This window comes from Pithys albifrons, chromosome 1, assembly GCF_047495875.1.
Source record: "Pithys albifrons albifrons isolate INPA30051 chromosome 1, PitAlb_v1, whole genome shotgun sequence".
Lineage (NCBI taxonomy): Eukaryota > Metazoa > Chordata > Aves > Passeriformes > Thamnophilidae > Pithys > Pithys albifrons.
This window is the reverse complement of record NC_092458.1, coordinates 87410103-87530802: the sequence shown is the minus strand read 5'-3', so window position 1 is coordinate 87530802 and position 120700 is coordinate 87410103. Positions and strand designations below refer to the sequence as shown.

At 49.7% G+C, this 120700-nt stretch overlaps 6 protein-coding genes, 1 long non-coding RNA gene, 1 other non-coding gene and 1 pseudogene across 22 annotated transcripts; 3 read left to right on the top strand and 6 right to left on the bottom strand.

The window, feature by feature from the left end:
• The first annotated feature begins 2144 nt into the window (after positions 1–2144).
• GAPDH (glyceraldehyde-3-phosphate dehydrogenase) lies at positions 2145–5917 on the top strand. The gene is made up of 12 exons (XM_071559298.1): positions 2145–2210; positions 2669–2712; positions 3298–3397; positions 3539–3645; positions 3730–3820; positions 3969–4084; positions 4183–4264; positions 4404–4555; positions 4667–4745; positions 4976–5059; positions 5180–5277; positions 5616–5917. The coding sequence occupies exons 2-12, from the start codon at positions 2690–2692 to the stop codon at positions 5683–5685; spliced, it is 1002 nt and encodes a 333-aa protein (XP_071415399.1). The 5' UTR covers positions 2145–2210; positions 2669–2689; the 3' UTR covers positions 5686–5917.
• Positions 5918–17770: 11853 nt separating this feature from the next.
• Positions 17771–28293, bottom strand: IFFO1 (intermediate filament family orphan 1). 6 transcript variants are annotated; one of them, XM_071559248.1, is made up of 9 exons: positions 27493–28293; positions 22527–22587; positions 22346–22441; positions 21957–22097; positions 20859–21043; positions 20285–20405; positions 19482–19577; positions 19165–19295; positions 17771–18547 (listed from the first exon to the last, which is right to left on the bottom strand). In XM_071559248.1, exons 1-9 carry the CDS (start codon positions 28152–28154, stop codon positions 18445–18447), a joined length of 1596 nt encoding a protein of 531 aa, XP_071415349.1. In that variant the 5' UTR covers positions 28155–28293; the 3' UTR covers positions 17771–18444. The 6 variants fall into 6 exon arrangements, with proteins under 6 accessions (XP_071415349.1, XP_071415357.1, XP_071415365.1 ...); XM_071559256.1 differs by having other exon boundaries at positions 19482–19574; XM_071559264.1 differs by having other exon boundaries at positions 20297–20405.
• Positions 28294–37219: 8926 nt separating this feature from the next.
• Positions 37220–43450, bottom strand: NOP2 (NOP2 nucleolar protein). Its single transcript, XM_071559235.1, has 16 exons — positions 43269–43450; positions 43147–43192; positions 42977–43071; positions 41609–41874; positions 41274–41317; positions 40927–41159; positions 39939–40138; positions 39753–39842; positions 39588–39675; positions 39354–39494; positions 38935–39074; positions 38572–38661; positions 38192–38314; positions 38009–38106; positions 37781–37911; positions 37220–37672 (listed from the first exon to the last, which is right to left on the bottom strand). Exons 1-16 carry the CDS (start codon positions 43372–43374, stop codon positions 37416–37418), a joined length of 2148 nt encoding a protein of 715 aa, XP_071415336.1. The 5' UTR covers positions 43375–43450; the 3' UTR covers positions 37220–37415.
• A 578-nt stretch (positions 43451–44028) lies between these two features.
• On the bottom strand, positions 44029–64714 carry CHD4 (chromodomain helicase DNA binding protein 4). Of its 5 annotated transcripts, none has more exons than XM_071559194.1 (40): positions 64640–64714; positions 63627–63788; positions 61606–61733; positions 61227–61418; positions 60722–60840; positions 60048–60289; positions 59836–59963; positions 59595–59730; positions 59198–59379; positions 58826–59065; positions 57882–58085; positions 57594–57799; positions 57248–57379; positions 56852–56948; positions 56279–56470; positions 55991–56191; positions 54882–55019; positions 52751–52872; positions 52475–52648; positions 52018–52159; positions 51451–51582; positions 51221–51338; positions 50890–51014; positions 50386–50623; positions 50044–50216; positions 49714–49894; positions 49527–49637; positions 49268–49356; positions 49050–49183; positions 48413–48557; positions 48064–48229; positions 47582–47691; positions 47216–47351; positions 46990–47067; positions 46743–46880; positions 46540–46648; positions 46089–46221; positions 45008–45203; positions 44714–44889; positions 44029–44597 (listed from the first exon to the last, which is right to left on the bottom strand). In XM_071559194.1, exons 2-40 carry the CDS (start codon positions 63721–63723, stop codon positions 44580–44582), a joined length of 5778 nt encoding a protein of 1925 aa, XP_071415295.1. In that variant the 5' UTR covers positions 63724–63788; positions 64640–64714; the 3' UTR covers positions 44029–44579. The 5 variants fall into 5 exon arrangements, with proteins under 5 accessions (XP_071415295.1, XP_071415312.1, XP_071415320.1 ...); XM_071559211.1 differs by having other exon boundaries at positions 47216–47348; XM_071559219.1 differs by having other exon boundaries at positions 49268–49353.
• On the bottom strand, positions 47898–48036 carry LOC139681143 (small Cajal body-specific RNA 11). The gene has a single exon (XR_011699479.1). It is a non-coding gene; the product is annotated as a small Cajal body-specific RNA 11 (non-coding RNA).
• A 3408-nt stretch (positions 64715–68122) lies between the features above and the next one.
• Positions 68123–70183, top strand: LOC139679883 (uncharacterized). Of its 2 annotated transcripts, none has more exons than XR_011699257.1 (4): positions 68123–68275; positions 68588–68653; positions 68740–68859; positions 69286–70183. It is a non-coding gene; the product is annotated as an uncharacterized lncRNA (long non-coding RNA). The 2 variants fall into 2 exon arrangements; XR_011699259.1 differs by having other exon boundaries at positions 68740–68896.
• A 16468-nt stretch (positions 70184–86651) lies between these two features.
• Positions 86652–95069, bottom strand: LPAR5 (lysophosphatidic acid receptor 5). 5 transcript variants are annotated; one of them, XM_071559151.1, is made up of 4 exons: positions 94932–95069; positions 94188–94305; positions 93447–93544; positions 86652–88252 (listed from the first exon to the last, which is right to left on the bottom strand). In XM_071559151.1, the coding sequence occupies exon 4, from the start codon at positions 87938–87940 to the stop codon at positions 86828–86830; it is 1113 nt and encodes a 370-aa protein (XP_071415252.1). In that variant the 5' UTR covers positions 87941–88252; positions 93447–93544; positions 94188–94305; positions 94932–95069; the 3' UTR covers positions 86652–86827. The 5 variants fall into 5 exon arrangements, with proteins under 5 accessions (XP_071415252.1, XP_071415262.1, XP_071415234.1 ...); XM_071559161.1 differs by having other exon boundaries at positions 93447–93534; XM_071559133.1 differs by lacking the exon at positions 94188–94305.
• A 1332-nt stretch (positions 95070–96401) lies between these two features.
• Positions 96402–99197, top strand: LOC139673467 (protein Wnt-4-like; annotated as a pseudogene).
• Positions 99198–102222: 3025 nt separating this feature from the next.
• Positions 102223–120232, bottom strand: ACRBP (acrosin binding protein). The gene is made up of 10 exons (XM_071568563.1): positions 120073–120232; positions 119124–119336; positions 109574–109675; positions 109395–109454; positions 108862–109216; positions 103699–103831; positions 103328–103507; positions 103057–103224; positions 102895–102981; positions 102223–102351 (listed from the first exon to the last, which is right to left on the bottom strand). Exons 1-10 carry the CDS (start codon positions 120230–120232, stop codon positions 102223–102225), a joined length of 1587 nt encoding a protein of 528 aa, XP_071424664.1.
• Positions 120233–120700: the final 468 nt, after the last annotated feature.

Sequence of the window (120700 nt, the reverse complement as noted above, 5' to 3'; positions counted from 1 at the left end):
CGGCAGCTGCGAGGGAGCGGGGCGGCGGTACCGGGAGGAGCTGCCCAGCCCCTCAGCTGCTCCCCTGAGCCGCCGCACCCCCGGCTCCGCCGGCAGCCTTCTCCCTTGCTCCCCGCGCCCGAGGACTCGCTGATTAAACAACAAGCTGTGCGAAGTGCCGCGTCCCGGCTCGCGGGGCGGGGCGGGCGGAGCGGAGGCAGAGCGGCCCCGGCGCCCCCGGCCCCACGCGCGGGCCGTGCGGCCGCCATGGCGCGCGGGGCGGGCTGCACGCGCGGCTGCGGCGCTGCCGAGGAGGGACGCGGGCGAGGCATCGACCGGGCACCGGGGGACAAGGGCCGCGTTGGCTCAGCGCGGCCGCACTCTGCCCCATCCCGGCCGCACTCTGCCCCATCCCGGCCGCACTCTGCCCCATCCCGGCCGCACTCTGCCCCCGGCAGAGCAAACACGGGGGGGTGGGCTCCTGTTTGCGCTCTTTCGGTGGGCTGCGGCTGGGGCACCGCCGACCCCGGCATGCGTTCGCAGCTCCGCTGCCGCACCACGCGAGCCATCATCATCCTCTGGCCTTTAAGAAAAGGTTGTAACCTCAGCTGGGTCTAAACTTAGACGCCAGGCCCTCGGCAGCACCGGGAATAGCAGTGGTATAAGGAGAGTTGGGTTACGTTTGAGCTCTGTGACCCCTCTCTGTCCCCACCGAGTACCTGCGTGGTTCCCTCCGCTCGCCTCCCCCTCCTCAGCATCAAAGCCCTGCTCCGCCGAGCGGCCAGAGGGACATTCCTGTCCCCGCCATTCCCATCCCCCCCCGCCAGGGCAGATTTCCATCCACTAGAATCACAGGAATCCACTAGAATCACGGAATACTCTTCAGTTAGAACAGACACCACTGTTCCCACACCGTCCTCCTGGATGGCGACATTAGGGAGTGCTCTGGGCGTTGTCCCCAGCGCGGGTCGGTGCCCCCGCACCTGCCCCGCACGGAGCCGGGGATGGAGCGCGGGGGAGCCCGGCCGGGGGCGGGGAGCCGGGATGCTGGGGAACAGCCATGCCAGGAGCGCTTCCTCCCCGCAGGCAGGCGGCGAAGGCGGGCCGAGGCGGCAGAGACGAGCAGGATTTCCGCCGTCACGTCCCGCGGGCAGCAGTGCCGCAGTGCCTCATTAACATGGTGCTCACGCTGCAGCCCGTGGCCTGCCGGGGCAGCGCCGGCCAGGCCCGTTCTGGGTAAAGCCACCCGGGGAGGGTCCAGGCTGCTGGAGGGAAAGTTCCCAGCCAAGCACCTGCAGCTTCCCGGCGCCGGCGGGAATGGGAGATGCAAAGGGGCTGCTCCCTCGGGGTGTCCCCAGCATCCTTGGGGCCCCTTTGCCCTTGCGACCACAGAACCACAGAATGCTAAGAGATTGGAATGGACTTTAAAGATCATTTAGTCCCAATCCCCCTGCCATGGTCAGGGACACCTTCGACTACAGCAGGCTGCTCCAGGCCTTATCCAATCTGGCTTTGAGCACTTCCAGAATTGGAGTATCCACGACCTCCCTGGGCAACCTGTTCCAGTTCTTCACCAGCCTCACAGTAAAAAATTTAATCCTAATATCCAACCTAAACTCCCCGTCTTTCAATGTGTACTCATTATTACTCCTTGTTCTATCACTACAGTTCCTATCTATTGAAGAGTCCCTCCTCGGCTTCCCTGTGGGCCCCCTCAGACAGTGGGCGCTACTCCGTGCAGGGGGGCTCAGGCTGCAGCCGGGAGGACTGGGGGGTGGCTGCCTTTTGTTACCACGCGAAAGCACCGCACGCCAACCCCGGGGCAGCAGCGAGCGGGGCAGGGGCAGCTCCTCCCCGGCCATCACCGGGTGGGGGTCCCTCCCCGGCTCCTCGGGCAGGGGCGCAGCTGCTCCTCCCCGCCCTGGGGACACCCATCCCGCACGGGCCGGGACACCTCTCACACCGCCATCAACCTCACCGGCCCAGGGGCGGCTCGGCGGGACGGTGAGCGCCGCGGGGCCTTTGTCACCGGCGGGCGGCGGGGCAGGCCCGGGGGGGCCGCGGCCCCGCACCCGCAGCTCGGTCCGCACGTAGCCCGGCCCGGCCCCCGCGCGGCCATTGGGCGGTGTTGCGGCGGGGCGGGCCCCGGCCCTGCCCTCCCGCGGCTATAAAGGGCGGCGGAGCGGCGCTGCGCCACCTCCTCACTGCGCGCTGGGGCTCGGAGGCAGCAGGTAACGGGGGCGGGGGGAGATGCGCGGGGGGAGACAGGCGGCGGGGGTGGGCGTGTGAGATCCCCTTCCTCATGGGTGCACACACCGCCCACGGGCGGGGGGTGGCGGTCCCGGGCACGGCGGGGCCGGGCGGCGGTGGGGCCGCGTGGCGGAGGGGCCCGCGGGCACAAAGGCGGCGCGGCGCAAAATGGCGGGGGCAGCGTGAGGGGGGCGGTGAGGCGGCGGGGGGTGGGGGGTGATGGCCTGAGCAAGGGGGAGGGGGCGGGTGGTTATGGCGAGACGGACGTGGGCGGTGGTCGCCCGGGTGGGGGGGACCCGGAGCGCGGGGCCCTCGCCCGCCCCCCCATCGCGCCACTCAGCGCGGGGCGAGGCGCTAACGGAGCCCGGGGCGCGTGCGGCCGCCGGGGGCGGCTGTGGCCGGTTCCCCTCAGCGCCTCACCGCGGGATTCTGCCCGTAGGAACATCCCGAAGAGGCAAAGATGGTGAAAGTCGGAGTCAACGGGTGAGTACCGGGGTCGGTGGTGCGGGGGGAGGGGGTGGGGGGGGGGGGGAACAAGGTCGCCTCAAGGGCGCGAAGGAGGTTTGGGGGGTGGTTTGAGCCCCGCCGGTCCCCGCTGCGCCCCCCCCCGTCCCCGGTTCGCCGTCGCCCCCCGGGGCACAACGGTGCTGCTGAGTCACTTCCCTGCAGATTCGGGGTGACTCACCCCGGAAGGCGCTGCCGCTGCTGCCTGGCTGCCCCAATTTCCCCCCACACACCCTTGGGGATCCCCGCAGCCCCCCCACCGAAAGGTCGCCCGGTGGATCGTGTGTCGGTGCCGGCCCTGGGGATGTGACCTTCTGCCGGGCCGAGGAGTAACCGGATCCCCGGGGCCTCAGTAAATTTAGCGCTTGACCTTTCCGGGGCGGGGGTCGCTCTTAATCTTTAACCGGGGTGCCTTGGCCTTTGGACGGGCTGCAGGGCTCCCTCCTGCCCTGCCGGGCAAGGAGCAGCGGATGATCACGAGGGAAGGCTGCCAAGGACTGCCTGCCGTGCCCAGCCTGGCAAGGTCCCTGTTGTGCCTTCACACCAATGTCTTTCTCTCTCCAGATTTGGCCGCATCGGCCGCCTGGTCACCCGGGCTGCTGTTCTCTCTGGCAAAGTCCAAGTGGTGGCCATCAACGATCCTTTCATTGATCTCAACTACATGGTGAGTTGCCTTGCAGTGCCCCCTCTGGGCTTTTCTGAGTAGGGCTCCTCTGGATCTGTTCTAGTAGCTTCCCAGGAAAAGCGGGTGTTAGGACGGTGGCAGCTGAAATGTCTGACCTTCTTCCCCCTCTCCCTTTTCTAGGTTTACATGTTCAAATATGACTCTACTCATGGTCACTTCCGGGGCACTGTCAAGGCTGAGAATGGGAAACTTGTGATTAACGGGAATGCAATCACCATCTTCCAGGAGTAAGCATGCATCTCTTTCTTGCCTCTGGAGTTTGAAAGCAGATGTCTAGTGGAACAGCTCTTATAGTTCTTGTCCCTCCTCAGGCGTGACCCCAGCAACATCAAGTGGGCAGATGCCGGTGCTGAATATGTTGTGGAGTCCACTGGTGTCTTCACCACCATGGAGAAGGCCGGGGTGAGTATGCCACAGTGGCACACAAAAGAAGGGGCACATGACCATGTACCGAGTTGTGCAAGGTGGGCCTGTGAGGGAGAAGAGGTTGTGAAGAAGTGAGATTGGAGGGATCCTGAGTTACTTTTGTCTCTTATCTCTTTCCTTCCAGGCTCACCTGAAGGGTGGTGCCAAGCGTGTTATCATCTCTGCCCCCTCAGCTGATGCTCCCATGTTTGTGATGGGTGTCAACCATGAGAAGTACGACAAGTCTCTGAAAATTGTCAGGTAAGGAGAGAGGAGCGTGTTTTCTGGTCTGGAGCTCTCACCAGCCACGTGGGGGTCACCTCATGTCGACCTGATGTGCCTTTCTCTCTCCACCCCAGCAATGCTTCATGCACTACTAACTGCCTGGCGCCCTTGGCCAAGGTCATCCATGACAACTTTGGCATTGTGGAGGGTCTTATGGTAGGTCTGCAGCTTGGTTCTGAGGAGGGTGCCCTATTGACAGATCCCCTCATGAGAGGGAAAGCATCTGTATCTGTGTTCCCTGGGTTGGGGAGGAACCTGGAGTTACTGTGTTCTTACTCCTGTTCTCTTTTCTCAGACCACCGTCCATGCCATCACAGCCACACAGAAGACAGTGGATGGACCCTCTGGCAAGCTGTGGAGGGATGGCAGAGGTGCTGCTCAGAACATTATCCCAGCATCTACTGGAGCTGCTAAGGCTGTGGGAAAAGTCATTCCTGAGCTTAATGGGTGAGTGCCCCTTCTTGGGTGTGAGGAGAAGGTAGAACATCACTAGCAGAACACAGGACTGGCAGAGGGGTCCCAGATCTGCTGTTCCTTGCTGACTCACTTCTCTTACAGGAAACTCACTGGAATGGCTTTCCGTGTGCCAACCCCTAATGTTTCTGTTGTGGACCTGACCTGCCGTCTGGAAAAACCAGTAAGTGTTTCGATAAGGTCCTAACAACCTCCAGGTGGTGCCTCTGTTTCCTCTGAACTCCATCTTGCACCTGGAATTGCCCTCTGCATCCAACTTTGTCCAGAAGACTTGATCTTTGTGAAAATATCACCTGCTGTGGTGCCTCCCACCTGTTCCTCCTCTCTCCCCTGTCCCTGGCGGACATTTTGTATGAGTTGGGTTCTGACCGTCTTCCATCTGTCCCTCCTCAGGCCAAGTATGATGACATTAAGAGGGTAGTGAAGGCTGCTGCTGATGGGCCCCTGAAGGGCATCTTGGCATACACAGAGGACCAGGTAAGGAACGCCTGGTCTCCTGGCCTGTGGTTATTGTTGCTTTGCCTCATTCTTGTGACTGGGGCAGCAGCTTTGCTGGAATCCAGTTAACTGTATGTTACAATTTCCATTCTGTTCCAGGTTGTCTCCTGTGACTTCAATGGTGACAGCCATTCCTCCACTTTCGATGCGGGTGCTGGCATTGCACTGAACGACCATTTTGTCAAGCTGGTTTCCTGGTAGGTGCAGCCTTGGGTGGGGGCTGGCAGGGGCAGGTTGCAGACTTGGGTCCTGCTGGTTACTGCCGGCAGTCCTGGCAGATACACAGACCCCTGCAGAGTAGGGTTGGCTCCAACTTTTAACAGTCTCCATGGAGCTGGATTGTTTCTTACCTGGAATGAATACAGCTTTTTCCTTCCCCTTTCGGAGGGGTGGATGGGATGATTACTGCTTTCCTTATTGGAAGTGGATGGGAACCTGCCTGGTTCAGGTGTGGAGAATGGGGTAGAGAAGCAAGAATGGAAGAAGGGATGCAAGAAATGGGTCAGCCCTGACAGCACATATTTTCTGTCCCCAGGTATGATAACGAGTATGGATACAGCAACCGTGTTGTGGACTTGATGGTCCACATGGCATCCAAGGAGTGAGCCGAGCACACAGCCCCCCTGCTGTCTAGGGAAGCAGGATCCTCCCTCGTTGGAGCCCCTGCCCTTCTTCACCACCGCTTAGCTCTGCATTCTGCAGTGAGAGGCCAGTTCTGTTCCCTTGTCTCCCCCACTCCTCCAACTTCTCCCCGAGCCTGGGGGAGGTGGAGAGGCTGATAGAAACTGATCTGTTTGTGTACCACCTTACATCAATAAAAGTTATCACCATCTGAAATGCCTTGTCTGTCTGTCAGTGGGAAGTAGAAAGGGGGTCTGTGTAATGAGCAGCCGCAGGCGCCTGCACGGCACAGTCTGTGCTGGATGCGGCTGGGGTGTGCGGAGCCCATGTATGCAGCCTGGGAACTGCCTGCTCCACATGGGAGAGACGAGGCCCTCCTGCCTGTGAGCCAAAACAAGGTGTGGTGCAGGGCTGTGCTCACAGGACTGCATGTGGTAGAATGGAAAGCAGCTCTGCAACTCCTACTTCTGGATTTGCATGTCTGATGGGTGAGTGCAGAATGCAGTGCTGAGCAAGGTGATCTTGGTTTGGTAAAGGGCACAAACCCCAGAAATTTAATTCTTGCCCTGCCTTAGTAGGGGGCAAGGAAGATGCTTCCTAGTGTTGCAAGGAAGGCGTTTCCTCTGCTTTTACCTTTTAAAATCAACTGGCTTTGCTTGAGAGGAAATGGCTGCCTAGGGACGTGTCGGAGGCCAGTGTCAGCATGGTGGTGGCCAGTCTTAATTCTGGCTTAATTCTGTGCGTAAGGAGGGGCAGTTGCAGTTAAGCTGCTGAGCAGCAAATCTCTGCAAGGTGAGTGTCAGCTTTCTGACTCCCTGTGCTACCTCGGGAAGCAGGAATGCTGCCGGGCAGGGACGGAACCTTCCATGACCTGTAAGTGCTGGGGCAGATAAGCGATGCACTGCGCAAATCACATGGCCCTCCATTTTTAGCAGCTTAATTTAACATCTTGGGGATGATGTGTTGTTCTCTCTCTGGCAGGCAGAGTTGGAGCTGTTGTCCAGACCCCAACTGCTTTAGACCCTGATCTGGATGCAGCAAGGACTCAGCTGGAGGACTGAAACTCCCTGGATGGAGGTATGCTGGACATGGTTTCCGGGAGCCGCTTATCTCCAGGGGTTGAGCTGCATAAAAATTAAATGTTTGCTGGACTAGAGGGCAATGACTCAAAGCTGTGTTGCAAAGAGAAAAAGGTTAAATAACCTGCCTCTGGACAGAAGCTGGGACTCTGAGCAGCTTGTTAGCTTTGGGACAGCAGGAATATCTGGCTTACCCCACAAATGGCCCCTGGGAGCTTTAGGTAACTCTGGAGTTAAATGGGAGCTGCCTGATGCTGAGGCTTATCGGAGGCAGCCCTCCTGTGGAGCCAGGTTTCTGCTGAGGAGAGGTGTAGCCTACAGACCTGTCAGGCTTACAAATGAGTCTTGGGTTGGTCCCATCCTGTCCTTGATTGCTGCACTTGGGTGCTTTGAATGGCTGTGCTGTGCAGTGCTGCCTGCACAGTTGTGTGCATGCCAGTCAGTGCCTTGCTTGATAATCTGGAAGTGCCGGGAGGATCCTGAAGCACCTCATGTGGTGAGGGAGGGATATAGATATGCCTCTATCCCTATGTAAAACAAATATATTTTGAACTGGGTTGAAAGTTGAACCCTTATGTTTCCTAGGCAAGATAAGGCTGCCTGAAAATTCACATAAAGAATTCTTGTTACTTAACAACAGTGAGCCCTATCCAACACAAGATCAAACTGCAGTGGGAATGAGCAAATTCATACAACCTGGGGGGTGGAGTGGAGGAAGAGTGTACTTCAGAATTGTTGGGAATGTCTTGAATAAAAGGTTCACTGTGTTTTAAAATACTATTTCAACTAGTTTACAATCTTGCTTGAAATTCCGAGAAAAATGATAAAGTATTTGGGCAAGGCAAGCCAGGAATCAGAGTCTTTCAAACATGGTTGGTCCTGTATGGAAACAGGGAGAACAAGTGTGGCAAACAAGTCAAGCAGCTTTTGGACTGCCTGGAGGGCTCAGTTTCTTCTCTCATATAACCTCCCTTCAGCTTCTTCCTGAATCCTCATGTTGCATCCAGACACTGTGCCTACAGATGGCACCACAGCAAGGCCCCTCTAGGCAGATGGAAAGGCTGGCTCAGTGGGCCAACCTGAGAACTGCAACCCTAACACCCCCCAAAAAATTTTTTTTTCTTTAACCAAAAAATGGATCAACTTGAGAAACTGACATATATGACTGCAAATGGCATTGGGATAAAGATGGGAGATCTGCAGAAGAGTTTTCTCCAAAGCAGGGGCAAGCTCTAGGTTTGTTCTTACAGTATTTCAAAGAAAAACTGAAAGAAATACTTGTTTGGGCAAGGCAGGTGCTCAGGCAAACATAAGGAGTCTCTTGTTCAGCAAAGGTATGAAAAGCAATCACACTACTTTGCTGGGACAAACCAACTCCAAGAGCAGCTGTGATAAGCCAGAATCCATTCTCATTTGTGAACAGAGGGAAGGCACAGAGACACCAATCCTGGTTGAAGGCTTGACTCTGCCTTCCTTGACTGGACAGGCACAAGAGCTTACTGATGGACAGACCCAGGATATGGGTTCACTCCTTTGCAGGGCTGTGTTGACAGAGAGCTCTCCGGCCAACCCATGGGATAACTTCTCTGACAGGCAGCCAACCATTTCTAGAGGGGTGGTAAGCTGTAGCTTTTTTTTTCTTTTTTAGGACAGCTAATGGTGATTAGCAGTGGTGTTATGGGAAAATGTAGTTTTATGGCAACTTTGAACATTTAGAGAAATTACTTTATACTTCATTGACACTTGCACAGACTACCACACATGCATTGCTTCCCCAAGAAAGGGCCAGTTGGCCTCAGACCACCTTCTTTGTGAAATGTCAGCATGAAACTTCAGCATTAAGGAAGATGCCACGTAGTGAAAATCGGTTTGAGCGGATGTGGAAACTAATTAAGCTCACCTGAAAAATCACATCAAAATGTAACAAAATGGTGACTGTTTAAGCATAGTAAAAAAAGATCTTGGACATTCAAGACATACTCTGTCTACTTCTGAAGTAAATCAGTCTTTAAGCAAAGCAATTGTCAAGTTCAATGCAAGGAAGAGAGATACAGGTCTCTGATGGAAAGACTATGACACAAGGCATACACTGAACAGTAAAAGACAAACACCTTAAACAATAATGTTCCAAACTCCTTCACAACAGATGCCATTCACAAAATGCAGGCTCATGATGTAAGCTCAGGGGTATGCAAATACCCTGTGGGCTGCAGCAGTACTCGGAATGCAGGCATTTCATCAAAAAATAAGCTGCCTACCTTTGGGCAATCATACTGTCTGCAGGCTGCAAAAACAAGTAATTTGTTACGTACTCTTCTGAACTGAATGTAATCTCTTACTCCAGGACAGCTGACTTACCTCCATATATTACCTTACTATAGAAGTGTCATCTTCTTGTGGGAGTTACTCTCAATTAAGTGTTCCTAGAAGGAACAGTAGTGCTGGGTTATACTTTACTGTGTAAGATTTGAAAGGGCAGCCATCAAAAAGCTGTAGTCAAATGAAAATAGGAGAAAAACTCATAAATACTAGAGAACTTGAAAGGCTAAATAGAAATATAAAAGGTAGATTTTCAGGAGACTCTGACAAATAGAAAATGCATCTTGGAGGCAAGACAGCTGCCAAAAAGCAGTAAGATGGTGTGGGAGTGATTAGGGAAGCTTAGGGCCATGACAGAAAAGTAAAGTTGATGTTTTGCCATCAGAGGAGCTTTGGGGTATTGCCAGACAAGAGATTTTCCTTGGCAGCAATGAGATGAAGCTGCAATTGCAAGCCAAAGCATCAGGACTTGAGAATGTATCTATGGCATTAAAGGGCAGCAAACCCTCAGTACCAAGTGCCAGACTTGGATGGTCTCCAGCATGAAATGGATGAACAGGTAACTGTGTTGTAAGTAATTCACCACTCACCTCAACCCCGCACATGATGAAAAGCCATGTGATTTAGGACAAAAACAGGCTGGCAAAACCTTTCAAAGAAATGCCCTAGGACAAGGAAGATCACCTTTTCCAGCTTGAATACTACTGGTAAGGCTGGTGGTTACTGAGAGAGAAGGTATGAGTGTCCAGCATCTGAGGACATCTGCCCCACCATTCAACATCTTCAGAATAATTTGGAGCACAGGGTGCCATGTTTGTTGATTATGCAAAATGGTCTAAGATACTTAACACTGAATCAGTCTGTGAAAAGGTGCAAAAGGATCTTGTGGCCAAGCGACCGGGTTATTAAAATGATACATGAAATTCAAGGCTGCTAAATAAGAAATAATACATGTAGTGGGGGGAATGGGGCAGAGCATGACTGACACTGTGGGTCTCAAAGCCCTCCTTTAACATTGCCCAAACCTCCACCAAACAACTGAGCAACCTTTGTTGACCTTGCCCTGAGTCCTGGGACAGAAAAATAAAAGGTAGTTTGTAATCTCTAGCTTTTTAGTTGCCAAGCTGGATACTGGTTTAGGTGCTGGACCCCAAGCACCAAATCGCAGATGGCCTCCAGCTTCCCTGTCTCCTCAGACTCCTAGTATGCCTTTATCAGCCTGACTATCCTGCCATCTAGACAATCATGAAATTACTTTAGGCACTGCACAGAAATACTGGTTTTTTTCTTAAGGAGCAAAAGTAACTAAACTTTTCAATCTTGAATCAATTTCTTTTCCAGCCCAGAATCACGGTTAGTAATCTGCTCTATCTATTCCAGTTTCTGATGCAAAGCAGGACAAATCACACCAATGTCACACGTGGACAGAAGATGTTTAAAAATGCCATCTGCTTCAGCATCTGGCTGAGAATGCACACAAGGCTGTCAATTCTGTTCCCTAAGTCTTTCCAACCCTCCTGTTGTCACAAGGAAGGTTACTCACTCATATTTCTTGCTTGTAGATGTATTTATGTATGGCAACAGAACCTATGTTTTGACTGTATTAAAAAATACTCTGTAATGCCTCTTGGCATTTTTGCATGAGAAATTTATTCTTTTTGAGAGTCTATCATTTCAAGGTATCAAGAATGGTCTCAGTTTTGTCTGTAAATTCCTTGTCCTTCTATAAGTGTGTGCAGATTTTTTCCTTTCCTTCATGATGTCTCCCTTCCTCCCCCCTCCACTGGTTTCTCATTGGCTTCTGTATGTGGCCTGTCAGACTAATCATTGACGTCATTTGCTTGCCGGTCCACCCAGGCTTTCCTTTAAATGTCTTCCCTGATGCATTTAAAAACTGACCTCAGCAAACCATGGATTTCAACAGCCAATGCTTTTTTCTCACCACAGAGAAAAAAACTGTGCCTTGCCAAACACCCTTTGCAAGAACGCAGTGACAGCGCCGTGCTTTATTTTCAGCATCGCTCGCTCCATCTCCCCGGAACAGCCTCAGGCTCTGTGCGGTGGCTTGTTCATCACTACAGCACCCTGCACACTTCTCCACATTAGCGTGCTCTAGGTCATGTGTGCCTAGAAATGTAGCAGTGTTCGTTTGGAGAAGATCCTGTCAAGGATCCTCCTTATTTGCTAAAGGCCTGAAAAGTGCTTCATCATTCCCTTCTGAGCACATTCTCCTCTTTCCATAGACAGAACAGACTTACCTGGTGAGTACTTCTCTCTTTCTGCCTCGTTCTGAAATTTTTCCTTATTTCAGCCAAGAAAAAAAATTTTATTATTATTAGGACTGACTTTTCTTTAAATATAACTAGAACGACTTGTTAGTGTCCTTAGACATCCAGCTATTTTTTTTTCTGAGTTGACCTTTTTATACAGCTGAATTATTCCCCTACTCAGAGTTGCTGTAGTTGTTAGAAGGTCTATTTTTGTTAATTTAGGTCAGGCTTTATTATTATTTTTATTAGTTATTCTTATTTCTAAGTACTTTTGTCACATGACCACTTATTCATGAAGTAGTTCAATGAAAGCCATCTTCTCATGTGTACTAAATCACAGCTTTTAAAAAAACTGGAACAACTCTTCTCTTTTCAAAGACCTCTTACTTATTTCACTCTAAGAAAGAGCTACACAAACCACACAGTTCTCTGCTATGACATTTTTGTCCTGTCTGATGTCTCAGTTTGTTTCTTGGTGATCCCTTGTCCTTAGGCACCCATCAATCTTAACCCAATCTTCATCTGTCACAAGGACATCTAAAATCATTGCCTTACTTGGGCATGCCATCATTTGTAAATTGATGAGAAACTCTCCCTGGCACAGCATATTCTTTGGTATCCCAGCCAAAGTTTCCCACGACAACATAATTTTCCTTTTCACACGAAGCAGAGACATCAACATGCTTTTTGGAGGGATTCAGAATTATACAAAAGCCCCTTCGATGCCTTGATGAAACAGTGTGTTGGAGCATGTTGTTTGGCTATCAGCTCTAGAGTGCATGTGATTTTTAACACATCTTGTAAACTCAATTCACAACTGCTCTTGCCTATTCCCCCTTTACCCAACAGGTCAGACTGAGCTAGCAGTTATACTATGTGACTGTGAACATTAAAAATACCAGTTAACTATATTTCTTCCTGCCCTGAGAATTCCTATTTCCTCCTGTCCTTTGCCCATATGCAGTCTGCTGTTGGAGCAGAAAATGCTGCCTCTTCACATCTGTGGTGATATTGGTCCAGCTTGATCATGAAACCTTTTGATGGCCACTTGAGCTCCTTTTCCAGTGTAGCTTTAGTACCCAGCTTACAGCTGCCCTCCAAGCTGTGACATTTATATTCTCCCCACCAGAGGACCTACAGTATCCTCTCCTTGCTGTCTCAAAGGAAAATCAAAATATTTAGAAAATTCTCATGTAAAACACTTCTCACATTCTCATACATCCATTGGAAGATTAGGTGATGACTGAGCTTTCCTAAAGCTGCCTGTAGCCCTTCCCGTTTCCCATGTTGTCTTACTATCCCCTCCCAGCATTAATCACAATGTGTATGGGCTTGCCAGATGTTTTCAGGAGCCTGTCCACGCATCATCCAGGTGGATTTCCAATGAGACAGCACTCCACTGTGTTCTGCATTAATTCTGACCTCTCCTCTTGAAAGATTTCTTACCTGTAGCCAGAGTATTTCACATACTTGATCATCATGTTCAAGTTCTGGGACTCTGTGCCGTGGGTACCTAAGACACCAACAACCATAAACGTATAAAGAGTATGACCAAAGGTACAAGGCTTAGGAAAGTCCATCTTCCAGCTCAAATCTAGAAATAAGAACAACTTTCTCTGCAGCTTTGACTCCTCCTAACTCCTGGCTAAGAAACAAGATGAACAGGTTATCAGGGAATCAAAAGTTGTTCCAGTGAAGGCTGTCAGCATCGCATTTAGATCCATCTAAGGAATCCTGATGTGAGGAAAATCTCACTCACACAAAGGCAAGTTGTGCAGGACAAGTGACAAAGCGCCTTCAGCAGAAATGTGCTGGGTGGAAAATACAGGACCTTAACTGACTTAACAGACAAATCACACTCTTTCAGTGACACGATCTAAAATAGATTGGATCCAGGACTGACTGAAGGGATGGTGCAGGGCTCACTTAACACAGGGAAGATCTGGGCTATCTGGTGGTTAGGTTGGCTGAACCATCTCTAAAGCCAGTAAGAACCATTGCAGAGTCCTATGACTCTGGTGCAAGGAAAGCCATGCTCCCCACCCTCTCTGTGGGAAATTCTGCTAGTACTCATCAAGAAGCTGAGTGACCCTGGTCAGAAGCCCAGAATGGGTAAGACTGGAAGGGACCAAAGTGGCTCATCTGGTCCAATGTCTACTCAGGCAGGGTTATCCTGGAGTACATGACACAGGATTGCACCCAGATGGTTCCTGAATATCTCCAGTGAGGAAAACTCTACAACCTCTCTGGGCAACCTGTTCCAGTAGTCGGTCACCTCCACTGTAAAGAAGTTCTTCCTTTGTTCACGTGGAACTTCCTGTGTTCCAGTTTCTGCCCACTGCCTCTTGTCCTATTCCTTGGCAAGAGCCTGGATTCATCCTCTTGACACCCTCCCTTTAGATACTTATATACATGGATGAGCTGCCCTCTCAGCCATCTCTTCTTCAAGCTAAACAGGCTGAGCTCCCTCAGCCTTTCCCTTCTGAGGTGCTTCCTCACCTACTGATCTTTTTTGCCCTCTGCTGGATCTGCTCCAGGAGTTCCATGTCTCTCTGAGCCTTGAATCGGACACAGCACTCCAGATGTGGCCTCATTTGGGACTCAGGAGAGGGGCAGGATCATCTCCCTCGACCTGCTGGCAAAGCTGTTCCTAATGCACCCCAGGATACCATTGGCCTGCTTGGGCACACAGGGGCACATTGCTGGGTTAATGACAACTTGTAGTCCACTGGGACTTCCAGGTCCTTTGCAGAGCTGCTTTCGAGCAGGTTGGCCCCCAGCTTGTGCTGGTGCCTGGAGTTACTTGTCCCCAGGTGCAGGACCCTGCATTTGCCTTTGTTGAATTTCAGACAGTTCTCTGCCCATCCCTTGAACCTGTCAAGGTCCTTCTGAAGGGCTGCACAGCCCTTTGGGGTATCAGCCACTCCTCCAGCTTTGTGTCATCAGGTTACTTGATGAGGAGACTCTATCCCTTCATCCAAGTAACTGATGAATAGGTTAAACAATACTGGGTCCAGTACTGAATCCTGGGGAACACTACCAGTGACAGGCCTCCAACTAGATCCTGTGACACTAATTATGACCCTCTGGGATCTATCACTCAGCCAGTTCTCAATCCACCTCACTGTCCACTCATCCAGTCCACACTTCCTGAATTTCCCTATGAGGATGTTGTGAGAGACAACGTCAAAAACCTTGCTTAAGTCCAGACAGAGAATATCCACTGCTCTCCCCTCATCCATCCAGGTAGCTGTCTCATTGTTGAAAGCAGTCAGGCTGGTCAAGCATGATTTGCCTTTAGTGAATTCATGCCGACTCTTCTGCTCACCTTCTTGTCTTCCATGTCCTTAAAAATAACCTCCAGAATGAAGTGCTCCATCAACTTTCCAGGAATTGAGGTGAGGCTAACTGGCTGGTAGTTCCCTGGGTCCTCCTTGCCCTCTTTCAAAACCAGGGAGACCTTGGCCAGATTTAGTTCCAGATGGGCCTTGGCCTTCTCATCTCATTGCTATACACTCTGATAACATCCCTGTATTTGTTCCAAGTAGCCTTTTCCTGGTTCCACTACCTTCATATCTCCTGCTTGTGCTTGAGTACTGACAGTTCTCTTGCCCCCATTGCTTGATTTATTGCTCATGGAGATGCACCATTCTTGAGCCTGGAGGAAGTGGTGCTTCGAATACTGACCAGCTCTCTTGGAATCCTCTTCCCTGCAGGGCCCCTTCCCATGGGATTCTTCCAAGGAGGTCTCTGAACAGGCTAAAGTGAGCTCAAAGCCACCTTGAAGACTGAATGTCTGAAGACGATGTCTCACCTTTCAGATGAGTCCTAGGGAACATCACTAGAGAAGGGGTGGGGAGGTGACTCTACCTGCCACAGGATCAGAAATGCATTCAGCAGGGAGCCAGGGCTCACTTCTGGAGCATGCCTGGCACTGCCTGGTGAAGCCCTTTGCCAAGAGGCTGATTGATCTCAGCATCAGGAGCAGAGTAGGGCAGCCACAGCAGAGAACTGTGTCTCCCATCCCAGCTCAAAGGCTGATCATCTCCCTCAGTGCCTCATGGAGGCAGGATGCTCAAAAGTAGGTGTGTCCCGGCCCAGGGACAGCTCTTGCCTCAAAGGAGTTTTGTGCCACTCCTGCAGCTGATCCAAAAGTTGTGCCTATCCTCACCGAGGTGACAACAGTCCACATGTTGGGGAGGGAGAAGCAAGAGTAATCACTAACATATTTCCAGACTGCCCAGGTAAGTCTCCACTAACATGGACTTGAGGGAGGGGAAGCTGATGAACCAGCCTGCCTAAATATTCAATAGGAGGACATCATTGCTAATCCAGAGCCATGATCCTAAAATGATGGTCTTGGACCAATGTTCATGGAGGTCACCAGTCAGCTGCCACACCCCCAGGTTGAATGCTGACAGAGGGACTGCCCAGATGCACGCTGCCACAGAATCCCATTCTGTCCCTGTCTGGACTATACTTGGGCATTAAACATTCACATTAATGCATGGACACCAAGTGAGACAGGACTTGATATTGCTTCCTGAGCAGCCACTGCTGAGAGGTGTCCTGGAAAAGGGATTGAAGAAGCAAGACAGCACTGAGTAGTTCCTAGACATCACTGGTGGGGAAACAGAGCCTCTTGCTGGTGATACAATTCACAGAACAGCATCTTGCACACATGGGTGGCAGAGGTCTCAGTTTCATTGCAAATGGAGTTCTGGAAATCAGTGTGGGACTGCAGACCTCACATGTCCTCTGGTACACAGGAATCTAGCAGCACCTGCTCCTTCTCTGGGCAGTGTCTGACTGCTCATGGCAGAGATGTCAGTCCTGTGCTTCATGCTTGGAATCTCTCAGGGTATGTACTCTACAGTCTTGTGGGTTCCTTAAGCAGTACCGAGGCAAAGGTATGCACATCCTGGATTATGCACAGGGAAGCCAGATGTTGCCAGCCACTCACAGAGCTCTCCACAGCAGAGAAAGAGCAGAAAATGCTGCAAAGACATGTATAGGAAAGGGGATTTGCATGAACCAGAAGAGCCTCCAGGCAAAACTAAAAGTGATCTCTGATCTACTGCGTGTGAGGCATTATCCCTTGAAAGTAAAAGACTGAAATATTAAAGTATTTCTTATGGCTTTAGCTCTTTTAGGAAGAAAAATGAAAAGGGAGAAGAATTGGAAACAGTTGGACAAGGCAGCATGGAGGTGAGTGCCATGGCAGGCACTAAGGTACATGCCTCCCATCCACCCACATAGCCACAGGCAGTCAGGGGGAACACACTTTTGCTGGTTCCCAGCACCCTGCTGCTCCTGTGAAATGCTCTGCTGCCAGAAGTGAAGATGGCACTCAGAGTCAGAGCCCAGCCACAGTAGAGCATTGGCTGCAGAACTGGCATCTCCCAGCAGTGCCCCAGCTCCACCCTGGCCTGCAGGTTTCCTTGCTGCTGACTTCTGCCATTTGCAGGGACTCACCTCCCTGCTGGCTCTAACCAGCCAGGTCAGCCCACACTGAAACGCCTATACATGCCTTAACACATCTTACAGGCCTGGGCAGAGGACCTGACCCTGCCCAAACGCCGACACTCTGTGCTGGGGTGCACAGATGTCACGGCATTCCCGGCTCAAGCACGTGGCAGTGTTGGCCACCCAAGACAAACCTACAGAGAGAAACTCTTGCATCCCTCAGCCCCCATTTTGTCTAACTTACCTAATCTTAGAGATGATCCAAAAAACTCTACTGCCATGTACTTTCTCTTTCCTTCAGGATCTTTAGTGAGAAGCACTTTTTCTGTAGAGCTTCACCTGCCTTGGCTGTGCAGCCTGAGTCCACTGCTGAGTGGATCACACTGCCTCTCCAGATCACACTGCCTCTCAGCAGGCTGCTCATCCCCTCCTGACACCCTGCCAGGCCCCAGCTTCCTGTCAACAGAGAAGCACATGCCACAGGCCAGCCAGGCAAACGCTACAAGAGATGGTGCGACAGGGGATCCGCCATTGCAGTTACCCTGAGGTTGGATGAGGGACTGAGGGCAGGCGAAAAAGTGCTCTAGGATGCCCTGGTGTGGCAGAGAAGACCAGGCAGTGGGAGAGGAAGGTCCACAGTCACAAGCAAGATCAGCTGCGTTTCCAGTCCCTCAGACTCAGCATCGATGATACTCCAGGTTAAGAACAAGGCAGCCCACACCACACTGATGCTACACACAGTCTGTTGAGGTCCAGTGGCTCTCAGAACGGGGATCTCACCACTGTCGCATCTGCCAGTCCCACCTGGCATGCCCAAGGGACAGGACTGTCCCATGGGGGAACCCACTGATGTGGGCTTGGGGGTCTGGTAGAGGACACCCCCTGCCTCAAGCCACGCATTGCCCATGACACCACAGGGAGAGCCCACACCTGGCGAAGCTGTAGAAAAGGAAATTGTCCCATTTAATGACCTCACCCCCGTAACACAGACGTGAGCGCGTCGCCGACGGGCGGCAAAGCAAAGTGCACAGTGAGCAGGACTCAGCCCCCAGCCCGGAGGAGGAGTGGGAGGGCTCAGGATGCCTGGTGTGGCAGGGGACCAGCCAGGCACCTGGCCAGCAGCAAGGACAGAGGGAGCCCTGGGCTCGGTCCAGTTGGCACCAGTGTCAGGTCCAGTTTGCAGGGAGGTACGGCTCTCATTCAGCTCCATGTAGCGCAGGGAGGGCAGGGGGCAGGTCAAGTGTACCAGGACGGAGGCCAGAGGAGGTGGGTCTGGGGGAGGCCTGGAAACAGGTCCTGGAGAACACCACTATGGCAGGTTTGGAGCCTCCCTGCCCGAAACACAGTTTAACCAAAGCAGAAAAAGGGAATAGAGAAGGGGCTGAAGGCAGAGCAGCCCGGGCAAGGGCCCTCAGGTCTATCTAGCTATTCCCATTTGCAAGATTTCCGGTGAGGGGCATGTGTGGGGTCTGCCAAGCACCCCAAAACAGGAGTGAGCCTGGGTGACAGACGTTTACCAGTGGTTCCACGTCCCTGACAGTCTCTCTCAGGCGTGACTCAGGCACCCCCGTGCCAGGAAGGGGGTCCAAGGGAGCAGGGCCTCCCCTCATTATCTGATGGAAGCATCGCTGGGTGGATCACGGTCAGATTCCTCACTCTCCTCATTCGGGGCCGACTCACTGGTGGAGGTTGGGGTGAAGGCAGGCGACTTTCTGCAGACAAGAGTAAAGGGCAGCAGTCATAGCATTGCACAGGGGGAGAAAGGACCTAGTTCACTGTGGGCAAGGGGCACCAGAGCAAGGAGGAGAGAAGCTGAGGTGCCCTTTTCACTCCCCTGGGGGAAATGTGAGTCGGTGGGAATCCCTGGGGGCTGTGGAGGGTGTTCCAAAGGACACCAACTGACAAGTCAAGAACACGAAGCAGAGCTGGGGGAGATACTGGAGGGGCCTGTCCAGAGCAGGACCCTAACATGGCACGTAAGGCTAGGGGTATGTGAAAGTCCACCACAAAGGTCTCCAGCCTGGACCCATTGGCCTTTGGGGACTTATACAACATTCCTGCCAATGGCAGCACCTCTCTCCATCAGGGGTATCTGGCTTCACCTGTCAAAACTGACTCCTGTGTGCTGCCCACCTTCTGCAGAGGCAGCACCATGGCCTGTGTGGAAGGCGGTCACCAGGAGTCCAACGGCCTCTGGAAACTGCCCTCTCTCCATGTCACATCAGGACAAGGCAGGAGTACTGCCCTGTCCTTCAGCTCCCACTCACCACTGCCCTGGTTTAAGACCTTGTCCAGAGCATGGGTATCCCATCCCTTCTGCTAAGTTCACCTGTCCCCAGACTGGGTGATGAGCCGACGGCAAGTCTCCATCTGCACGTCCAAGCCTCGCTTCATGCTGCACATTTCCATGTACTCGTGAAGGTGTCGGTTCATGTCATTCTTGGCTGTGGCCAGTTCCAGCTACAGGGAAATGGTGCAGAGATGAGCCCAGGGCACAGTGCAGTGCAGGGCATTGGGCACAGCCAGACCAGGGGCTGCCCCTCTAACAACAACCTGCTCCAGTATTGTGTCTCCCTTCCCCAGGGATCCCCTCTCCCATTTCACACCCTCCTGTGCCATACCCTTCCCAATTCCTCCTTCACCCACCTCTATTTGGTCGATGGTTTCCTGGTACTCCTTCTCACGGCTCTTGAACAGTGACTCTGTGTCCTTGATCACCTTCTCCAGGCTGTCATCTTGCTGCTGAGAAGAGCAGACGGCATTTTTAGAGGCAGGGAGGCACCCAGCATGAGGAACCAAAGGCAAGAGAGAAAGAAATCAGAGAAAGAACTGGCAACACTAGGAAAAGAGGAAGAAACATACAGTGTAGTAAAAATAATGCATGAGTCAGTCCTGCCATCATAGAGTTGACAGACATAGGATTTGCCACACTGGGCAGTAAGCACATCAAACCAGAACAAGCCCAGTAATGCACAGAAGCTCTGGAGAGCACAGACTCTTCCAAAGCATTAAACATCCCCAGGAGACTGCTGGAGGCCAAAGGCGTGGGATGATAAGGGTTTTGGCCAGACACTGAGGCCTCTGTTTGGGGAGTTTTGCTGCACAGTGGGCAGGTGAGCCAGAGAACATGAGCAAGAGATCACCAGAGACCAGCCCAGTCAGAGGAAGTCTTCTCTTCTGGGAGAACTGTGGCACTCCCCTATGTGTGGACCATGCCCTTAGCACATCCTTCAGGCTACAGGTCCCTGGTGTGTCTCTAACAAGGAGACCTCAACAAGGATGCAGCAAAGTATTCATTTAGAAAGGGTGGAAAAGCATCTGTACAGGCCTGCAAAGGCATAGACGAGCTGAAGTCTGGTCTTTGAGGGAGCATCTTCCCAGGCTCAGGCAGGACTGGGTGTCCCAACCCAAGGCTGGATCCCCCCAAGGGGACCTGATACCACTGTTACCTCCCCCTGCACCTCTGCAGCTGCAATGGCGTATCCGGAGAAGTCCTCCCAGAGGAGCAATGTTTCTTCTGTCTCCTCCCACGTGAGGCTGTCACAGTCATCCTCAAAGTCATACTCCCTCCTGAGAGCAAGGAAACAGCACATCAGAACCCAGCAGGAAAGCCATGGCAAGCAGGGGCTGCGCCGGTGCCGAAAGCCTTGCTCCTGCTCACGGGCAGGGCTGTAGCTCTGGGAAGTCTGGCCAGGGTGAACTCAAGTGTGCCCAAACACAACAGCTGATGGGCAAGGGGCTGGCTATATGGTCAGGAGCTCTGGAAAAATTCAGGCAGGGACTCCCAAAAGGTGACAAGGGGAGTAGGAGAAGGGGAGCTTGACCAGCTTCCATCCACAGCACAGGTGGGCTCAGTCCCATCGTGCCACAGAGAACAGGGTGTACATCTTCTGCATCTTGCCCTCACCTGGGAAGGGGAGCTGCAGACCACCCCTGCCCTCCCCATCCCGGGCACCAGCAGGGAGCCTGGCACTGGAGCCTGGCACGACACCGTCGGCAGAGGTGCGCAGCAGCCGCACTCACAGCTGGTTCAGCATCCTCTGCATTTCCTCGTTGATACTCATGGCCGTGGTCTCATCCTCCTCTTCCTCTTCAGGTTTTCGGGAGGCATCACTCTCTGACAGTGAGGTGTCTTCGTCGCTGACCTGCTTGCGCTCCCGCTTCCGCCCCACCGAGGCTGGGACCTTAACGGGAGACAAGTGCAGAGACTACAGAAACAAAGCCGGGTCCGAGGTCAGGAGCAGGGAGTTGGCAGGAGATGGAGGGGAAAGGAATGGTGGAGGGACAGAAAGGCAGGGAAAGACAGAAAGACAGAGAGAAAGGAAGGAAGGAAGGAAGAAAAGAGAGAGAGAGAGAGATATGGGCTCATTATGATCAAGTTAAAGATGGATGCAATGGATAAAACATGGTTTTAGCATTTTTTAAAATTAAAACTAAGCAACTAAAGATGGAATCTATGAATCTGATGAGAAAAAAACAATATAGTTTTACTGCAGAAAAACGCAAATCACCCACCACCCCAGTCCAGAGACAGAGAAACACAGTGACAGAAACAGGAAAAAAGACAGAGTCTGAAAAAGGTGAAATATGTCAATATATACAGTCCGACCTTATTTATAGTAAGCTTAAAATTTGTAAAATTTCCCAACCGCATGAAACTAACCAGTTGCTTCTGTAGGGACAAAGAGCGAGACAGAAAGGCAGCAACATCCAGAAAGAGAAAAGAGACAGAGACAGAGAAGAAAGACAGAGAGAAGATGACGGAGAGGGGAAGGGGAAGGAGAGAGATGGAGTTAGAGACAGACGCTCGAGCAATTTGTCTCCCTCCTGCAGCTGTTCCCCTACCACTGTGGGGTCCCCAGGCCCAACACAACATGTCAGCAAGAGGCTGAGGGGACTCTTGATGCCCAAAGCAACACCTGGAGCTTTCCACCTCTTTTCTGTGCCCTTTTGCCTGGTTCTCCCGAGAGAGACAGAAAGCAGGGGACTGCGAGAAGCGAGGGTGAGGGTGACCAAGTGTCTCCCCTAGCACTGGGCTGGTGTTGTCTCTTCTACCTCCTTTGGGAACTCTCCTCCCCAGACCTGGCAGCTGAGCCTGGAGCAGCAGCAGGCGCTTCTCACCTGAAACATCTTGATCATGTCCTCGCAGTTCCGCTGCTGTGCCACATCGCACAGCTTGGCAGTGATGTCGATGCGCCGGCAGATGTCCATGTCCACCTTCATGGCCTTCTCCTGGATCTTTGTGTCCAGCTCTGTGATGTTCTGAACCCACGGCACCACACAAAGGAGACAAAGGAGAAATATTAGGCAAGGCAAATGGCAATCAGTAGCCCCACTTTCCCCTTCGTGCAGGACTGCATCTGCATCCTGACTTCTCCCACTGCACCCTGGACCAACCCTGCCAAGCCACCTCTATGCTGAATGTCCCCCACCAAGGAACTGCTTTTCTAACACAGTCCTACTGCTTGGGTAGAACAAGCTGTGCAGTTGGAAAGGGGTTAGGGACTCACATTGCTCATCAGTCCCTTGAAGACAACAAGCTCTGCCTTGAGCTGCTCCACCTTCATGGCCAGCTCCTCCTGGCAAGCTTCAGCCTCCTGGGCTTCCTGTCCCAGGCAGGGGGAGACATGCAAATCAGCATCAGTGTGGGGCAGCTGGGGTGCAGGGGAAGAGGGGGACAGGGATGCTCACCTCCTGCAGCTCAGTCACTCGGTCCTGAAGCTGGACACGCACCGTATACTCCTCTTCCCATCTAGGGAGACAAACATGCTGGTCAGATCCCATGGGCCTCGCCTCTCTGGCTGCCAAAGAGAGGACGGAGCGGCAGCTGCTCACCCCAGAGCTATCCAAGAGGGGTGGATGACTGCACTGGGGTGGGAAGGAGAACATGCCCAGGAATGCACAGCCTCTTGTTTTTGGGCAATGGCAGCTGCTGAGCCCATCAGCCCCCCTTCTGGCCACAAACCCTGCCCCACCACAGCTGCCCACCCTGTGATGCAGGGCGCTGGGGACACCAACCGCAGGCTCGGCATGGCAGCTGCACTGCACTCCCTTCCACACGGGGGCTGGCCACAGGCTGACACAGCCCACTGGCCCCTCCATCCACCCACAAGCCTCTCAGCCCTGGGTCACATTAGGTTCAGCTCCAACATTCATCAATGGGTTTGCAGATATTGCAGAGTTGCCCCCACATGCATCATTTTTGTGACCACATTTGTGTGTCTGCAATGTTGCATTTCAGGCTGTCCAGAAGAATGAAACCCAATCCTGACACCAAATGACCTCACAGTGTGAGTGACCACAACCTGCATCAACATGAAGAGCTACTCTTTTGCCTCTGCCAATGCAGAGGGCTGCCCTATGCCCTGCCCAGCAGGGGCATAAGCCTCCTTGGCTCTACTGTTGCATAACAGGTTGGATTAAAGAACGTTGTTTCATCCTAGTAGGAAGTAGGATAGACTGTCCCAGTTAATGCCAGGCTGGCTGGTGGGTACCGTATTAGGCCCTGCAGCTTTGCAAAAGGCTGAGCTGAAAGGCACCCATAAAGATACATCCCCTAGCAATTATTTTATTGTATTTCACCGCATGAGATCATCCTCTCAGGTCATGCTGCAGTGTTGGCCCAGTCCACAGTCTGTTGGGAGGCCATCAAGCTGTACTGCTCTTTGCTAAATGACTATCTCATAGGGCAGGTGGGTTGGCATGCACTGCAGTGTGGTGAGGGGCAGGGCTGCCACGTTCTTACCCGGCTCCTGGCTCTTCTGGGAGAGCCAGATTTTTCCAAGAAAGCAAGATTACGCTGGGAAAGCAATCAGAGCCAGGCCCTTTCTGGTGCTGTGACCTCTGGTTTCTATTTAATGCTTGCAAGCACCAACACAGACACTATGACTGTGCACAAGGATGTAAAAAATCTCTCTTCTCACTTACTCACACCAAGTTTGAACAATAAATCCTAAGTTCTAGGAGATCAGAAAGCATATGAAAAGCCCTCACACTTGTTATCTCAGGGTATCTGGACAATCTGACAACATGGGAGAACCCTGGCTTATGAATTTCTAAGCTCTTAAGCTACCAATGCTGCTCCTTACTCAAACAAGGACAAAGTGTGCACTCCTCGTGTTGGTGTTGGATCCATACCACGGCTCCAGAAGGGGAATCAAAGGGGGTTCCCATCCCTTTGGGGCACAGAGAGATGAAGGGAAAAGAAAGGAGAAAGTTAAAAGGTAGAATTGCCCTTATATGGGAGCTGCTCAAACAAGCCCTCCCTCCCCAAGGACAAAAATGCCTTCCACCACAAGAAAAAATTTGCAGCATCTTTCTCTGTGAGGCACTTCCTCTTTTTGGTCCCCGCCTCCCTCCAAATCTCTATATATCCCAGACTCACTGGGGAAGTAAAGCACAGCTGCAGATCATGGTAAGAGTTCATTTCATACCAATGCCATGGAAGAAGAGTGCAGCCCAGATAAACACCAATTTAAAGGCAGAAGGAGACAGCGATTCACCCCACATGAGACCAATCTGTGCACCCATCCATTATGAACCTCTCTCCCTCTCATCTTCTGCCTGGCTCCTTCCCTGCTCCCTCCTGCAATGCACCACTCCTAATAATAACCTGCCTGCAGCACTGCACCCGCAGCCCAGCACTGTGCCAGGTCGCTGCCAGCTGGAAGCAAGGCTGCCCCACACAACCCCACGGCCACCAGCGCATGCCAAGGGGAGATGTGGGTCCTTCCTGCACTGCAGCAAAGCAACAACCTGCCCAAAGACAGAAACAGAGCAGAAGGCTGAGGGTGAGGGCAGGAGGGTCCCAGCAGCAGGCAGACTCAGGCAGGGACATGAAAAGATGCAGTGCTGTCCCTACAGCACCCTCCATCTCCACCAGGTGTGTCCCCCCAACAAGTTCACTTCACAATATAAACAACTCTCCCATCTTTAAAAATCTTGTTCACTACAAGAGGCACTGGGGTGCCTCACCCTAAGCATGGTTAGTGCACACCAGTGCTTTGGGCTGCTCAGGGCTTGAAGCTGCACATACCCCCTCTTGCCATGTCTGACCTAGGTTTGAGCTTCACCTTGAGGGTCTGCAGCCTGGTACACCTCCTTGGAGGACAACTGAAACAAAAGACATTCCTGAGGCCTTTTAATAAACAAGGGGGCTTATAATAATGATGGAGAGAGGCTTTTTCCCAGGGTCTGCAGTTACAGGACAAGGTGCAATGGTTTTAAATGGAAAAAAGGTAGGTTTAGACTGGACAAAAGGATTAATTTTTTTATGATGGTGGTGAGACAGTGGAGCAGGTTGCCCAGAGAAGCTGTGGATGCCTCATCACCGGAAATGTTCAAGGTCAGAGCTTTGAGCAACCTGATCTAGTGAAACCCCATGGCAGGGGGGTTGGACTAGGTAATCCTTAAAGGTCCTTTCCAACCCGAACTATTCAGTGACTTTAACACACCGTGTCATAACACTACTCACCCCACACCTCCAGTGTGTCTCCGCAACATCCAAGATAAAACCACTTGTAAACACAGAGGAAGGAGACAACACAAACCTGATGAGACTCCCAGATTCCCAGTGCTTAGCAGGTCTGTATGACATTCACAGGCAACCTTTGCCCCTCTCCAGGCCACCCAGCCTCAGTCTGCTCCTCCCAAGTGCAGCCCCTGCGAGGTTCTCTCCTGCTGCTGCATCTACTCTCATCCCTCTCCATAGCCCTCACATCTCCTCCTAGATCCCTGGCTTGAATTTCAGGCCCTGTGTATCCAGAGAGAAGCTCCTGCTGCACTGCTCCAAGTACTGTGGGGTGTGCAGCGCCAATGCTGCCCTGAAAAAAGCACAAGCTCAAGCACCCAAGCCATGGATCAGAGGACCAAGAAGTCCTGTGTTAATACAGTCTCTTCCATCTGCTCCCAGGCAGGTGGCAAAGGCATGACACCAGCTGCACTGACCCCAGGCAGATCACAGCCCACCATGGCAGGGAAGTCTCAGCTCCCTGGGGATGTTGGTGTCAGTCCTCAGCATGGAGAAGGGTGTGGAAATGGGATCCTCCTGCCCCATTCCCCTGTTTGGGACCTGGCTGTACCCATCAGAAAGTTTCCGGTGCTGGATAGGATCTGGGGGTGGGGTCTGCTTTCCCCCAGCTCCTGGTAACACACTCCAAAAATAGATCTTACCAATAACACTGGCTCACAGCAGCTTGTGGTGCCCCTTCTGCTCACCCTCAGCAGTCCCTCTGTCACCCTCTCTGCAGCCTTTCCCAAAGCACACTTTCCAGAGCACGACAAACCCAAAATGCTCTCTATTCTCCCAAAGTTTCAGCAGCACTGATAAACCCAATTTGTTTCTCTCTGGCTGACCCGCTTTGCAGCCCAAACTCTCTGGGCCAAAAAGATGGTTCCAGCTCCCCACTATCTGATCTGAAAATGCAAGGCAAGGAGCACTGCTCACCCCTGGAGAAGGAGCCCAATCCTTGGCTTAAAAATAAAAAGCCTTAGGTACACACAGCAATCAGTGGGAAAGAAAAGATGCCAACTTTTCCTTTCCATGTGCCTTGCTCAGTGCCTTCAGAGCATATGACAGTCAAGTTTGCTCAGCCAAAGCCTTATAAAGCCAAAAGCATAAGGTGTCATCTTGGATCCCCATCCTTGATCTTGGCACTGGAGCCCACGGCTAGTCAGGAGCGCAGCTCCCATGGGTAGCTGTGTGCAGAATCAGTTACTTTTAACTGGTTCTAAAGCACCATAACATGACTTCTGGAAAAAAGAAATCAGTCTCTCAGGCAGTGTCAGTCACTAGTGACGATCTCCCCCGGCCCCATGCCCTGACCCAGCAACGCCAGCCCCTGCCTGATCTCATCCTACGTGCGGATCTGGGAACAGCCTCAGAAACCGGCCTGAAACAAAAGCACAGCCGGCGCAATGGGAGAGCAGCAGCCACCCTGCACGGGAAAGAAGAACCAGCCAACAGATTAGCTTTGCATTCTGCTTCACCCTTCTCCAAGGCTCATGCCAAGCCACAGCTATTTTGGGTCGAGAGGAAAGCCCCTGAGGAGTGGGGTGCTCTAGCACAGCTCTCTGCTACTTGAGAGCACTGGGGAGGGAAAGGGCCTGAGGGAGCCAGCCACCCTGCTGAGGGGCTTCCTGACACCTCTGGACACAGCTCTGCTCTTCCCAGCAGCCTCTTTCAGTCTAAACCCGCTCACTGCTGCATGCCCACCTTCCTCACCTACTTTCTGCCTGCTCCTCCTTCCCTATTGTTTCCAGATCCCCTATCCTTGAAAACGCATCTCCTGGAGTCATGTTATTCCTTCCATGCTTGGAAAGGCATTTCATGACGGGTTGGTAAGATAGAAAAAGGCTCAACGAGCATCCTGAAAGGCTTCACACACAAGAAGGCAAGTGAGGAGACCTAGGCACAGGCAAATGCATTCAGGGGTTCACATTTTTCCTTGCAACCCCATCTCTCGCTGCGTGGAGCCCGCGCTCCTGCAAGTCTGGCAAGGGCTATCTTCCTTCCCTCCCTGCTTCTCCCGCACAGTGCCCACCGGGCAGAGCCCTGCAGCCTCCCGGGCGAGAGCTTCGGTCCCTCGGGGGACTCTGCTGGGGCCCGTCGGGGGAAGCTCCTCGGGCCCCTCGCTCCCGCCGCCCCTTCCCTTCTCACCTGCGTTTGTACTCGTCGCGCTCCCTCTTCACCTTGGCCAGCACGTTGTAAAGGGCTCGGATCTCCGGGGTGATGGTGTCGATCTGCACGCCCACCCCGTCGGGGTGAACCCAGGAGACCCCCGGTCCCTGCACCAGGGTGGTCTCGGGCCCCGGGCCGAGCCGCCGGGCTTGCGAGAAGGACCAGATGGTGCCGGGCATGAAGCGGGAGCCGGCCGAGAAGGCAGAGGGCTGGGCGGGGGCGCCGGGGCGGCAGCCGGGGGAGCCCAGCGCCCGGGCCGGCCCCAGCCCCAGCCCCAGGGTGCGGATGGGACCCACGAAGCCGGTCTGCACCGCCTGGTCCCGGCGCGGGGGGCCGCGGCCCCGGCCGCCCGCCCCCTCCTCCAGCGCCTGCTGCAGCTGCTTCTCCAGCTGCCGGTTGCGCCGCTCCAGCTCGTGGACCTTGGCCAGGAAGCAGCGGAACCGCAGGTTCAGCGTCTTGAGGACGCTGATGTTGGAGCCCAGGTCGTTGCGGAGGGCCATGGCGGCGGGCGGCGCGGGGAAGGGGCCGGCGGGCGGCTCCCCGGGCAGCGGCTCGGCGGGCGGCGGCGGCAGCTCGGGGCCCGCCAGCCCCTGCTGCTCCTGCGGCAGGAGGAAGAGGTTGGGGCCGAAAAGCGGGTTCATGGCGGCAGCGGGACGGGGCGGGGAGCGCCGGGGGTGGGGGGATGCGCCCGGCCGGCCCCGGAGCGGGGGCGCGGCTTCCGCTGCGGCGGGGATGCGGCGGCGGAGAGCGACGAGAGCGCCGAGAGCCGCCCCGGAGAGCCGCCCCCGCTCCCGCCGCCGGCCCGGGCGGAGCGAGCAGAGGAGGGGACACGGCAGAACCTCCCTCTCCTTTTCAGTTCTGGGCCTCTCAGTTCAGAAAAAATACTGAGGTGCTGGAGCGGGTCCAGAGAAGAGTAGCAAGGCTGGTGAAGGAACTGGAGCACAAGTCCTATGGGGAGAGGCTGAGGGAGCTGGGGTTGTTCAGCCTGGAGAAGAGGAGGCTCAGAGGTGACCTCAGCACTGTCTAGAACTACCTGAAGGGAAGTTCTAGCCAGGTGGGGGTTGGTCTCTTCTCCCAGGCACTCAGCAATAGGACAAGGGGGCACGGGCTCAAGCTCTGCCAGGGGAAATTTAAGTTGGAGATAAGAAAAAAGTTATTTACAGAGAAAGTAATCAGGCATTGGAATGGCCTGCCCAGAGAGCTGGTGGACTCCCCATCCCTGGAGGTTTTTAAACTGACATTGGATGTGGTACTGAGTGCCATGATCTGGTAAATGGACTGGAGTTGGACCAACGGTTGGACTTGATAATCTCGGAGGTCTTTTCCAACCCAGTCAATTCTGTGATTCCTCTCCTGGCCCCTGAGCCCTGCGGAAGGAGGGGGCGGCTCGGCCTTCCTGGAAGATTTCAGGGCGTCCCGGCGCGAAGGCATGCGGCTGGGTCCAAGCAGGATCCGGCGGGCACGGTCCCGAGGGAAAGTCCCGCTCCTGCACCATTAAGCTGAAGTCCCTCTGGGAACTAATTCCCTTCATCAGCACAGCAACAGCACAGCGTGCGCCTTGCTCCTTCTTTTTATTTTTTTATTTTTTTTGCATGGACTTTAGTGCTTTCCCTAGTGCTTCCTCCCTTAAAGAGGGCATAACATTCCCTGTGCATCTTTGAAGCCCCCTCTTTATCCTCACTCCAGCCCCACAAGGCAGCTTTGCCCTGCCGTGCCAGCAGCCCGCCTACGGGGAGCTGCCGCTGGACAATGGCGAGCCAGAGGGCAGAGGAGGTGGTGTGGAGGCAGCAACCTCTCAGATATCATGCTTGGCTTGCAACTGGCTTCATTCTTCCTTGCTCACAGGGCAGCCTCCGGTCTTGCTTCGTGCCTCTTATTTCAGCCTCTTTCTGTACAGTCTGTTCCCCCCCAGGTCAATATTACAAAAAGCACTGGCATTGCCCATCACCTCTGATCTGATGGGGAGGAGACTGTGCACAAATTGATAACTACATAAAGGATGTGGACACCTGTGTCCCCTTGCTGTCTGTGTGCTCCTGGCCCATTCCCCCAGGACTTCCACTGCAGACCTGAACTATGTGGACACCTGTGTCCCCTTGCTGTCTGTGTGCTCCTGGCCCATTCCCCCAGGACTTCCACTGCAGACCTGAACTATGTGGACACCTGTGTCCCCTTGCTGTCTGTGTGCTCCTGGCCCATTCCCCCAGGACTTCCACTGTAGACCTGAACTAAGAGTGGCACTTGTGCAAAGTGGCCTCTGAGGTCTCAGCTGAGCCATTGGCAAGGGTTGAGTGAGCAGTGACTTTGAATTAAGGAGATGCCCAGTAGCACACCACATTGAGCTCTGTGGAAGGAGATGGGCATGCTCCAGTAGGATGGTGTACATACTTTGGTATCCAAGCTATGACTCAATCCACACTTCCAAAGACTTCCCAGCCCCACTGAAGATGGCTGGCTTGGTGAGTCTTGACTGAATCTGCTCATTGCACATTCGCTGCTGCCTCTCCTTCAGGGCTACAGGTCTTCTCCATCCCTTCATTACTCTTCTGGAGCAGGCCAAATCAAATTTGTTCCCCTCTCCTGCCTTGCTGTGTCCAGCATCAGTTATGTCTTCTGACCTGCCTGTCTCCCCTGTCCTGCCTGTGCCTCTAGGCTCCCCACAGCAGTCCCCAGTGACATTTATAATACCTCCTATCCCACCAGTAACCCAGCTGCATCCATGCTGGCACACCCATGACTACTGGAAATCGTAACTGGATTTCAGTCCCTCCTAGATGGGATTAGTTTGGGAAATCATCTTTGCTTCTCTATTGACTCCTTTTTAACATTTTTCCACTTCTTACTGTAGCTTTCCCTTGCTCTCCCTCTGACCAGGGAGGCTGAGCTGTGGCACGCAGTGCTTTTGTCATGGGAGGAGGAAAGGAAAGCTTTCCTCACAGACAGGCACAAAAGATCTCCATCTTCCAAAAACCAGCACTGAAATAGCAACCAGTAGGGAGCTATATGCCCAGCAGCAATACTACCAAATAAACAGACAGGGAAAAGAGGACAGGTGGACAAGAGGGATCCCAGTCAAGAGGCTTGTTTTGAAGCAGCAGTGGCAGCTCCAGCCTGGAGACCTCCCAGCATATGCTCTTTTAACCATTGTTGACTCCCTCCTGCCACATCTCTTCACCTGCCCGCTACATCTGGCAGCCCATGTTTTTTGCCAGCTCCTTCCTCCCTCACATACTCCTGGTTTTATCCATCCATACCCATCGCACCCAGGTGAGCAGGGTCAGGCAGGGGTGATCTGCTGCTGCATGCAGCCAACAAGGGAGCACAAGCAAGAGCAATGCCATGAATTGTGGAGCAAGTGCTTTCCCAGGCTCTGCTTGGCCTGCTTCTCTCCTAATCGGGAAACCTGGCACCCGAAGATGATTAATGAAATGTCAGCGGAGTAAGGCATTGCCATCCATCAGGAAAAGCTCTCTCACTGGGAGACCAGCACAGCACTGGAGGAGGTGGTGGGATCTCCATTCATGGTGGTCCTCAGGGCTCAGCTATGCAAATCCACTGTGATGTGACCTAGTGCCAGGACAATCCTGCTTACAGCAGGGACTGAGCTACAGACCTCCAATACCTCTTCCTGCCAACACTCCTGCTGTCTCCTGGAAAAGACAGGGCAGTGTGGAGCCTTTTTTTTTTAACTTCCCTTGCTTGGAATATTTGCTCGGGAAAAGGATTTCTACTGACACAGAAGATGGCTGGGGTTAAGAGCCAACTTCTAGTTACTCCTGAGGAAGCCCAGAACCTAGAGACAATCCTGCTACCCAGGAAACCACAGCACTCCTCCACTGGGCCTCAATCTCACTGCAGCACAACAGCTCCTGCTCCTCATCTTCCCTTCTCTATTCACCCTGTCACCTCTCCAGCTTCTGCCCCCAGTTATCAGCTCAGGGTCAACAGTGGTATTGCTGAACTGTACATGCTGGCACACAGAGCTGCTCTTAAAATTATACCTGTAGCCAACATAAAAAACATAAGCTATTCACAAACATGCTGATATTTATCTTACTTGCACAGATTTTAAGGCCAAGAAAGAAGCACCACAGCTTCTGACACTGTGCAAACAAACAGTGCAAATTTCTGTAGCTCTGGTCAGGTATTTGTGTGTGACTGTGTCTCTAATTGCTGACAGCACAGTAAAGAGAGATTGAGCCTCTACCATTAGCCTCCATGGGCAGATCAAGGTAGATTTCCCAGGTGGATAATGCCCTATTAAAATCACGTGCCTTATGTGGATTTGCCTAGCTTTAACATCCACTGCCAGGTTGAGATGCTCATGTTCTCCCCTGTCTCAAAATCTCTTGCTAGCTAATGCATCCTCCTTGCAAAGCTGCTTCATAGGTGAAACCTGTTCAATTTAGCTCCACAGCTTTCATGGGGGCTCTGTATTTTTAAGGCTAGGTCTCATTAGTGAGTCTATACCCCATCTCCCTGCTCTCCGTCCCTCCAAGTACCTCAGTGGTACCTTCTCCCTGCTACAACATTTCAGTGTAAACTGTCTGAGTCTTCCAACTTCCAAGATACTTCACTTAAACCGACCCCTAAAATTGCTTCTTTCCACAACCAGAGGCAGATGCTGCAATGAACACACAACTTTTGGGTGCCTTGCTGCCTAGCAAAGCCATCAGCCCTGTCAGCTACTTGGATTTGGGTGCAAATGTGGAGAAATTGGCACAGAGGAGCGAGCAGGTGCCAACAGCAACTGGGTGATGACCACAGTTGCCAACACACAGAAACACACATGTCTAATGGCAAAGGAGGGAATGGTTTTTCTTCTAAAAATACACAAACACCAGTCTAAGAGGTGTTTGTGTACCTCTAAGAACACAAACAAGCCAGGTCTTCATGTGAAGGCAGTTCTAGGCATTAGAGCCAAGAGCCCAGGGCCTAACCAACCTTACCTTCTCAGCAGTTCCCCGCTGATTCCATCACACAGGTGGCACTTGCAGAAAACCTCTTTAGGGGCTCTCCCTAGCAGGGATGGCCAGCCTGGGGGAACAAAGCCTACTGTTGTGACCAAGAGGTCATTTGTGGATTCAGCCCCTATAAGAGTGTATGTATCTATGGGTGTATAATACAGAGTGTGCTAAGATCTAAATTTTATACGCAAGTCTCTGAAACATGCAGTGTGGGGTTTCAGTCCCTTCCTCTGGATACAGCCAGACACAAGACAACAGAACCACAGGCTGCCTGCCCAGCATAGAATAGACATTACAGCAAATGACGTCACTGGAATAAGCGACTGACACACATTGCTGCCAGAGCCTCTTCTTTCCATTACACATTGTTGCCCCCAGAACTTTTTGCTTGCCCCTCTTCTGCCACGCCAAGGGTGCAGCAGCACAGTGCCCTCCCTCTCCCTCTCGGCTTGCAGAGGTGAGCTGGCAGCATCCTGGAGCCCAGCAGGCAGGAGCTGTCAGCTGGCCATCTTCATTACACCCGGATAAGGCTTCTCCAATAGACACTCTGTTTGGGGAAAAGGACTGTGCACAGCACAGTGAGCAGATATCATGACACCTTATGCTGATTTCTCTCAACCAGCTTTTAATTTATGACAGCATTTTTACCCCTCAGATCTGCTTTCAGTCCTTGCTTTGCCTCAGTTCTTGCTTTGCTCTGCCTCATGTCTCACAAACCACATTATCAGCAACTTTCAGATATTAAAACACATTAAAGGAAGGTACTGAAAGATGATCCAGCAGTCATGTTTTCCAGAAATCTCAGCTTTCAGGTAACAAAAGATTCCCAGATTAACAAGGCAGCTGCAAACACAAGTCTAATGTGACCAGCAGCCTCATACCTGAATGCAGAGGGAAGCCACCAAGCTTTGTCCCCAGCTATTGCATCCCCAGTACCACCTCTGAAGCACAGTGGCAGCGTTTCAATGCCACACATTATCTCTCCGAGCAGTGATAACTACAATGGCTGAAATAAATAGCAGAAGGGAAGCAAACCACCCCAGAGAGCTGAAAAGTTCCCATGTCTCTTCCCAGTTATAACAAAAGGTTGCAGGCATGCCAAGAGAGTGGAATGATGCTCTGCAAGAAATAAGCTTTATTGACATGATTAAGGCAGCAGCTATTTCCACCTTTGAGAGGTAACTGACATAATTTAGAGATCCACTAGAAACCAGACCGTTAGGTTGGGATCCCAACCAAGAACATTCTACCCCTGTCACTGGAGTTATCAAGATGAACTGATTCTCAAGCTGAGACTGCGTGTTAGCCCAGGGACCTTGACAGGCAGCAGCAAAGGGGGAGAGGTTAGCATCACTCATGAAAGGACAGGTCCATGGCTGGCCAGAGGTAAAAGCCCTTCCAGGTGTAAGTTGCCCTGTAGCAAGAAGATTGCCATATGGCTCAAGTTTTAAGTTGTACACTAAAATCCTGTGTTTCATCACTCCTGGGGAAACCTTCTTGATACATGGACCCCTCAAGAAAATGGATTTGATCCCTTCTCCATAAAATCATAATGGTCTTTACTAATTTTTAAGCAGCCCTGTACTAACTTTATATTTTATATTAATTTTTGATTTTAGCTTGTACCTAAGTCTGTCAGTTATCTTAACCATGCATAGCTTTAGACAAAGAGAAATTTACCCCTGTAGCTGTAAGATGAACTTTAACAAACAAACCCAAACCCCTGTTTAGATTAGAGGCTGAGCTGTAAGAGGTAAATCAGAAAACCTGTCTAGATTTGAGGCCTGAAGCTGTAACATTGTTTAGTTAAAAGGAAATATAGAGCTGCAGAGATAAGAGCAGCCTATTAGAGCTGTTAAGAGCCACCCAAAATATACTGCTGAACTTTGGGGAGGGGTTTTCAGTTGTAACTAAGTATATAAACCTAGAAACACAAAAGTCTTGTTGAACATGTTGTTGGTGAGTCACCCTCCAGGTTCCCGGCACTGAATAAAAGGAAGGATTTTGTTCTATTCTATTGGACTTGATTGTTTATTAATTCATTCTAGAACTGGAAAAGAAGACTGGAGGAGAAGAGGCAGGACTCAGCCTACCTGAAAGCTCCTGTTCCAACAGGCAGTGCAAAGCCTTGTGTGGCAAGGGCCCAGCTGAGGAAAACGAGGTGCCAGGCAGCGCTCAGGACTCACCCTGACAGTACCAAGGGGCAGCACAGCAGTGGGACCACCTGCCAGGAATGCGAGAGTCACAAAGGTGGGTCAGACCAGTGGTCCCTCTAGGCCCAGGTAGCTTTCAGTGCAGGATGAGGATAGAGGAGTTAGTGACCAAGGCAAGTGATGATCCCTCCTCACAACGCTTTCCAGGTTTTAGCAGTTCACAGCTCGTGGATGTGGTAAGCCAGTGGTGTTTATCAGCCATCATAAAAACAATTTTTCCCTTGTGCATACAGCTGCATTTTCAACGTGTATAAACTGCTAATATCCACTGTATCCTGCAGAAAGGAGTTTCATGGCTACCTACAGTTTTGATGCATTTGATGGACCCTGGGGTTTTCTTCTTTTGTGTTCATTTGAAAAAAGTTGGTCCCTGTGCATCTTCTCCATGCCACTAACAACTTTACACACTGTAATATCACTTCTTTCCCCTTGGTCTCTTTTCCAGGCTTAAAGAGGCTCTAGCTGCTTCTCTCATTGAAACCACTCCATAACTTGGGATGTATTTGTCCTCTCTGAACATTTCCCAGTTTTACAATCTTTATTCAGATGGGGGATACTAGAAATGCAGTATTGAAGCAAGAATTTCTTCCCTCGGGTGCTATTTCACCCAGTATTTATTTAATGATTCTGAAAGACACCAGAAAACTTCCCTCAGGTCCTGTATGCCTGGCAACCCAGGCCTCACCATGCAAGTCTGGATTGAGATGTTGCATGCAGAGGCTTCTCTCTGCCCTAACTGACTGGAAAGCATGAGGGGAGAGTAATTTTCAACTACAAAGATATTTGATTATTGGCTATTCAACACAAAACAACAAAGTCAGCCCCTCTGCCCCAGTCAGAGTTACAGTAAATGAACACACAGATAGACGAGCCCTAAGATGTGGGAGGTAAGGATTGCAACAATGACCAGGACTCCAGAGACACTGAGAGATTGAACCATTACAGGAACCACTCAGATGCAACCTTGAAGAGCTTCAGCCAGAAACTTTGCAACTGATACAAAGGCAGTATTATCATGGGCTTTGTGGGAAAGAGCAAATTTATGATGGGTTTGAGGGTAACTGGGGGACTGTGTGAACTGTATCGTGCAATGCTAAAGGAAGATTATGTGAGCAAAACTTACTACCGGTTGTTTAGAAGGATCGATGGAGGGGAAAGGGAGGCATCAAACTAAGCCAGGGAGAAGTGAGCATGGGAAATGAGAATGGAGACAAGGAATAAATAGAAGGAGCCAGTCCCACAGAGACTGGGTGCTGCTCAGCATGCCTGTGTGGCTGAGCCCTGCTCCCCATTACAACCATCTGTCCTGACCTCATATAAAACTAATCCCAGCTCTTTCCTCTGCACAGATGCACCTCAGTGATGTGTTAGCTCACTGTGAGCTGGGCTAGCCTGTAAGCAGAACTCTGAGGACAAGTTACCAGCAATGCATGAAAAGGTGGGCAGGCAATCCTCTAGGCATGGTCTAGGTTTCATGGGCCATGGAGCAAAAACAGGGTTAGGCCTCCTTTGTTGTTCATGCTTTGTGAGTGCTGTTTGTGTTTCCCTGGGCACTCACCACAGCATTTTTCCTCGGTTTCTGCTAATCCATCTGTGCCTGGTTGCATCAGTAATCCATAGGCCTGTGTCTGAGGGGGGCTCTGAACCACATGCTGACCCTGGTAACGTGGGAAAGCTGCAGTCTCACACATAGCAGAGCAGGACAGAAAAGATTCCCTAGATCGTACAGCCCACTGCATTCAGCCCACTGTCCTTAACAGCAAACACCGGAAGAGCACAAGCTCTCCCATGAATCCAAAGCTTGGCACGAAAAACACATCAAGGCAAAGCCTCTTGTGAGCTGAGCTACTGAGGCAATTACAGAAACAAGAAATGTGCCCCAGGTCTGTTACACACCCAACTCCACACACACGGTGTGAACAGGAGCTGGAAAGCACACTTATTGAAAACTTACTATTAATCACTTTCTCTAGAAAAAGATTTATTCACTGGAAAGCAGACCCAAAGAAGAGGGTATCTCTTCACACAAACAGCCTAGACCACGGTTTGGTACACCCTGAGAAGCAGCTGTATCTGGGTGAACAAAACAAGTAAAAAGAAGTAAGACTGTACAGCTCCAGAACCAACAGCAATCCCTGCTTCAATCTGGGAGCCCAAGAACCAAGAGACTTCTGGAGACCAGCAAAAGGGTGAAACAAGGACAGTCGCAACAGTGAACTGGTGGCACTCAATGACAACAGGGAACTAGAGAACAGCATAGGACCAGTGTCTAGGAGCTCCAGCCTGACATCACACTCAACTCAGCTGACAGGCACCACACAATACAGCCTTCAGGTAGGCAGCTAGATTTCAGCTCCCACTGCTTCACAAACAACCGCATCGCAGGGGATAAGGACAGACACCAGAAATGCCAGGGAATCAGCTGGGAGTGGGAGGAAGAGGGACATGGCAGAATTCTGTATTCCCTGTTCAAGGGTATATTTCAGAATGTACTCAGTGTTCAAGGGAAAATGACAAGACTTGAGCAAGAATATAAAACTTTTAATGAGTCAGTGCATCAGTCCTTGATGCAGAGGGAAAGGAGCAAAGGGGGCTATTTTTGTCCCAGGTGCCCAGAGCTGCAGAGATGATCGGCACACAGCAGCAAAGTGGTGGGATACACACAGCTGCAGTAGCCTTTGCTCTCTGAGGAAGGGACCAACACCTGGAAAAGCAGTTCCTCTCACTGTCCATTTGCTTTAACTCTAAGTTTTTTTTTCTTGGTAGGGACTTTAGGACGCATCATTTTGGGAGAAGGCCTGCCAGCCTTCACAGGTCTCCTCTGTGACTTCAAAGAATGCTTCTTCTTCAAAGCTGGTTGTGGCAGCTTCTGCTCTTTGTCAGCTTTTGATCCCTCAAGTTTCTTCTTCTTTGGCGGAGGTTCCGTGTTAGTATCGGGGACAGCAGATGGAGTTGCCACTTCTGCAGCAGGTTCTTCATCTGAAAGGAGAGAAGGGCACTGTAAGAAGCATCCTCATGGCTTCTGCAGGGGAAGCAGCCTGCGAGAGCAGCCCCGGGCAGCTCAGCTGAGTTCCAGCACTAGGTTACCTTTCTGTGCCTGGGGGATGGCGTTTGAGAATTTCTTGAACTTGGCGATGAAGAACCCATCCATATTGTGCGTGTGGGGATAGAAACGCCGCGTAGACTTGAGGGAGGGGTGGAAGCGACGGTCCTTGAACCTGGAGAAGGAAGTGGGGTGAGAAGTGATAGAATACCTTCGCTCAAACCTGGCCACCAGAGAACAGTCACGTGTGCAGCTTGTGACCTGGCACGCACCTGGTGAAGCCTTCCTTGCCAAAGTCCAGGCCTGTGGCCACCAAACGGACGTTGCGTTTCTTCAGGGCATAATCCACAACCCATTCATTCTCCTCCACCTGCCAAGGGCTAAGCATTAGAATCCAAAACTCACCAAGTCCCCTGAGGAGGAGCTGACCACTGCAAAGTGTGGAAAGGACTTACCATGATGGAGCAAGTGCAGTAGACAATGTAGCCCCCTGTCTCTGAGGCAGCATTGACTGAATCAATAGCGCTAAGAATCAGTTCCTTCTGCAGGTGAGCACAGCGTAGGATGTCTTTTTCATCCTGTAAGAGAAAGATAGGTTAGGAGGCCAGAGGCTTGAGTAAGAACCCCAGGCCTCTACTTTGGATGGAAGGCATGACAAGAGAACACAGCACATATGATACAGAAGATTCTGCAGTCTTCTGCAGAACTAATCTCAAAAAGCTAGGAAGAATAGGAAGAGATGGAAAAATCAGAGTATTGCAGGTATCTCAAGAACAAAGCTGTCCTAAAGCCCTTCCTCTCATGACTCATTCCTGAGTCCCCACTGGCCACTCACCTTGTTGGTTTTGACAGCAGGATCCTTGGAAATGACACCTGTTCCGCTACAAGGAGCATCAAGCAAGACACGATCGAATCCTCCAAGCACCTACAGGCAGATATACATTTGGAATGATGCTCACAGTGGGGACTCAGAACAAGATCAAGACTAGAAGGGGAACCAGAAGACTGGGAAGGCAGGAAATATCCCTCCCTTCTCCCTGTCCACCTTCCTGCCTTCATATCAAATAAACACACTCCCCAGCAACTCTGCTGATCTTCCTGTGACAGGTGGCTTTGGAGAACTCAGCTTTACTAAAGGGACATCTCAACAGCTTTAGGTCAGCATGGTAAAGATACCAAAAAGCAGGCAGAAACGTACCTTTGGGAACTGCCGTCCATCGCAGTTACTCACAACAGCATTGGTGACTCCCAGGCGATGCAAATTCCCTACCACGCTGCGCAGCCGCTCGGCATTGCTGTCGTTGGCCAAGATCATACCTGTGTTCTTCATAAGCTGAGCTGCCAGAGGGTAAAACACATCAGCCAGGGGCTGCAAAACCCTCATGCTTTTGTCTGCAGGGACAGCAACCCCTTCCTTTGCTTAAGTTCAGTCCCGCTCTATTCCCCAGTTCCATAGGGACAGCAACCCCCTCCTTTCCTCAAGTTCAGTCCCGCTCTACTTCCCAGTTCCATAGGGACAGCAACCCCCTCCTTTCCTCAAGTCCAGTCCCCCTCTATTCCCTTTCTATATAGACCATCACTGCACAGAGCATGCCTCCCAGGGCTCCAGGGTGGTACCTATGTAGCTGGTCTTGCCTCCTGGGGCACAGCACATATCCAGGATGCGTTCATTCTCCTGTGGAGCCAGAGCCATGACAGGGAGGAGACTGGAGGCTCCTTGCAGCATGTAGTGTCCAGCCAGATACTCAGGAGTGGCACCTGGGCATGGAAGGCAGAACAAAAGATGACACACTAAAGAAAGGGAAGCAAGAGTGCGTCAGCTCAGCCCAGGGACTGGAAAGGTTATCTCACCGATGGGGACAGAGGAGTCATAAATAACAAGTCCTGTTTTTGACCACTTCCCCAAGGGGTCAAGATTCACACCACGGTTGATTAGAGCCTGCAAGACAAGGAGAAGGGACTGAGACACGGCTCCATGACAGGCAGTGCAGAAGACAATCCCTGGTTCCTGCTCACCTGCGCCAGGTCCCGTCGCCGTGTCTTCAGTGTGTTGGTGCGAATAGTCACAGGGCGGGGAACCTCGTTGGCTTCCAGGAAGTTTACCAGCTGGATGAAAGAAGGGACAGAATACAGACAAACATGAAGATCCAGGGAGGCAGCCAAATCCCGGTCAGCAAAGCTATGGGCAGGGCAGGATCCCACCTCAGGGAGTGGGAAGATGTCCATGAGCTTCATGAGCAGGAAGTCGCTGTAGGAATAGTAGGCAGCCATGTCCCGGCGCAGCAGTGCCAGGTACTCCTGCCGTGTCCGTCCCTCCTCCCGCTTCACCCCGAAGTCCTGCAGCACCTCCAGGTTGCCCTTGATGCGCTGGTGAATGACATGCAGGTCGGGCGGCTCAGCAGGTAGGAACACCATTAAGGAATCATAAACAGATGAGAAACCTGCACAGAGGCTCTTTACAAGTACAATGAATCGTGCAGGACTCGTGCACCACAACCACACCTGCACCAGAAAGGCTTTGCTGGAACACACTCTCACCAAAGCTCAGCAGAGCAGGAGTTCAAAGGATGAAACTGGACAGAAATGTTCACAAGGCAGAACTACAAGGCACTGAAAAGAACTGGGTTGGTTACTTAGATAAATGGAAAAAATAGGAAAAATTAAAATCCAACAAAAAAAGTCAATTTTAATACTGAAAACATGACCTGCGTCAGAAAGGAGAGTAGAAGTCCCTCAAGGCAACCAAGGAGTACAGAAGGGAATGAGAAAGTACAGGATTAAATTGTACTGGCAGGCAGGAAATTAAAATCACCAAAGTCCAGGAGCAAGCACTTTGGATGCTGGATTGCTGTCATCAAAGGCTCTAGGAATGGGTTACACAAACACCTGTCAAGCAAATCACAGCAGAGAGGAACAAACTACACGATAAGATATCCATATGTATTTAGGACTAGAAAGGAAATGAGGGCAGGCTCCAAGCTCCATACAGGGCATAACAGATTTCCTAACTGTGCTGTGCACAGCAATGCACACTATTTATTAGGACAGCTCATCTAAAAATACCTTGTCACGCACAAACCCTCTTGCTAAACAATATGCACGATAAATCCAAGTGAAGCTCTTTGGTTGTATCCAGGCCCTGTGCTGCTGCACGCATACAGCTTATGGATGTCACAGATAAAAAGGATATCCTCTCTCTCAACCTCTTCATTAGTTGGCAGTTTAAACTGCTCATCTATATCTAGGTTGAGCTGCAGGTCTGCATTCTCTTCCTTCTTCTGTCCCATTTTCTGTCTGCTCATTGTCTCTGCTGCCTCTTCCTCCTCCGCTTCCTCCTCCTCTTCTTCCTCCTCCTCCTCCTCCTCCTCCTCCTCCTCCTCCTCCTCCTCCTCCTCTTCACTGTCATCTTCACTGAGGCCTTCCCTAAGGACAACAAATAGGACAGGTACTTTACACAGGATTAGGACAACACACTTCCCAACTACCTCTTCTAACCAGGAAAGGCTCTGCAGCCTGGTGATGTTCTCATATACTCACCTGTCAGACTTCTGCTTCAAGGCAGCTTTTTCAATAGGCAGCAACTAAACAGAACAAAAGATTTATGAAATAATGTCCACAGTTGCTCCCTTATTTCCCAACACCTGTAAAATTAACTTGCTCTGTTTGAAAAGGACAACAAACAAAAGCACTGAATGTTATGCTGGAATCAGCTGCTAAACTTAAAATTGTTCCTGTGAGGGAAGAAGGGGAAAGCTCTCTACCACTTCAACAACCCCCACCAGAACAGCCATCCTTTTTCCCCAGGTCTAATAAATCCTGTTAGTGAGCAACATCAAGTACTTCTTGTGTAATTAAGGGCAAAATGTTCCTACCTCTTCTTCTTCTGATGACGAGGCACCATAGTCATCGACCATCTCCTCACTGCTCCCATCCTCCTCCTCCTCCATCTCCCAGGTGCCCTCTTCCACCTCACCATCGCTGGATAACTCCACATGGTTTCCTTTAGACTGGATTTTCTTGGCTTTGGCTGGAGTCAGCCATTTTGAATTGCCATCACTGAAGCCAGACCGGCCATGAGCACTTTGTCCTGCTGTCTTTACAGCATGTTTTGTTTTCTGTGGGGACACCTGCTCTTTAACTATAGGCAAAAGAAGCAGTTAAAAGTTAGGGATTATTCCCAAAAGCAGCTGCTCTGTTTTTTCAGTTATCATATGAGAAGGCCTTCATCCTAGGCCTGAGCTGCCTGCCCAAGAGAAGGGACTGCCTGCTCTCCATATCTCATTAATGAAGAAGGGCATATTCTCACCTTTCCCCAGTGAAACCTTAGGGAGATCTAACTAGAACTGCCAAATTAAAACACAGTTACAAAATTCTTATGTTATTTGCTCTGATATGTTACACTGCCATCCTTCCCAAATCTTTGTCCATCCTTCCTGGGCTACACAAGACATAACACAGTCATTTAAAAGTCTCAGCTGCACAACCATCCTGTAACAACCTTGCTGTGAGTGAAGGATAAGTCAGAAATGGATTAAACATATGGAAGAGAGACCTTTCACTAGTTCTTCAGGCAGCACTGCTGCCTGGCATGGCCACCACCAGAAAACGGGTAGAATTCATAGTTGTTATCTGTTAAAGACCATCCAAAGCAGGGCCATGAGGATGGTGAAGGGCTTTAAGGGAAGCCGTATGAGGAGTGGCTGAGGGCACTCAGTCTGTTCAGCCTGGAGAAGGGGAGGCTGAGAGGAGACCTCACTGCGGTTACAATTCCCTCCTAATGGGAAGAGGAGGGACAGACACTGATCTCTTCCCTATGGTGACCAATGACAGGACCTGAGGGAATGGACTGAAGTTGTGTCAGGGGAAGTTTAAGTAGGATATTAGGAGAAGGTTCTTCACTCAGAGAATGGCTGGGCACGGGAACAGCTCCCCAGGGAAGTGGTCACAGCACCAAGCCTGACAGAGTTCAGGAAGCATTTGGATAACACTTTCAGGCACACAGTGGGATTCTTGGGGTGGTTGTGTGCAGGGCCAGGAGCTGGACTCGATGATCTTGATGGGTCCCTTCCAACTCAGGACATTCTATTATTCCAAGATTTGAAATAATGAAATTCTACCTGTCCCGTGCCTCAAAAGAGGCCGGACTCGGACGGTGCTAGGGGAACACTGCGGGGGTGCAGCGGCACAGGGACAGCGGTGCCGCCGGCCCATCACCCGCGTCCAGACCCCGCTCCACTCACCTGGCGGCTCCCGCCCTGCCCCTGCTCCCGCTCCTGCTCCGCGCGGCTTCTTCCCGGCGGGGCCGCTGCCCGCTGCCAGCCGCCTCTTCGCGGCCCTGCATCGGGAGGGAAGCGGCGATCAGCCCTGGCCCTGCCCGGCACCGCGTGCCCCACCGGGCCGCGCCCCTCACCTCTTTCTCCCGTGACTGGAGAGCTTCTTCCTGCCGGTCTCCGGCTCTGCGGGAAGAGACGCGGCGGTCAGACGGCCCCGTGCGCCGCGGGGCGGCCGCGGGCCTGCTGGGGCCGGACTTACCTGGCGGCAGGAAGCGGGCCAGCTCCACCTCGGCGCCGCGCTGCTTGCGGGCCTTGCGGCCGGGGCCGCGCTTCTCCTTCCTGGTGGGGTCGAGTTTCCGCCCCATGGCCGCTCCCGGGGCCCGCGCGCCGCTCCGCGCCCGCCGCCGCCCCACGTGCGGCCCCCACGCCGCCCCGGCGCACGCGCCCGCCGCGCGCCCGCCCCCGCGCCGCCCATTGGTCGCTGCCACCGCCCCTGCGCGCTTATTGGTCCGCACAGTGACGGCCGTGGCCCGGCCCCGGAACACGTGGGACTCCCCAGCACTCCCGGCGCGGGCACCGGCACCGGCACCCGGGGCCCGACAGGCTGCGGCAGCCAGGCCGAGTAAACAGCCCAGAGGCACGGGGCGGAGAAAGGGCTCGGTGCACAGGCAAGAGGTCCGAAGTGGGGATATCGCAACGCCTGCTCAGAGAGAGGAAGTTGAGGCTGGACACAAAGAAGAATTTCTTCATGGAAAAAGATTGGTACATAGGGGAATGGGCTGCACCGGGAGGGGGATAGAATCACCCCCGCCAAGGTGTTCAAGAAACACGAGGACATAGGACTTTGCAAGTGGAGGAGGGGGTCGAACTCAGTGAGCTTTGGAGGCCTTTTCCAATGTGAATAATTCTGTAGAACATGACTTAAGGAGGAAGAGATGGATCGGTAAGGGATTTCTCTGAGCCTGGCCCTTGTGTAAATACTTACCCCACCGCTCTAATGCTAAATAGAGACAACAAAATAAAATACAAGGAAACTTTATTTTTCAGTTTTATCAATGTTTTGCTCTGTTTTTTTTGTTGGTTTTTCATTGTTGTTTGCTTTTGTCTTCAAGCTGTTTATTAGTGGACAAGTCCGGTCAGTTTTTGTATTAAAAAGGATTTTGATGGAGGTAGCTTTGTCTCTGTCCTGGCTTTTGCTTGGTCTTGCCTGTGCACTCATCTCAGTAAACAAACTCAAAATAAAATTAAAAACACAACCGGGAATTCCAGGCGGAGGCAACGAGCAACGCAGCCAGGTTCTCCGTGTAACAGACATGGCGCTGGGGCCTCCAGTCACTATGTACAGAGTCCATCATACATCCATCCCCCTCTCTCCTAAACACACTCCTTGCTCCAACGGGCTGGCTGCAGAGGGAGGAGTTTCTTCTCCTCCCAGAAACCTGAGCAGCAGCTTCCATGGAGGGAAACAGCACCCAGTCAGGAATGTCAGGCAGAGGGGTAGAGTGTGAAGGGATGGGGTAGGGGGGTCACTTCAGCTTGGCCGAAAGGTCAACAGCACTGGCCCAGGGACTCACTGCTGCTGGGCCACCTGCAGGGCGAGAGAAGAGGATCCGAGACTCAAGGGCTGGTCACCAGAGCCCAGCTTTGCCCACAGACCCGCCCCTGCCCCAGTAACTCTGCTTACTGACCAGAGAGGGTACATACTTGTTGGGGAGGGGGCGGTGGTGGGGGCTCACTGCTGCGGTTGGCCAGGCGGCTGAGGATGTTGCGCTCGGACATCTGGAGGCGCACTGCCACGGGTGGGATACGGGCAATGGTGGCAGGCAAGCGAGTCACATCTGCCTTCATGTCACTCAAAAGCTCCTCCAGCTGCTTCAGAACTAGAAGAGAAAGGGACATCTGTTCCGAGAGGAAATGAACCCCCCAGAGGGAAAAAATGAGAAGGGACAGCAACACCAAGTCCCCACACCACCCTTGTTTCTCATCACATCACATTACCTTTGTGCAGCACAGCATTGGCCGGTTTATTTCCAGCCATAGACTCCTTGGATAGGTGCTGGTGGCTCTCAGCCAGGCATTCTACCTCTGCGAAACGTGTGTTCAGAGCCATAGATGGGTGAGATGGGTCTTCAGACATGTTCAGATAGGCAGCTCGCCGCAGCTGCTCCTCAATCACCAGTGCCTGCTCCAGGAGCTGCAAGGGGGGGGCCAGGAATGAAAGTCTTTCAGCAGCTGCCTAAAGGGAGCCTGTTGGCATCCCTAGTCTCTTCTACTCCAGATCTCCAGGTTCTTGTGAGATTCTGCAGTTGGACCTCTCCTTTTACCAGCCACTTTTAATGAGTAGCCCAAAACAGTAAGGGCTTCATGAAGGTAAGGCACGTACACAAGAAAACCAGGTTATATCAGATTTAATAAAAGGCTACTACAGGTCCTCTAGAATTCTCATTCCTCCTCAAATTCTTTTTACAGACCAAGTTGATTGCCATTTTAGCCTTTCTTTTAGGCAAAAGAGATGGAGATTTCTCATCGAACCCAAGTAAGAAGCTTCCCATGCTACTTTACAGGAAGAGCCTGAAATCTTTTAAGTATTTGGAGAAATCAACTGGGATCTGTCAGTGCAGAACTGATCATCCATACCATATTCAATTCATGTTTTGCCTGAAGGGTCACTCCCACAACTAAGCCATGTTCATTCCTGAAGAGGATGAGGTAGAGACTTGAAAGGAACCCTTTTCACCAATCCATACCATTCTGCTTAGGTACATGGAATGGGTTGTAGCAGACCAAGCAGAAGCTGTGACGGAAACAACCATTTGAATCTTAAGCCTCGTGCATACTAGTTGTTCAATAAACATTTGGATAGAAAGCAGTGAACCAAGCTTCCCAGTACCATTTCCAGAGAAAAGGGAGCTACTATCATGCAGCAGCTGCATGATCCAAAGAGATATTGCTTCATTTTTATTTCCCCTAAAATGAAAGGCACTGTAGAAACCTTTTACTTTCTTAGTGGAAACTGAGAACTGCAAGCTCTTGTTGTTAAGAGGTCCAGCCAGTTTTCACACTGAAGATAAATTCTTACCTTAAATCTCCTTGCCAAGAACTTATTCTTTATTTCCAGGAAGTTCCCCCTGTTCATCTCGCCCTTGAAGGGTTCATTGAGGATGGCGTATCGTGGATCATTCTGAATATCCTGCCAACGGGCATAGCCATGACTGAGATGGGATGAGCTCAGGCAAACAAAGGCAGTGAGAACAAGGGAATACACAGCCCAGGCAGCAGAGCTCTCCAGAGGGGGTGGGGAAAGGGGGCACAGGGAGGGGGAGAACAGGAGCCAAGGAAAGGGAATGAGAACTATGTCCTGCTAAGTCTTAACTATGCTGGCAGGCAGGAAGGTCCTCCTCCCACCATCACTTTTATGGAAGAGGTTAAAGCACTATAACTTAACCTACTTCAGTCAGACCTAAGACTGTCACCTTCACCGTGACAAATTATGTACAAGGTGGAAAATGGGTCCCTCATGGCAAGGATACTTGATAATTCCAGCAAGGAGCCAGTAGTCGTGACGCCGATGCCAGATCTCATAGGTCTTCTTAGTGACAGTTGCAGCCCGCTCTTCATTCTGCCAGAGGGAGTGTAGTTCTGGAAAGGCAAGAGACACCGGAATGATTGGAAGTTACATCACAAACATAAGCAGGGGCATATAAACAAGTTCAAGCAGATAAAGGACTCATACCAGTGAAACCACCATCTGCTATGTTGAACATGAAGCGCTGCTTTACTGCCTTCTTGTGCCTTTCATCTACTGACTCTTTCAGCATCTCTCCATTCTGCAGCATCACCACATCTCTCTTGTCATCATCCTTCTTCTCATCTGTACAAATAGGAATTTATTAGAAAAACAAGATACCACACAAGTTTAACCCACAAGGAATCCCTGCAGGAGAGAGGTTAAAGGAGAGAAGGGAATTGTCATGCCTCACCTTTCTCATCCAGAGTGATTATAGGAGGTTCAGAGGTATTCTCAATAGGTGCTCTGTCTTCCATCTTCTCCACATCAGCTGAAGGAGAGAAGGGAAATACGAGATGTAGAGAAATACAGCAAGTCCACAGTTTTGTTCTTCAACCAGAGAAACCCAATACTGTTCCATAACTCCCCTCTGATTTTCTACATTCAGGCCTGGCTTTTTAGGATGGAGCGCTTTATACCTTTGCTTTCTACTTCCATTGGTTCATCTGGTCTTTCCTTCACTTCCTGTTCCTCTACCTTTTTTTCATCTGCTTCTGTGGGGTTTGCTGGGGATTTTGCTTCCTGTGTTGGTGTCTCCACAGGCTGAGCACGCTGCTGAGGACAGCAATCGGTGAGAAGCGAGGCAGAGCAGTGCACAGAAGACAATTCACAGCAGTTTGGAAAGCAAGGATGAACAAAACTGCCATGCCAATTCTTAGGACCCAAAAGTTACCTTTAAATGTCACTCCAAGAACTAATCTGTCTTATCAGCTGAACAACAGAAGTCAGAAGTAGAGAAATTGGCAAGAGATATTGTAAGGCAAACAAGCCACCCCAAGACTCACCTCCACAGGGACCTCTGTTTCAGTAGCAGAGGCATTGAGCTCTTTCTCCTGTTCAGATGGCTCTCCTTGCTCCTTAGCATTGGCTCCTTCTTCTGCTTTTACTCCTTCTTCTGTGTATTCCCCACCACAGAGCAGCACAGCAGACAAAAGAAGAGAAGCCATCTGTAAGGTCTTCCCCTCCCTGTTACCAAGCACACATCCCCTTTGCTCCCACAGATCAGGCCCATCAAAATGGAACCAACATGACCACCCCCCACCCCCTTCTCTGCTCACTACAAATGCTGGACTTCTCACTGATACCAGCTTAAGGAAAGGCAGTGTCCTCTCTTGCCTTTAAGGGTTTGCACATGTCTTTGGCAGCCCTCCTAACACGAGAGTAAGTTGATCTGCGTCCACTCCCAGACCCCACCACCACAGTTCCGGTGAGGGGAACAGTCAGGATGAGGTCAGGACGCAGGATTGGAAGAGGAGGGAGCCCTCACCAGGAGGAGGAACAGGGGCAGGTGTATTGGGCTGTGTATCCCCTGGTGTTGAAGGAGTTGGAGTTTTTGGAGAGGGTGAGCTTGGCTGGGAAAGCTTCTTGTTTTCCTCTATCTCTGCCAGTTCTGGCATACTCCAGCGGCCATTCACATGCTCAAATTCCTGCACCTGCATGAGAGGGAGAGAAAGACCTGTCACTGGAGGATTTGAGCTCATCCTCAAACCAGTAGAGACAGATCACTCAGCACACAACAAAAACAGGTGTGAAAGGAGAGGTATCTCCCTGGCTCAGGACCCCAGGACTGCAGTTATATGGACAGCAAAGGCTACACTGCTCTGCCAGGCACTTACCTTTTTGCGTATAAGTGACATGACCCCAATGCGAGTAAGGACGTGCTGTCGAGAGAGACCTTCCCGTGGGACCCCATCAGCAAAGGTCTCTGCACCATCAGCTCCAGGTTCACATAAATGGCGCATGAACAGTGAGACATAGGCCCTGCAGCAATCGAGAGACAAGCAATTACTCCATAAACCAAGTTACCTGGAGACATGCATTATTAGACATCTTCCAGCACATAAACGAAATTACCCCAGGATTCTTAACCCATAGTAACTCAAGTTCTGGGGCTTAAGGCTCCTTCAAGGAAGAATTTCCTGACAGAATCATGGATATACATGAAGAACACACAGCTGACCCAAGAGATGGAGCCAGAAACAACCATAAGCCCAGGAAAGACTCAAGGAGAATATTCATCATATGCTATCATGGCCATGCTACATCTCTAAAAGCATTTGCTTTTGGTGACTGACGAGTTGAGTTAAAGTAAGAGAGCAGGGAAAAATCTCATCTCTCCCAGCTTAGACTTCATTCACTCACAAAGGATCAATTAACACATTAAGGAAGTCTAGTCTCTAAAGCCCCACTCTCGTTCTTCCACAAAGGGATTAGATGCTGCCCATCTTCCATCCCTGCCTAATGCAGACTCACTTGAACTCTTTCTCTGACTTGCCACGGAGGTCCCGAACAAGCCACTGAGTGGTGAAGGCATCCTGAGGTGGCATTCCATAGCGCATGATGGCATTGAGGAAGGCTTTTCGCTGGCGAGCATTGAAACCCAAAACCTAGAATGGGGGACGAGACAGGCAGACATGGCAAGAGCTATACAGAAGCAGTTAGGATGTAAATGCCTATCTGGTACTACCTACCTCAATGTTCCCTCCCACGCGGGCAAGTAAGGGAGGCAGAGGCTTATCCTTATCATTTCTCAGGCCCTTGCGGCTGGGCCGACGAGCTGCTGAAGAGAGAAATGCAGCTAAGGAGGAGAGACAATGCACACCACATTGTTGTGTGAATATTACCCTGGCAGGATGACACAATAAAGTGTGTATCTCTCCCAAATCAAGTCCCAGCTGTTTCCACAGTCAGAGAAAAAGATGCAGGAGCTCCAGTTTCACAGGAACTTACCTTCAGACCTCTCATCAAAGTCCTCGTCTCCTTCTTCAGATGCAACTGAATAATCTGACTGATTATCTGACTGGTCATCCTGCCAGTCTGAAAGAAAAACAGCACGTGAGCCTGAGACGCTACTCCGTTACTTTCCAGTAAGACATACTTACACCCATTTTTCCCTCAGAGTCCTGCGGATTTGTACCTCTATCCTCCTGAGAGCCATCATTGTAGTTAACTTGCTTTCGGATTCGTTTGCCCTTGCCCAAATTCCTAGCCAGATCTTCCTGTTGTTGTTCATAGTGGTGACGCAGCAGTTTCTCCCAGTAATCAGGATCCACTGACTCCTCCTGCTTAATGATCTCCCGTTCAACCTCCTCTTCCTCCTGCCAGAGAGGTAACAAATTTAGGTTGCTCCAAGTCCCAACCTGTCATAACAGACTTATGCCTGCTTAACCTTAAAAGCATCAGAGCTCAATTTACTTAACTGATCCTCCACCATTCCTCGGAACATACTAGCTGACCTCACACTTACCCCCATCTCCTCCTCACGAACCACGTACTGGGCCACCTTGAAGGAGCTGAGATACTCATTCATGCCCTGAAGCTCTGTATCTTCTGTTTCATCCTGGTTCCGATCCAACAGACGCTCAATTGCTTTGTCATCATAGTGGATGACACTGCTGTCCTCACCTTCTTTGTTATCCCCTGAAGGAAGAGCACAGGCACAGTTGCTGTGTGGGTTTCGAAGGACTGGGAAAGGGAATACCATCCTAGACCTCTCTGTTGAGCTATAATCAGCACTGTGTCTACAGTGTCTCACTACAAAAGGAGCCAGGTCTGCCCACCCCCTTCAGTCCTATTTCCAGGCACTCACCCCCCTCAGTAGCCTCATCCTTGAAGAGCTCTTCAGTGCCAAACTTGAGAATGTCATCAAGCTCCTGTTTGGACATGGAGCCTGTCTTGGAGCCCAACCCTGGTCTCACTACCAGATGAGTTAGCATCATTTTCTTCTTGGCCACCTGAGTGATACGCTCCTCCACTGAGGCCCTTGTCACAAAGCGGTATATCATCACTTTCTTGTTCTGTCCAATTCTGTGTGCACGACTGAAGGCCTAGAAAAGAGATGTGCTCAAAACAATTTAGAGCTACACAGATACACCCTGCCTACCTCCACAAGCTTCCCAGTTGCCTTCATGTTGGCTCTTAACATGAGTGAAGGCTGTGCCCTGGAACAACCCTCCACTATTTCACTTCCCACATCTACCCATCCTCACTGCTCTAATTTTGCATATTCTCACATCCCTTCACTGCTCCTGACAATTTAATTTCCCCTGTTCCTCAGGATTACTCCATAGTGACTGGTCTCATTCAGACTCACCTGGATATCATTGTGGGGGTTCCAGTCAGAATCGTAGATAATCACAGTGTCTGCTGTGGCCAAGTTAATACCAAGACCCCCAGCTCGAGTTGAAAGCAGAAAGCAGAACTGCTGAGCTCCAGGAGCTTAGATAAAAGAAGAAAACAAAACTAACCAAGGGGAAGTGCCATACTCAAATAAGGACTTGTATCTGACCTACATCATCTGACAAGGAATCACTACTAATTTAAGATTCCAGGAAAGCAATGGAAAGCTTGGGCCACAACAATCCCATTATGCATAGACAAGGCAACAGTTTTCATTTTTCAGAAAAAAATAGGAGACTCCATACCATTGAAGCGATCGATAGCCTCCTGACGCATGTTTCCTGTGATTCCTCCATCAATCCGCTCATATTTGTACCCTTCATGTTCCAAAAAGTCTTCTAGAAGGTCCAACATTTTAGTCATCTGCATAGCAGAAAAACACCACCACAAAAGAGTGAGGGACAAGGGCATACCAAATCAACAGACTTCTTTCTCAGAAAAAGAATTCCCAGCCTTAAGGTTACTCCCCGTATACCTGAGAGAATATGAGCACCCTGTGACCTCCTTCCTTCAGGTTCTTTAACATCTTCTGGAGCAGCAACAGCTTTCCAGAGGCTCGAATAAGTGCACTACCATCATACATGCCATTTGGCATTTTTGGAGCTTCCTGGGAAGAGAGAAAGAGGGGCATAAGGAGCAAGCTTGAAAGGATGTACCATGGCCTTAGTCCCCAGCCGTGTTCATCAGATGCTGGGTCAGATCTGTTCATTTCCCCTGGCACAACTACAAGGTAATACACTGCTTGTATGAAACATCAGTGCTATGCTGTGCTTATTCTCTTGCAATTTGTCTGCTAGATACTCTCCTCTTTCTTACTGACTTCACCATCTTGCATAAGTCACAAGATAGCTCCTACCTGTCATATAAATACGCTGGAAAAGCCTTCCAGCATGTTGGGTCTAAATACAGATAGAATGAAAAAATCATGGAATCAAAAAAAGAGGAATGGGAACCCCTTCATGCTTCAACTAGGGAGCTAACTGGCTCCCTGGTAATAGCCAGCAGGGAATTTTGCTTATACAGAATAAGTGACTGGACATACCATAGCAGCCACAGGAAAGAGGTAGGGGTGGTTACAGCACTTCTTCAGATCCATAACAACATTGAGCAACGAGACTTGGTTACCACCACCTCGTGCATTCAGTGCCTCAAAGTTTCTGGTCAAAATGTATTTATAATATTTCCTGTAATAAAAGAGAAGAGACAATTCAGCACCCCTCATGAGAATGACTAACATACTCTTATCTTGCTAAATTCTGCACAACTTGGGGCACTACCTGCCAGCTACCTGGGCTCTGCCAGAGGCATTCACTGTGTCTTTATTCCTTACATCACAGCACAGTTGTTCCTCTGCTACAGTGGCAGCAGGAAATTTTCCTCCTATCCACTGTGCAGAAAGCCCTATAGTGAGGATAAGGCTGTTTCAGGATCCTCTTTGGAACTGCAGAACAGAGAAACAGCAGCTCAACAGCAGGTGCTCTCTTCATCCTCACACTCACTTTTGCATGGGGCTCAGCTCCACTCTGACAATGAGTTCAGTCTTAGATGGCATATTCTTGAACACATCAGCTTTGAGACGCCTCAGCATATGCGGGCCCAGCATGTCATGCAGCTTCTTGATCTGATCTTCCTTGGCAATATCCGCAAACTCTTCCAGGAAGCCCTCCAAGTTACTGCAGAGAAACAGACACTCAGCAAACATCACAAAGGAGAAAAAGAGCAAGGAAGGGGATAGGAGTGACGAGACAAGCAGGCTGACTGGAAGCAAGACATACTGGAATCTCTCAGGTGTCAGGAAGTTCAGCAGGTGAAACAGTTCTTCCAGGTTGTTCTGCAGGGGAGTTCCAGTAAGAAGCAGCTTGTGCTGGAGGGAGTAACCATTCAGCACACGGAAGAACTGGAAAGTAGAGAACAGGGAAAAAACTGTGAGACAATGAAACAAAGCAAAGCACAAATACAAATATGTCAAAGGCTTATTAAGTCATAGGCCTACAAAAAAAAGTTCTCCTAGAAAAGAAATTGACAGCAAGCTACGGTTCAATTTAGATCACATCAGCTGTTTGGACAAGAGCTCCAAGTAGTTCACGTTCCAGTCAGGGTCACTAGACTGATCTCATTTGGATCACTGTTGTGCATAGCTACAACATGACTGCAGCAACTCCTACAGGCTGGTTGGTTTCTTTTCCTCTTACAATTTACAAGCTCTTTCAAGACCACCAATCATTTCTAGACTGCTATACTACATCATTTTTCTTGCTGAATTAGTGTTCCACATTCCTACAACTACTCTGCCTTGAGAATTCTTGAAATAGCTAAGTCACTCTTCCTATTCATATCAATCCTGGCAATGTTCCAGAGCTCTGAACAAGCAGAGGAGAAAGAGAGCTAAGAGTTTGCCAATGTGTCTTAAAGGTAATTTGTGCTGGTTTTCCCAACAATGAAGTAATTCCAGACAGATGTAGTGAGCAGTTGAAGTACTGCACTGAAAAGCACAGGAGTACCATTGCTCAGCAGCACAAATTGACAATAAAGAAGTATTTTATTTAAAAGCTTGGCCATTTCTTTGCATATCTTACACTTGGTACAAGGTCAAACAATGAAATAGCTTGTACTAGATGGCAAATAAAAAAACAAAGAAAAACCCACCATCGGTTATGTTTTGGTTATCGCACCAGAAGAATCCTTCTAGCGGCCTCCACGGGAACTTTTCTTTTTATATAGTTAAAAAAAATTCTCATTTTGGAATCAAATGTGTAAGTTACTGATCAGATCTGCAAAACTTCAGTAGATAACCTCAATCTGTGAAGAAGCATCTGAACTGTCTTGCAGCCAAACACCTGTAAGCTATTCTTGCAAGCCAGGAAACTGCTTTAAAAAAGGTAGATTTAATGGTTCTGTGTGGATAACCAATAGTGTCAGGGTAACCTTGAGCCTTTACATCCTCTTTCAGTTAATGAATATTAACATCAAGCATTCATTCCTATATCCAACAGTTTCAATGCTAAGCATAGAATGGCATCCAGTCTCAGTGCCCACAATAAAAAAAGAACTAGAAACTGAATTGCAAGCACAGCTGTGATTGTCTCAGGAAGATGCCTCATGCCAAGATCCCAAAAGCTAAAGCCATTTAAATGAAAAAACAGAGAAATCAAGCAGCAATTGTGTCTTACACAGTCTCCAAGAACCTCTAAAACCAGATTTCCAATAACAATTGTTTCTAGCATACTGAGCACTAGAACCCAGCTGAAGACAGACAAGTCAATACCAGAATTAAGGCACAAGGGCCTAGGGAGGGGTTGGATTAAGGAAGTACAGCCAAGTCTACTGAATTCAAACAAGATTAGTTAAGGTGCAGCTTTGTATAAAAGCAGCTATATGGCTTTCAGCATCTACCCAGGCATTTTTGCACACCTCTGCCCACCTCTTCCATTTCTATAGCATCTAATTAGTTCTGCTTCAAACCTAGATGAATGCAGAGAGCAAGCCTACTTAAAGCAGAGTAATTGTGCTCATGAAGCTTGTTTTATGCTCAGTGTGATAAACCTGTTCAGAATAGAAGTGTTGCAGATACATGATCTGCTTTCAGAGATGCCAGTCTGTGTTTGAGAACAACTACATTCAGGTTTTTCTGTTTTCCAGTCTACACCAATATCCATTTACCTGGATAAAAAGCTGTTTTAACCAATGAGCTGTGTAAAATGAAAGTTGTTGCCAGTGATGACTGATCTCCAAACAAAGGTGGTAATTTCTTTTTAATAACACATCAAAATACTGAACAAACAACTAAGAGTTATCAGACAAACTTATGAGCTTAGAAAGCAGTTATTAAATCTTGTGAATGCTCTCTATCCATTCCCCTTCCTGCAACATATGTCATGTCTATGAACAACTTATGCTTCTCTGTACCTTAGACTGATTGTTCTTCAGCCTGTGAGCTTCATCCACAATGAGACAGGCCCAGTCAATAGAGCCCAGTATGGCCATGTCAATTGTGATCAGTTCATAGGAGGTGAGAAGCACATGGAACTTCACAGCAGCCTCCTTCTGCAAAGGCAAATGATGAACATGTAACACGACAGAGGAATACCCCATTGCAAATTAAATGCAGTGTTTCTCCATCAAGTTATCCTGATGAGCCCTGGTCAAACAGCACATCAAAAACTTTTCATGTCCAGTTTCCCAACACAAGATTCAAAATGCACCCAAAACTTTTTGCTTTTTTTTGCCCCATTACTCTCAACACATGTAGAACTCTCATCCACTCCCTCAGTACCTGCTACTTTTGGACAGTTGTCAAATATTTTCACAAAGATGTTTAACAAATAAGTAGTGACTAGAGGCATGTTAAGGAAATGACATTCAGAGAAGAGTGGTTCATCTAAAAGCTAAGACTTAAAAAGAGAAATAGTTTAGCATTGAATTTTAAATTACTGTTAGCACTTAATGTAGTTCAATTTCGAGGGAAGGAAAGGAATTCTATCTACCTCTGCCAGTGAAAATACTTGAACTTCTGTCTTGATTTTACTATGAAGACTAAAGCTCCACAAAAACTAGCCACCTGTATCTGGCTTCCCTCTTGTCTGTACACAGAATACAATTTCTCAGATGTCTAGGTATGGCTTCACTCTCAGCCAGTTCCTCAGAGACATTAAGAAGTTTCTACTTTTTTTGTACGTGTCTTTTACAATAGCAATTCTGACATCAACTTAGATCTGTAGAAATGATGCACAACTTCACAGGTTGAGTAGAAAAGACAGAGGGACTTGCCTATGGTCAGTATTACCTTAGTCAGCTCTCTTTTTTCAGTACTGAACTAGTTCAGACTAGTAGGAGTGTTTAAACAGTCTACAGAAGGAGTCTAAACGCCCACTTGTCATCAATTTGCAGTTATTTCCCCTTGGAAACTAAAAGCATAATCAGTTACCAGAGACATCAGAGTATCTGAATCTCAGCTGCTGAAAGCCAGTCTAAGTACATCTCTTAATTCAGGTTTGTGATACAGTTGAGTTCTGTACCTTCATTCTGGATGCCTTTTTGCCTCCACGTATGGCATTATCCTCAAAAGTGAACTCATTCTCACGGATGATAGCCCGGCTGTCTTTGTCTCCAACGTAGGTCACTACATACATATCTGGAGCCCACATCTCGAATTCTCGCTCCCAGTTGATGATTGTGGACAATGGGGCACTCACCAAGAAGGGACCCTTTGAGTGACCCTACAGACAGAGTCAGTAAGAACGTTAGATAACTGCAATCACTAATACAGACAGAATCTCCCTGGGTAGCGAGCTCCCAGCTCTCACCTCTTTGTATAAGGAATACAGGAACACAGCTGTCTGCACAGTCTTTCCCAGACCCATTTCATCAGCCAAGATTGTATCTGTGCCTTGCGCCCAGGAGAAGCGCAGCCAGTTCAGTCCTTCCAGTTGGTAGGGATGCAAAGTTCCCCCTGTTACATCGAGGTACTCTGGTTGCCGGTCATATTTCACTGTTGGCTACAGTGGGAAGAAGGAAGAGTTGAGATCCTTTACCTTGGCTAGATAGCTATCAAGAGTTGTTTCTCAGTCACCCATATAATCACTAATACAGATGAGGCTTTGCAGATAACCAGATTAGCACCAAACCTAATTCTCAAAATGGCCAAAAGTATCCATCAAGAAGCCTTTTTCTTTTTTTAAAACCTTTACACACCAAGAGCTAAAAGAGTCTCACCCAATGCACAAGGTGGACCTTTGTCTGAAGGCTCCATTTGTTCTTCGGGCAATGAAGGAACTCTAAATTATACATTGTTTACCCTTCAGTTTCCTATTTACCTGCTGGCACTCCAAAATAAGCAGCTCTATCAAATGGCTCCTGAGCAATAAGCAGTAACTTACATCTACTGTGGGAGTCTCAGGGGGCCTTTCCAGTTTTCGCATCTTCACCTTCTTTAACTTCTTTCCAGGCCTGCCTTCTTCACCTCTCATCAGCTCCCTATGTAGAGACAGTCCCAACAACATCTAAGTTTAATGGCTTCTTGTTAACAGAACAAGAGAAAACTATTGCAAAGAATAGGAGGGCAATTACCCAACTCAAGAGGCTCAACAGAACAAGGCTGGAACCTGCATGAACCAGTGAAGAGGGACAAGGTTCCTGCCCAAAGGCATAAGGAGTCAGCAACAAGAAGATGCTTCTTGGCCATTGCCATATATTAATCCAGTCAGGGCTGACATATTCCAGTATTTTCTCATGAGGAAAGGTAGAGGATCACAACCTCTAGATACTCCTCCTACCTATGATTCCAGTAGGCTTGCTTGAAGAGGTCATAATCTTGAATATCCACATCTTCACTTTCCCAAGATGCCTGGTCATATGGTAGGTCTCTCCATTTAATCAAATAGTGGACATTTCCCTTCTTATCCACACTGTGGAAGACACCAGTAAGTCTTAAGCACAGTGAAATGGCAGTACTCAAGTGGAAGAGAAGGAGGTATTAATGAAGGAACAGAAACAGACCCACATTTGTCATACCAACAAAAGAACTCCCACTGTTTCTCCCAGTCATATTGCAGTTTAGCTCATCTTCCTTAGCCCTGCTTAAAGTCTTTACTGAAAATCCTCTTTGTTACTCCCCCTTACCTATGATTAAGGATCCTGTGGATCATCATCCACTCTGGCTTGATCCCATATCGATAGAAGCGCTCCTCCATCTCAGCGTATTTGGGGTCCTTGTTTTTTCTCTTCCGGCTTTTCTCTTCTTCCCCTCCAAAGTCCCCTGAGGGTGGCTCATCCATATCATTTTTGCGTTGGTAGTTACGAAACATGACCTGGCAGTGCAGCTCCAGCTGGAGTCAGGACACAAGCAGTTAGTAGGCATTTTACCCTCAGCTATTCACTCTTATGGCATGGTTAGAGTCCTCCACTCACCTGCAACTCTGACACCCAAGAGCAGTGCCAGTAGGACATGCCCTGCCATTTGACAAAGAACTGCCTCTCAGGCCGACCCTCCAGCGGCTTAGGGGGTGGAGCATTAGGGTCCGCATCAGGTGGACGTGGTGGTGCTGGGCCAACGGGAGGCTGACCCCATTTCCAGATCAAGATCTTCTGCACCTTTCCTTTCAAAGCTGGACACTGTAAAGTTAAATATAGCTTGATGTATCAGAGTGTATGTACTTTAACACAGAAGCACTGAGGAACAGCAGCACAGTCACTTTTATAGCTCTACTACACAGATAGAATTTGCTAGGCTTGATGAGCTCAGTAGTCTGTCCTACCCCAACTTCACTGGAAGTTTGTGCAGAAAATATTTTGCTGTAGAACGAAGGGCCTAGCACAGGGATATGTCCTGAAACAGCTTTTTTGTTCATCGTCTTGTAAGTCCTTATCACCTAATGAAAGCAGCTAATGTAATTTATATTAATTATTTCAAGAACTTTCTAGGAAAGTGTGGTATTTCTCCTAACCATCTACTAAGAGAGGGCTTGGCATTTCAGAGCTTACAGTGCAAAATAAAAAAAAATGTTTGTTTAAGAATCAGTTTGAAATACTTCCAGCACTGAAATTGCTTGCACTTGTTCTTCTGCTTCTACACAGATACAGGAGCCAAATAAAATCAGCCTTGCCACTCCTGGACTGAAAACTGCCCAACTACTTCTGCACATGCACAAACCTCATGAGATTCAAAGGCTGTCTGGAGAAAACCTCCAATCAACAAAGCACAATACAGCCACAAAAAGCCAGGTCTTTATGTTTTATGACGAAAGTATCAAAGGAGATAAAAAGGACCAAGTGTTTCCAGGAAATATGTATCCAAAGTGCTTAGAGCAATCAACTCTTACATCAGTAGGAGAATAGTATTAGCAGTAACTCACAGTGCAACGAGGACACAGCCATTCTCCATTGGGAATCTCAGGCAATGGAGGATTCAGACAGTGGATGTGATAGGATGAAGGACAGGCATCACAGCACAGCAGCTCTCCTCCATCCTTGCAGACTCTGCAGAACTCCATATGGTGGTCATCCTCTTCCTCAGCATCCCCCACTACATCCTCCAAGATTTCCTCACCTTCAGAGTTATCCTCCTTTGCTTCCCACTGAATGCCCTCTTTTTCCTACAGGGCAGGGAAATCAGAAAAACAAAGTCACAAATTTGTGATTATTTTATTACCACAGAAAAGCAGCCCCAAACTTGACATCTCCCTCTTCCATCATCTCTTGCACTGTTTGGGGAATTCAGTACTCACACAGTGTGGGCAGCTCCATTTGCCCTCTGGAGCTTTCTCCATATCTGGGTCCAGGCAAACCATGTGGTAGGCACGAGGGCAGGTATCACACAGAATAATTTCTCCTCCCTGCTGGCACACCTCACAGTAGTCCTGGTGATCAGTCTCATAGCCATCCACAGCCACCGTGGAGTCCTCCTCACCTGCAGAGGGTAGTGAGGAGTTACATTAGTACAAGCCACAGGTATAGGCTTCCTACAGCAAGGGTGTTCTCCCAACAGCCTACACAGCAATACAGAGATCCAAAATCTAAAGCTCCTGTATACTGTTAAATATCCACACTCTGCACAGACTTTCCTCTAATCTTTCCACACACTTAGCTGTGCTTTAACCTCCAACCATCAGCAAGTATCAATACCTTTCTTTTTCTTTTTCCCAGCTTTGAGTTTTTTGCGACTGCGGCTACTACGGCTTGTAGATCCGTCTGAAACAGAGTAGCTGTTGATGCTGGCATCATCAAAGTCTGACTCCACATCCAGATCATCATCTTCACTCTGGGGTAGGTAAGAGAAAAGTTGTGTTACTCAGACACATATGCTGTGGGGCAGCAGCACATCATCACCCCCTGCTCAGAAAGTCAAAGAAGGAGAATCACTTACTGATGATCTTTTACGCTTGGAACCAAATCCTCCAAGTTTGATTTTTAGAGGTGCCACCTTCTTTGTTTTGGGTTTCTTGATATCAGGAATACGAGGACTGGCCTTTGGCTTCCGCCGGGCATTGGGTCCTGAGAACACAGGAGGCAGAGTCAGAAGGGCTACTGCCTTGACACCAGTCACACACCATCATCCTGACGGACTCTTCATCTCACCTTTGCCCTCCTTTGTCTTGGCTTTCCTGAGTGGCACATCTACGGGTGGCTGTGGCAGGACAGCATCCACATTTGTCACCATGCTTTCCACTACTGCAACAGCTGCAGCTGCAGCAGCTGCCACAGATGCACCTGAACTTCCCTTGAAGGGGTTATTTGTGCTGAACTCCCTCCATTTGGCTCCCAGTACCATCATCATCTTCGACACTGCTATTTTTGGGTTCTTGGCTGCGATAAGTGGCCTGTGTACAGTTAAGGAAGGCAGGAAGGAAGAATTACAGAACCACCCCAAAATCTAGATTATTCCTCCCCACTGCCACCCCATCAGCACCTCTATCTCAAAATACCTTCCTTTCTAATCTCCGATCTCAACAGCCAGTGAGCATCTCTACTCCCATCCTTCACTCTGTGTGGAGAATGCAAATGCTCAGGGACTTGGAAAAAGAAATGGAACTTAGCATAGTAGGGAATAAAGGGGACTGGGAGTGAGGACGTGCAATCACCTCGATGACTGAAAACAACAAAGTTTTGAGTCAGTTATTTTACTACTGCTTCAGTTTTCATTCTGGCACCAGTGCCTCTAATATACACTGATGTTTCAAAATCAAGAAACTTATTCTGTCCCATCTCATTTTTTGTTCCAGAGTCCTTTCAGGTGTAAACTTGCAGCTCACCTGACAAACTGGCTGAAAGCTTTGTAGTTGGTGAGTGTGCGGTAATCCTCCTCTGTAAAGATGTGATCAATATCCTCCATGCCCCAATCTTCCAGAAGCTGAGCAGATGACTTTGGCTCCTATGAAGAGACAAACACAGCAAAAAAGCTCTGGTTCTGCTCTAGGAAAGAGCAGAACTTCCACATATCTTCCACATTCCACAGATGACCCAGAGAATTTCCCCCCCCTCCACATTCACTTATCACCACAGGACACAGCCTCAACAGAAGATAGTGGAGGCAGGAAAAAATTTGGATTCAATGTAAATTACCTGTGTGTTTAAAGCAGAAGACAGGAAGGAATGCAAGGTGGGAAAAAGGTCAAGTCAAACAGTTCTAATGGAGAAAGATGAGACCAAACAGGTCCAAATCCCTGTGCCATCACAAATGGAGAGCACAATGGACCCCCCCAAATCAGATACATGGGAATGAGGAACAGGCAGTCAGTTAGCAAGGTAGCTTCTCACCTTTGAGTCATCATCATCTTCTTCTTCTTCCTCCTCTTCCTTGCGCTTAGCTTTGTTTTTCTTTTCTTTCTTGGGTCCTAATTTCTTCTTTTTCTTCTTCCCAGGGGTGTAATCACTGCCCTCACTGTCAGAACGCAGAACCTCTTCCTCTTCTTCCACAAACTCATTCCCCTCACCAGAGCTGTCCCCCAGCTGGGGAGGGAGAGAGAAGATCAGGCAGATGTAAGAAAACACTCTGGGTAAGCACTAAACACCACTCTCTCCCCACGCTCTAGAGGATTCATACAAAAGACTGCCACCATTGACCAACAACAAAGTAAGCACCCTCATCATGTATATCCATACTTCAGAGTGTGATCTTAGGCATCATTTTCCTTACCTCCTTCTTCTGACGCTTGCTGAGCTTGGGTACTTTGGGTTCCTTTAGTTTCTTGGGCTTCTTCTTCTTCTTGATTTTGGGGGTGTCAGCCTCTGACAGAAGCTCTTCTTCTGGCTCTTCTTCAGGTTCTGGATGTGAAGAAGCAATACGTCTCATTCAAGCCCCATCTGTATACTACAGTACAGCCCAATTCAGGGAGATGAACTTGACTGTTTCTTGCTACAAACAGAAGTGGTTACAACACTTACTGTTCAAAATTGTATCCTAAGGTAACACTGAATATGGTTTTCCCCCTCACAACACTACATAGTTACACAATATTCCTTCTCCAAGCAGAATTACACTTAGAACTTGGGGACAAGAAGTTTGTCATAATCTAACAAGAGAAAAGAGCATACAGCATCCAGCCACAACTAAACAGGGCAAAACAGTAAACGCATTTGAGAACCTGACTAGGAACCTGACAGGAAAAAAAAACATCTAGCCTCTTCAGCAGTACAGAGTATCCTGCAGCTGCACACAAAATGCAGGCCAGTAAGTCACTTCTTCTCCACAGTCAAGTTGTTAGCCAACAACCCTATTCTGATCCAGATTTGACAGAACCTTTGCCCAGCCCCAACAGCTAGCAAGCTCACTGCCTGCCCAGAAGAACATACGCCAGTTCCCCACCACCACTGCACACTCCCATCTGTGTGCCCCCCTTCCCTGGCTACCCCCAGCCCGAGGGGCACGGGCAGCCAGCCAGTCCTTCCCTTTGTGGCAGCAGGCTGCGGGAGCTGCGCGGCCACCCGCCCTCCCTGCCGCCCCGCCCACCGCACACAGCCAGAGTCACTCCTTCTCCCTCCAAGGGAAAATGGCCTCCTGACCACCGGAGCTGGGCAGGATGGAGGAAGCTACAGGTCACAGGAGTTACCACAGCCTGGGGTTAAACAGTAGAGGTCAAGCTCTCAGCACCTGAGGTTCCACACCTGGCCCTGCCATATTACCAGTCGATGGACGTCTCTCCACCCTCGTGGTCCTGCAACACCAGGTCCTTCAAGGATCACACCTCTTCTACCCCAACGTCTGATTCAGAGCCTCTAGTAACCCACCCTTTCCAAGGTAGCACATAAGCTTTCTGCTTTGCAGGAAATTTAAGTTTTTCTTCATCAAGATTTTCCTTACTGACAGTCCACTTCTGCCCAAGATTTCAGAGATGCCAGAAAACCCTAGACACAAAGCTTAAGAAAAATGCCAAACAAACAAAAATCCAAAAACCCACACCACCATTTTCCATTTCCAGTTACAACATTTCTCTTACATGGCACTACAACACTACACCCTGAGTTAGTAGGAAAACTCAAACTTGTCTTACAATCCAGTGCATCAGTATATACATTATTCTATTTCACGAGGAAATGAAGAATCCAGGTGCATATCCACAGAGTAAGTCATCCACAGCAGCAATAAAAAACACCACACACCAGAAGAGTTCCAGGGCTCTAACTTAAGCCTCGTGTTGATGAGGATGCAAACACGATAGAAAGGGCAAGATACAAGGACTACAAGAAAAGCAAAGGTGAGCAAGCAGCACAGAGCGAGAACCACAAGAAACCTCAATAATTGGGTGTGGTGATGAAGGAAAGTGGGTCACGCAACAGCCCAGGGCAGTTTTCTCTGGACGTCAGCCGGTCTGAGTTCCCAGATGAAAGCATGTCAGGCAACCTGCCCTTTCACATACTACCCCTCTTCCCCCTCCCCATTCATGAAATGTGAAACTCGCAGGCATTTTGGTACCCTCTACATCTCCTCAGAGCACAGGCCTCGACAACCTGCAATGGCTTGGAACAAAGTCAGCTCCACCTGACACAAAGCCACGAGCCTCATGCTTTGAAGTCACCCTGGGACCTGGATATCAAACACATGCATGACTCGTAGCAAGAAGAAAAACTACAATCCACAATAAATCGTGTATTTCACCTATTCATCTTGACACCAGCACCCTCTCCATTTCACATGCATGCCGTGCAGGCTCTCCGTACCTGGATGCTGTGGGATAGCATTGTTCAATAGGATCTCCATATCATCATCATCACTGCCCCCTGAGCACGGTGATGGAGATCCAATGCCCGATGCCATGTCCTCCAAGCCGAGGGAGGCCTGGGCTTACACAGGGTGTCGTCTTCTTGCCAGTCTGGCCAGTGCTTCATTGAAAAGAAAAAGAGAAAGTTACAGCAGACCTGAACTCCGTTTTCCCGAGCAATAGTGCTACCAAGAGGATTCGTAAGAAAGCTCAGACAGAAACTTTACTGAATTTAGAGCCTATGGTTAATAGAAACACTGGCAGCAAGTATCAGCTTAGAGTTGTGATGAAGCAGGCTTTGAGGACACCAGATATTAAACTGAGTCAGCAACTCATCCCTGGCAAGAAAGCCAAAACAGCTGTCCTAAAGGAAAACTCCCCCGTCCTCTGCAGCCGGGTGCCCTCAGTTATTCCTGCCTTAGGCAGCGGGGTAGGTGAGGCAGTCGGGCATCCACGGGAGCCCCGGGGCCGGCCGGGCGGCTGTCAGCGCGGTGCCCGGCCCGACGGCCGCAGCCCGCCCCGGGCTGGCACCGCCGCCCCAGTCGGCCCGGCCCTGCCCTGCCCCTCCGCCGGCCGCACACAAAAGGCCGGGCGGGCTCGGCAGCCCCAGCCCCGCTCCGCCGCCCCCGCCTGGAGCGGGGCTGCGCGGCGCAGGGCGGGGGCGGGGGGCACAGTCTCCCTCCCGGGCGGGGGCGCGGCGCGGGGCGGGGCCGGGCTGGGGCAGTCCGGCGGCCAAGCCGCGAGGGGCCGCGGCTCTCCGGGGGGCACAGCGGGCCGGGGCTGCGGGCACCGGCGCGGCGGCGGAGGGGTCAGACCCGTCCTGCGGCCGCCCGGGCAGGAGGACGGCGCGTCCCCGGGGAAGCTGCGGCCGGGGCTGAGCGGGTACCCGGCGGAGATGGGAGTCCGCCGGCGGGGACGCCCCGGGAGGCGGCAGACGGCCTTGCCCTCCCTCGTTCCCTCCCGGCTCCTCACCCGGCTCCGGACCTCAGCTCCTCTCTCACCGCCGCTGCCGCTGAAGGGAAAATGGCTCCGGCCGCGGCACCGCCTCTTAAAGGGGAAAAAAAACCCGGCTAGGCCCCGCCCTCTCCCGCCTACATCCCATAATATGCCCCAGGACCCTGGCAACAGGCCCCGCCCCCGTCTCCCCGGCAAGCACACCCCCCCCCAAGACATCCCATAATACTCACCCTCCCCTCAGAACTTCCCACTCACTGCCCGGCCCGGCATCCCATAATAATACACCCCCCCCGCCCCTCCCGCCAGGAACATCCCATAATATCCCCTCACCCCCCCCCCCCCCCCACCCCCCCCGGGAAACATCCCATAATACTCCCCCACCTCTCGCACCCTTTCGCTCCGACATCCCATAATACTGCTCCCCCCTCCCCCCGCGCGCGCCCCGCGCGGGATCCCGCGCACCGGGACAGGGCGCCCCCCCGCGGCGCGGCCCCGCGCGAGCGCGCGCCCCCCGGGGCTGCCATCCCATAATAGGCGCGACCCCCTCCCGCGGGGACACCCCCCCCAGCGGAACATCCCATAATAGTCACACCCCGGGCGCGCACATCCCATAATAGTCACTCCCTCACACCACGCCGCACCCCCCGTGCCCAGGCAGGCATCCCATAATAGTCGCCGGGAGCCTCCGTCCAGCCCGACATCCCATAATACCCGCGGCCGCGCGCCCCGCACCCGCCCCGCGCGGGCCCCTGGGGCGCGGGGCCGGGCCTGGCACAGGCTGCGGGTACCGCCCGTGCCCCGCACGCCCTGCCCGCCGCACCACAGGACCCCTCCAAAGCTGGCTGTGCCCGCCGCTGTCACTGCCACTGCCACAGCCACAGCCGGCTGCGTGCGGGGAGCCCGCGGTGGCTGCGGTGCCCCCCCTGCAACGCAATGCCTCCTCCCTCCTCTCCTGGCTGCTGGCACCTGCAGAACTATCCGTGCCCCAGGGATACACATTCTCCCAGGCAACTAGCGACAGGGCAAGAGGATGTAGGCTCAAGCTGAGCCGGGGAGGTTTAGGTTGGACATTTCTTCGCAAGAAAGGGTGATTAGACATTGGACTGGACTGCCCAGGCAGGTGGTGGAGTCACCATCCCTGGAGGTGTCTAAAGAAAGACTGGACATGGCACTCAGTGCCATGGTCTGGTAGAAAAGGTGGTGCTCTCATAGTTGAACTTGATTTCAGAGGTCTTTTCTAACCTAATTGGTTCTGTGACACACAGCATGTCCATGTGCTCCATTGCTCCCTCACCCAGCACTGTGCCCCACTCCCTCCGCCAGGAAACTCATCATTGCTTTGCACGGATGTGAACCGTCTGTAGGTATAAGTATACCCCAATTATGCACATGCAACTGTCTCATTAATTTCCCATTAAACAAAATCACATCCCATAATGCTGCCTATCCTCTATTGAGCATCTTCCTAACACTATTAATCTCAACAAAGAGGCAAAGTCCCGCCCGTCTCTCCCAGTAAACGTGTCGGTGTCCACAGCTGTGCTCGTTGCTCCTCAAATGCCTGCACTGTCCCACTCCGGGTGGTGCATGTGCACATTTCATCCCACCACAGCAAAACACCCTAAACATGAGTGAAAGATTTACTATTACAGACTGCAACAAGTAACTTACAGATCCTGTAACACAATCCATGATTTGTCTGCTAAATTACACAGAAAATGTGTCCACACATACACCGGGCATGCAGGTATTCCATAACTCCATCCCATCACTTTGGCCATGTGCCAAAGTGTCTCTGACTACTGGCAACCTCTCCCAGACCTGTATGTGCAGGCCCCGGCCGCCCACCTTCTCGCAGCAGCTCCTAAATGCTGAGATACCGTCAGGCTCCACCATCTCGTCAGCATGCCCATCTCCTCTGCATGCTCCAGTGTGGTTCCGCAACACAAAATACACATGCAGCCACTCCACAGCACTCCCGTGCCCTCATTCCTGCTTTGCCAGAAAGGACTACACCAATACATCCCAAAGGGCTGTTGCGTTATCCACATTCTTGCACATATAGAAATCCCACTACTCCTCCAGCCATCAGCAGCGCGCACACCGTGCTATCCCTGTACATACCTTTGCCTGGATGATGATGATGCTGTCGTTTATCTCCACTCCATGAAGGAAAAGCAGCAGGAAAAACCCACACTAGTCTTCCACAGATGCTATCCAACCTCTGCACTGATCAAGCGGACTATCCAGTGCTACAGAAACGTGCAGTGGATAATGCCACCACCAAACTCACATGGACCCCTGCAGGACTTTTCATTCCCTCTTTTGTGCATTGATCTTTTTGTGCATAATCCTCCCTAATAGGAGCCAGGCGGACAGCCACAGCAAATTCCCAAGTGGAGCAGTCCAGCCTCAACTGGTGGTGGCCAGACTCTGTGTTTGCCTCTTCCTTTCAGTGGCTTGGCCACAAGGTGAGAGGTATGATGCGGGAGAATGTCCTGCAAAGGGAATGAGTTGGAGGAGTCGTCTCTGCGGGTGATTCCCGATGCTCCTGGCAGCAAAGTTAGAGTCTGGAGAGAGCCATTTGCTACTGGTTAGGCGATGCGTACCCCAGCGCCTCGGTCACCAAAGCACCAAGCTTCCCAGTGAGCCACCACTTTCCTCAAATCGTGCCCTGCATGGCACCTGAACACATTTTTATTGTGAACATCCCCAAGGATTCCCACCTCATATCCAACTACTTTTTAGTTTGTAACTTAAAGTTTCTGACTCAGCAGAAGCCTTTATTTTCACTAAAACAAAACAAAAAAAAATCCATGTAGGATATGCATGATTATGGTTTAGGGTGTTTTTATTGTTTGTGGGGACTGAGTAGATTAAATGGATTTAAAAAAAAAAAAAAAAGAGAGACACTTCTAAATGTTTTCCTGTGATGATAATACTGTGAGATAGATTTCCAGTTATTTTGGTTGCTTTAGACCTGGAAGTTGAGATACCGTACTGTGGTTCAATTACTTACCCAGTTTAACTGAAGTTTTTGAGTTTATAGTGCTTGGATTTGGAAACAATTGCAGCAAGATCTGCATAATACAATCTTCCTTACCAGTGCTGGTGAGTGTCAAGGTCCCAGACAATCCCGCAGCACAATTCTGTTGGGGAAAATGCCTGCAACATCCCCTGCTTTGCTGCTGCAGCTGTTAGGAACATCCAGACTAACCAGAGGGCTTTCCACACACCCCTGGCCAGCTCTCCTTCCACTGACAACCAGGTGCTGTGAGCTCTGTAACCCCACAGCAACACGCTGGGGCAGCCTCTAAATTATTTCTGTAGTTTTGGGCATGGTCTGAGTCAGTCAGGGGTCAGGACCCTGCCTGGGGACCCAGGAGTGTTGGGCCCCACCTTCCTCCCCCTTCCAGGCAGCGCTTTCTCGGTTTCACTTTTGATAGAAACATGTTTCTTTCTCCAAGGTAAGCGGAAGAACAAAGTTTGTGACATTGTTTCACTCCGGCAGTCATAGTTGGACTCCAACGAGCTCATCCAGCATGTTTCAGTGCTGCCCAGTGTGGGAGGCAAGGGTTGGAGGAAGGAACTCCAGAGCACTTTGGGGAAAGAGCATTTTGGAAAGACTTTCCAGAATAGTGCCAACCGTTGGTATGTGGGACACCGATAACAGACTATAAGAATGACGTGCTAGTGCTGCAGACATTGTGATCTGAAGGTCTGTTTATGATCTCTCAGGCTATTTTTTCTCTGCTCCTGGTGTGTTCAGTAAGGATGCAGAGGTGCTAATGGCTTTAGAAGAGCTGGGCGCTGGGATACCTATCACTTCGTTTGGGTGCTGGGATATAGATGTATTTCAGTTCTCATTTTTGCTGTTCCTCCAGCTGAGGGTTGCTCTAGCCTGACTGTAATATCCATTCTGTCAGGTTACATGCAACTAGTAACATGAAAAATATCTTTCAGTACCTGTGCAAAACTGGTATCACGCAATGTATCCGTGAATGTGATGGCGTTGTGCAAAGGCTACAGGTATATTTCACCTCTTCCTTTAACCTGGTTTTGACCATTCATAGTTAATGTGAAGGAATTCATCCCTTGTGTTTTCCACTCATCAGCCCTGTAGGCTCTCTGGATTGTACTGATGCTTGCCGTGACTCTGAATGGAGGTTTTACCACTTCTGTCAAGGAACTCTGAAGATCCCAGGATTTCTGAGAAGTCTCTGTTTTTTCTTTTGGTAAGACAAAGAATTTGCCCCAGATCATTTTTGAGAGGTGAGGGGTATCAAACTCTAAGTGACTTTTACTTTGAAATTAGTAAGAAAGTGGTCCAAACTTTCACTCAGTTCTGATTATTGTCCCAGAGTCTGTGTCTCTTCAACACCCACGATCCCCTCCCCCATTTTAAACTATCTTGTGGGAATATGACTAGTGTGAGAAACCCCAGCACCAGCCAAAGCAACTGTCCTGAATTCTGCAAGTCTTCCTCAACACTACAGAGCTCTTTCCTCTGCCCAGGATACTCTTCTCCATTCGCAGGTTTCTACATAGTCTTCGTGGCAAGCTGAGGAAATCTAAATGATCCATTATCACTTTTTTCTTCATCATGCTCTCCTCATCCTTTTTTCCCCCTGTAATTTAGTTTTTTTTATTTTTTTCCACAGAGAAGCAAGAGCTTATTTGTTTAGCACAATGGAAATATCATTACTTTGGTGTCAGTCATGAAGAAAATGACATGAGAAAGTCTCCCAGTCTTGTGGAGAAGAGACAAGAGCCCCTCCTGTCACGTCCAAGGAGCTGCTCCTGCAGCAAAGAAACACGACTGGAACAAGAGGTGCAGAGAGACTTGCACACAGAGAATTTGGGAGCATACAACCAGAATGAGATCAAGAATCACTGAAGAGACCGCGTGTGCTTCTTTTTTGAGAACATTTTACTGTCAATGGGGGATCGAGTCGAGTCTCTCTCTAATAGCCACCTAGGTGAGGGCTGCCCATATGCCTGCGTGACGCTGCATCTACTTCCCGTTAGAGGAACAGTAGTTCAGACTTCGCTCGGCGCTCGTCATGAGCTTCGTCTCCTGTTTTGCCAGGGGAAAGAGGGGGCAGGGTGAGTGGCGTGGCCGCGCCGGCAGAGCCGCCCCGCCTCAACCAGACGGGCATGGTGCAGGAGGCAGTGCTAGTGGCACAGAACTGAGGCGGGGGGGCCGGCTAGGGGAGAGATAGAGAAGATTGGGGGTTACTCAGCCCCCTGGAAATCACAACGGTTGATCGCTATCTCTGTGTGCTTCGCTGGTTTGCTTGCTTTAGAAAACATCACATACTTGGTACTGGCACCTATAGCTCAGGTTACTTGATATTTTCCATCACAAGTCTGTTTTCAGTTACTCAGAACTTTGCCAGAAATCAGATATTCAGATTCGAATTTTCCATGTTTTTCACTTTTCTTCCCCCCAAAGGTGGAGGCACTTTGTAAGATGTAAAAAAAAGTGTTATTTTGCAATTATAAAAATCTGACTTCAACATGTTACCAGTCTTTTAACTTAGAATTATGTATATAATAAATAATGAACGCTGGAAGCAATATCCAAGAGTTAAGAATGCTTATCAGTTATCACTTTTACGTTGTCATTTCCCTAAAGTGCTTTAGAGATGCCCCGTTCCCCTCCCATCTTCATGAAACAGACAGTTAGATCCATCCAGGGAAGGAGCCAGTGGTCTCAGAGGGGCTGCAACAACGACCCAGTGGGTTGAGCTGCCTGGACTGCAGTTCTGTGATACCCATTTACCTGATTTTACGTCCTGTATCAAAGCTGGTGCATGCTGGCAAAAGTCACTAACACCAAAACACGTCTCTTGAGCTCATTTAGCAGAAACACCGAAAAAACAGGCTGAGACAGAACTCTCCTTCATCTCCTACCTCCAGCTAGATCTGGGAGAGGTGTTTCCAGCACTGCACCCAGCAACAGCCTCAGGGAATAGTGCTAATTAGCCGGGAGGTTGCATTCCCCATTTGGCTGGGCGTGAACCCCACTGCTACTGAGCAGAGCTGATGGGTTGTCTGGTGCAGAGGACACTCAAAAGTCGATGGTGATACCTACTGGGCCACCTCAGGCTCCAAACTCGGCAGAGGTTTGCAGAGCTCCTGTCTAGAGGAGGTTTTGTCTCATCTCAGGCAACAACCAGAGGGCACTTTGGGGCTGTGATCCCAGAGCAGGGCCGCATACGTGGTCATCCTGCTCAGGGACGGGACCCGCGTAGGGACGGGTTTTGGTTTGTGCTATCCTTGTGCACGTTCCTTGAACCTCAAGTCACCAGCTCAGAGCTTTGTGGCACTTGGGACTTAGACAGCAAGTTTCTTCCGAAAAAAGATACGTGTGGGACCATTGTTTGGGCAAGTCGTTGGGATGCTTCGCAGCCCCAGTCTGAAGGGCTGTTTTTTCCCCTTCCTCAACAACTGTGGCTACAGAATTGTCTGTGAGATGGAGCAGGAGCCCGAAGCCTCGCCATGCTGTGGATCCAGCAGAGGGTTCCTACGGAACCCACGTGCAGCCGGAGCCACAATTCCCCCCGCCCCGGTCCGCACCCCCCGTGCCCAGTGCATCTCTCCCTCCATCCCTCCCCCTGTCCCGCCGCGCTGCCCCGGGGGCTGGCGGGGCCAGCACGGCCCCACCCCGCATCCCATAATAGTTCTCAAAGGCGACTCCATCCCATAATAGCCACCCACGGGAAACGCTCCATGGCAACCACCCCTCCACCCCACCCCCGCGCCATCCCATAATACCCTGCCGGCTTTATTGGCCCCAACTGCTGCGGGCAGGGGGGGCCGGGGCTGAGTGGGGGCACCGCGGGGAGGTGCCGGCGGGCACCCTTGGACGCCTGGCTGGGGCTGCAGCCTCCCCCCCTTTCCTTCCTTTCCTCCCTCCGCGCGCTGCATCCCATAATATTTCCCAGGGAGGCATCCCAGCTGTAAGGTAGAACCATCCCATAATAGCCGCCCGGTCACACCGCGCTGGGAATGGTGCCATCCCATAATACGCTCTCCTCACGCCGCAGCGGGCTCTGCCATCCCATAATACCCGCCCGCTTCCCCCTCCCCGCCCTCCTTGTGGGGCATCCTCCGCATCCCATAATACTCCCCCCCGGCGGCAGGAGCGCCCGCCATCCCATAATACACCCTGCCACCCACCTGCCCCCCTCCGGCCGCGGGAGGCCTCGCCATCCCATAATAGTTACAGCTGAACCTCCCTGCCCCCCTTCCCCCCCCCCACCGCAGCAGGGACTCACCATCCCATAATACCCGCCGCTCGCCATCCCATAATAGCCACGGCTTAGGCCTGACCCCGTGGGCCGCACCTCGCCAGTCTGCTCGCCTCAGCTCGGCTCAGCTTGGCACGGCTCTTCTGGGCTTGGCTCAGCTCGGCTGGGCTTGGCCCCTGTCAGCTCAGCATGGCTCAGCTTGGCATGGCTCGGTTGGGCTCTGCTGGGCTCGACTTAGCTCGGCTGGGCTTGGTTGGGCTCGGCTGGGTTGGGTTTGGTCCCTGTTGGCTCAGCGTGGCTCAGCTTGGCATGGTTTGATTGGGCTCTGCTGGGCTCGGCTCAGCTCGGTTGGGCTTGTTTGGGCTCGGCTGGGCTCAGTTTGGCATGGCTCAGCTGGTTCCTGCTGGCCTTGGTTGGGCTTGGCTCAGCTCAGCAGGGCTTGGTTGCGCTGAGCTGGGTTGGGTTTGACCCCTGTCGGCTCAGCAGGGCTCAGGTTGGCACAGCTCAGCTGGGCTTGGTTGTGTTCGGCTGGACTGGGCTGGATTCGGCCCCTGTCCTCAGCTTGACACAGCTCGGCTGGTTTCTGCTGGGCTTGGCTGGGCTCGGCTCAGCTTGGCTTGGGCTCTTCTGGGCTCATTGTGGCACAGCTTGGCCCTGCTTGGCTGGGCTGGGCTGGGCTCTGCTCAGCTCAGCTGGGCTGGGTTTGGCCCCTGTCGGCTCAGCAGGGCTCAATTTGGCACGGCTTGACTGGTTTCTGCAGGTCTTGGCTGGGCTCAGCTCAGCTTGGCTGGGGCTCAGCCGGGCTCATTGTGGCACGGCTTGGCCCTGCTTGGCTGGGCATGGCTACTGCCTGTCAGTGCTCCCTCCATGCTGCCCACCAGCCCCTGCACCTCTCCCCCTCCCCTCTCCTGCCTGCCCCCTCCAGCCCCACCCAGCCTGGCTTCGCCCTCCCCTGGCAGTGCTGCCAGCACTGCTGCCCGCCTTGGCCCCTGTCCCCTCAGTGCCCTGGTGTCTTCCCCGCTCATCCCTGGCTGTGCAGCCCCCGGCCCAGGGCTCATCCTCCACTGTCCAGCCCCAGCCTGGGCGCTGCCCACCCTCCTTGGCCACCATTGCGTCAGCACAAAGAAAAGCACAAAGCTGGAGCAAGCGCTGCGTTGTGATGCCCAACCATGGCCACGTGCCTGGTGCATGCAGAGCCCCTGGTGCCAGGGAGTCCGGGGCTGCACTGGCATGGCATTTGTGGCCACTGAGCCCTGACCTAGTTTGCCACTGGGAAGGCCTCCTGCTCCTCGCCCGTGCCCACCGTGTGCTGTGTTCTGGTCGGCTCACGGGAAGCTTTGCTATCTTCTTGCATCTGTGAGAGTCACACATCTGCTGTGGAAGATAACTCTGCGTCTTGCACTCCACTCATGTGAACGTAGTTATTTTACTTGCAAAGGCAATTTTTACCATTGTCTTTGGATTTTGCTTTCGTTCCCATCCCTGCTTTTGTGCCCTGGTTGGATTTAGTGTTTGTTAGGGGCTCGTGGGAGCATTTCTGAGCTGCTTGGCTGTTTTACTGGGCACATTCATTACACCCGTCCTAACTACCCATCCTTACAAGTGCAGCTCAGCACTTGCAACATTTACTTCTTGTTTAAGCCAACACGAGTGTCCCTATTTCTAAGGGAAAATAGGAAGTGTGAGCCCCAAAGGCTGAAATAACATGTAAAAAGCTGATACGCAGAAAAGAACCAAAAAACCTGTAATTTCCCACACTGTGAATGGAAGCTACAAAATGATTAAATGGTGGGCTGGGAAACAGTAATGCATGGTGATAAGGCAGTGGGGTGTTTCCTTGTAGGGCGGGATGCAGCAAAGGCACTTGCATCTGTTCAGTCAGATCCTGGCAGAACATGCAAAGGGATGAAGTTTCAGAGCAGCAGCAGCAAGTTTGGACACTGCTGCAAGGAAGGGCAGGAAGCATTCTGTTTTCCTTGCCAGAAACCCATGGCTGCTGCTGTTTCTAGGGGGAAGGCTCTCCATCAGACCTCCCGCTGAAGTCTGAGAAGGGGCCTTCCAGGAGCACGCCCATGGCTGTGTGCCCACTGGCAGCCCCAGCGGTGGTCACCGTCACTGGCAGTACTGGCAAGGTGTGGTCCCTTTGTTTGATGGCTTTCCGGAAGCAGATGCAGGAGCCCCCTTTGCAAACTCCGTGTTTTACAGGGAGTCCCCCTGTGGCAGATCTGTTTAACAGGGAAAGCGTCTGCAGGGGAGCGTGAGGCGGTGGAGGATGGAGCCTGCAAAGTGCTGTTTTATTGTGCCTGCCATACATTTTGTTTGCAGATGATCTTCTGGCATCAGTGAGAAATGAGTGAACGTCCGCAGCACTCTACTGTCTGGGAGAAGGAGCTCGGGGCTCAGAGCCTGGAAGCACTAAGTCCTTTTGACGGTACTTCTCACTTGCTGTTTTTCAGGTTTCTGTGCACTCGGGCACCCACTAAGTAGGTCTCCAGCCTGTGTCCTTGGGAAGATACTGTTTGTCATCTCTTTTACATAGAGAGTAGCTGAAGGGCCAAATGAGGTCATACCACGCTGAGCTAATGTAGGGCTCTAGTTTGCAGCGTATGATTGGTACCACACCGTCTGCATGTTACATGTTTACAGCAATCTGTTTAGCAAAGCATCAAGAATGCATAATGCAGAGAAGGAACTTAAACTGCTCCAAGACTGGCTTTAATTGGATAGATCTGTCATTATTTGGGCACATGCTTAGTGGAAATTGGTCACAGTTTGGGTGCTCCTTCCCCCTGGCTATTCACTGGTGACCTCCTGCAGTAGATGTTCCTCATCTCGCAGCTCTGGTGACAGAGCAGGTGTGCCTTGTTGCTGCTTGTTCCAGTGTGAAGTCCAGCACTTCACGGCACAGCAGCTGCAGGAGGAGGGCTGCGCAAAGGGAGCTGGTCTGACCTCGGTGGCCATGCATGGGGCATCCCACTTTTCAGGGCCTGCCTGCCCTGCTAGCAGCCATTTCTTCTTCTCTTCTCCTCAGCCACCATGGCAGCTCCTGTGCCTTTGTCATCTTGCACCACTCACAGGCAAAGAGGGCGACTGCTGCAGCCAGGCTGCAGTTCCAGGGAGCAGGAGACATCTTTCTGCAGGAGCAGTAGCTGCCACTCAGAGCCTGCATGCTGTGAGCGGGCACAGGAGCTCTTGGGCAGCGAGCCATGCCAGCCTGTCAGGCTCTCAGTTTGATTGCACTCAGTGAACAGGTGCCTCATCCTTTAAGAACACACTAGGTTTAATTATACCACTTCAAAATGTTCCATCTTAGGTGAGGCTTTGACCATGCCCATATTAGCTGTTTACAGGTGTGACAATTCTCTTTTTAAATGGATTGATTTATACTGGTGACACTGCTAACAGACCAACCATATTCTGGAAAACCTCAGGTTTCAGTTCTGACTTTCTCTCTTTCCAAAACAGGCTTTGTGTTGATTACTGTTACCAGCTATCAAGCCTCATTTCTTCATCTGCCTTGCAATTCAGAGAAAGCTTCTGAAAAGGCATGATCTATGGCAAAGCAAGTGCTGTATTCCTGCCTCATTCTGAAGCCACAAGGGACAGTGGTGTGACTGATCCCAGAGTGGCAAGTTCAAACTTCAGGTTTTTGCAAGGAGAAAGTTACCAGCAGAGCTGAAATTACTGTCTGGGCATTCCCACTCTAAACTATTCAGTTCCTTATAATTTTTATGATTGGAGCTGAAATTTTCCATTCTGGCTTTCTGCCTACATCTGATTTTTACAATTTTTCTTTTCTCTTTAAATATGGCTTCAGCCTGAATATTAAATCTACTTAGGGGTAAAAAAGGCAGAGGGAAACATTTTGGTTTTGAGCATTAAAGTGTATGTTAAAAAGAACAGTCTTTTGCCCAACTGCTTTGGAGGAGGAAGCCTACAAAGAAAAGCTGTCCATGCGTCAGAGCTACACCACTCACTATCCCCAGAAAAATACATACAAAATTTTGATAAATGGTAAGATATTTCTCAAAAAAACCCCTCTGTTTCACACATGCTCTGTAGCGACACTAGAGACTTTCACTGTGCCGTTGTTCCAAGATCTGCTGTCACCACTGTCTCATAAAGGTACATGCTGTAGGGATGTGGGAACACCAGCCATCTCCTCCAAGCACCCAGCCATTGCTGACTGCTCTGGGCCAGGCAGGGAGAAGGAGGAGCAGCTGAGTGAAAGGAGGACAGCAAGTCCCTTGGGGAAGGGAAGCACAGAGAATAGATGAGGGCAAAGAGCATAATGATACTAGAACTTATGTGGGGATAAAGACAGAAGGAGGTGCTGGAAAACAAAGGGATGAAAAGGGGAGAAAAGAACCTTGACAGGCTTCATAACACAAGTAGATGGAAAATCAGAGTACATGGAGGCATGAAAGTCAAGAGCTATAGCTGTGGTGGAAGTGGGGACCAGAGAGAGTAAGGCTAGGATGAACTGAACAAGCAAGCAGTTAGTCTTGGGAGCTGTGGAGAAAGCAGGAGTATTGGAGCCAGTGAAAGGAGGGAGAAACAGGGGAGGTAAAAGTGGTAGGAGTGTAACACTGGAACTGGAGATAGGAAATAACAAGCTTTGCTAGGCTTATTGAGGAACCAAAGAGCAGGAAGAGCACTCAGATAACTAAGCAAGAAGGCTTGAGGCAGGAGGGTGGGCAAGGAGCTGGCCAAGCAAGCACCACTTTCTGCCTTATTGTTAAGGTCCGGTCCTTACACTTGTTCTTAGGGGCACAAGCAAACCTTCATGTTCCTGCATTTCATCATTCTTCAGTCACAATTCAGGAATGCTGAGGTTGGCAGCACTGCTGTCCTGACGTGCTCAAGGAGAGGAAGAGAAAGAAAGAATAAAAAAAAGAATACAATGGAGGGGATTCTACAACAGCTTCTAAGCTGCCATTCTCCCCATGAAAAAACACACAAATGAGTTACTCCTAAAACAGATCTGCCTCCTTCATGTTCTCATAGATGATATCCTGAGATCATCTTACGGGAAAATAAACCATCCCTCCTGGTCCTTACATCCTCATTCACTCCCTTTCCAGACTCCTTGGTAATGTCACAGAGACTGGATCAAATGAATGAATACTGTCTATTCTGAAGTCTGTGGCTAACAAATCCTGCTTTTTGTGTGTGTGCTTGTTGGGTTTTTTATGTTTTGGAATGGAGGGATGGAGTTAGCTAACCAAATAGAAATCTCTTTATAATATATAAAAAGGTCTGTGCTATACTTCTTCCTAATTGCCATGTACTCTGCCCACTTCCCTTTACAGTTACCATACCTGCCCTTCACACTTGCTGCCCAAGCTGTAGGGAGTTTCACCAGAACTGCTAATGGGGCAGGAAACAGGGATGCCAGATATGGATGTGGTCCATCCAAAATGTGTTGAAGGCTGTGATTATTCTCCTTTACCTATCCTTTTCAAAATCTCTGGAGCCATGGAAGGTGAAGCAGGACAGGCTAAGAGTTACTGAGCCCTAATGAGGTATGCCATTCTCAGACATTTGCCTTTCTCTGCAACACCACCTGGTATGTTTGCTGACAGATGCAGTCACCTAGACTTGAAGTAGAAACAAGGATGGCATTAAGAAACTCCTCCGAGCAGCACATAATGACAATGTCAGATTTTAGTCTGCAAGTCTTTGTGTTACCTTATTTCTGAAAACAATTCTTTAGTCAGCAGCCAAATAAACTCCCACAGATAGCCAAAACAAGGACATTGCACCTTACCAACAAATTTTCTAGTTTACCCTGCAGTAGTTGCATGTACAGGCAAGTGGAATTCTCTTTTTGTAATCTGACCCCTTTTATAGATGCTTCCCCCCTCCCTTCTCCCCTTCCTCCCCCTGGAGAGGTCTGAGAGGAACAAAATATAAAAAAGAGGAGCTGACTTTCCTTGACCAGATTTCTCTTGAAATTACAGCCTGGAAATCATTCCCTAATCTATCTGGAGAAGGAACTTGAGATGGATTTGATGCAGGCTTGATGCAGGACAGAGTATCAACTGGCAATCGCGGGGTACACGAGATCAGCAAGCTGTAAGCTCCAAATGGCTGCAGGTTCAGACACAAGCAAAACCTCATCTCAGCTTCCAAAAGCAGCCATTGCTGTGGCATGAGTCCAAAGAGCTGAGACAAAAGGCCATTCTGGACATCTTCCCCGGCACCCAAGCACAGAGCTAGTGCTGTGAAGATCCTGTATTATTGGTAGGGTCACTGTGCTATCAACCTCACAAAATATTCCTCTGATGAGGAGCACAGGTATCTTCTCCAGGAGGTCTCAGAGCCTTTTCTGTTTCTTTCAGGCTTTGTTGCAGCCTGACATCTCACAGGCAGCCCTGACAATCTGAAACATAAAGAAGGACAACTACCCTCTGCAGCACTCAGCTGCTTCCAGGTCTGTATGGGGAAGAGCTGCCTGTCAGGCTCTGAGATCCCCGCTCACCACCTCGCTCACCCTGGCAGGAAGGAAAAGCAGTACAAAGCTCAGACGGATCAAACCATCAGCCCTAAGGAGGTTATTTTTCAGGATCACTAACACCATTACCCTGATAAGTACAAGCCAATAGGAAACACTTATTTTTAAAGATTGCTTTTTACTTTTTTAAATTGGTAAAGACTACCCCCTATAGAGGGCTATGGAAGCCAACCCAAGGACAGAAATAGAAGCAGTAAGAAAGGTAGGCACAGACACCTTCACCCCATGATTTGGTGTCCTGGGAAATTGGTCCCCAGTTGAATTGCATTTTTGGTGTAAAGTGCCTCAGATTTTTGGAAGAGAGTAGTTTTTCTTAGTACTTTCGTATTGCATGTCCAGCAAATGACATGAGGAAGGACAGCATGAAGGGAACAGAGTAGCACAGGATCAGGTTTGAAGACAGCAAAACAGAGAATTGTGTCTATGACAGGGCCCTCAAAAGCTTCAAAAATAGCTCAAGTGATAAGCTTGACCATTTCCCTTTGAAACCTTGATGTCACACTGCCTGTGGCAATGATCCACTTACCAGACTGACGATATATTGCTACTGGCAGCTAAAGTCAATAAATAACCATTTCTAAATTAAGTAGCCAGACAATTTTCCTATTGCTTCTCCTATATTTAATTCTTCCTTGTCCAGTAAGTCACATTGTCTCACCAATGGCCATACCTTTCCCTCACCATTAGAAAGCACAAAGTGCAGAATGTCACTTTTTTGCCTCTTACCCTTTTACTTTCTAAATTTCTTATTCATATTACCTCTGACTAAGATGGCATTTTCCTGTTGATTACAGCCTTGGGCTGTTTGGTTAGGTAACAAACTTTATGCAACTAACCACCAGATCTACTGGTGTTTTTCTGTCACTTGTGTTTCTTCCCGACTAATTTCCCCCATCACTTCCTGTCTCTGGAGGCAGATCCTTTTGGAGCACCAAGTGTGCTTGTTCGTGCTTCATGTTATGCTCCAGATGTGCAAATAAGGTCAAGGAAACAACCTCCAATTCCCAGGCCAACAACTAGTGCCTTGAGACCTCTTGCAACATGCCCCCAAACCAAGCTGACTTGTGGCAGCCCTGATCCTTTCCCTGCCTAAAATTGTCACCAGTAATTTTGGCAAGTGTTAATGAGGCAACCTTGCTGCAGGATGTCTCCCGCACATCTCCCAGTTGCAGGTCTCTCCTAGCACCCAGATGCAGGTCTCCCATAGTGTGTATTCCCATTCCACCCCCTGGCTCTGCATCCTGCTGGGCACACAGTAATACTTTCAGAATCTGTGCTGCAGGGACTGCTGTCCCTCAGCCATAGGGGCATACTTCAGCAACTGTTCTTTTTTTTTTAACTTACCTATCCCCTCTGAATAGGCTGCAATGGGGGACTCAAGCATGCTGAAATTATGCAAATTGTCCCACTGGATTTTTTTGTAATGCTAATTATATCAAATGTATGCTTGTCAATGAGAATGTCTAATTCCCCTTGCTCATTATCTAGATGTCGCATGCTGATATGGAATGATCTGAAAAACTTGATCTGCTCACCACACAATGTTTGTGAACCCCTTGCCACCATCTTTGCAACCCCTGCCTTTGTCCCAGCTGATTCTGGGCACCAGCACATGCACCAAATTGTCCCCCAAAGCCACCACTCCTTTGCCCCTTCCTAGAAAGTCTCTTGTCCTGAGTCTTTGGTGTTAGATTCACAGAATTGCTCAGGTCTTGTATTTGTGACTGAGATCAGCAGAAGTGACACAATGTATGTGTTATATGGCACTCTGAAAAGTGACATCCGAAGGAGTTCAGAACACACATTTTAGCTACTAAGTTTCCTGCCTATAAAATAGTAATAATACTGTTATCAGCTAATGGGCCTCTTGAGGAAGAACTTAATACAAATTTATGAAGCCACTGGATGCAGGGATGGTAATTACTAGAGAAAAGCAGTTTGGTAGCTCTGTTTGCAGAATAGAGTTCGGATATGTGCGGTAGATAGCTGATGGATTTGTATATGGCATGTAGGAAAAAAAAAAGGAGGAAAACCAGCAAATAGCTACTTTTTTTCCTCTTTCTGTGAGTGATATTCTTCCTACACGGGGAACAAAGAAGGGACTTCTTGGGAAAAACAAGCTGTCAATGAGTAACCAAGGACAACCGTGGCACCTATGCACAAGGAGCCTATAAGGAGAAAAATGTCTGGCATTTCTGAACTCAAAAGTGCAGGGCTGTGACACCTATGGGGGTGTGTTTTCATTGATCGAAGCACTCCCGTGAATGTGCGAGTTTGGCATTTGCCTGGCTCTGAACAGGTAAAACACTGACCCTTGTGATGGACAAGATTACTTCCAAATGCACTTACTGTCCTTGCTTCTCTGTTCCTCACCTCGTACTGGGGCGTTGTTATCCTGACTACAGAATTAGCTCCCTTTCTCCCCCACTCCCAAGAAAGAAGCACTCACACTTTCACTTCCTTCAGTTTTACAGCTTCTTGCGTTTATTACCATTTTTTTGTTTCTTTCCAAATTGCTTTATTCTTCCAAAGGCTGAGAGGAGCTGCGTTGACCTGGTGCATCCCAGAGAGGGCCGTTGCTGCAGGGAGCAGAGCTCGGCGGTCCTTCCCGGAGGCGCTGGGCGCTGTGTGCCCGGAGACCCGCCGGGGGTCCGCGGTGCGGCCCGAGGCGCCGCCGGGGGCCGCTGTTGGCCGCGGAGAGCGCGGGGCGGGCGGGGAGAGGCGGCGGCTGCGGGGCGGGAGCGCGCCCTCCTCCGCCCTCTCGGCACCGCCTCGCCGCTTTTTTTTTTTTTTTTAAACTTTCCGGAGTCAGAAACGGTCTTTTCCTCATCACTTTGAGGTGAAGGTTTTGATTCTCTCCCTCCACCGCTTGCCCTCTTGGGAGAAATGTACTGCCTTGTTCCCTCGTATTTCGAAGTCTGAAGTGGAGAGTGATGCCTGCACTTCAGTTCTGGGCCTCTCTGTTCAGGAAAGATACTGAGGTGCTGGAGGGGGTCCAGAGAAGAGCAACAAGGCTGGTGAAGGGACTGGAGCATAAGTCCTATGGGGAGAGGCTGAGGGAGCTGGGGTTGTTTAGCTTGGAGAAGAGGAGGCTCGGGGGAGACCTTATCACTGTCTAGAGCTCCCTGAAGGGAAGTTCTAGCCAGGTGGGGGTTGGTTTCTTCTCCCAGGCACTCAGCAACAGGACAAGGGGGCACAGGCTCAAGCTCTGCCAGGGGAAATTTAAGTTGGAGATCAGAAAAAAATTCTTTCCAGAGAGAGTAATCAGGCATTGGAATGGGCTGCCCAGAGAGGTGATGGATTCCCCATTCCTGGAGGTTTTTAAACACAGATTGGCCATGGCACTGAGTGCCATGATCTGGCAAATGGACTGGAGTTGGACCAAGGATTGGACTTGATGGTCTCGGAGGTCTTTTCCAACCCAATCGATTCTATTATTCTGTGATTCAGGTGATGGTACAGGGAGGTGTTACAGATAGTGTGGAAGCCTCGTCACTATCTAAGTGAAATAGGTGAAAGGAGCTATGTCTGGCTTTAGCGCATACAGATTCTCAAATAACCGCAAACAAAATTATCAGCATACCAGGTTCTTCAGTGATACTACACTATTTCTTTTTATTTTGTTCATCAGCCCTTAGTGATCACTATCTTGCTGTGCAAGGTGCCACACAACAAACAAAAAATGGTCCATGCCCAAAGATATCTCCGAGTGTAAGAGCAGAGACAGAGAATGACAGAGAAATGTGGGAAACAGCAAGGAAGTCCTGAGGTGGTTTGGTCAGCGAGATGTACAGCAGTATTAGTGCAGCGGCAGCCTGGCCTCTGCCGACATGTAGCGAGCATTGCAGAACACACGAGTTTGCAAGAAAGGCTTCAAAAGCAGCGCATGAAATGTGAAGCTTTGACCGCACTCAGCCACAGGATCAAGGACTCTGTGCAGCTGGAAGGCAGGCAGGGGACGCAAAGTGCAATCCGAGTGAGCAGAACTCCAGGAGGGAAAGATAATGAAGAAGCTGAAAAAATGCTTGGGATATCAGATCAGCATCTAAAACACAAGGTCAGAGAACCATGCAATTATTTATGTTGGAAGGACCTCTGGAGGACATCCGTTTCAAATCCCAGTTTCAGGGGAGAACAGAAGGCAGGGGATAATCTTCCAAACTTAAAGCATCCACAGCTTAAGTTGCTTGGGGCATTTGTAATACAAAATACATATTTTGTTCGAGGGATACATCAAGCGGTGGGAATCACACAGCCAGTATGTGGTGGAAGGAATACAAACAGTAATAAAAGCAATTTGAAGATAAGGTCTGGCTTGTTCTGGCACTTCTGAAACATCTTTTCAAGCTGACTTACAGAACTCAGAGCATCAGACAGAGGGTTTCTAGAAAGTATAAAATACGTTTAAGATTATGATTAATAGTCATAACAATGCCTTTACATATCATCCAAGTAGGGAACCATTTTCAGAAGCATCTGACATGTCCATTCTGGAGGTACAAAGACTTGAAATTCTAATGTATTCTTGCATTTTTGCAGACATCCTGTCTGATCCATACAGAGTAAGTGTTCTGTGTGCCTTTGCCATCTCTCTGACCTTTCACTTGCTTAGTCTTACTTGATGAGAAGTCATTTGTTTAATGTTCACATCTGCAAATGACACAAAGTGCAGAGAGGCAGCAAATGGTATCTTTTACCCCTGAAATAGCAAGAATACTAATTCAAGAATTATCACAGAGGGTACAGAGGGTCACTTACACATGTTGAAAAGTCTTTGCTAAGGTTATATTCCCATTTAACTTTCTTTAGTACCTTTGCTTCACATAATTTCTTTTGTTCTAGGTGCAAGTTTTAAAGTGGTTCTGTTTTGCATTGTTGGACACCACCATGCCTTAGGACTTATGGATTTGTTTGTTTGACTTTTTTTATAGATATTCATTAAACAGAACAGATAAAGCTAGATAGGGTGAATGACTCTTTTCACTGAAAGGCAGTACATACACATACTCTTTATCACCATGTGCTAGAATTAAAAAAAAATCAGGCTTTCAAAGGCAAAAACACAGAAGAAGAAGACCCAGCTAACACCAGTTCTGTCTGTCAGACATGAAAAATGTCCCAAATCCCCTCCAGAAGCCAAAGCCATTAAATTTGACCAGAATCCTCAAAAATAAAACAAAACTAAGCTGAAAAAGATTGAATACCCAAAGGACAAAACACAACAGCCCACACTGGGCACACCATTGCCTATGCATAACTATTAATAAAAGCCTTCAGAAACCCAAAGTGAAGAACTTCTTCTGCTGTGTGTAGCATAACCAGCAGGCCTTTTTATTGTTAAACTGGTTGATGAGATTCATTAAGAGATCAGCTTTTCAGTTATTTATAATTTTGTCAAAATATTTGAGCTAAAATTTCCTCTGCTGGAGGTGGAATATTTCTGAAATGTTCCAGGTAAAAATAGTTCCCCTATTTTCAGGAATGAAACCATAAGTAAAGATTATGTTTTCTGAAATGTTTTTTGAGAAATTGTGTGTTTGGGAGGATACTGTAACTTCAGAGGAGCAGCCTCTTCCAGAGGAGTGGCATCTGTCACCTGATATTTCATTCATACTTGGCAAGCTTGCCAAGAGAAGACAGAGCCAGACTCTTATTGTAGTGGCCCTGAGAAAGCACAAAAGGCAGCAGCCATGACTTGCAACAATCCTGGTGAGCATTAGGAAAATCCTGTCCCCAGGGCATGTTCCAACACTGGCATAGGTACCTCAGGAGTCTGATGCATCACCATCCTTGGAGGTGCTCAGAAGACACTTGGACAAAGCTTTGAGCAACCTGAACTAGGTTTGGGTCCCAAGTGCATCGTCTCTGGTCCTGGGGCTTTGGCTGTTTGAGCTTGGAGACAGGTCAGAGACAGCAACAGTGCAGCTGAGGGCTGCCTTGTCCCTCTGGTGACTTTAGGGAGAATTTCCAGAAAGCTCTTCTGTAGCCTCAGCTGGGGCTGAATCCCTGCCCCAGGAGCTGTTTTTAAGCTGGTGCTCTTGCCCTTGATTCTTATCTGAGCAGTCTTGCCTGTGTCTGACCAGACCTTGTATTGATCTAGACCCATGGATAGGCTTCCTGACTGGACCCAAGTCCTGCCATGTCACAATGGACTTGTCTGTCAATCTCTGGACTGTGGCTCACCCTGATTTACTGCCTCCAGTCCTGATCCTCATGCTGACATGGCTTCTTAGTTTGACCTTGGACCTGCCTCATCACCAAAAGCTTGTCTGATGATCTGGATTCTCAGTTGAACTTGGCTATCTGCCCATGCCTGCCTTGCTTGCCTTGCTCAGGTGCTTCCCTTGCTTGGGTAAGCCTCTTCCTCTGCCTGGCTCTCAGCTGTAGTGTTCCTTTAGGGAGCAGACAGCCCTCACTCTCCCCAGCAATTTGCTGTGAGCAGGGAGTGGGAGTAGAGATCTCCAGAGGTCCCTTTCCACACAAATCTTTCAGGGTATTTATGACACCACTCTAGCCAAGTTAAAAGGAAATCAAAAATCAACTTCTTTGGGCAGGGAAGAAAACATAGTGTGAAGGCATTGTGTTGATCCTTAGATGCATGAAGCATTAAATCTGGGGAAAGGAGGAAGAACCAGAGGGACAGGGACAAGAAAGAGGGTCTAGAAAGGAGAAAGGTGAAAGATGTGGAAATGGACAGCAGTGCATCTGATGTAATATCACCCTACTAACCCATAAATCCCAGGATGAAAGGATAGCATCAGACCCTAGCAGAAGACATGCACACAGCTCTGCTTGCTTTCCAGCTGCACTATGTCACAAATGATTCACATTCATATGACAGTCCTGAATTTTCAAAATAGAGGTACCTACTGCCCCACAAGCCTTCCTCCAGCTCTCTCCCTTCATCTCTCAGGCACCATTAAATGTCCTTCTTCTGCAGACAGATTTCAGGGTTGGTCTGCTTGTGATGCACAGACTGAGCAAGGGCACAGAGCTGGTCTGTGTCTCCCAAGGCACGTTGTAACACAAGGATATCTCTGTGGTGAGGCTCATCATCTTCTAAGATCTTCTTGAAGACCTGCATCTGAGAGTTTTCAAAGGAGACTGGAAAAATGGATTTAAACCCCTGTGTCTCCTAACACAACCCCACGATGCCTTACAAGGCCTTTATTCCCACAGCAGTCATGAGGTAGGGACTTGAAAACAGATTCATTGCTTATTTAGATGTCTAAAAACCAGGGCTTTGAACTGCATTTCTTGTTATTTTACTTGACCTTTCCTTGAACATTAAAAAAACCCCAAACCAACCACTGTAATGGACCCACTCTGGGATAGTCTGAAACATGCTGGAAGCCACAGAGGGGCTGTTTTGCAGTGCAATTGAAAAGGCAACCTTTGGTCACTAGCAGGAGTGAATAAGAGGGGCCACTGGCACTGCCTGTGTACAGCTGGATCTCTCAGTTGTGGGGAGATTTATAAGGCTTTCACATACAGTGCAGGCTGAAAAAGCATGTGCAAAAAGTGCAAGCAACTATATTTCACCACAGCCTCATTTTGTCACATCATTTCTTTTCAACAGTGAAAATCACTCAGACCTGAAATCAATCACCCTATATAGGGCCCAGCAACAAGAGAGTGCAAAGCACTAATGTCAGCATGAGCTTCAGATATTATCATGGTGCTGGTATCCTCTCTTTTTTGGGGGGCCATTAGGAATGTCGGGTGTATTTTTAAGTATCCTAGTGTTTCCTAAGCTGTTTTGCTTTTTAGGTGAATGTATAACCATTGTGCTGCATGTGTGTACAGCTTCACAAGCACATTTGACATACCTCCTGAAGATTGTTTTGCTAGGGTCTGTGACCTTCTATACAACTGGGAATATATTTTCTGCAAGAGTACTGAAAACTCAGCTATTCTCCTTGACCCCAACAAGGGTTGCTAAATGCTTCAATTCTTTTGGAAAATTAAGATACTTACTTAGGTGCCCTGAGCTGGACCTATGACTCAAATTGAAACATCTAGCCAAAAGTTTCCCTTGGGCACTGTTGCTAAATACTTTGTTAGCAGTGAGTACCATATCTGTGTTCTGATGATCCCCAGAACTGCTTCTTGCTACAGTGCAGCAGGAGGTACTCAGACAGGATGGACTTGCTATAAGAATTTATGCTGGCCCTACCTCAACGTACTCGGTTTGTTTCAAGTCCTTGTTCTGCACTTTGTTTCCTGTACCAAAAGAATCAGGTGTGACCATGTCACCAAGACATCTCTGTTTATTCAAAACAACCTTTCGTCCTTCAGCTTTGCATCATCACATTCACCCACATACAGTCTGCTGTGCTCCCTCAAACAGTTTGCTAAGTTACCCTTAGCAGTTTCCCACAGGCTTGCTGTAGTTATTGTATGGGTGACTTTGCAATGGCTCTTCTGTGGTTAAACCTCTGAGTCCTCAATCGGGCCATTCAAAAATACTGCTGTAGGGAGTGATGGTGAAGATTCATTGGGATGGAAAAAATTTTCAGATGGGAGCAATTTTACTTTTGAGACAGTGTGGTCTCGGGTTGACTTATTCTCTACAACTTGATGCTTAAGTGTCCCTATCTCTGAGTCCCAGGCTTGTCCCCGCCGCAACTTCTTGAAGGTATTACGGAAACCCTCTGTACTGAAGTAATAGATCAAGGGGTCCAGCGTGCAGTTCATGCTGGCCATCATCATTGTTATAATTAACGCTTGACGCACTGAGGCCTGAGTTCCTGTCTCAACCTTTATCACCTGGGCCTTTATCATCCCATAAACTGCCAAGGTAGTGTTGTAAGGCACAAAGCAGATGATGAAGATGACCAGATTGACCAAGAGGAGACGGACAGTCTTCTGCTGTCGCAGGGTCTTTGTCTGGCTGGACTGGCAGAGCTCCTGAAAGATCCGAATCGAGCAGTATGTCACACAGCTCAGAGGCAGGAGAAACCCCAAGATTTCAGCCAGGATTACCAGAGGAAAGAGGTTTTTCTGCCATATGTTGTCGCTAAAACTTTCAAAGCAGAGATAAATGGTCTGGTTCTGTACCTTACAATCATTTCGCTTGTGGACTATGGCTGTGGGGATAGAGCCCAGGAAGATCACAACCCAGACGATCAGGCAAAGGATCTTGGCCACCTTGGGGCGCCGCAGATGCCGCCAGCGAAGTGGGTGAACAATGGCAACATAGCGATCCACGTTGATGCACATGAGGAAGAGGCAGCTACCATACATGTTGATCTGGAAGACAGAGCCAGAGACCTGGCACAGGGTGCTATCAAAGGGCCAGTAGTGGTTGGAATAGTAGTAGAGTCGCAGTGGCAGAGGGAGTGTGAAGGTGAGGTCGCTTATGGCGAGGTTGAACATGTAGATCATCACTACAGACTTCAGGCGCAGGTATCGGACGAATATCCATAGGGCTATCACATTCAGTATCAAACCTGTAACGAATATCAGGATGTAGCCAGGCAGGAGGAAGTGGTGGTTTGAGGTATAATCCTTGCATGTCTGAGACGTATTGGAAGCTGACATGCCCGGGGGGGAACAGGAGATGGTCACACTGAGATGGCTGAGCCTGCTGGTGAGCAGAGGATGCACAAAGAAAAGCGCTGAGGGAAGTCATTCCCATCAAAGTTGCTGCAGACCGATCCTCTCATCTGCAGCTGAGAGGTAGATGGCACATCTCTCTCTTGGCTGGTGCTGCTTTGGATTTCTTGTTTGTGGTCATCTGGCAGGGATGGTACTGGAATCACATCAGCGTCTGCTTCCAGTTCAGCAATTCTTTCCAGTGGTTATGGGGGTGCTGATGCGATGGAGGATCATTGCCAGTTGTCAGCACAATTCCTGGTCGAAATGAAAGACCAAGACAGAAGAGTTTAAGTTAGAGGAGGAAATGCCACCATGATGGCTTCTGCAGCAGCAACTCACAAAGAAACAAAAAGACTCAGAAAAATGGACACTAGAAAAGTGAGTAATTGCACAGCAGAAGAGCACAGAGAAGGAGATTGCTGTACAGAATCATTTATCACTCAGCCCCAGAAAATGCACATTGCCCTGATCCCTGTTGAGAGCACAGGCATACAAGAAAGGGACAGCACTAGTACACAGGAAAAGTAGTTGAGACAGCTCCAGAGAAAGAGAACAGCCTTTCAAAGGAAAAATGTTGACTGGAAGGAACTTAAAATAAAAACTCCATGGTACTGTTCCATATCAGAGAAACAGGACTTTGCACATCCTTTTCAGATAAAAAAAATTATACTACAGTTAGATCTGACTCCACCCAAGCTCCTTTTCCTACGTGGAACAACACATGCAAACCTTAGTCCCAGTAACTTAAAGTTGCTTAGGTTGCTTTCATTCACACAATCCCTTTGGGTTCTTACTTGCATGGGACCAGGGGTGCTTATTTGGACTGCGTATCTTCAGTTCATTCTGCTGCTTATAACAGCATAAAACACGAAGTAGCCCGTGTCAAACAAACATGCACAGTGCAGCCAGGTGAGGGAACACACAATAAAAAAGGAAGGGTCGTGGGCTTCATGTGTACAAACACAGCTGTGGCTAGAGAAGACTCCAGGTGGTATCATCCTCCCTGCACTGTGTTTGCATGGATAGGTTTTAGTAGCTGCAGGGGCTCTAGGCTGTGAGTACATGCCAGAAGTTTTCCCTGTGTCCAATAGAGTCAATGCCAGCTGACTCCAAGGTGGACCTGCCCCTGGCCAAGGCCAAGCACATCAGCAAAAATGTTTGCACCTCTGGGATAACATAGTTAAGAAAGGAGAAAAGTTACTGCAGAGGAGCAATTGCAGCCAGAGGAGAGAAGTAGAATATGTGATAGAAACAGCCCTGCATACACCAAGGTCAGTGAGGAAGAAGGGAATGAGGTGCTCCAGACACTGCAGCAGAGATTCCCCTGTTGTCCCTGGAGAAGACCATGGTGAACCCATGCTGGAGCAGTCTGTTCCTGAAGGACTGTACTCCATGAAAGGAACCCACACTGGAGCAGGGGTTGATAAGTGTGACACAATTCCCCTGAGCTGTTTGCAGGAGTCAAATAGGGGCTCCCTCACAGGGTCCATGTAGGTTGTGATTTACTTCAAAAGGAAAGTAGAATTATCTGCCTAGAGAAAATCTTTACATAAGGTTGATATTACTGTAAGAGGAAACTACTCAACAACTTGACAGGTATGACAAGCATGCCAGCTCATCTGGATGGCATTGCGGGGCAATGTTCAGATCTAGAGGGAGTATTTACTGAAGACAGAAATGTGTGCTGACCTCATAGATAAGAAAACAATATGTTAAACCATGAAAGTGGAAGTCTAACATGAGAGGGCAAACAGCTACAACTTGCCCATCATTTAGTGTTATTGGGCAGGTGCACCAAAAAGGCAGGTTTCTTAGAGAAACTTCTACTGGTTTGTCAAGCTTCCTCTGAGTGGATTTCACCCTTCTTGGTGAATGAAAACTTTGTATGAAGTCTTGTATAATTTTAAAATAAAAGATAATCTAGCAAGACAACACAAATGCACAAGAAAGTGGTTGGTTTCAAGTGAAGTGATTAAATGCTAAAAGCTCTCAAGGACCGTATGTCAGCTTTTGCTAGAGCCAAAACCTTGCAATGCCTGCAGACTGAACAGACTGGTGAGACCTTCATCTTGGTGTCAAAGTAATTGAGACTGAGTCTCAGTGAGAGACCATAACCTGCTTTAACATACCTACCCAGATCAGCCAGATGTCAAGTGAAAGGGACTTATCTCCACAGACAATCTATTTTTTCAAGTTTTTGAAAGGTATTCAGTAAACACTCCAGAGAATGTATGTAAGCACAGTCCATGCTGTGTGAGACCAGTAGGCCATCTACAACTAGTATTCCATCTCAAATTGTGGATGGTGAAGGGATAATGTTAAGAACAACACAATTGTGTAGTTCCACTGTCTCAAGTTCTCTTCCTGATTCCAGCAGAGGTGACCTAGTTGTATTCAGTAGTCCTCAGGGAACTTTTATTTCATTATTTGCTTCTTTTTCACTTGATGTAAAATTTATGATCTACAACATCCAGTGCCAGGAGTGCCAAGGACTTACACAGCTCACTTGTATGTTAGGGGAAGAACCACTTCCATGCACACACTTCAGATTCACTGCCTGCTAGATTCAATTCCTAGTTTTAGTGCTGAAAGAGACAGGGGAAACAACATCTCTATGCACCTTCACTTTATCACTGATAATACTATAAACATCTACCATATTCCCACTCAGTAAATGGGGTTTTTATGAGGCTAGAAGGTCCTTGTCTTCACAGCTCTTTCTCACAGAGGCATCATTCTGTACTTTTGAACATCCTTGGTGTTCCTCTCAGCACTTTTCCACTTCTGTTACAGCCTTTGTGAACCCTGTGGAGAGGTAGTGAAAAGGTACACAATGCTGATGATGTGGATGTGCTGAACTGCATAGGCTCAAATCTCATTTGCAAGGGGTAACGGTCAGTTCAGTTTGGTTTTCCCCATCACTGAGCTAGTTGAAATTTCAGCTGTTATTTTGAGTCCAGTCACTCACACTTTCCTTAATCTCTGCAGTTCTTTGTAGCCAACCCTCATTGTTTCTAACTTGAATAATTTTATATCTCCAACAGATTTATTATTTTATTATTCATCCCTCATGAATAAGTCAAACAGCCCAAGCACTGGTGTCTTATAACTCCACTGCGTAAACCAACTATCTTCCTCATTCTCCTTCCCATCTTTTAGGCACTTTTTGTATAGGTAGGAACCTTTCTTCTAAGCTTCTTTAAGTGCCATCAGTGAGAGCCCTTTTGAAAGCCTTTTGGAAATCCACATGAGCCACTGTTCACATGCTTCTTGGCTCTTTTAAGAAAGGACTGTGGGACACAGCATCCCTTTATAAAAGCCATGGTGACTCTTCCCCAGTAATTAGATGTGACTGCATGCCAATTGTTTTTCTTTTGCCTTTCTTATAGCTTCTACTAATTTGTTCAGCAAAAACATCAAGCTCCCTGGCCTGAAACCCTCCAAGTGCCTTGTATCAAATTCAATCTGCTAGTGAGCCTTTAAAAGCAGTTTTAAGCAAATGTTTCCACATCACAGTTAGTCAAGTCTTCCACCCTTTGGTTGTTTTTGGACCTCTGATGTAGAAGCACCCAAACACTGCTTAGTTTATCTTTCTCCATAGCTGTTCCTACTGCTGTTTTGATCAGAGACAATCCTTTAATGAATTTTCCCACCGAGAGAGTTTCTGCTGTGGAAATCTCCCAGGCTTTTGTGTCATGAACAGCAGTGAAAGAAATCTGTCCATTTTTTTACCCACCGTCATCTTTTCTTTCTCTCCAGAGTGGTCTTTCCTTACATACTCTAGCCCTTCACCCCTTAAGACAGCAGAATTCTAAATTGGCACCAAAGATTACTGAGAACAAAAAATAGATTGAGATTTTTGAGGGGATTTTTTTTTGTGGGTAGGTGGAAACACAGAAAGAATCTGCTATGGTGATGTTATTGAAACTAAGCTGATAGTCTCAAACTTGCTATAACAGGTACTGTGATCAAGATCTCAGAGAACTGAAATGAGATGTATGCAGGCACAGTCATTGGAAAGAAGAAGCTGTGAGACCAGAGCATTTCTCTGATGAGCTCTGGAGGTACTGTTTTGACTGTTCTTCAGTGAAAAACAAAGCTATGGGTAGCTCAAGCAGGCTGGCATCAGGGAAACAGAAGAGGTGAAATTAGTTGGATTGTCCTTGTTGGTTAATGTCGGAGAGCCAAAGGGCATGTTCTGTGTGGCTGCCTCTAAAAGAACCTCAAGTACTCATTGCTCTGCACAAAAGCTGCTGAGAGATCCCAGCTGCATAAGGAGGCAGTGGTACCACAGCTGAATAATCCTCCTCACAAGATACTGTCTTTGAATCCTGAAGGAAATTTCTGTTTGGTGACTGACCTTATGTCACCCAGGAGGGGAGAAAGCATCTTTTTGCTTCTTCAATACGAGCCCCTGAATGCCATCAACTGCCAAGACTATGACTTGCAACACCCATGAGGATTTTAATTTTTTCTTTTGGGGGGTGAGAAGCCCTAGATATGCTTCCATACAAGGGCCAGAACAGGCAGACCTGCCCTTAGATAAGAGGTGTGTCTGGTGTCTTGCTGCCTGGTCCTGGGAATCCTCTCTCCTGACACAATCTCACTAGGAGTCACTGTCTCCTAGCACCACAGAAATAATGAAGAGTCTGACTATGGAGTTGAGAAATAAGGTGGAAAAAGAAAGCTAGAAAAATATTGCTAAACATGCTGCAGGGTCAGTGTTTCTGACAGTGGCTTGTCATTGAACACATGGGGAGCTTTGTGGCTGCCATGAGATGCAGACAACAAATGTGGCATTGGGGCACCCAGCTGAAAATGCAAACTGCCTGAGCTCGCTTAGTAAGTCTGGAACCAAAGGGAAAATAAGAAAGAGTGTGCCAAACCTGAAAAAAAACCTCACTTAACTTTGCTCTAGAAATTGAAAGTATATTTTTTTCATAAATGCGGATGCTTTTAACCTGCTGTCCGTGATATTTAAGCACTACTTTTCACATTTTTCTACCTAAGAAATTAGATTATTGTGAATATTAGAACCTTGAAAACATTCAAGACTTAGAATGCCTTTTTAATGAGAGATGTATGATGTTAGAACTGAGACCCCCATATTTAACTCACAAGGTCTTGTCACACTGCTATTGCCTACTCCTTCGAGTTGTCACCCACCCTTCATCTCCTGAGTGCCCCATGGGTTTCCATTATGAGCACCTTGGCAGTAAGTTCTTCAGGCTGCCCGTGCTTTTGATATCACAGGATCCCAAAGAAAGCCTCCGTTTGAATAAGTACTGAGAATTGCCTTGCACCTCTAGGTGCACTGGGCAACTGAAGAGGGGCAGAAGTTCCCCAGTGCCCTGAGTCAGGTCTGGTAGCACATGCACAGCAGCTCACAGGGACCAGTGCCCACAGCACCCAGACCATCCATCTCTCCAGATGTTTCCATCTGGCTTACCTCTCTGCTGCTGAAGAGCCAAGGGTGCACTCAGACTCACTGGCTGTTGATCACTCCCACTGCAGAGGTCTTGATCCAGGCACTGATCCTGCAAGGAGCTTGAATCAAAACAGGACAGGCAGGATCTTTGGCTACTTGTTCATCCAAATCACAGCTGTCCCCTACCACGCGATGGCTGACTCTACATCTGTCATGCTACAATTTGCTTCTTCTCCTTTTTCACTTCCTGATGCACTTCTGCTTGGCCACAAAGCATGAACTTTGCTATCCAAAGCTGATAAGCTAAACCACATCCTATAACATTATAGTTATGAAAGAAGCAGCACCTGGGTGTCATTGCAACTGAGGAGACCTGCCCTAGGTCATAGTGCCAAATTCTTGCTTATCTTGCTAACTTAGCCACCCCCAGGACTGGCAGGGGAAAATCAAAATATCCCCTTCTTCAAAATATTGCTAAACAGGAGGTAGAAGTGAAATATGGGAAGTGAGAGCAAAGTTGTTTAATTGCTAGCCCCCACAAAGACCTGGAATCCTGTCATTGTCTTGGGCTCAGGCACTTTGAACTCTTCCCTGGGGACCCAGCTACGCACTGCTGACATGTGGCAAGGTCCCAGAAAGAACTGAGCTCTGAAGAGGTGTCAGTGTCTGTGGCAAGCAAAGGCATGTTTGCGACAAACATCAGTCCCTGATGTTCAAGGCTACAGGAGGCACAGCGGTAAGAAAGTAAAAGGGCTGGTTTACCGGGACATCTGTGACCTGGCACTGCTACGAGTATCTGGGAAGGGAGCTGACTTTCTACAAACCCATCTGGCACAATGTTGCTTCAAGTCCTATTTTTCCGTTGCCAGTCTCAGCACACCTGGAAGAAGACATGAGTGGTGACACCCCTAATCCTACTGTTATCCTTCCCCAGGAACAGCTGCCCCAGAAGATGGTGCTGTGACGGTGGGATCCCTCTTTCTTGGCAGCCCTTGCCCGACTCCTCCACCTGCTGGTGTTTGACTTTCTCACTCCCTGCTTGCCGTTCCTGACTCCTCATTCAGGGAGTGACACACCAAAGGATATATGTTCCTGTTGCTCATAAATCCTCCGAGGGTACAATAGCACCCGAACCACTGATCTCATCCTGCCTCTTCTTAGTGCCTCTCTTTTTTAACCAGACACTGGTTCTCACTTCCTAGTTGCTGGGATCTTTGTTTTCACAGCTTTTTGTGTCTCTTCAGTTCCCGTCAAGGCACTGCTACTGATAAAGGCTCACAGATATACTGGGGTGTGTGTGTGGGTGTGTGTGTGTGTGTGTGTCCTTTGCCAAAGGAGTCTATGACACCCTCCATGGGAAATTCCCCCTTCCCTGTAGCCCTCACCCCCCACACACATGAGCACACCTGGCTGAGCCTCGCTGTCTTGGCTTTTCCATGTGTCAGAAGAGGAGGACACAGTTGCCCACAAGTCCCACAGCATCCCTCACGAGCCGGGTTCACTCACCTTGCCAGGTCTTGGTGCATCAGCCCACAAACTCTGTGTCCCCTCACCCAGGTGGGCTCACACCTCTGCTCCTCGCTGTCTCTTGGAGGCTCAGCTCGTGGGGAAGAGCAGCACAACCCCGGCGTTTCCTCACTGCTGTCTGAGTGAACAGCAGGTAAGACCAGATTACTGGGGTGTGCGTTGGAGGCTACACCCTGATGCTGCAGATCCCAACATGCCTGCTGCCCTGGAGTGCTGACTCCAGAAAGCAGGAGCAAGGACCCAGCAGAAGGAGGGATGCAGGAAGCTGGGAACGCAAGGACAGAGGTGGAATTCATGCTAAAGCAGAGGGGCTGCTCAGGTTTGGAAGGATGACTGGTAAACCCCAGTGCTCTTCAGACCTTTTTGTGCGGGGAAATGTGGAAGAACACAGTAAAGAGCTGAATCCCTTTATGGAAGAACCACAGCAGGGCCAGACCAGCCCTGCTTCACTTTCTGACTGATTCATTCCCAGTGTTGGGAACAGCTGGCACTTCCGAGGCTGCCTGGGGAATGGCAGGCTTTTGTTCCAGGACACTTCAGCTCCCTGGTCACACAGCTCACATTTTTCTGGGCTCCCAGGGGCTTTTAGGAAAGGGCTACCCACTGAGAAGATGGGGGGCAGTCTGTAGGAATGCAGCCAGCCCATTATGCCTCCTAGGAGAAGGGCAATGACTCTACAGAGAAGAAAGTAAGGGGCGTGAAGGGAGACCTGCCAGGGAAAGAGTTAAGAGAGCCAGGAAGCAGCTGGGCTGTGTCTGTTTGCTGTAGCTATACGGGCTGCAGGGTAGAAAAGAAGAATCTCCAGCCTGGAGGAGTCAGATGAGGGAGTGTCCTCATGAACAGCAGCTGAGGATGAGGGAGGCAGTAGGTCTTCCCCTCTCTGATCTCATGTGCTGTTGCTGCAGGGAAACTCTCCATCTCCCCAAAGTGGTGATGAGATGATGGTTCTAGCAACAGTTGCCTGATGCTGTCAGGTTTTTCTTGTGTGGAAGGCTCTGCCTGCTGCTGACCGGGTCTTGGGCAGCTTCCTGCTGATGAAGTGACTGGACTGTGGAGGAAGACGACCACATTACCTGCTGACAGGATGGCAGAGGTCAAGGGTCTGATGCTGATGCTGTCCCCATCAAGGTGAACTCCTTATGATGGATGCCAGCCCTGAAGCCCTAGTTCATATTTCTCTCACTATGCTGCTCAAGCTGTAGGTACAGAACAGCACTGGTATGGACAATGTCTCAGGGCCAACCCAGCATATTTCTGCAGCCTACTGGGTCCCTGATGCTGGCAGGCACACCACAACAGCCTGTGGTCAGGGGCTACCACTGCTTTGCAGTGCTGGGCTGGAGCTGCTGTGAAAGTGACTATTGGGCAGAGGCTGTGGGAGGCCACAGAAGGGGATTCAGGTTGCTATTTCACCGTGACTGAAGGTGGTGGAGCTTTGCCATGGACAGGATGGAGATGGTGTGCATGTACACTGTGCTGATCCCCATGCAGCATGCTGCTGCTGTGATCTGGCTGTAAGTATGCTTTGCACTTGTACTGTCTGAGTTGGAGAGCCAACTAGAGAGGTTCTGTCTTGAAAAAAAATGGAGTGGGATAAGGGTGGAAGAAGGAATTTGAGCAACCAAAAGGCAGAGCATTGCAAGGCATGTCTCTGGGAGGGGAAACTAAAGCAGAAGTGTAGACCAGGATGGGAAACAGGAATGTCCAATTTAGCACAGACAAGAGGTGGCACCTCCCCTTTCCTTTGACATTTCTACTCTAAAATAAGGCTACAGAGGGCTAGTCCTGCAGAGATACAGCTCCAGCTCTGGCACATCTGGACTGAATCTCTCCTCCACCCCACAGGTACTGGGCCAAGCAGACTTCCCTGCACATGTCCCTCTGGGACCCCAGGGGCCGTGATGGTCTGACAGGGCTGATAGAAGAGCAGGTCCGCATTAGCCAGCAGCAGGTAGAAGCCATGGATGAGGTCAAGTGAGGCACAGAGCTGGCTGTCCAGGAGTGCCAGCACCAGTTTCAGCACTGCTGGGACTGCTCCACCCCGCAGGGGCTGCAGGTCTTTGACAAGGTGGCCATCCAAGGTCAGCAAGGGGGAGATGCCACAGGCAGGGTTGGCATGGGAACTCCCTGTGTGCCTACAGGGTCCCCTTGACACATCAGCCTTTCCTGGACTAGTGTGCAAGGGTCACACTGGGTCCATCCCCAGAGTGGCCAACACCTTCTTCCATAATCTAACATGTCTGTCAACACAGAGCAAACAACCAAATACATGTGCTCTTACACATACTAGCATTCTGGCTAAACTCATTGTCCGTTTGGACAGATTTGGCATTTTGGTCCCTTCTGCACTATTCTGGGTACCAGTTCTGCAGATTGGTGGATCTCCTCCCCCTGCCACCAGCTCTGACCCAGGGCCATCTCCTTACTGGCTTCCAGCTTTGGGAACAACTGCACCAGTTGAAAATCCTGACATCTATTTCTCCCGAGCACTCTTCATCTGAATGCATCCTTCCTGCATGCAGCCACAGCCTCTCTTCCCACGCCACATCCCATCAATGCCTTTGCCCCTCGCAGACTGGTGTAATTTCTTGCCCTGCTGCAGGGACACAGGAGTCTGATTTCATCCATGCCATCTCCGCTGCTGGCATTGCTTTTGCTGTGACTCGTGCCTGCAGCTGCAGGGAGCTGGAGAAATGTGGCTGTGACCACAAGATCCAAGGAGTCAGCCCTGAAGGTGAAGGAGAAGGCTGTGGAGGTAGGGGGTGGCAGAGGGAAAGATCTGTGTGAGACACTGTTTCCAGGGAAGGAGAACACATCCCTTATCCACAGCCCTTTGGGAAATCGTCTCAGGGCTTCTCCTTCATCTCATGGCTGCTCTCTCTCTGCAGGTTTCCAGTGGTCAGGCTGCTCTGATAACCTGCCTTATGGGATTATGTTCTCTCAAGCCTTCGTGGACAACCCGGAGAGGAGTTGCAGTGTCTTCTCCAGCTGAACGCTCATGAACCTGCACAACAATGAGGCTGGGCAGAAGGTAATGGCAGGAACAAGGGCAGGGAAGCAAGTCTGGCTGCAGAGGTTTCTCCCTGGCTAGGCAGAGGTCTGTCCAGCCCCCGTACCTTAAGAGGCAGTTCGGGGCAGCCATGTGCTCCCAGAGGACTCGGCATTCTTCTGCCTTTCCTAGCCCAACACTGTGCTGCTCGCCCTGAGCTGGCTCCTTGCCAGTGTGGAGGGGGTCCCTGCCTCTCCTACCTGCTTCTGTGCAGTCTGCTTTTCCTTACAGAGCCCAGCTGTGATTAACCTTCCTTGGCCTTTTCTGCAAAGGAAATTAGTTACCATGTTCTACTCTGAAGGGCTTCCCTGCCCCTCCAGCCCCTCCTCAACAAAGACACCACCTTCTACAGAGATTGCAGTCAGATCTGGTCCCGTGAGCATCCTCTGTCTCTGGGCAGATCTATTCCCCTCCCCACAGCCCCACAGGTCAGAACAGGTCCCAATCTCTTACCCTGCCTCAAGGATTTCTCTTACAGACCCAAGCCAGCTTGTTACTCACAGTGCGAATCTCCTCTGTTTGTATTGGCCTCACTTAAAAAGACTTTTTTGCCCTTCCCTCCCCTCCCTTCCCCTGCCCGGCCCCTGGTCCTGCTCCTGCTCCTGCTCCTGCCCTCCAGCCCCATGGGAGGCGCGTGGGGAAACAGCATCTGCTGAGGGAACCTGCAAGAGTGGGAGGTGTTGGAAGGATGTCTCTGGTCTGGGTGGGAGCTACCTCCAGCTCCCCAGGCTCTTTTGGCCCACATGAAGGTAGAGTGCAAGTGCCATGGTGTGTTGGGCTCCTGTGTGATGTGCACATGGTGGAAGGTTATGCCTCCCTTCCGTAAAGTGGGAAACGTCCTCAAGGAAAAGTTTGAGGAGGCAAAGGAGGTGTACCCAAAGTGGGTCAGTTCCCACAAGCTCCTGGTGCCGAAGAGCTCCCACTTCAAGCCCTACATGCTTCATGACCTGGTCTACCTGTTGGCCAGCCCAGACTTCTGCGACTGGGACCCTCGTCATGGGATCTTTGGCACCCCTGGCTGCCAATGCAACTAGACATCCCTGGCCATGGATGGCTGTGAGCTTCTGTGCTGCAGCAGGGGCTTCCACACGGCCCAGGTGGAGGTGGTGAAGTGGTGCAGCTGCAAGTTCCACTGGTGCTGCTCCATCAAATGCAAGCAGTGCCAGCACCTTGTGGAGATGCACCAATGCTGCTGAGGGCGAGCGTGCTGGTGTGGCAGGGGGCTGCCAAGGGACTGCAAGGCCACAGGAAGAGGCCAGCCTGGGGAGGTGTCCAGGGGTGCCATCAGCTCCTGTGTGCTCCCAACACAGCACCTTCTCGCCAGCCTCAGTGGGCTTTCTGTGGTTTGAATTAATTTTCCAAATGGAGGGTCAGAGGACACAAGACAAATGAATGCCTAAACTTTAGAAATAAGCCATCTGCAATGGAAAGCAAAATGCACACAAAAGCTTCTTCCTTGCAGACTGCATTTGGGCCCTGACTCTGGCTCTGCTCCCTCCTGTGTGCTGGGAGGAGGCAAGGGCATGCTGGAGTCCTTTGCTCAGGGGACATATGGGCTGCATAAGCAAGGAACACCAGGGTGCAGAGTAGGATGGCATGAGGATCCATTCTCGGCACAAGAGAGACCACTGAGGGGTGTAATAGAGCAGTGGCATTGAAGAGATGGGAACAAATGAGGTTTGTAAAATCAAATGGGCTCTTCATAAAATAAGTCTCATCCTTTGGAGGACCAGTACAGGGAACTATGTGCGGGGGAAGGATGCAAGAATTGCCTTCTCCAGTGCTCAGCTGTTCCTTTGGCTGGAGAAAATGTTTCCAAGAGGAGTTCCAGCAGCTGCCACAGTGAGGCTCCCCTCATTCAGTCTGACCTCAGTGCCAGGGAAAGTTATGGAACAGATTATCTTCAATGCAATCACACGGCACGTGCAGGACAACAGGGAGATCAGGCCCAGGCAGCATGTGTTTACAAAAGGCAGGTTCTGCTTGACCAATCTGATGTCCTTTTATGACCAGGCGACCCACCTAGTGGGTGAGGGAAAGGCTGTGCATGTTGTCTACCTGGACTTCAGTAAAAGCCTTTGACACAATTTCCCACAGCATTCTCCTGGAGGAGCTGGCAGCTCATGGCTTGGACAGGTGAACTGTTTGTGGGATTAAAAACTGGCTGAATGGTTGAGCCCAGAGAGTGCTGGTGAATGGAGTTACATCCAGCTGGTGGCCAGTCACTAGTGGGGTTACCCAGGGCTCAGTGTTGTGTTCAGTGTCTTTATCAATGATCTGGACAAGGGGATCAAGGGCACCCTGAGTAAGTTCACAGATGACACCAAACTGGGTGCAAGTGTTGATCTACTGGAAGGCAGAAAGACTCTGCAGAGGGATCCAGACAGGCTGGACTGATGGACTGAGGCCAATTGTATGAAGTCCAACAAGGATAAGAGGTGATTCCTGCACTTGGGTTACAACAATCCCATGCATTGCTACAAGGTTGGGAAAATGTGGCTGGAAAGCTGCCTGGTGGAAAAGGACCTGGGGATGTGTTTTGCCAGGGGATGAGGGTCAGCACAAAATACAGATACCAACTCAGCACAAAATGCAGACACCAACTTTGAAGAATAAGTGTATAGATTTAATATAGTGCAAAACAGCAAAAAATTACAAAAGAAGCACAGATTTATAAAAGGGTAAGTTCAGCAATGCACCTAATCATTACCACAAAGGGTCTCTATCATCATGGCTAGGCTTTGTGAACGAAGATTTGGGCAGGGTTCTCCCCACGTGGGTGTGCCCTTCCCGCCTGGGCACTGGATTTTTTAGGTGAGGCATAGCATGTGCGGAACTGGCACCACTGTTTAAGTCCTAAGGTCCATTTGCCACAGCCAAGTGAGCTTGGACAGTGACAGTGAAATCCTCAGGACCAGAACCTGCAGCCCCTGGTATTCCCAGAAGGTCTCCCATCCAAGTACTGACCAGGGCTGACCCTGCTGAGCTTCTGAGATCTGATGGAATGGGGCATCACGGTGGCATTTAACTGCCTACAAAGAGTCTCTATAGTGATTGAAAAAGATACATCACCAGTTACCCTTTAATACATAACCATCATCCAGACCTGCACCTCAGCTGGGGAGCCCCAATCACAGCAAAGGGTTGGAGAACCACTCCTGGGAAGTGGGAAGTCCTACGCAGTGTGTCCACTCGTAGGTGAGGTCTCCATCTTTGCTGTGAAAGGGGCCAGCTTTTATATTGTTAAAACAAACAAGCTTACATTACTATTTAGTGCAGAAAACATCTGTCTTTCTTCTCTCCTCTGTTTTCACCCAAAGCCTGGCCAGGGTTCAGAGGAAAATCAGGTAGTAAATTTGGACTGACTACTGTTGAATAAGATACATACATTCATATCTATTAAGGCCAGCTGTCTACCTCCATGGCCTTGACTAGTCTCTACTTACAGAAAGAGAGATACATTCATAACAAATACACTAAATAAGTGGAATTTTGGTTAATAAGCAGATAAATGGCTAAGTATAATATTAGGTTGGAAGGTTCATCTAGAGGTCAACTCTGGCTCAGGGCTTGTTGTTCAGGCCTCAGCACTTCATGGTGCTGGTCAACAGTGGCTGAACATGAGCCAGCAGCGTGCCCAGGTGACCTATAAGGCCGATTGCATCCTGGCCTGTATCAGAAATTGCATGGCCAGCACGACCAGGGAAGTGATTGTTCTTCTGTACTCGGCCCTGGTGAGGCTGCACCTTGAGTACAATGTCGACTTCTGGGTTCCTCAATTCAAGAAAGACATTTAGGTGCTGGGAGTGTGTCTAGAGAAGGGCAAAAAAGCCTGTGAAGGGTCTGGAGTGGCTGAGGAAGCTGGAGTTGTTTAGCTTGGAGAAAAGGAGGCTCAGGGGGAACCTTATTGCTCTCTACAGCTACCTGGAAGAGGTTGTAGTAAAGTGGGGATTGTTCTCTTCTCCCAGGCAATAAGTGATAGGACAAGAGGAAATGGCCTCAGGTTGCACCAGGGAAGGGTGAGATTGGGTAACAGAAAAAATTTCTTCACTTGAAAGGGAGGCCAGGCATTGGAACAGGCTCCCCAGGGAAGTGGAGGAATCACAAACCGGGGAAGAGTTCAAAATATAAGTAGACATGGCACTTCGTGATACAGTTTAGTGGACATTGTGGTATTTGGTCAAAGTTTGAACATGATTATCTTGAAGGTTTTTTCAAACTTTAATGATTTTGTGACTGCTGCTTGGCCAGGGTGAGGAACCTCTCGTGCCACTGCTGCAACTCCTCATCTCCCTCCTTCGCACTCAGCACCTGGTAGGTCTTACTACTGTTGCATTCAACACGAGTCACCTGCAAGGAGAACCTGAGTTCAAAGGAAGGGTACCACTGCCCATCCTTTCCCCAAGGGAAGAGCACCTCCATGGTGGATGGCATCTGGAGGCTGGGATGATGCATGCAGCAGAGGGGGTAGGGGAGAACCAGCTAGGAAGCAGTTCAGCTAATAACTGAACTGAGTGCTTCCTAAGATAGAGGCTAGTCCTCCTGCTCTGGTGATTTTGGTTTTTGTTGCCACCTAGGAAGCACCCAGTAGATGGGGGAGATCATCCACCAAATGGACACCCTGACAGGTGGGAGGTTTCCCACAGCTCCTCTTTCTCCACATTATGTCTGCCTCTGCTGCCATCCCTTACAGTGTCTGTGCAAATCCCACCCACATGTGACATGCCAGTTGTGCTTGGGTCATTATTTATCATTGCCCAAACACACCCAATTCTGTTCCCCTGGAAGGAAAAGGCAGGCAGCCAGTCACTCCCACAGGGATCCAGGGCTGGCTGCGGAGGGACCAGCCATGGAGGACCAGGCTGTGCAAAAGGCAGTGCAGCTGCTTCTCACCCTCTGGTTGTGGACGCTTTTCTGGAGGCACTGGTGGCTTTTGAACATGCAGTAGTTGGGGTGCTGAAGTCCACTCGAGTCACAGATCTGGGGAGATGGGAATAAAGATTGGAGAAAGAAGAAGAGAAGGAGGGATGGGAACATCTACTGATGGTGACCCACCTTGCTCGGGCTACCTCCACCTTGGAAAGCAGCATACTCTGCCTGCAGCCAGAGGGCCACAGTAGGGTCCTTGCAGCCATGGATGGCCATCTGGCTACACCAGTACTCTGACCGCAGCCCTCTGAAAAAATCCGTGTCAGAGTCCTCCAGGGTCTCTGAGGATCTGGTCTGCAAAAGCATAGGATAAAGTGAGACATGCTTCTTCTTTCCCTTTCCCACCTCCCAGTCCAGGCTTCTCAGAGACCAGCAGGGCACACAGCTCATTTGGTACCTTGTTTTCAGCATCCTGGTGCTGGGCTAAGATCTGAGGGTTGATGTAGGTGTGGAAGTCACCTGTGTTGCATTGAACACGGTTCACGGTTTTGATGTTCCGACACTGCTCCATCTTCAGTGAGCAGAAAGCACAGTCAGGGCACAGGTCCATGTGATGCCGCCCGAGGTTGTCACACACCTAAAGTGGATGGTCAGGGGGAAGAAAGAGACTGAGAAGCTCCCAAAAGAGGAGACTGAGAAGCTCACATATCCCTGACTTGGAGATTGCCTCCCTGGTCACCCAAGTCAGCTTCTCTTGGGAGGTTGCACCGGAAAGGGCAGGGAGCCCTGCACACCACGGGGGTCAAAGGTGAACACCAGTGTCTTTACCATATCTCTGAACCCAAAGACTCTTTCTTCCATCTCCTTCCAGGCCATGGCAAGTGCCGATGAGAGACAGTTTCCCACCAGCACTGCATAGCACAGGACCAGCACTGCTTCGTCATTCTGCAGGGCTAGAAGGCTGACAGAGAAAGGGAAGCAAGAAGTCAAAACAGCTTTAGTTAGAAACTGAAAGGAAGGGAAACAACCCCAAAGCATAGCAAAAAAAAACCCCTTCCCAAGGAAACCTTGGACTCTTGGCTAAACTGCATAGAGAAATGGAGGTATCTGCAGAATCTGTACGTGCCTGCGTAACACAGCAGGGTGTGTATGTGGGCATTTGGGAGCATGTGAGAGGGACAGGATGAAGAGAACAGCTTTGAGAACTTTCCCAGGGGCCCTGCAGCAGCTGCTGCCTTGTTTTGTCCATCTGAGTGCACAGTGAAGAGATGTGTGCTAGAGTTCTGCTGAGTGTTGACTGTGGGGCAGGCCCATTTGGGTCCAGAGGATGTAACTTACTAAGCCTCCTTTCTGCTTGAGCCAATGTATTTGACAGAAAGGGGAAAAATTTGTTAACCATGAATTAACTGTTCATCCAACCTGACATGGGCAGCTAAAAGTAGAAAATTCACAGACAATGAGGTAAGACTAATAAGAATATTTGGCATCACTTAGGAATGGTGGAATCTGTAGGCATGGTACAGAACTGTTAGTAGACAGGGATGGTTGGCTTTAATCATCATCAATAATATAGAAGAGGTAAAAATGCTCATTATATACTTGCCTTGTGTCTGGAAACAAAACCAGTGATAAATAAGCAAACTTTGATCTGATGGAAAGTAAGGGGAGCAGCAACTGCTTGTGTTAAAGTGCTCTTACAATCCATGAATGGGCTAACCTGTATGGACAAGTTTTCCTAAGAGTATTTGTAACTTCTTAGAGATCTTCAGATTAGCATTAAAAAATAAAAAAGAGATGGAGAATCTGAAGAAAGGTCATGAAGATGAGATTTCCTAAGGCCTGGAAAACTTTCACCTAGAGCTAGAAGCTAAAGAAGTTTCACTCAGCCGAGTGAAGACACTAGTGCATATCCACTGAGCCAGTCAGCGCTTTTACCAAGGAGGGCACCAGCTGGAAAGCTGTCCTTGTCAGCAGATGAAAGAGTCATGGTCACTGGAAGTTGGGGCAAGATCCATTCAAACCAGAAATTAGCTGCATATTCCTGACACAAAGGGTATTTAGCTTGAGAGCAGCTGATGGGGTGGTTTCTCCACAATGTGGAGACTTCAAAAAGATATCCCAAACTTCTCCTAGAGGAAGGGTCTGTAGCTCAGATACAAGATACTGATTTTCCCTCCAGGGCTCACCAGACATGGTTTCATGTCCGATGCAGAGCAGGAAGACCAAAGTGCATGACTGGGGCAATTGTTAGGCCTGAAGGTTAAAATAGACCAGCCTCCTGGAAAACGAGTCCTGCTGTCAATCTGAGGATACCAAGAAATTCTATTTCACTCTGTCACATCCTTTTCCTGCTATGTCTCTGCTTGCCATCTCCACTGTGAGGTTTTCTGACCTAATATTTGCAAATTTATGAGCTGATTTATCACCTCTGAGTGAATGTAACAGCACTGCCACTGGTTCCCTACGCTTGTTGACATGCTGCTGAGCTGTTTGTGGATGCACAGAAGTTTCACCATGCTTCAAGGAAAGGGACAGATCTACTTAAAGTGATTTCTGAATGCAAATCCTGCCCCAGCTTAGTATTTCTGCAGGTTATTGTCCTAACCACTGTCCTGGAAAAAGCCCAACAGGTACTATGAGGTAATGACTCAAAGGGCATGTGGGAAAAAAACCCAGAATTCAAAACAATCTCAGAGACGAGATCAGTAATTGCTCCAAGGCAAAAAGAGAAAATTTCAAATAAAAGTTTATCATACTTCTGCATCAAGATGTGGAATGACACATATAGAAGCTACTTGAGCAGTATCTCTGAAGAGTGCTGGTGAGCAGCATCCACCTCTCCCTCAATGTAATGACAAGGATTTGGGCCATTAACTTTGAGCTGCTGAGCCTTCCTGATACTGGCTGGCTGAAGTGGAGTGAGGACATGAGGCGAGTGGAAAAGAAGATAAGGAGCAAACAGCAGCTTTCCAGCACTTGCTAACTTCTGATTTAGGGGGTCTGCTGCAGGAAACTAAAACCATTAGGGAGAAAGCCATTCTTAACAGCTTCAGAAAGAGAAAAGAGATCTTTGCTTGTTTGCCAAGGCTGGCTACTATGGGTGACGATAATTCAAAAAGGAGTATTTTTTCTGGGAATGACATTTTTAACAGAGAGTTTGGCCTTAAAATTAAAGCCTCTGAGGTTGAAATACATAAACACCACAAGGACTGTTTGGAGCAGTAAAGCAGGAGGAGGAGGAGAAAGAGGGTAAGTCACCAGGAGTGTATGTATCTCATCAATATATACAAATATCTCAAAGGGGGATGCCAAGGGGATGGTGCCAGACTCTTTTCAGTGGTGCCCAGAGACAGAACAAGGAGTAATGATCATAAATTAAAACACAAGAAGCTCCACCTCAAAATGAGGAATAACTTATTTACATTGAAGGTGACAGAGTACTGGAACAGGCTGCCCAGGGAGGTTGTGGAGTCTCCCTCTCTGGAGACATTCAAAACCCACTTGGACACATTCCTGTGTAACCTGCTCTAGGCAATCCTGTCTTGGCAGTGAGGTTGGACTAGATGGTCTCCAAACCTAACTATTTGGTCGTTCTGGGATTCTGAGAGGAATTGGAACAGCCTTGCTGGGGAAGCTGGGCTCTCATGAACCACAAGTGAACATCTGTGCAAGAATACCAACAGAATAACAACAGTGATGCTGAAAGGGGTGTAGGGTTTGTAGTTGAGTTGAAAAACAACACAACAGTCGGAAGAATGCACAAATGCAATTCCTGTGGGCAAACAGAAAAGCAGGGAAGGGAGGTTGATGTCCAGCTGCTGAAACCCATCACAGGGCTCTGCATGCAGAGCTGTAGCTTGCAGGTCTTTTAAAGGGGCACTGAAAATCGCCACAAAAATAATAGTTGCACAGGCTTTACAATGCAACAGCTACAGAGCCCTTTTTATCTCATTGCAAGGCTGAAACAGAAAACACAATAAGGACTAAAAATTGAAAATAAGTGCAATAATTGAAACTTTTTCCCCATAGTGATTCACTCCTAGCAGAAAGACCACAGAAGTGTGCTGCAGATCCTTGTTGTATTATTACTCTTGCCCTGTCTCTCTCTAAGGGTCACAGTTAGCTTTGTCAAGTACTAGGAAAGCTGGTAGAGCTATCAGAGCAGCTGTCACAAGCAGCAGTGAGTAAGAAGGAATGGATGTCCTGCTGGACATAAGACCCTTGGAAAGACACACAGGCTTGGGATCTGTGCTCGTCACAACCTTGCACACCTTGTGTTAAATCAGATACTGAATGGCCCCTGTGTGCAATGACCAGTCCCATGCAGCACTGCTCATCTTGCTGGAATGGAAATGCCCCAAAGCATTTTGCCCCTTTTATAGGTCATGCTTTGAAGTCCCTTTGAGAGGAGGCAGGATGTGGTGAGCAGCAAAGCTGACAGGTGCAGTCTATCTCTCCTTTTTATCCCCACTCGAGTTTAAGCTTTGCTTAGCATGATTGATGGGACCCAGCTGTCAGGTTACAGACACACAGTCAGCATTAGTGTCTTTGAGAAACTCTGCAGCAGAATAGCAAGTGTCATCTGCAATCACAGCAGTCTCTCAGTAATCCCATTAGAAATAAATCAGAGCAAGGCTTAGTTTCAGAGGCAGGGAAAACAAACACATCCTCAGTGAAACACAGTTTTACCTTAGCATACATACACCAGGAAAAATTTTTCCAGGCAATAAAACCTTCCTACAAGATTAGGGAGGAGGATGACATGTTACAACTTTGCAACAGAACAGTTGTGACTTTAACAGCATGATGCGATTCACTTTTACATGCAGCAGTGTAGTGGTAATACGCAGTGTGTTGAAGAGAAACCACAGATGTGCAATCATGCACAAAATCTGTGCACTCACAGGAACATCACTGGCCAGCAACAGAGTGAAACCAGAATGACTTCTCCATGAAAACCACATCTAGACAGCACTTTTTTACCTCTTGGTAAGCAAAATAATCTTTGCATCTCAGTCAAAGCAAGTGATCCTCAGACACAAAGTACTAAAGGATCAAAAAGTAGATTTGAGTGAAAGCACATGATCCTTTTGCAGGTCTTTTCTGTGTGGGCTCACCAGCCTCAGCTACTTGAGGACAGAGGAAAATGGATCCTGGCAGAGCTACTGAGAAGAGCTCAACATCCTCAACGTGTTCCTAAAGCATCTGTAGGCCAAAGGAACTAAGAAGGGTGTGTAAAACGACTGCAGCAAGCTGGGCTGTCACAGGGCCCTGTGCTGAAGTGCCATGTAGCTGCTTCCAAAACCAGAACACGGAACCATAAACCCCCTAGGAAGAGCTGTGTACAGAATCCCGAGTGCAGAGAGTTGCACATGCTCGAGAAGCAGTGGTCCTGCACAGCCAGAAGCAAGGCTTTGTGCTCTCAGCTCTGTTTCCTAGCCCAGGGCTGCTTTGACTTTACTTGGGAGAGGACAGAGCACTCCTCTGAGTATTCTTCAGGTCAGATTGTTTTAAGAAGTATCTTCTTCCTGTTACATACAGAGAGCAAGGAGCACAGTGAGACATATCCCAAGGACGAGTGTTTGCAAGGAATCTATTTCTGCTCATCACCTGTACTTCTGGGAGATGTGCTGGGAGGAAGAATGAGTGCAGAGGTGATTGCATACTGCAGATGGCCACAGTGTGGGGAAACACAGGCACAGGACAAAGCCCTGCCTGCAGCTAAGGCCCAGACTAAACTCACTTTGCTCAGGACTCAAGGCCAGTGACATTTTCAGGCATGAGCAGTGTTGGATCACTTGGTGCTAGAGCACGGGGTGCCTGAGTGGCTTCCCAGGTACATTTCTTCTCTGAGTGGGACAACTTGCTCCAGAAAGCCTGCCAAGACTCACCACCTGCTCTGAGCAGGGACTTGAATGCTGTGGGGCTGCCAGCCAATGTGCACGAGAACAGCCCTGCATGTGTACCCAGAAAGAGAAGTATTCCCCTCACCTGCCTCGGGGGGGAATTTCCTGCTCTGATATAGTTTCTGGACCTGACTTGGTGAAGTCCCGAGAAGAGTCCTTGGTGGCCAGGGAAGCATCCAAGGAAAGGGATGAATGGATCAGCTGCCAGATGCTGTTGTTCAGGTTTTGGTCTTCAGAGGATTCCACTCTGAGAGGTGAGGTGGTGGTGGCAGCTGGGACAAGCACGGTTGGTGGGCGCACAGTTCTCCTGTTCTTCTGTGAGGTTGTGGTCACCTTTGGTGTGGCTGTGGGGGGCTTTGTTGTTTTCTGACCCAACAGCGCGTGAGAGTAGTTTAGAAGTCTTTCCACATCAGCAGGTGAGGGAGAAGGCTGCTTCTGAGCTGGAGAGACAGAGGGATGGGAATGGCTGAGGGCACCATTTTGAGGCCAGCGTGAAAGATGCTGGGGGTGGAAGAGTAGCTACAGGAAATGAGCGTGTGAGCAGGGGTGCCCAGTGCAGCTTGGTGCAGCCATACCTTCTCCAGCAGCAGAATTTTTGCTCTCTGCCAAGGAATTCACAGGCCGAGATTGTGCCAATGAGGAGGCATCCTTTATAGACGAAGTCGAACATGAGACTCGCTGAGTGGACGACAGGGGCAGAAACATGAATCTTGCTATGTTATCTTTCCTTCCTCCTCAATCCTTCTGTCTCCCAAGAAATACTCCCTCCCAAATCCCCCTCCCATCCCAAATCCCACTCCCCACCTTGATGTAGAACTGCTGTTTGAGGCAGCGGTAGTGGGCGAACTGGCAGAAGGTTTGAAATTGCAGCACCTCTGGAAAGTCAGTGCAGACTGGCCCTGGAGAAAGATGTGGGACAGGGTCAGGCCACAGGTTTTGGCATCTGCCCCCTCTTGGCCTGGGCACACCAAGAGGTCAGGGCCTCTCAGATGGCAGATTGTAAAGCAGGGAAAGTCAAAGCTGTCTGCTCCTTAGTGAGGATTGCAGCCTTGGGCTGTTACAGTTTCCAGTCCCAGGTGCCATATACCCTTTCCCTCCAACCCCCTGAGGATTTCATCCCATCCTTCTGCCCTTTTTCACACAGTTATCTTCCCTATGACAGAGGGAAAGGACAGAAGGAAAGGACAGAAGGAAACTTCCTGTTTCCAGGATCTGATGATTCTTAGTCCTTGCAGGGTTTAAAAAAAAGAAAAGAGTAGTGCTATGATAGGTACAAAAGATGACCAGACTGGGCCTGGGAGCACCAGAGAATTATAGAATAGTTTGAATTGGAAGGGTCCTTATAGATCATCTCATTCCAAGCCCCTGTGCCATGGGCAAGGACACCTTTCACTAGACCAGGTTGCTCAAAGCCCCATCCAACCTGGCCTTGAACACTTCCAGGGATGGAGCAGCCACAGCTTCTTTGGGCAACCTGCTCCAGAGGAGACAAAGTCTTCAGGGTAATATTTTGTTATTGATTCCAGCCTTGCAGAGGATGGAGGAAAGTCCACTGGGCCAGTGTGCTGCTGTCAAGGCCTGTGCCTGTACAGACACACACACTGTGGTCTCAAACAGCACTGCTGACACACTGACTCCAGAGCTGCCGCTCTTCCTTCAGTAATTGCGGGAAAGCCAAAGGCATGCAGGAGAGCAGAAAACCCTGGGAGAACTTGGGAAGGGGGTGATCTGGTGCTCCCTCTGCTCTAGAAGTGCATGGCCTGGGCACAGGTCCAGTGCTGGCCAACAGGGAGGAGGTCAGCAGTGGAATTGCATTGCTCTCCTCCTTGTTCCTTGTGCACCTGTCTTTTCCTCTGTGTGCTGCACCATCAAAAATAGAATTTCAGATATCCACCAGGATCCCAGCCCAAAAAAATGCCCATCCTGAAGGGAACACTCCAGATCCCCACACTATTCTTTGTTTAAAACACAAGGTAACTGCACCTGAAGTGGCACAATTAATGCTCATGAATATCTAGTCATAGACAGCACTGCCATAGCTCTGTGAGAGGCTAAACATGTGAGGGCACATGCTCTGCCATGACAGCTTGGCCTCTAAGTCTGGCTGAAATGTGCAAAAATAGCCCCCAAACTGAAAAATAATAATAATAAAAAATAACACAAGGAGGAACAACATCTGCAGGATGGATCTGTTAGGCTGAGGAATGGAGGAAAAGAAAGTAAAGAGGGCAACCTGCAAAATTGTCTGTGCTGGTTTAAAGGCAAACCAGCAGGGGAAATGAACTCACCACGAGAGAGATTATAAGTCAGACCTAAAATTTAATAATAATATTACAATAAATACACTGACACAAAAGGGAAATTGCTTTCAACTCACAAAAACCCAACAGTATAACCCAGTGTCCTGGGGCACAAACCCAAGGGGGTTTGTTAGCCTTTGTGCTGAGACCCCTGTGGCTCCCCCAAGTCCAGAGCAAAAGGAAATGAAAAACCTGTTGGTGCAGGCGAGGGCTGTGGTCTGGGCGAGATCGGTAATCTCCTCCTGTCGAGGTCCTGCTGCTCCTCTGGATCCGATGAGAAGTTACCAAAGTCTTCTTACCCACCACTTATGTACCCTCAGGGAGTACCCAGTCCCTCCCCCTGGGCGGGGACTCACACAATGGGTGATTAACTCTGGGAGCCAGGGGATATTGAACTGTTGATGGCCCATTAGCAGCTCCGCCCCCTCAGGCTGGGTGTGAAGGTGATAACGACTCCCTGGGGAGTTGCTGCTAATGGCCCATTGTCCTTGGGGAATGAATAGAGGGGGTAGAATATACAGCTTTGATCATCCCCACACAGTGTCAACTGGTCCCTCCTGCTGAACTAGGACATTATCCACCCCTTATTCTACACCATCTAGTCATTCCCGAATTAAATCCCCTTTTTACCTATATATGCATATATATATATATATACACATATATATATATATTGCATATATACAATGAAACATTACGAACTCTTCTCACTCAAAATTAGGTCCCCTTGTGGTACACAACGTGTTTCTCCATCTTTTTGCATTACCCACCAAGTGCAACCAGATTCTTGAGCAAAAACAATTCCTCGGATGGGTTTGCCTTTGTTTGAGGTGGGACTAACCCAAACAGTCTTTCCTAACATACATCTCATATGGACCACAGGAACTTTATCTCCATCTACAGTATTCAAGAGTTCTGATTGGGCAGGGCCAGCTCAATTGATGGAGCCCCGGGTGTTGACCAACCAGGTGACCTTTGCCAAATGCAGCTCCCAGTGTTTGAAAGTTTCCCCACCCAACGCCTTCAAGGTGGTTTGCAGCAGTCCATTGCATCGCTCAACTTTCCCAGCAGCTGGAGCATGGTAGGGGATATGATACACCCACTCAATGCCGTGCTCTCTGGCCCAGGTGTCTATGAGGCTGTTCTTGAAGTGGGTGCCATTGTCAGACTCTATTCTCTCTGGGGTGCAGTGTCTCCACAGGACTTGTTTCTCAAGGCCCAGGATGGTATTCCGGGCAGTGGCGTGAGATACGGGGTATGTCTCCAGCCATCCAGTGGTTGCCTCTACCATGGTCAGCACGTAGCACTTGCCTTGGCGTGTTTGGGGAAGTGTGATGTAGTCAACTTGCCAGGCCTCCCCATACCTGTATTTCGACCACCGTCCACCATACCATAGAGGCTTCACCCGCTTGGCCTGCTTGATGGCAGCACATGTGTCACAGTCATGGATAACCTGTGAGACACTGTCCATGGTTAGATCCACCCCTCGGTCCCGAGCCCATCTGTATGTTGCATCTCTGCCCTGATGACCAGAGGCATCATGGACCCATCGGGCTAAAAACAATTCTCCCTTGTGCTGCCAATCCAGATCTACCTGAGAGACTTTAATCCTGGCAGCTCGATCCACCTGCTCGTTGTTATGATGCTCCTCATTAGCCCGGCTCTTGGGTACATGAGCATCTACGTGACGGACCTTCACATTCAGCTTCTCTACCTGGGGAGTGATGTCCTGCCACATCTCAGCCGCCCAGATGGGTTTCCCTTTGCGCTGCCAGCCGGCCTTTCTCCAACGCTCCAGCCATCCCCACAGAGCATTGGCCACCATCCACGAGTCAGTGTAAAGGTAGAGTCTTGGCCACTTCTCTCGTTCAGCGATATCCAAAGCCAGCTGAACAGCTTTCAGCTCTGCAACCTGACTTGATCCACCCTGTCCTTCAGTCGCTTCTGCAACTCGACGTGTAGGACTCCATACAGCTGCTTTCCATTTCCGGCCTGTCCCTACAATGCGTCAGGAGCCATCTGTGAAGAGAGCATATCACTTCTCCTCTTCTGGCAGCTGGTTATATGGTGGAGCCTCCTCAGCTCGTGTCACCTGCTCCTCTTCTTCTTCAGAGGACAATCCGAAACTCTCACCTCCCGGCCAGTTGGTGATGATTTCCAAAATCCCAGGGCGATTAGGATTCCCTATCCGGGTTGGTTGCATGATCAGAGCAATCCACTTACTCCATGTGGCATCAGTGGCATGATGGGTAGAAGGAGCTTTTCCTTTGAACATCCAGCCCAACACTGGTAGTCGGGGTGCCAGGATGAGCTGTGCCTCAGTGCCAATCACTTCTGAGGCAGCTCGAACTCCTTCATAAGCTGCCAGGATCTCTTTCTCAGTTGGGGTATAGCTGGCTTCAGATCCTTTGTATCCCCGACTCCAGAATCCCAACGGTTGTCCTCGAGTCTCCCCAGGTACTTTCTGCCAGAGGCTCCAGGATGGGCCATTCTCCCCAACTGTAGTGTAGAGCACATTCTTCACATCTTGTTCTGTCCTGACTGGCCCAAGGGCTACTGCATGGGTAATCTCCTGTTTAATCTGCTCAAAGGCTTGTTGTTGTTCAGGGCCCCACTGGAACTCATTTTTCTTCCGTGTCACAAGGTAGAGAGGACTTAAAATCTGACTGTACTCAGGGATATGCATCCTCCAAAAGCCCACGGCGCCTAGGAAAACCTGAGTTTCCTTCTTGCTGGTTGGTGGGGACATAGCTGCTATTTTGTTGATCAACTCTGTTGGAATCTGACGATGCCTGTCTTGCCACTTCACTCCTAGGAACTGAATTTCCTGAGCAGGTCCCTTGACCTTACTTCGTTTAATGGCAAAACCAGCTCTTAGGAGAATCTGGATTATCTTCTTTCCTTTCTCAAAAACCTCCCCTGCTGTGTTCCCCCATACAATGATGTCATCGATGTACTGTAGATGTTCTGGAGCCTCACCCTTTTCCAGTGCAGTCTGGATCAGTCCATGGCAAATGGTGGGATTGTGTTTCCACCCCTGGGGCAGTCGATTCCAGGTGTACTGCACCCCCTTCCAGGTGAAAGCGAACTGCGGCCTGCACTCTGCTGCCAACGGAATGGAGAAAAAGGCACTGGCAATGTCGATGGTGGCATACCACTTGGCTGCCTTGGACTCCAGCTCATACTGGAGCTCCAGCATGTCCGGCACAGCGGCACTCAGGGGGGGTGTGACCTCATTGAGACCATGGTAATCCACCGTCAGCCTCCACTCTCCACTGGACTTTCGTACTGGCCATATGGGGCTATTAAAGGGAGAGTGAGTCTTGCTGACCACCCCTTGGCTCTCCAGCTCACGAATCATCTTGTGTATGGGGGTCACAGAGTCTCGGTCAGTGCGGTATTGCCGACAGTGCACTGTGGCTGTGGCCAGCGGTACCAATTGTTCTTCAACTTTCAGCACTCCCACAGCAGAAGGGTCCTCTGAGAGGCCAGGCAAGGTGCTCATCTGTCTGATTCCCTCTGTCTCCACAGCAGCTATGCCAAACGCCCAACGCAGTCCCTTTGGGTCTTTGAAATACCCATTCCTCAGGTAGTCTATGCCAAGGATACATGGGGCTTCTGGACCAGTCACAATGGGGTGTCTATGCCATTCCTTCCCTGTCAGACTGACTTCAGCTTCCAGTACAGTCAGCTGTTGGGATCCCCCTGTCACCCCAGAAACAGAGATGGATTCTGCCCCGACGTATCCTGATGGCATCAACGTGCATTGTGCACCAGTGTCCGCTAAAGCTTTGTATTTCTGTGGGTCTGATGTGCCAGGCCACCGAATCCACACAGTCCAATAAACCCGATTGTCCCTCTCCTCTACCTGGCTAGACGCAGGGCCCCCCTAGTCCTGGTCATGGTACTCACTGCGCTCTCCCTGTGAATATGACCGGTAGGTTCCTTCAAGAGCATTGGGCATGACATCATCAATCCTATACTGTCTGGAGCCTTGCCCACGAGAGACTGGAGCAGCCTTCAACCTTGAAGAATTCCCTGTGTTAGTTGTGCCTCTTTGCAATTCACGTACCCGAGCTGCTAAGGAAGAGGTGGGTTTTCCATCCTACTTCCTCATATCTTCTCCATGCTCATGGAGGTAAAACCACAGATTGCCGCGTGGAGTGTACCCTTTCTCCTTAGCTGGAAGATGCCTGCTTCTGATGGCAGAGACTCTCGTTTGTTCTGGAGAGATATGAAAGAGTCCTTCCTTAATCTTCTCTTCCAGTTCAACCAGTTTTGTTTCCACAGCTGAGACGTGGGCTCGTAATGGAGCAGTGACAGTGTGTTCATAAATCCTGAGTTTGCTGACCAGTGCACCCACCTTGTCTTCTCCCTCTCTCCACTGCAATGTTGCAAGGTAGCGAGAATACATTTCTGGCCCAAGTTGTGCAAATTTTAACCACATCTGGGATGTGCACTGGACACCATCTGGACTTTTAGGGAATCTCTCATCCTCTGAAAAGATGATCTCCAGTACGGCTAATTCCCTTAAGCACCAGATACCTTGTTCCATCGTGTTCCATTGTCCTTGCTGTACGTGGAGGTCCTCCTTACAAAGATATCTCTCCCTCACGCTTGACAACAGTCGCCGCCAGAGGCTGAGAGTTTCCTGTCTCTTTCCAATGCCCTGATCAATGACCACATCTCGAGAAAGGGATCCCAGCTGCCTTGCCTCACTCCCATCTAGAATTGTATCATTGGCCTCCGCATCCCAGATTCGAAGCAGCCAGGTCAAGATGGACTCATTTGCCTGTCGGTGAACTCTCTCCGGAGCTCACGCAGCTCTCCCAGGGATAGGGACCGGGTGATTGTTTCTGGCTCCATTTCTTCTGCTTGAGGTGAAGGTCCTGCCTCTTCCTCGTCATTCACTATACGAACTGATTTGGTCTTTGATTTTCTTTTCTGGACAGGGGCAACTGCTATCGGTTTCTGTTGTCCTTCCGGCTCAGCCGTGGTTTGTGTGGGCATGGTGCTGGTTGATGTATCTCTTTTCCTCTCTGGCTCAGCCGTGGTTTGGGTGGGCATGGTGCTGGTTGATGTATCTCTTTTCCTCTCTGGCTCAGCCATGGTTTGGGTGGGCATGGTGCTGGTTGATGTATCTCTTTTCCTCTCTGGCTCAGCCATGGTTTGTGTGGGCATGGTGCTGGTTGATGTATCTCTTTTCCTCTCTGGCTCAGCCGTGGTTTGGGTGGACATGGTGCTGGTTGATGTATCTCTTTTCCTTTCTGGCTCAGCCGTGGTTTGGGTGGACATGGTGCTGGTTGATGTATCTCTTTTCCTCTCTGGCTCAGCCGTGGTTTGGGTGGACATGGTGCCTGTGGATTTGCTCCTTTTCTCCTCCTCCTGATGATGCTGTACCACACCAAGCAGTGTGCGGTAGGCAGTGGCCAGGGCCCAGCAGGTTGCTGTGAGCTGCACATCTCTGGGACTACTAGAGCATCTTCCTTTCACATAGCTTAGCATTTTGGCAGGGTCCTGCAGTTGTTCCAGGGTGAATTTCCAGATCATTTGAGGAGAGAAGGTCTCCAAATACTGGCCCATATCTTCCCACTTCCCATGCCATTCAACATCATCCGCTCCCAGGGCAGGCCTCCAGCAAGCCTCCTTAGAAAGCCCAGTTCTGACCCAAACATGGTGTATAGAGCACAGAGGAGACAAAGCAACACTAACAGCACTAACAGTAAGATTATGCTGTCCCTAACATCAAAAGGAAGCTCAATATTTTCAATGATTGTTGTAGCAGAGGTGAAAAGGTGGAAGTAACCATCTCCGCCTGTTTTCCCCACAGTCTGGGTGCTATTTTTAATGAGACCTCAGAGGTAACAACCCAAACCAGGACAGGCAGACCAGACTGAATATACATTCACAATGAAATTCACTGCTTCTGATGTTATGACAACATAAACATAGTACATTAATAAAGCAATTTTGATCCTTCTCCCTGGTATTAAAGAGAGCATCAAAATAGGCAAATGGTTCCCCATGTGTCGAAATATGAACAGGCCCAGGTACACCATCCACATGAATACATCAAGCAACATGGTAGTCAGGGAGTTTCTGTATCCAAATACACAAAATGAAATTGTAATTCTGACTTCTCTCTCGTGCCCCACGTTGGGCGCCAAAAGATGTGCTGGTTTAAAGGTGAACCAGCAGGGGAAATGAACTCACCACGAGAGAGATTATAAGTCAGACCTAAAATTTAATAATAATATTACAATAAATACACTGACACAAAAGGGAAATTGCTTTCAACTCAAAAAAACCCAGCAGTATAACCCAGTGTCCTGGGGCACAAACCCAAGGGGGTCTGTTAGCCCTTGTGCTGAGAACCCTGTGGCTCCCCCAAGTCCAGAGCAAAAGGAAATGAAAAACCTGTTGGTGCAGGCGAGGGCTGTGGTCTGGGCGAGATCGGTAATCTCCTCCTGTCAAGGTCCTGCTGCTCCTCTGGATCCGACGAGAAGTTACCAAAGTCTTCTTACCCACCACTTATGTACCCTCAGGGAGCACCCAGTCCCTCCCCCTGGGCGGGGACTCACACAATGGATGATTAACTCTGGGAGCCAGGGGATATTGAACTGTTGATGGCCCATTAGCAGCTCCACCCCCTCAGGCTGGGTGTGAAGGTGATAATGGCTCCCTGGGCAGCTGCTGCTAATGGCCCATTGTCCTTGGGAAATGAATAGAGGGGGTAGAATATACAGCTTTGATCACCCCCACATAGTGTCAACTGGTCCCTCCTGCTGAACTAGGACATTGTCCCATCTCCTGGCATGTCCAGATGCTTCTGCCCTTGGCAGCTGGGTCTCCGAAGGCAGCAGCAGTGGGTGTGTGGCTGGATATGACAAGGAGCAGTGTCAGGGAGTTGGGCTCTGGCAGGAGAGGAACTAGAGAGAGACCCTGGGTTCATCCAGCACCACGGCATAGTGGATTGCAGGAGCCCACAAGTGAATGAGGAGCACAGGACTCATGTGTGGGTCTGGTGATGAGGGGTGGGACTCATTCCCCTGACACAGCTGCAAAACCCAGCAAGAAATAGTTGCCCTCAAGCTGCAGTCCAAATAGGCACAGTTGGCTGATCATTCAGCTCATTGACGTTCATATCTAAATATAAAGACATATTCTTTTATGAGAAAATTGCTCCTATTTTTCTTCCTCTGAAGAAAAATACAACAGAAGTAGTCCCAAGTTTTTCAGCTGCACAGATATAATTATGCCACTTAAATTCTCTGATGCAGGGGTGCAGGGAAAATATGACTGCAGAGATTTGAAGGGTGCTGTTGCTATGGTGCTTTCTGAACTGGGATGTTTCTTGGCTCCTGAAATGTTAAACACTTAAAAAGGCAGCTTATCATCTCAAGTTTTCTTAAAGATGTATGAGAACTCATGAGCCAAGCTTCTGCATTTATGCCCAGATCAAGCTGAAAAGAGCTGGTAAGAGATGAGGAGCTTCAGTGAGCTTCAGAAAACTGTGGCCAGCTTTTACCCCTTGCCACTCCACCAACAGAGATGTGGAGAGAGGACAGGCCACCTCAGTGGCCATGGCTTTCAGCCCATGACCCATGAAGAGAGGCTGGGCCTTCCATTCTTGCTCAGCTGGGTGAAGAGGAAGAGTTACAGCAGACCACAGGGACCTGAAGGAAAGCTACAGGAGGACAAACTCTTCTTCATGGTACCAGACAACACAAGGGGGCTAAAAAGAATACAAATTCCTGCTTAGACAGTTAGGGCTGGCCCATTGGAAAAGATTTTTTTCTCCAGGAAAGTGGTGCAGCACTGGAAGGGATGCCCGGAGAGGCCACAAAAGCAAACTCTTGCACAAAGCCGATGTGCTCTTGTCCTGGGAGTGTCTGCTCCAAGCTGCACTTTGGGCTAGAGAACCCACAACAACCCATCCCACCACTATTCCCACAATCTTCTGGCATTTTAGGGCAGAGAAATAGCTGGCAGTGCTCCAGCTGGGGCTACGCCCTCCACTGCCTCTGGCAGTGGGTCACACCCTTACCAGTGGGGATTTGGCCATGGTTCTCATCCTGGTCCAGCTGCAGGATGATGGGGCTGAGGCAGCCGTATGCCTGGCGCAGCAGGCAGAACCTGTTTGCCTCCCAGAGTGGCTGCAGCCTTGCAAAGAATTGCTGGTACTCCGAGTCTGACAATGCACTGCCCGGAATGGAAGGCACCGGTGGAGCAACAGCGGCCGTCGGGAAGGTCAGCAGACCTACAGGAGAGAAACCTGGGACAGTCTGTGCCTAACAGCCCTTAACAGAGGCAAGTGGTGGGTGGAAATGAAGGAGCAGCTGGCAGACTGGCCCACTCCTGTCTGCTGGTGCAGAGCAGGGTGCTGGGATGAGGATCTCAAGTGCTGGCCTGGGGTCCCCCTCCATCATCCCTGTCTGCAGAATCCTGAGGAAACCAGGAGCCCTGGGTCAAAGGATGAAAACGAATAAAAAAGAAAGGGGAAAACCAGAAAAAAATAAAAGCTGGGTTTGTTGTGATCTTGGTTTGGTTTGGACTGGAGGGAGATGTTTTGACTTTTGGCTTGGTTTTTGGTTTTTATTGGTGGATTTTTTCTTGGTGGATTTCCCCTCCCCACAAAAGGCCCAGCCTCCAGAGGCACCCACAATGGCACTGACTCTGCTGCACATGCCTGTGAGCTGCTCCCTGCACCACGCTATGGGCCCGTGCCCATCCCTCCATCTCCTGCCTCCCCTCCTTTGCCTTCAGCTGGACCCCCTCCTCTCCTGCCTCCACAATCTCCTCTGTCCCACAGCCTGTGACCCCTCCAAGAGCCTCCATCTGCTCCTGGGGGAGCAGAGTCAAGGGCTGGCATGGCCTGTGGGCCCACTGGGGTGGTCTTGTGGGAGACAGGGGATGGTAGCAGTAGGGCAGGGGCTTCCTGCTTCCTTCCAGCCTTGGCTCCAGGCTCTGAGGTGGCTGTCAGGGCAGACACTTACTCAGTAGCCAGAGAAGCCAGAACATGTTTGCCACAGGCTTCAGAATCAGGGAGCTGCTTGGTGGCTGGTGGGAGTCATGCACATACCAAGCAGAGCCAACGCAGAAAGTCTGAGCACTCAGCTTCTGTCCCTGGCAACAGTGGAACCAGAATTTGGCCATAGCACTGTGATCAGAACCTGACCATGGCATCACAATGGGGCTGGGGAGGGGTGTGTGGAGGGCAGGCAAAGCCCAGGCTCATGCCTGGCAGGGAGTGAGGGAAGGTGGACAATCCCACAGGGAAGGGAGATGCAAGGGTTGTGGGGACAAGGAGGAGCAGGAACAAACTTGGAGCTTTCCTTCCACCTGGGGGACATGGCAGTGAATGGCAACAACCCACGACAGCATTTGAGGCCTGGCGAGGCTAATCATGGGCTGAGGGTATTCCAAAAGGGGTATCCCTGGGGTACCTCGCACTCCAAAGGGTTTTATGCTCTTCTGCAGGGGAAAGGCACAACATCTGTTCCATCTGGAGGGGATTGGAAAGCACTCCATGCCTTCCTAGGCATGTCCCAGGACCAGCTTGCTTCAGGATGCAGTGGGAAGATAGCTTGATCTCTCTTGGGCAGCCATGCCACTTTCTGAGCA

What these genes read in the sequence shown, in the direction of transcription:
- GAPDH (XM_071559298.1), top strand. Translation starts at nt 2,690, where the DNA reads ATGGTGAAAGTCGGAGTCAACGG. An exon ending in GTCATTCCTGAGCTTAATGG is followed by an intron (nt 4,556 to 4,666) that starts GTGAGTGCCCCT and finishes CTTCTCTTACAG; the next exon opens with GAAACTCACTGGAATGGCTT. An exon ending in CCTGCCGTCTGGAAAAACCA is followed by an intron (nt 4,746 to 4,975) that starts GTAAGTGTTTCG and finishes GTCCCTCCTCAG; the next exon opens with GCCAAGTATGATGACATTAA.
- IFFO1 (XM_071559248.1), bottom strand. Translation starts at nt 28,154, where the DNA reads ATGAACCCGCTTTTCGGCCCCAACCTCTTCCTCCTGCCGCAGGAGCAG. An exon ending in GAGTGACTGAGCTGCAGGAG is followed by an intron (nt 22,442 to 22,526) that starts GTGAGCATCCCT and finishes TGCCTGGGACAG; the next exon opens with GAAGCCCAGGAGGCTGAAGC. An exon ending in TCAAGGGACTGATGAGCAAT is followed by an intron (nt 22,098 to 22,345) that starts GTGAGTCCCTAA and finishes CCGTGGGTTCAG; the next exon opens with AACATCACAGAGCTGGACAC.
- NOP2 (XM_071559235.1), bottom strand. Translation starts at nt 43,374, where the DNA reads ATGGGGCGGAAACTCGACCCCACCAGGAAGGAGAAGCGCGGCCCCGGC. An exon ending in CGTCATCAGAAGAAGAAGAG is followed by an intron (nt 41,318 to 41,608) that starts GTAGGAACATTT and finishes TGTTCTGTTTAG; the next exon opens with TTGCTGCCTATTGAAAAAGC. An exon ending in ATGGACGGCAGTTCCCAAAG is followed by an intron (nt 38,662 to 38,934) that starts GTACGTTTCTGC and finishes ATCTGCCTGTAG; the next exon opens with GTGCTTGGAGGATTCGATCG.
- CHD4 (XM_071559194.1), bottom strand. Translation starts at nt 63,723, where the DNA reads ATGGCATCGGGCATTGGATCTCCATCACCGTGCTCAGGGGGCAGTGAT. An exon ending in CTGACACCTGAGAGATTCCA is followed by an intron (nt 52,649 to 52,750) that starts GTATGTCTTGCT and finishes GTTTCTCTGCAG; the next exon opens with TAACTTGGAGGGCTTCCTGG. An exon ending in TCTTTCCTGTGGCTGCTATG is followed by an intron (nt 51,583 to 52,017) that starts GTATGTCCAGTC and finishes CTCTCTTCCCAG; the next exon opens with GAAGCTCCAAAAATGCCAAA.
- LPAR5 (XM_071559151.1), bottom strand. Translation starts at nt 87,940, where the DNA reads ATGTCAGCTTCCAATACGTCTCAGACATGCAAGGATTATACCTCAAAC.
- ACRBP (XM_071568563.1), bottom strand. Translation starts at nt 120,232, where the DNA reads ATGGCCAAATTCTGGTTCCACTGTTGCCAGGGACAGAAGCTGAGTGCT. An exon ending in GTTCTACATCAAGGTGGGGA is followed by an intron (nt 109,455 to 109,573) that starts GTGGGATTTGGG and finishes TCGTCCACTCAG; the next exon opens with CGAGTCTCATGTTCGACTTC. An exon ending in TCTTTGGGTTCAGAGATATG is followed by an intron (nt 103,508 to 103,698) that starts GTAAAGACACTG and finishes CATCCACTTTAG; the next exon opens with GTGTGTGACAACCTCGGGCG.